Raw genomic sequence first — 135,089 nt, 5'->3', positions numbered from 1 at the left:
CTTTTCCTAAAAAAAATTATATATATATCCAATTTTTACGCTTAAAAAAATTGACGGCCCTACAAAATCTGTTATGTTGTGGTCTGGATTCAAACACAACCGCGAGTCCTACGTGAGAATGTATGCCCCAGCAGCACACTAGTTTCTTAGTTTGGATGGATCAGAACTGAATCAGTAAAGGTTTACATAAATCATATCTAAGTGACATTGTTGCCTTAATATTGCAATATAGCCTGAGATATCTTTTTCTTTAAATAAAATTCCGTATGTGCAGTTATTGTTATTTCACACGGACAGCTCTATTACTTTTCCTGCTCCTACTTTACTTCGCAGTCAACAGGGGTCGGCAACCTATGACACGCGTGCCCATGGGTACGCAAGGCCATTAACACGGGCACGTGGAGCCGAGGCAAATTTATTTTATCTATTTCTATATTTTCCCTGAAATCTATTTTTAATTGTTGTGAACTGCCTCAAAATCAGTTCCTACCTCTAAATATGTTCCAACCTAGCGAGTTTAAATGCATACCTTTTGTTCCCCGGGGACGCTGTTCTGGTATGACACCTCTGAGCCTCGCGTCAGTGAGCACGTATACCCGGGCCTGTATGGAGAGATGCAGAGGACAAGATATGTGACTGATGCCCGTGCTTTTTTCTTTTTCCTGTGAAGAAAAATAAACCCTACAGATCTCCAGCTCCGGTGTATGTGTCTCACTCAACTACACAACGCAGAGACAGAAAGCAGTTGTTAGTCAGTTACACACGCAGAGCAATTCAATAAAAAAAATTGTCTAATATTTTTTCGATTAAAACATCTTAAATTTATACTGAAGCGAATTCGGGGGGCAGTCCGGGAGACCATCGCCACAGCCGGGACGCGAACCCGTGTCTCCCACTCCGCAAGCGACAACGTTAACCAGCCGACTAAAGAGTCCGACTCGTCACTCAAGGACCAACGTGTCTACTTATCCATGCACGTTACAATACTATTGTAACCAGTTATTTTCTTACCCGGTGTGGGATTCGATACGAGGTGTACTGCGCCACAAGGCGACATCACTAACCGCTTGGCTAAAGTGTCAGACCTATTAACTAGGGACTAATGTATCTTATTAGTAGTTTACACTATCATCTAACTGTGAACTAAACGAACGATTCGATTTAAAATAATAATAATAACGGATTAATTCATATAGCACTTCATCTAGATACCCAAAGTGCTTCACAGTCAAGGGGGGGGGGCATCTTCAACCACCACCAATGTGTAGCACCCACTTGGGTGATGCATGGCAGCCATTTTGCGCCAGAACGCTCACGCACACCAGTTTGAGGTGGAGGAATCATTTTTTTAACAGTTTATTTTTATTGGTTTTCTCCCAAGGAGTTGAATCAAGTGCAACTGGACCTGATACATATGCAAATCAATAGCGTGCCTATAGCGTGCTATACGAGAGATCAGAGTGACGTCACAACAACAAACAACCTTCTTCCGGGTGGCTAGCCTCGCGGAGTGCAATGTTTACACAACACAGAAGGCAGAGTCGAAACGCGTCTGTAGCAAGGGGTCTGTAAGGTTTGTCCCATGTGTGTATGAAATAAAGAGCATAATAAAGTAATTTTGAGTGCAGATTAAATTAAACTGTTGTTTTTGTGTTCATTTTATCTTCAACTTGCTGTGAATAACGTGTGTAAACATCAATACAAAAGTTTGTTGGATTATGCTCTCTAGCCTAGCTAACGTCATTTGTGTTGGAGCCTAGTCCAACAGTGGGGCAATCAGCTCAAACCGGTCTCGAGGCATAATATGCCTATGTCCCTTCTCGAGACATATCTCTCGAGACATTTGTCCACCTCTGGACGTTTTGCTCCTAACGGACATTTGGGACATGTTTGGATCGCCTAGCTGAATGAGAAGGTAAGGAAGTGTTCGCGACTAATTAATTAATAATTCTGTTGAAATAAAAATAAATTATTAGGCCTAGCTATAGAAAGCTGGGTGTTTCATGAACAATATTATATGTTGTGTTCATTAGTAATGACGCGATCGGGGATTTACGTTACTTTGACTGATGAAAAATGTAGTTAACGTTAGCTAGCCAGGCGGTGTTTGGGGGAACTCAACTGACGTCTGGGTAATGTAATGCCGGGTGCCACAACAACGTATTGTAACGTCCATGGATAAGAAGACACGTTGGCCGCTGGCTGGCAGATCGGACCCTTTAGTCGAGCGGTTAGCGATGTCTCCTGCGGTGCGGGCGATACATGTTCGCTTCCCGGCCGCGGCAGTTCCTGTGGTTGCGTTGTCCCCCGAATTCGCTACATTGGTACCAGAAGTGGGATTTTTCAGGCACTCCCCGAGCATGTCCCACAGCTCGTCTAATAGCAGCTGCTCACTAGACAACTGTGAACTACTAATAAGACACGTTAGTCCCTAGTGTAACGGGGGCAGTCCTATGCTGTTCTCTGCTGGTCAGCCTGCTGCACGCCCGTCACTTCCATCATCAGCTCTGCGTTGTGTTCTATTTTCGGTGGGGTCCCAGGTGTTATGGGGGGCCCTCAGTCTCTCATCATCATCATCATCATCATAATCAAGGAAGGAGGGGGGACACACACAGGACTCTATTTGGCTCACCTTGCCATTTATTTTGGTTTCAAACCCTTCGACAACCGTCCAGTCCTCCAGCGGGAGCGGTGTTTCTTACGGACGTGGGGGTCGAAGTTCAACCACTGCCCGGACTCCACTCGTGTGCGTTAGAAGTAGAAACCGTCCACGGGACTCCGATGTAAGAAAGGATAAACAAGTATTTTATCCCACCGCTTGCAGTATCTTCTTACAGGGATACTCAAGGTTACGTTCTCCTCAACCCGCAAAACTGTCCCACGGTAAGAAACACGCGTGGCTCGGCTCGATTGCTGCTTGAGACTCCTCCCACAAAACAAAAATGGCCTCTCCCGCGTTCCGTCTTCCGTGTACCCATAAGACCTCTCTCTTAAAACGACAGTACACGTATATGACGGTCGTTGTAAAACACATAAAAGTAAATAATGACATAAAATAAAATGTAGTAAACACAAATAACAGCACACAGACAGGATTTGGTGATATTTCATACTCAAACAAAATAAAATAAAAACATTAATTTTAACCTGGTTACATTCACCCCTCCTGAAATTCACCAACATCCTGACAGCAGGATAAAAAGAGAAAGAGGAAAGGAAAAGCCCATCACTGACTACTGGCACAAGTGAAAAGAAGGACCTAGTCCTCCAGTCAACTTAGGAGCTACCTCGGTTACGAGGTCCAGAAAATAATGAGGTTGATCAAGTCTCAGAATTCCCTTAGATCAATGTGACGCCTGATACGCCACACCATGCACTTGGCCCAAAACAACCCTGTCTGATAGACACCTAATAACTCACATTAAACTAGTTTGAATGACTCCAACCTCCATCAAAGTTCAAACCCTCACACTCCGTAGAAATGGCATCTGAGCCATAGATTCTATTAACCTGTTCACTGACCTCACCACCCTCCCTGTGCGTGTCCTAACCCGACCATCGCTCTCTACTTGTGTGCGTGAGACAGTGCGAGCTGCAACATCTGTATCGAGTGAGGGTGGTGCCCCTGTGTGCGAATCAGTGTGAGATATAACACCTACATCGAGTGAGTGTGATGCCTCTATGTGTGGTGCATGTGTGTTGTGTGGTGCGTGTGTGTTGGGTGGAGACTGAGCAGTGGCCCCCACAGGACTGACTACCAGACTAGACGGAATGAACTCTTCCGCTTCTGCCCACTCAGATCTAGGTGAGTCTCCAAGTGATGAGACTGCTAGCCCCACTGCATCCCCTGAGACCGTCAGGCCATCTGCACTGTCCTCCTCATTGGACCCTGCGCAGTCAAGCAACTGACTGGTTGTACTGGACTCCTCACCCTGATCTAACTCAGGGAGGGGCAAGAAGTTGACCTCCAACAAACGGTTCCTGTGCACCACCCTGGTGTGCCCCTCTGCATCCTGAATCTTGTAGACGTGGATATTGGGGTTGACACCGACAACCGTGTACACTCCGTTCTCCCATTTGTCAGCCAACTTTCTCTTCCCTCGCTCACTCTGGTTCGCAACCAAAACACGATCCCCGACAGACAGGACAGTGCCCTTGGCATGTCTGTTGTACTGTCGCGCCTGATGCTGCTGCTCAGCCGTGGAGTGCTTCTGAGCGATCTCCATTGCATTCCTTAGACAGGAAAGCAGAGACTGAGCATAAGAGTCATAATCAACAACGTGAGGGTCATGCAAAACCTGCCTGAACATAACATCCACCGGCAGTCTTGGGACACGCCCATACATCAGGAAGAAAGGCGCGTAACCCGTGGTCTCGTGAACAGTGGCATTGTACGCGAGCGTGAGAGAATGGATCTGCTGAGGCCACTGTTGCTTCTGCTGAAGCGGAAGGGAACGGAGCATATTCCCCATCGTGCGATTAAACCGCTCTGTCCCGCCATTACCCATAGGATGGTAGGCCGTCGTGTGGGACTTCGCTACACCCGCCAACCCGAGAAGCTCTGCAATCAGGTTGCTCTCAAAGTTTGTGCCCTGGTCAGAATGTATTCTCTCCGGAAACCCGTAAACACAGAATACATGATCCCAGAGTTTCTTGGCGACCTGCTTCGCTGTCTGATTGGCGCAGGGGAATGCGTGAGCAAGCTTAGTGAAGTGGTCAGTAACCACTAGGACATCGACCGACCGCTGCTTACTGTCCTCAGCGGACCAGAAATCCATACACACAAGCTGCATCGGTGCGGAGGTTTTAATGCTCTCCAGGGGCGCGCAAGCAGCTGGCTCTGGGGTCTTCCCAAACACACATCTCCGACAGCATCTGACATATGCTCTGATATCCCTCTCCATGTCAGGCCAATAAAAACGCTGCCTTGCAAGAGAGAGAGTACGGTCCTGGCCCTGATGACCAGCGTGATCGTGGATGCCAGACAGTGCCTTGTCTTTCAGACTCAGAGGTAAAACATACTGAGACCTCCTCTGCTTGGACACTGGGTCCTTTGTCACCCTGTACAAGACACCATCATTGACTTCCAACTTCTCCCACTGTTTCAGCAGCCTGAGGACCTTCTGGTCAGCACCATGCCTCTCACGCCTCGATGGCCGCTTCAGAACAGCGACAAAGGGCAACACCTTGGAGATGCAGGGGTCCTGCTCCTGACTCAACCTGAGCTCCTCGGTGGATAACATTGGCAGTGTATCCTGACCACCCGACAGATGCTGAACGTGCTGGACCAAACTGAGTGCTGTGAATACTGATGCATCAGGCCAGTCACATTTGGCTTGACAAAAAGCCCTGACCTCAGCTGCATCACAAGCAAACCCAGATCGTGCACTACTCAGTGTTTGGGACTGGCAACTGAGTCTGAAAACATCCTGCACAGAGTCCCCCTCAACCCCGTCGGCTTCCTGAACAAGGGCCGGGTAGGGCTCCCTAAGTAGCCTCTGACTGACGGGCTTGGAAAAAGGGTCGCGACTCAATGCATCCGCCACCACGTTTTTCTTCCCTGGCAGGTGTTTGAGATCGAAGGTGTAAGACGCCAACTTAGACACCCAGCGGATCTCACACGCGTCAAGCTTCGGCTTCGTTAGGAGATAAGTCAGCGGATTATTATCTGTCCAAACGGTGAAGCTTTGACCCTTCAGCCAGTGGCTGAACTTTTCACAAACACTCCACTTCAGCGCCATGAACTCCAGTCTATGAGCTGGATACTTCCGCTGTGAGGCACTGAGGGACTTGCTTGCAAAACCAACAGGTCTGGCCTTGGACTCTCCTCGGGGCACTTGAGACAGCACCGCGCCGAGTCCGTCCAAAGACGCATCGACCGACAAAATGAAAGGCACCTCAAAGTCTGGATGGGCAAGCACCACACACTCCAGTAACATCGTCTTCAACAGATCAAATGCTTCCCCACATTCCACCGTCCAGTCTGCGGAGGTAAGCTTACGGAAGCTGCCATGGGGCTTCTTATCCTTAGCCGACCTCCCCCTCCTCTTTTGTCCAGCTGTAAGGGCGAACAGGGGCTTAGCCACGGAGGAGCAGTTCGGGAGGAAATGCTGGTAGTAAAATACCATACCAAGGAAAGATTTGATCCTACGAACAGAAGGCGTGCACCCATCACCTTCCATGAGATCCTGCACTGTCATGTTGGAGATGACCTCTACTTTGGAGGGATCGACAGACACACCTCCGCCATCAACCACGTGGCCCAAAAACCGCACCCGCTTCTGCAGCAGATGACACTTCTTCGGAGCCAGTTTCAAGTTGTTCTCCCTCAACCTCTGAAACACAGTGCGGAGCCTCGACAGAGCCTCAACCTCTGACGGCGCGAAGACAAGAAGATCATCAAGATAGCACAAAAGCTTCGTGAAGTTCAGATCCCCAAAGATCCCAATCATCATTCTCATGAAGGCTGCAGGGCTATTACAAAGGCCCTGTGGCATGCGATTGTATTCATGCAACCCAAGGGGAGTCGTGAAAGCAGTGTACTTCTTGTCATCTTCATGCATTGGGATGTTGAAGAAGCCAGAGGTGAGGTCCATCGTACTAAAGAGGCAGTTACCACCCAGCGCGGCAAGACAGTCCGACTGGTGTGGCAAGGGATGAGCGTCTTTCAAGGTCCGAGCATTCAGCCATCTGAAATCAGTGCAGATCCGAAGCCCGCCATCCTTCTTCCATACCATAACCAGCGGTGAAGCGTATGCGCTCGAGGACTTCCGGATAATCCCTTTCTCCTCCATATCAGTGAGAACCTGTCTCAACTTCTGATAGTGGGCTGGGGGAACCCTCCTGTAGGGCAAGCGAAAGGGGCGCTCATCCACCAGATGGATGCGATGTGTGTATCCTGTGACCTCGCCACAGTCCAGAGAGTCCCTGGAGAAGATGTCATGGTACTCGGTGAGCAGCTGAGTGAGCTGGGACTTGCATGCCTCACTAACCTGACAGGAGCTGAGGTCAATGTCACTGAGTCCGAGCTCTGACAAACTCCTAGCCGGCTGGACAGGGGGACAGGCACTATCTGTGGCATTGGACTCATGCCTCCCTGCAACTGATTGCAGTCCCTGGAAAACATTAAAGTCCTCAATCGCCAAGCATGGAAACACATCAGCCAACTTGCAGTTCCTTTTCAGTGTGATGGCTTTGTCAGATGGATTGACAACAGTCATGGGTACCCACCTATCACCCCAGAGCGGTGTGACAAGTCGACCTACGAGGACACTGCGTGGCATGGCCTTGGAGTCTGTCGGCTCCACAACAACAGTGCTTCCAGCTGACATAGGCACCTTAGCAGGAAGTCTGCCCCAGACTAAGTGCTCGTGCCTCGGTAAGAGTGTCACGGCCTGGGTGAGCTTAACAGTACCTATCTTCTCAGGAACTGCACCACCCCTCCAGCGCTCTACATTCGTGAACATGGACAAGAACTGTTCAACGTCAGGACTAGACGGATGTTCCTGTCTGGACGCGATGTCCCAGTACTCAGTACCACTCTTGAGTACATGGGCCACATGTTTAATGACGTTTGTGCCGACTATCAGATCATCATGCTGACCGGGCACGACCAGAGTGGGTATGACAAAGGAAACACCATAAAGCTGCATGTTGAGGTCATAAAAACCATCAGGCCTAGTCTCCAGACCACCGCAGCCAATCAAGACAATGTTCTCTTCAGGCTGCTGCTTCTCAGGTAAAACACCCCCAGAGCGGAGCTTCTCTACTGCATTTTCACTGATACTGCATGACATAGAGCCAGTATCCAACATGCCATTAAGCTGCACACTCTGGTTGATAAGAACAGGAGCATAGAACAAGTCACTGAAAGCCTGAATCCTCTGTGTCGCCTGAATGACCATACGCGAACCCTGAGGTGCTTTGGCACACTTGTCTTCATACAAGTGAGCCAGGTCGGAGACATCAGTGAGGGATACATCTACATTACCCACACCATCCCTCTCTAGGTGTGGGTTTAGTAGTTTAACGGACGAGACTGACGACCAGCTCTTCCACCAGGCTGAGAACGGAGCTGGTTGGGCGGCTGAGGGTGAGGACAGTCCCTCTTCCAATGACCAGGAGACAAACAGTTTATACATCGGTTCTCCCGGCTGCAGTGGGAAAATGTGGAGTGATCCGGAGACTTACAAACCCTGCACAACCTCTGCGGTGCGTCTGACACCTGCCCTGCGGCGCTAGCTGGCGGTTGAGTCTGCGTCGGTGTCCGGACTGCAGCGCTAACTGGAACCTGAGTCTGCATTTTGACCAAACGGTCTAGCAAGCTCACCAAACTCCTCATATAATCATCACCGCCAGAGACAGGTGCAGGAGACGGTGTAGGAGACCTTGCACAAAATGGTATAGGAGATGACGCATGAGCCGGGACGGGAGATAGCACCACCGGCACGGTCGTGTTCAAGTCGGGAGCCATGTCGACTACAGGGACATGAACCTGTGAATGGAACCTACGCTCTACCGCGCCTGCTTCACGTTGTCCACCTGCAGCAACACGGGACTTCCTCTCCAGCATGTGCTCATCAAGCCTCTCCTGGATCTCGCTAGCAGACCATTTCCCTGCGGACTTGAACTTAAAAACATTGGCAAGAGACTGATCTGGACAGTGTTTGATAAACATCATGCTTACCTCGTGGCTTGGCTCTTCAATACTACGGCCCTGCCACTTCAAGCATTCGTCAGCCACCTCCACTGTCTTATTAAGCCTAATCCAATACTCCATAGCGTCCTCACCTGGCTTGGGCAGCGTACTGTAAAAGTCCGCCAGGGGCATGCTCGAGTATGTGAAGTCACTAAAGTGTTGCTTCAGTACATCAAAAATAATGTGGGGGTTCGCTATGTGGTCGACAGATGTGTTGCGCAGCTTTATCCTCACCACGTCCCCTGCTTTCCCCATAAGCTTAGCTAGAATCTCATGTGACTGCTCACTAACTGGAATGGCTCGCTTCCTCAAATACAAAGTCATAAGGCTCTCCCACTCATGAACTGTAAACTTATCAGAGCTATCGCCCCTGAAAATAGGAGGCTCCCTAGCGTCTGTCTGCATTACTACTCTAACACTAGGAGCTGTCTCCGAACACGGTTCAGCAGACCTAGCACTGTCTGTGTGTGTGTTTCTAAGCATTTGTGTTTCCTGCAGCTTAGCAGTGATTGACTCTCCTATCTTCTCTGCTAACCGAGTAATGAGCATGGCTAACTCACCCACTGGCTGCTCGCTGTTACCCAGCACAGCCCCTTCGCTGATAACTGGCCTGGCCCATTCTACGTAGCGTGTGGAGGTGAACTGAGGAGTGCCAAATGTGGTCGGGTCTCTAGGTCCTGGTGCTCTGGTGTCTGGTTCCCCGCCCTCTAAGAGCTGCCCGAAACTCCTACCTACACCTAGCCGTAAACCCCCACCCACATCTAACTGGTACCCCCTCTCCATAGCACACTGGCGATCCAAAAGATCCTGATCAGCAATGTTACCCCCACCTACGTACGAACCACCCTCTGCCATGTTCCTACCTCTAACACTCAGATAAAATAAAAAATAAAATAAAAAAGTGAAAAGCTCAATTCATTTAAATAATTGAATCTAGAAATCACTAAGAGATTGAAACAATCACACACAATCAACAAATTCACCAATAGATTAATCACATATGCACATATCCAGTAGTTTAGATCAATAGATTATTCACACGAGTCCTTCAATCACATCAACATTAACCTTTTTTTCCTTTTTTTTTTCGTGTGTTTTTCTTCCTTCAGTATATACAAATGTCCTGTTCACAAGCCCAGTCCATGGTAACCACAGCTATGACTGTCCAGTGTCCACACAGCTCAACTCCAGTCCACTGTAACATGAGTGTACAGTCTGTAGAAATACCTGAGGACGTCTGGGGCTTGATGACGACAGCAGCCTCCCGCGGCGAGCAACTGATGTCACTCTCAGAATCCAGGAGGGTCACGGCACCAATGTAACGGGGGCAGTCCTATGCTGTTCTCTGCTGGTCAGCCTGCTGCACGCCCGTCACTTCCATCATCAGCTCTGCGTTGTGTTCTATTTTCGGTGGGGTCCCAGGTGTTATGGGGGGCCCTCAGTCTCTCATCATCATCATCATCATCATAATCAAGGAAGGAGGGGGGACACACACAGGACTCTATTTGGCTCACCTTGCCATTTATTTTGGTTTCAAACCCTTCGACAACCGTCCAGTCCTCCAGCGGGAGCGGTGTTTCTTACGGACGTGGGGGTCGAAGTTCAACCACTGCCCGGACTCCACTCGTGTGCGTTAGAAGTAGAAACCGTCCACGGGACTCCGATGTAAGAAAGGATAAACAAGTATTTTATCCCACAGCTTGCAGTATCTTCTTACAGGGATACTCAAGGTTACGTTCTCCTCAACCCGCAAAACTGTCCCACGGTAAGAAACACGCGTGGCTCGGCTCGATTGCTGCTTGAGACTCCTCCCACAAAACAAAAATGGCCTCTCCCGCGTTCCGTCTTCCGTGTACCCATAAGACCTCTCTCTTAAAACGACAGTACACGTATATGACGGTCGTTGTAAAACACATAAAAGTAAATAATGACATAAAATAAAATGTAGTAAACACAAATAACAGCACACAGACAGGATTTGGTGATATTTCATACTCAAACAAAATAAAATAAAAACATTAATTTTAACCTGGTTACACTAGCTAACGGGTCTGACCCTTTAGCCGAGCGATTAGTGATGTCGCCTTGCGGTGCAGTACACCCCGTATCGAATCCCGCACCGGGCAAGAAAATAACCGCTACATTGGTGTCAGAAGTGGGATGGAGCGACCGTAAGGCCATCGGAAGCGTATGCGCCCTGAGGCGTGAAGGAGCTGAGGCTTGGGATCGTGGCTGAGACCTGGACACTTTATTGGCACTCGCTTGTGTAAGGGATTGAAAATAGCCTCACTGCTGAAAAGTTTATGAAAAGTTTATCTTAAAAACTATACCCCCCCCCCTATTCTTTTAGATTTAGATCTAACTTAGATACGTGATTGCAATGCAGTAAGGGTGTTTCTCTCGCTGTAGCGCTTCTGTGGATCCCCGGAGTCAAGCTACTCCCAGCTTCCTAACCAGCTCAGAATAACTGGTTCGAGCTGGAGTGAACATGGAGTCATGCGTTTCTCTTCTATGATCCACAGGTACACTGCACCAATACATTAAGCACTTGGTTGGTTCATGAAAAAGTTAACTAGATAGGTGATAGCAAGTGCTGGTAGTGTCCAATGTTTTGGGAATTGATTTATGTGTTGATTTGGATGTAACGAACTCAATGCTGGTGGTTAGCCAGTCTAGGTTCGTTGCTAGAAACGAAGTCGTGAAAGGCAATCTCATAATAATGTCAGGAGACATAGCGAGATGCAAGTTTGTAGGAATGTGTTACTAAGTTAAGGGTAGTACTATGTGAAAAATGTACATTTTAAGAAATGTTTAGCTCCCGCGATTTCCATTGAGATTGTATATCCCGCGCTCTGGGAGTGAGATGTGCACGTGCACCGTGGCAGTGTGTGTTTGGGTGCGTGCGCGCGCGCATGGAGCCGTGCAGAGGGAGAGAGAGAGAGAAAGGGGAGCGGGTGCAGATTACGGCAGGAGAGTTCAGTAGTCATGAAAGTTTCTATAGTAAAGATAGTGTTCTTCAGTATGTTTATTCAATTGTATGTTTATTCAATTGTGCACTGTAAATGGATGTATTATTTCTCACTGATAATATTATAATGGTGACGTTTGGATATTATCGAAATTGCCAAAGAGGGTTATTGTTTATTATTTGAGATGTGATTGTTTGCTTGGTACTGTATAGTGAGTGATACAGTAAAATACATGGAAATGATTTATTAAAACGAACTGAATGTTTTATGTTAAGCAGAATAAACTGGTTCGAGCTGGAGTGAACATGGACTCATGCGTTTCTCTTCTATGATCCACAGTTTATCTACCCAGCTCACCTCACCGGTCCACGGTACCCACTGTCTGTGGATCCTTGCTACCGCCCAGATTCCCCTAGGTCTAGGCCGGTAACACTTGCACTTCACCTCTCATCTATCAGCTGGCCGCTGGCCTCATCATACTCACAGCTTCCGGCAGAAGAAACAAAAACATTTGATCAACGTAGCATTTTGTCCGGGACAAGAACTAGGGGTACGGTGTTGCAAGAGGGACAAACATCGCCATTTGCGGCATTCCCAGGGGAACATACAGCGTAACAGTGCCACCCTGAGGCGGATTTACATTACTACCTTACACATACATACATAATACATACATACATACATACATACATACATACATACATACATACATACATACATACATACATACATACAGACAGACAGACAGACAGACAGACAGACAGACAGACAGACAGACATACACACACATAGGTAAATTAATTAAATAGTAATAGTAAAGAAAAAAGAAATTAATAGTCACAATAATAAAAAAAACGAAAACCTGAAGTAACACCAGTGGTGTGCCCGCCTCGCCGCATCTCATACGCTTTGCGCAGCCGACTCAAAGACGAGTTATATGAAATGGAGAAAATGGGCATAATCCAAAAGGTCACTGAACCAATGGAATGGGTTAACTCACTGGTGGTAGTGGAAAAGCCCAAAACAGGAAAGCTCAGGATTTGTTTGAATCCCCGCCCCCTAAACAAAGCCATCCAAAGACCCCACTATCCACTCCCTACTCTAGATGATATTACGGCAAGACTGGCAGGGGCACAGTACTTTAGCGTATTGGACGCCAGGTCTGGTTACTGGAACATAAAACTCAGCGAAGAGTCATCCATGCTAACCACATTTAACACTATCTATGGCAGATACAGGTTCAAGAGACTCCCGTTCGGAATCATATCTGCACAAGATGAGTTCCAGAGACGGGTGGACAAGGCCCATGAAGGACTCCACAACGTCACTGCCATTATCGATGACATCATTGTATATGGCCGCACCAAAGAGGAGCATGATGCCAGCCTGCGTGCCATGCTACAGAGAACCAAAGAGAAAGTAATGAAATTTAACAAAGACAAGACCATCATCTGTGTGCCCAAGGTGAGCTATTTTGGACACATACAGACACGAGAGGGCGTCCGGCCTGACCCCAACAAAGTCAAAGCAATCAAAGACATGCCCCCACTGCAGAGCAAGGCGGAGCTAGACACAATATTGGGCATCATCACTTACCTGTCTAAGTTTGACCCCAGACTCTTGGAGGCAACAGCCTCACTCCGAGAACTGTTGAAAGAGAGCAATGAGTTTGTATGGGACTCGAACCAGGATGCTGCATTCCAGCAAGTGAAAAGCCTCTTAACACAAGAGCCCGGTCCCGTACTAGCCTACTTTGACCCCACTAAGGATGTGAAGCTGCAGGTGGATGCCTCCAAACATGGTTTGGGAGCAATCCTGCTGCAGGATGAGAAACCAATTGCATATGTTATCCAGAGGAATTGAATCGAGTGCAACCGGACTTGGTATATATCCAGTTGCACTCGATTCAATTCCTCTGGACAACCATGACCTGGATGAATGAGAACATTCACAGACAATTGCATATGCATCAAAGGCACTGAATGAGATGGAAGTCAACTATGCTCAGATCGAAAAGGAGCTGTCTGCCGTGCTCTTTGGATGCAAACGATTCCACCAATACCTGTATGGACGTCAGGTGACCGTGGAGTCAGATCACAAGCCGCTTGAGTCAATCATGCGAAAGCCCTTGGCATCTGCACCGCCGCGACTCCAGCGCATGATACTACAGTTGCAAAGATATAGCGTCAACATTGTTCATAAGCCCAGAAAGCAAATACCAGTCGCGGACACGCTGTCTAGGAAGCCGATTGAGTACAGTGACAACTCCCTGAGTGAAGGCATGGATTCCCAAATACACACAGTGATCAGCAGTGCTCCGGTGAGCGACCGGAAAATGGCAGAAATCAGGTCTGCCACAGCCAAGGATGAGCAACTCTCAGCCTTGAGACAGGTTATCCAATCAGGGTGGCCTGAGACAGTCAAACAATGTTCTGCTGTCGCTGAATATTGGAAACACAGGGATGAAATATCCGAGACAGATGGCATTCTGTTAAAAGGAGAAAAAATCATTGTGCCAAAATCCCTCAGAACAGACATGCTTGCGCGCATACACACAGGCCGTCTCGGCATGGAGAAGTGTAAGCAGCATGCAAGAGAGATTCTATTCAGGCCAGGGATGGGTAAACAAATAGAGACACTAGTTGAATCTTGTAGCATTTGCCTAGAGTGACGCCACTCTGTCCCCAAAGAGCCAATGCTGCCACACCCCATTCCTGAACGACCTTGGCAGGTCATAGCCACCGACCTGTTCAAATGGAACAACACTGACTATATAGTTGCAGTTGACCATTATAGCAGGTACTTTGAGGCAGAGAAAATCGCAAATCTCACTTCCCCAACTGTCATCCGGAAGCTGAAGGCCATGTTTGCAAGATTTGGAATACCCCAGTCTGTAGTGAGTGATAATGGCCCTTGCTACAGCTCACAGGATTTCAAGAGCTTTGCACAGGCATGGGACTTTGAGCATGTCACAAGCAGCCCCCTGTACTCACAGAGCAACGGGTTGGCTGAGAAGACAGTGCAACAGCCAAAGCCCTCATGGACAAAGCACACACAGAGTTCACATCCGTACCTCAGGTTATTGGAATACAGGAACACACCAGTGGATGGACTCAACTCCCCAGCACAGCTGTTAATGAGCAGAGCCTTACGCTCAGTCCTTCCAACCACTGCAAAACAGCTACAAACAGAACTCGCTTGCCGCAGCGCAGTCCATGGCAGGAGAGAACGGTGCCAAAAATGACAAAAACAGTATTATGACAGAAATGCCAAAATGCTACCTGCACTGCCGACAGGAGCCCCAGTCCGAGTCCAACAGCCAACTAGAACGTGGGAACCCGCTACAGTTGTGGGACCAGCTGAGACCCAAAGATCTTACAACATCATCACAGATGAGGGTCATTTGCTTCGACGCAATCGACGACACCTTCTAAAGACCAACGACTGTGATGCAGATCAGAAAGTTAACACACACGACCAACAGGTGGAGCACCAGACCACTGAGTCTAAGACTGTACAGCAGTGTGTCAGGTTCCCCAAGAGTGTCGCCACAACACGTCACTACCAGGTCAGGACGTGTGGTTAAGCCAAAAGCTATCTTTGACCTGAGACTGCTTGAAATCAACCTAAAAAAGCAGAAAGGTTGATATTGTGTTGCAAAAAAAAAATGTTGAAAATGTGAATTGATGTTGCGCTGATATATGTGTATTATTGTTCATGGTGTTCTGGGATGTTAATTGAGCTACTCAGGGCCATTGAAGATTCATTTGCCGATTTATTTCATTGACGCAATAATTGAAAATGTCTATTTTGTTATTGATAGATTTATGTTGACATTATAGCTTACTGCACTTGCATACCACCAAGTTGTTTTTTTTTTTGAGGAAGGGGGATGTAATATCCATAGGTCAGGATCTAATGGTATGATCCAGTAATGGTCTAGTCCAGCACGACGGTAGACGATGACGTCGCTGACCTATCCTGGAGATTCAGGAAATGCACGAGATGGAAGCGATTGTGTGTGCGTGGCAGACCACATTAAACACCGAACACCAAACGTTATTTAATATGTGGACATTGTTTTATTTGAGACACTCTAGTGACCGTTAGGAGGCAACCCTTTTAAATATTACAGCCCCAGTGCACGATTGTCGCTGATAAGTGTTTCCACCAACTCAGATATAACATTCAACTTGTGGTCCAACAACGTTTGAATTTTGTTAATCGCTTTGTCATTTCCTCAAGAAACCATGTCGGTGGGGCTTCGGTTTTAGCTTTGGTCGGGCTAATGCTAGCGCTAGCCATACTCTGATTGTTTGTCTTTCTGTTTGTCTTCCTTTGTCCCTGCTTCAGCTTTTTTTTTTTTAGGGAAATATCCAATATATCCATCCATCCGTTATCTGAACCGCTTATCCTGCTCTCAGGGTCGCGGGGATACTGTTACGGGTCTAGATAGATCGATGCCATCGGCTATCCACTAGTTTACCTTAGATACACATGACCCGCGCTCAGGAACATGTTACATCACTTTGAATATACTTGGCTGCACTGAGCAACTCGTGTGTGTGTCATTCTTTATAAGATAGCCTACTGAAACATGGTGCCAGAAGTCGGAGAACTTATTTCTTATTTTACTAGCTCGCATGTTTAAGTTTGTAGGCCTGAGTAGGTCACATGTCGGAGGATTCCGATTCAGAGCAAAGTACTTCTGCTGAAGACGTTGTCACAGAGGAGCTAACGCTAGCATTACCGGCGCCGATAGCATCACATACAATGGCAGCTAACGTGAATATTCCACCACCGTCCCCGATGAGCTTCACAGGCGATTGGAGTGTCAATTGGGACATTTTTCGGGCCGAATATGAAGACTACGTCCTCGTCACGGGCATACTTGGCAAGGACAAGAAAATACAAGCGGCTACTCTAAGAAGTGTGATGGGAAGTGAATGCAGGCATATTTACCGCCACAATCTGAACCTCTCAGAAGATGATCAAGGGGATCCTGACGCCATACTGAGAGAGTTGGGGAAATACTTCAAGCCAGCAAAAAACACAATATACGAGAGGTACATTTTCGGGAGTTGCAAGCAGGAGGAAGGAGAATCGTTTGATACCTTTGTGACGAGACTGAGAGAGAGGGCAGCAACCTGTGAGTATGGACAGTTGAAAGATGAAATGATCCGTGATAAGATAGTCCTGGGAGTTGCAAGCGAGGCCGTTAGGCGCAGGTTGTTGAGAGAGAAGGATTTGAACATGGTCACAGCTATTGACATGTGTCGCGCAGCAGAGCAAACTGACATCCGTATGAGAGCAATGGAGTTTGCAACAACACCGCAGCCGGAGGCAGTGCCTGCCGTTGCTAGGCAACCCAGACAAAACCAATGGAAACAGAGCAATCCACCCAGAACAGCAGGAGATGCAGGCAATTGCAAATATTGTGGCAGCTCGCATTCAAGGGGCAGAGAGCATTGCCCGGCCTTCGGGAAACAATGTAGGTCATGTGGGACACTTAATCACTTTTCTAAAGTGTGCTTAAAAAGCAAAAAGGGGCATGCTGAGGGCAAGGTAAACTGTGTGGAATACACAGAAGAACCCCCAGAGCATAGTAATGATGGAGATGATCTGTACATGTTTGAGTCAATCGGCGCAGTGCACACCAAAGGAAAGAAGTGGTTTGTGACTCTGAAACTCCACGACAAGCCACAACAATGTCAGCTGGACTCTGGAGCCACCTGCAATGTAATGGGCTTTCAAGACAAGAAAAGGCTGGCCCCAAACACACCTCTCCGTCCGAGTGACACCAGACTGAAGCTGTATTCGGGGGAAACACTGAGCTCTATGGGCACCTTTGAGACTGACTGTACTGTGAGAGGCCAAACACACAAGCTCTCATTCGAAATAGTGAGGACCAGCCAACATCCTCTTCTGTCAGGCTCCACCTGTGAACGCTTAGGGCTCATGCATTTCACAATTCCAGAGGGTGTGCTCAAAATGGAACACACACAACCAGGAGCCCTAACTAAAGAACAGCTTATCAACAGATACAGTGACGTGTTCAACTCCCCTGTGGAATCCGTGCCTGGGGAGGTCCATTTTGACCTTGATCCTAGTGTTGCTGCAGTACAGAGTGCCCCTCGCAATGTCCCAATCGCAATGAAAGCAGCAGTCAAAGCCCAGCTGGACAAGTACGAGGCTGACGGCCACCTTGCGCCTGTCACAGATCCTACAGATTGGATCAGCAACATGGTGATTGTTAAAAAACCGGAGAAGCTGAGAATATGCATTGACCCTAAACCATTGAACAAAGCCCTAAAGCGCTCTCACTACATCATGCCTACCTTGGAGGACATTTTGTATAAATTGCCCAAGGCCAGAGTCTTCACGTTAGTGGACGCTCGGGATGCATTCCTGCAATGCAAACTGGACTATGAGAGTAGCCTCATGACCACGTTCTGGACCCCCTGGGGGAGGAAGCGGTGGCTCAAGCTACCATTTGGAGTATCGGTGGCGCCCGAGGTATATCAGCGCAAGCAGCACGAGCTCCTCGCCGGTCTGAAGGGCGTTGAGCCCATTGCAGACGATATCCTGGTCGTCGGCTGCGGGGACACAGACAAGGAGGCTGGGGACGACCACGACGTCAAGCTTGCGGCGTTGATGGAACGCTGCCGCGAGGTCAAGCTTCGCCTCGGCCTGAAGAAGTTGCAGTTCAAGGTGGCTGAGGTGCAGTTTCATGGCCACATTCTCTCATCTGCTGGACTGAAGCCCGATCCAGAGAAGGTGAGAGCCATTATTGACATGCCGAACCCAACAGATGCCAAGGGCGTGCAGCGTCTCATTGGCTTCGCTAACTATTTAGCCAAGTTCATGCCTCATCTATCTACTGTCTGCGAGCCGTTGCGACGCCTGTTGGACAAGGACACACCCTGGCACTGGCTGCCTAAGCACGAGGCGGCGGTTCATGAGCTTAAGGCGCTGGCGACAGCCATGCCCGTCCTGCGCTACTATGATGTAACTAAGCCAATCGCAATCCAGAGCGACGCCAGCCAGAGCGGTCTCGGTTGTTGTCTCATGCAGGAAGGTCAGCCCATCGCATTTGCCTCGAGGGCTCTTACCCCCACCGAAAAAAACTATGCACAAATTGAGAAGGAGTGTCTCAGTATCGTCTTCGCCTGCCAGAGGTTTCACCATTACCTATATGGCCGCGACCCAATCACAGCAGAGACGGACCATAAGCCTCTGATCTCTATTATCAGCAAGCCACTTCTCAATGCGCCCAAGAGACTCCAGAGCATGCTCATGACTCTGCAGAACTACGACCTGAGGGTAATCTACAAACCAGGCCCAGAGATGTTCATAAGCGACACGCTCAGCAGAGCTACGGCTGGATGCTCCGGCAGAGGGACTGCATATCAGCGACACGCTATCTGCTCTCTGCAACAAGAGCAGGAAGACATACAGCACGTGAACCAGGCAGAGTACCTGAATGTGACTAACCAGCGGCTGGAACAGATCAGACGACACACCGACAGAGATGAATGCTTACAGGCACTGAAGAACACTGTTCTCGTGGGCTGGCCAGATGTAAAGGAGGAAGCGCCCCTGATCGCTAGGGAGTACTGGCCCTTCAGGGATGAAATCAGTGTGCAGAACGGAGTTCTGTTCCGGGGGCAAAAAGTCATCATCCCAAAGTCACTCCGCCCAGAAATGTTGACGCGCATACATTCAAGTCACATAGGGGGTGATGCATGCTACCGACACGCTCAAGAGACATTGTACTGGCCCAACATGCAGTCAGAGATAAAGGACTTTGTAAGCAGCTGCTCGACCTGCAATGTGTACGCCCACAATCAGCAAAAGGAGACCATACTCTCTCACGAAGTACCAACCAGGCCATGGCAGGTCTTGAGCATGGACCTATTCAGCTTCAGACAGAAAGACTATCTCCTAATAGTCGACCACTATTCCGATTTTTGGGAGATAGAGCTTCTACCCGACATGTCTGCAGAGACAGTCATCAAGCGATGTAGGGCACAGTTCGCCCGACATGGTCAGCCAGAGAAGGTTATTACAGACAACGGCCCTCAGTTCACAGCTCAGTTCACACGGTTCGCTTCTGAGTGGGAATTTGAGCACGTGACCTCCTCTCCCAGACACCCGAAAGCGAATGGCAAGGCCGAGTCGGCCGTGAAGATTGTAAAAAATCTTCTGCGTAAGGCCGCGCATGATGGTGAAGACCCCTGGAAAGCCGTGCTTCACTGGAGGAATACACCTACGGAAAACATGGGCAGCAGCCCAGCACAACGCCTCATGTCCCGCCGGTTGAAGACGTCCATCCCGGCGGCAAGCAAGCTCCTGGAACCAGCTGTTGTCGTGGGCGTCACTGAAAAGCTGCGCCACAGGAAGCAACTCGCCAAATCCTTCTATGACAGATCTGCCCGTGAATTGCCGGCACTTGAAATTGGGGAAGTCGTACGGATGAAGCCCCTGCCAGGTGATAACACTGGCCGCTGGAGAGTCGGAACTTGTCTCCGCAGGGTTGCGCCGAGGTCTTATCTTGTGGACATTGATGGCTCCCTGTACCGTCGTAACAGGATCGATCTCAGAGTGGCTGAGCCAGCTGCACGAGCCGCGCACGATCCTGTTGAACCCGCTGCGGCACACACACCGGACGGGGATCCAGCTACAGAAACTGTCATTGAGACCCCTCAGGCTGTGTTCGAGCCGAGCCCCATCAGGTCCATGCCCAAGGCGCCATCTACTCCTGTTGGCGCTCCGCGTTCGGATGGACACACTTACACAAGGGTTGGACGGCTGTCTAAACCGCCACTGAAACTCACTATGTAATCTGAATAATGTTGATGGTTGCTATGTGGGAGAGAGGGGGAAAAGAGGAGAAATGTTATCATACGCTACTGTGGTTATTACAATGGTATGGGATATGAAGAGATTTACTGCTGTTGCACTGTTATTGGTTGTTCGTATATGAAAGTAATTTTATTTTGCACTAACTTCATGTGTATGTGTTTATACTTGGAAAAGGAGGATGTTACGGGTCTAGATAGATCGATGCCATCGGCTATCCACTAGTTTACCTTAGATACACATGACCCGCGCTCAGGAACATGTTACATCACTTTGAATATACTTGGCTGCACTGAGCAACTCGTGTGTGTGTCATTCTTTATAAGATAGCCTACTGAAACAGATACTGGAGCCTATTCCAGCAGTCACTGGGCGGCAGGCGGGGAGACACCCTGGGGCCTGTCCAGGGTGGCCACACACACAGACATAGGGACAGCTTAGTACGGCCAATTCACCTGACTTACATGTCTCTGGATTGGGAGGAAACCGGAGCCCCCGGAGGAAACCCACGCAGACACGGGGAGAACATGCAAACTCCACAGAGAGGACGCTCAGGGGCTCGCCGCTCGTGTCGTTGTGGGGCGTTGTGCCCCGGAATTGTTGTGTCCGAGTCGCATAGAATTCGTGCGGCAGCACTCATGAGCAAGGTCGTCAGTTAGCGTACCGTTACCATGGAAAACGCCGGTTCCGGTTCAGTGACAGGACGCGCCGGAAGTCGCGCCCATAATTCACGCAAGGTATGGGGGCTAGGACTAAGGGTGATAAACAACGCAGGGCTTCTTTTCTTTCTTCTTTCAGTTTTCAGCTTATTCCGTTTCTCATGGGGTCGCCTGTGAGGGCACAGCACCAATGGCGGCCGTTGTTAACCCGGGCCTTGACCGAGCTGGTATGGTCTTGTCAATCCGCATATTCAAATAAATAAAAATATAAAATAAGTAAATAAAAGTAAATGATAGTAAAATAAATAATCCGTGTGTCAAATAAATTCAACCATGTTTTATATACTATACTGTACTGTCCCGGGTAGATGAAGCTCGTTAGCCTTGTCAGGCAGTTCATGGACAGCTCTTATTCAAAAACTCCGCTGCCTTGCTGGTATACTCGTCTATGGGGAAGTCTTGGGGAAGAAACCCTGAGGAAAAATCTGCATCCGTCTTCATTGCCAGTTGTCTCGCTTAGTCTTACCACTGGTAGTAGTGGTCTCGGACGAGAGAGTGGGGTTGACGATGCGCAACTCTTCCTCACTTTAATCATCGCGCAAGTCATCAGTCATCCATCACAGGATGACTACATGGTCCTCGTCACTGCAGTGGACGAATAACTGTACTGTACATTGTACGTATACTGGTACACTCTGTCGTGTCCATCTACCTCAGGTATGTATGTAAGTAATCAGCTCACATCTATTTCAGCATCTCCAATATATTGTAGCGAATTCGGGGACAACGCAACCACAGGAACTGCCGCGGCCGGGAAGCGAACACGTATCGCCCGCACCGCAGGAGACATCGCTAACCGCTCGACTAAAGGGTCAGACCCGCGAGCCAGCGGCCAGCGTGTCTTCTTATCCATGCACGTTACAATATTCTCTGCACCATTGCACTTTATCACCTCTTATTTCGCCTGTATAAGTCAATCCTTGTGTATATATCTGAAGATTGTTGTATTGTAGTGTTGTTATTCTATGTTAAGTACACTGAGAGAGCCACGAAACCGGATCCAAATTCCATTTATGTGCAAACCTACATGGCCAATAAACATGATTCTGATTCTAATAGGGAGGAACACTGGTATGAATGGGGAGTCAAAGGGGCCATCTATGTGAAGAGAGAACGACCATCATTGAATGAGTATAGAGTGTGAGTATGTGACATCTGTCCTGTCTTAAAATGCTGTGATTGCAACTATTCCCAAATCCTCTGTGAATAGTCCATATTGCCATTGTAAATCTAGTTAATGGTTATGGCAATTTCGTTTTTTTCATTTCAGTCATTGTTTTCGGTCACTATGCAACTGTATTGTTTATAAGGGCGGGGATACCTGCAGTCAGTTGAGACTGAAGATGGCACTTAGATGAGTGATGAAAGTTTATCTCAATAAACGTTGTGTCCAGATGAACTGATTCAACTTTTTGTGAGTTTGCTGGTGCCTTACGTTTTCAGCCAGGTCTGTAATGCGCCTCTTGTTACAGGGTCTAGTTAGATCGATGCCATCAGCAATCTACTTGTTGGTTGTTTCATGCATGACCCCGGATGTAGGGGAGTTGTTACTTGCTTCTTGAGATTACACGTTCTGAGCTTGGCACACATGTCTGTCATTTGTTCATGCATGCAGTATATCCTAGACAAACATGGTGTCAGAAGTAGTTGAACTCACGATCATGGGTTGCTGATCCACAACATGGTAATCATGAAAAAGCCGGAAAAGCTGAGACTATGCATTGATCTTAAGTTCCTGAACAAGGCCCTAAAGTGCTCTCACTACATTATGCCTACTCTGGAGGACGTTCTGTACAAACTACCAAAGGCAAGAGTCTTCACCTTGATGGATGCCAGAGATGCATTTCTGCAATGCAAACTGGACGAGAGCAGTCTCATGACCACTTTTAGACCCTCTGAGGGAAGAAACGCTGGCTCAAGCTACCATTCGGAGCATTGGTGGCACCTGAGGTGTATCAGCACAAACAACATGAGCTCCTTGTTGGACTGAAAGGCATCGAGCCTATTGCGGACGACATCTTGGTTGTGGGCTGCAGGGACACAGACAAAGAGTCTGAGACTGACCATGACATCAAGCTCCTGGTGCTGATGGAGCGCTTAAAGAAGCTGCAGCTCAAAGTAGCCGAAGTCCAGATTCACGGCCACATTCTCTCATCTGCTGGACTGAAACTTGACCCAGAGAAGGTGAGGGCTATCATCGATATGCGCAATCCAACAAACGCAAAAGGGGTGCAACATCTCATCAGCTTTGCCAACTATTTGGCCAAATTCATGCCACACCTGTCGAGTGTCTTTGAGCCATTGTGATGCTTACTGGGCAAAGAAACCCCCTGGCACGAGCTGCCAAAACATGAGGCGGCAGTTCATGAACTCAAGTCTCTGGCTACAACCATGCCTGGCCTGCGCTACTATGATGTGACTAAGCCAATCACAGTCCAGAGCGACGCCAGCCAGAGTGGGCTCAGCTGCTGCCTCATGCAGGAAGGTCAACCCATCGTGTTTGTTTCGAGAGCTCTTACCCTCACAGAAAAAAACTATGCACAAATCGAAAAACAGTGCCTCAGCGTCGTCTTCGCCTGTCAGAAGTTTCACCACTACTTATAAGGCCGTGAACTGATCACAGCAGAGACAGATCATAAGCCTCTGATTTCTGTCTTCAGCAAACCTCTCCTCAACTTACCCAAGAGGCTTCAGAGCGTGCTCATGACCTTACAGAACTACAGTCTGAAGGTCGTCTACAAACCAGGGCCTGAAATGTTCAACAGCGACATGCTCAGCAGAGCAACAGCAGGATGCACTGGCAGAGGAATGGCCTACCACCGGCACGCTATCTGCTCCTTACAGAAAGAGCAAGAGCACACAAAGCATGTGAACCAGGCAGAAACGTAAGTGACCAGAGCTTAGAACAAATCAGGCTGCACACTGACTGGAATGAATGTCTGCAGACGCTGGCCAGATGTAAGAGAAGAAGCGGCTCTCATTATCAGAGAATACTGGCCCTACCGGGATGAAGTCAGTGCACAGAATGGCATCTTATTCTGGGGGCAGAAAGTCATCATCCTGAAATCTCTACGCTCAGAGATGCCTACACGCATACATATGAGTCACATAGGAGGAGACGCATGCTACCGGCAAGCACGAGAGACGTTGTACTGGCCCAAAATGCAGACAGAAATAAAGGACTTTGTGAGCACCTGCTCAACCTGCAACGAGTATGCTCACAAACAGCAAAAATACACCATGCTTTCACATGAACTGCCCACCAGGCCATGGCAGATTGTGAGCATGGACCTGTTCAGCCACAGGCAGAAGGACTATCTGCTCATAGTCAACCACCATTCAGATTTTGGGAGGTTGAGCTCCTCCCTGACTTATCTGCAGAGACAGTCATCAAGCATTGTAAAGCACAGTTTGCATGATATAGCCAGCCAGACAAGGCCATCACAGACAATGGCCCACAATTTACTTCACAGTTTGCACGTTTTGCCTCTGAATGGGAGTTCGAGCACGTGACCCCCTCTCCAAGGCACCCAAAAGCAAATGGCAAGGCAGAGTTGGCTGTCAAGATTGCAAAGAATCTACTGCGTAAGGCCATGCATGACAGTGACGACGCTTGGATGGCTGCTCTCGTGGGCAGATCAGAAGGAGAGGAGGAGGGGTATGACAGACCATGTCAATTCTGTGTGCTGTCTTGCTGTCAAAAACAATGGTATTTTAAGAGTAATTAATTATTGCAGTATTATGCCGGCAGCCATACCAACATGTACTCTGGCTCTGCCGAATGACGGACGCTAAGCAGGGATGGGCTTGGCTAGTACTTGGATGGAAGACCTCCCAAGAAAACTGAGTTGCTGCTGTAAGTGGCATTGGTGGGCCAGTAGTGGGCAGTTTTCCCTCTGGTCCAAATAAAAAAACAGAAATCCCAGTGCAGTGACAGGGTCACTGTGCTGTACGAGACGCCATCCTTCGGATGAGACGTTAAAACCGAGGTCCTGACTCACTGTGGTCATTAAAGATCCCATGGCACTTATCGCAAAGGGTAGGAGGTTCCCTGGTGTCTTGGCAAAATTCCCAACCTGGCTGTATCCATCTGGCAACTGAATCATCCCCCTGTGTAATTCGCTCAATGATTCTTCCACCTCAAGCTGATGTGCGGTGAGCGTTTGGCACAAAATGCCTGCCATGCATCACCCATTGGTGGTGGTTGAGCTGAGCCCCCCCCCCCCCCGACTGTGAAGCATTTTGGGTGTCTAGATGAAGTCCTATGTAAATGAATCCATGATTATTGTTTTAAATCGAATTGTTCATTTAGTTCACAATTAGATGATATTATATATTAAAAAACGTTTTTAATAAAAAAAAGTATTAAAATATTTTTATTGAATTGCTCTGCATGTGTAACTGACTAACAACTGCTTTCTATCTCTGCGTTGGGTAGTTGAGTGAGACACATACACCAGAGGTGGAGATCTGTAGGGTTTATTTTTCTTCACACAAAAAAGAAAAAAGCACGGGCATCAGTCACATATCTTGTCCTCTGCATCCCTCCATACAGCCCCGAGCATACGTGCTCACTGAACTGAGGCTCACAGGTGTTATACCAGAACAGCGCCCCCGGGGAACAAAGGGTATGCATTTAAATCCACATGGTTGGAACCTATTTAGAGGTAGGAACTAATTTTGGGGAAGTTCACAACAATTAAAAATAGATTTCAGGGAAAATAAAGAAATAGAATAAAATAAGAAATTTGGCTCGGCCCCACGTGCCCGTGTTAATGGCCTTGCGTGCCATGGTGGGAACGCGCGTCATAGGTTGCCGACCCCTGGTCTACATCCTAATCTGCTGACCAAAAAGTAAAACATGGGGAGGGAAAGTTGTTCATGTGAGATAACAATAACTGTACATACGGAATTTTATAAAAAATTATATCTCAGGCTACATTGCAATATCAAGGCAGCAATGCCACTTAGATATGATTTAAGTAAACCTTTACTGATTCAGTTCATCAATGATCAAAATCTTCCTGATACATGAGTCAACTAAAGGTCCCATATCAATCCAACTAAACCCAGATGATTTGCTGTTTTCACTGATACACTGTTATATTTAGCCTATAAATTGTATTTTGGCTTTCTAACAGCAGTACAAAATGCATATGCATGTTCAATAATCCAGGTAAGAAAATCAAACAAAATTGAATCAGTTCATCTGAAACAACGTTTATTAAGAGAAACATTTCATCACTCATCTCTTTAGTCTAAACTGACTGCAGGTATCCAGCTCTTCTAAACAATACAATTGCATAACTACCAAAACCAATGATCAGTTTCATATGCAAATATGGCCGTGACCATTAACTAGAGTTACAATGGCCATGTGTACTATTCACAACGGATTTGGGAATGTTTGCAATCACAGCATTCATTGTAAGATGGCAACAGGGGGCCTAAGAGTACATCTGTCGTCACTTAGATGAGTGATTGAAACATATCTGTTGATAAATGTTGCATACAGATGAACTGATTCAACTTTCTTTGATTAACAGCAGTACAGTTTACTATAAATGTCATAAAATTCCCTAGCTTCCTATAATCATTATTCATCCAATTCTTTGTTATCAGATCTGAAATTCTTTTACCTTCCAGTCTGTTCGTCATCCTCCTCCTTCATTACCTCACTTTCCTTTTTTAATTTTAAAGTGTATTCAACAACTATCCAGCTGTTTTTCCCCAATATATCATATTGAAAGAGCTACCACTTTGCAAAAAAGAGAAAGAATTAGCAGTTAAATATTTTATTGATACAGATAAATAGCTCATGACCATGCATATCATGCATATTGTCTACAGTAGTTACATAACTTACAGGCTGAGAATGACTGTGATAGGCTGCTTCGAGCTATGACTTTTAACTAACCACCACATTATGTTTTCTTGAACCTGATTGTGCATACTCATACTTGCTTCTTCTTGAAGTCAGTCCATTTTGCATTCATCAAAAGCAACATATGAGTCATTGTAGAACAGCAAATATACCATATATAAAGTATACACCAAATCCTATGTTTGGAGTACTATATATTATCCTATGGCTCATTTAAGACAAGTACAAAAATCTTTCTAGCTTATGTTCTGTCAACACAAAGATTGTTTTAAGAGTTGTGACTTTGTTATTTTTTATGTTTGACAGGAAAATACAGTTGATGTTTGACAGCAACCTTGTATGCCATGAAGGATTATGCAGGGAGTTTGATGCATTTTAAACCAGGGTTCAAATACTATGACAAACATGCTATGATCCCAATGGCCTAGCAGGATAGCCACTCACATAACAATAACAGCCAGACTGAATGTCTCCAACCAGAAAACTGCAGAATTGTCAGTAGCAAATCAAATAACAGACCAATCCCCTATAAGGCATACTAAAATTACATTAAGTTATAATTCAGAAAATTTATACATTCCATAATTATCATTTGAGGGAATACACTCAAATATAACAGAAACATGGGTAAGACTGGTGCATAGAGTGGTTTCCCTTTACAACAAGATGGCAAGGGTGAAGGGAGAACATTTTTTAAATCCAGGTTTGAATTAGAAACAGTCATCAAGATGGCCACCACTCTTCAGTAAAATAATTTTTTAAACCATTTTACTGAAGAATGAATGTTATCATTCAATACAAACCAAGCCATCAAACCATGATGGCTTGGCTTTTTAAGAAAAGGTGAAAAAACTGAGTCGGACTTCACATCAGCTCAGTGAGGAAAAATCAGTGACCATACTAATCTTAATCAACCAACAAGGAACTCCAAAAAAACGCTATGCTGCATTGCAAATAGATCTATGTAATCTAATGCAAATTCACACTATGGATTTTCACTGAATGAAGTTCCTACTGCCAAGTTCTGGTCATATCAATTACCAATGCATGCATGCACATTTGATGTGCTAAACGCTATGTAATGACATTGTTCGGAAAGTACCAGGTCTTAATGTATTAGAAAGTACACTATCATGGGAATGAGACAGTCATACACTGCCCCACCAATACTCTGAATTTAATCTAAAGGCTTAACCTGGCACATGAAAAAGCAAAGGTACACACAATTGCAGTCCTCAACAGGCAGAGTAGGCTTTATTTCTAGTCAGGGATCTGAAATTGTTACCTATGAGGAGTAACTCAGGGGAAAATCCAAACTACTACTAAGCTACTGCAAGTTAGCAATAGTGTGTTTCCTAAAGTTCTATGTGATTTAAAACCCTGATATTAATATTACTTTATTACTCTATTATTCTCTCTGTCTCACAAGCACTCTTTCTCACTCTCTTTATCCCGTATGCATATTTGTCACACACACACACACATGGTTCCCTGTACTTTATATGGCACATTTGCCATTACAGTATCATAATTTCAGGTTCCAGATATAACCCCGGTTCTCTGAGAACATGAGCGAGGTAGCTCACTATGGGAGACGCTCTCTTGCGTTGTCCCCAGAAGCCATCTCCCACCATTCCAGTCTTGACTGGCTGGCAGATATGATGTCTGCGTCGTGTAGGAGGGACTTCATCCTGCTTTAAAACTCTTGGTGCAGTGTCATTGCTTCAGTCTCAGTAAGTATACCTCTTCCTTGCCCCAGGCAAGGAGGGTAGTCTCGTGAGATACCTCACTCATGTTCACAGAGAACTAGGGTTACATCTGTAACTGAAAGTTCTCTTTCAAACATCCACTTTGGTATCTCACTGTGGTATATTGTGACACCCATATTGCCAGACCAGCTTAACTCAAAGACTGATTATCACGCAGTCAATCAAATTGACGTGTTTGGAACTGAACCTATATTTACATCCAGTTTATAAAATCTGACAAAGGTATGGGGGGGTGGGGTCATCCAAGGGGGGGGGTCACTCAACTGGCAGCCGCACATATCCTCTCAATAGAAACACCTTGAAACAGAGCCCTTGACATTGCCATCCCACAATGGAGTTGGAACACTATCCTCTCGGAGGGTTGCAATCTTTGCTATTATAGCCAAAGGTAATAGCCTTCAGGATCCAGTGTGAGAGACACTACTTCATAAGAGGTTTGCCTAGGTGAGGTACAGCCTATGACATAACCAACTGTTCTTGATTTCCTGAATCCAGCTGTTTAATCAACATATATATGCAATGCCTGTACCAGACATGGTGTTTTGAGATGCTCCTGCTCCTGCAAAGTGAACGGAGCAGGATAAAATGCAGTCAACTCAAGGATGACATTGCAGCACTGGGTTGATGACCTTGGGGACAAATGCGGAATTAGGTTTCAGTAAAACCATCAGGAATTGCATGCATGTTGGATTTACCAATCTCCATGAATGTCACTAACATACTTTGCGGAAGCTAGCACAAGTAATAAAGCCATTTTGAAGGACAGTGCATCAAGCACTATTGATAAATCCCATGGAGCAGCCAGGTTTTAGACACAGGCCATCATGCCCCATGCGTTAATTGACAAATGAGGGGAGGCTGGTTCACTGTTTTGTCCCCAAAGCTTACATGGCAAGCTGATATGGCAGCCAAGTAAACTTTAACAGTGGAGAAGGCTAAACCCTCATCTAACAGCTCCTGTAGGAACATCAGGATTACAGACGCAGCTCTGGAAAGCATATATCCCTTCTTTAATGCACTATTTGTCAAGTGCACGTCATTTTCCATCATATGCGCTTCTCATATATGAAGCCCTAGCACTCTGAATGGTTTCAATCCTGTTCTGGGGAAGCCCAGTGGTAGCCAAATTCACCCTCTCACAGGAACACAAGTGGCAGGTGTTCCGGGTGAAGGTGGAAGATTTTAATGCATGCTCTCGATAGGAGATCCCTGCAGAGTGGCAGAGGTTTATGGCTGGCCACGCAGTATTTAAGTCATTACCTTGTTTTGGAGTTTCCAGTCTCCATAATGAGGGTTGCCCCTGGAGAGTGACACGCCAGCTACATGAGCAGCTCTCAGTGAAAAAAGGTGGGAGCTGCTCCACATAATCAGTCTGTGTGCCAGCATGTGTGAATGACTTGAACGCAGTCTGCCCTGTCTGCTGACATATCCCATTACTGTGGTGTTGTGATGTCCCTCCAGGAAGGGCAGTAAGTGTTTTGGTGCAAGTGAGACTATGAGAAGTTCCGGGCAATTTATGTGAACTGATTGCATCTGTCAGCCCCATACACCATTCACTATCCTGCCTTCATGTGTGGCCCCCAGTCTGCCAGAGAGGAATCTGTTGTAACCACTTTCCTCATCAAAACGACCCCATTGGGAGACCCACTGTCAAAAGAGCCCAGTGTCTCACACACAAGCTATGGGAATGGTAACACAGTGGTAACTGTAACACACTGGATCATCCTGAGTGACACGACCCAGCGCAAGTGGAAGTGGAAGTAGAGACAAGCCTGAAAAGCTTCCACCCTTTCCGCTGATAGTCATGCTTTGAATGCGACTGAGTCCATGGACAGCCCTATGAAGGTGATATTCTGAGTTGAGATCACAACACTTTTCTCCCAATTTATCAAGATTCCCAGGGTGCTCAGGTGCGCTGTGACCTACATGGTGTGTTTGTGCACTTCCTGGCTTGACTATGCTGTTAAAGACCAGTCATCTATGTAGGTCGCCACACAAATCTCTTTTTCTCTGAAAGGCGCAACAGCAGTCTTTTTGCATTTTACAAACAGTCATGGGCTTGGATAGGGACTGAATGGGAGCACCAGATAGTCACATGTTATTCCCTGGATTACGAATCTGAGAAATTTTCTGTGACGGGTGTAAATAGGGATGTGAAAGTAAGTATGCTTCCGTTTAAACCACCTGGGTGCTCAAAGCCTGTCAGAGCTGTGAGTCAGCATTCTGACCTTATACTGTCGCAAGTGTTTGTTCAGAGTGAACGGGTCTAATATCAGCTGTAATTCTCATCCCTTCTTTGAAACCAGAAAATACCTATCATAGAAACTACATTGGCTCTGCTCTGGAGGTACCATTCATATCACCCCTTTATTTTGCAGAACCACGATCGCTGTCTGCAAAATACAAGTGGGTTCCAACTGAGTCTTTGACAGTACTGTTCTGTAAATTTACACATGCATTTACGCCCCTTGGAAGGCCATGAACATGCCCTTCTGAATGTTCTCAGAGAGACTTCTGGTGGTCTGTCTGAGGACATTAGGCCATGCAATACCAATCTTTTCACAGTCTCTTTTGCGGACGTTGTGTAGATCTGTTCTGGAGGCAGTGTTTGGTGACCTGCTGCTGCCCACAGCCTGTGCCAGTGGAATGAAGGGCTCCTCGTCATCCTCTTTGGACCCATGGCTAATAGACTTGTCCCCTGAGTCAAGCTCTTCGTCCATAACTTCACAGTGTTTGGCCATGAGGCCGGTTCTGGCTATGTCTGGGAGCGGAGGGATGAGATCGAGTTGGTCATCCCAGCTGGCTCCTTCAGGAATAATGGGTCCCTGGGAGCTCTCAGCTCTTGTGGTGGAGGGTTGGTAACCCCCAAGATGGAATCCATGCCTGAAAGGGTAGCTTATTGGGCTAGCCTACGCCAGCAAGTCTTGAGAGAGAGAGACAGGCATAATGCTCACATGCAACTGGGGATGCTAGCGCGACTTGGGCGGGTTGCAACCCTAAACACACAGCACATACTGAATGGGTGTCTACACCCAAAATCTCATTCTCATACGCACATATCTGGGTCTAGGGCTTGCCCTTTCACATGGTAAGGAAGGGTTCCAACTTCGACATGTCTTGGCTTGCTCTGTTTGTTAAAAAGAATGAAGCAGCTAGCAGCCTAGTATGGTGGCTAGCTGTGAAGGCTACTGTTTGTTTACACTCCAGCTGAGTTGCTCACAAAATAGCTCCGGCAGCTGTAAAGTACTGTTCGGTGACCAAGTGTTTAGTTCATTCTGTGAACAGGTTAGTTATACCGTTAGCTACACTCGCCTTCTGAGATTTAAATTGCTTCTGGATTGAGAATAGGTTTAAGACCGAATGATGGGGTTGTATCAGAGATTTATAGCAAGAGGAAGTCCCTCCTCCACGATGCAGATGTCATTTCTGCCAACCAGTCAAGACTAGTGTAATGGGAGATGGCTTCTGAGGACCCAACGTGGGGAGCGTGTCCCATAGTGAAAATGTTTGAAAGAGAACATGAATTGTGAATTGATCAGTATAGCTGACACACAAGTTCAGGTTCTCAAAGCTTTGTTAACAGATCACATGAAATTGCTTAATCATTAGTAGTATTCCTGGTTTCAAATGTTTTGGAGTATTAAAATATGTAGCTGGTGGTTTCTCTTTCATCTTATCAGGAAAAGGATCTGCAAAAGACAGCTTATTCTACAACAAAGAGACAAAGCCATTTAGGGTTCTGTTAAAGGAGATAACATCACATCTGGAGCAGTTGATCTTTTTTTTCATGAACTCTACAAACAGATATAAGGCTACCTGCAGTTCATCGACACCAGTGCAACTAAACAGAATGGTGAACTGAGAGACCAAGCAATGTGTTTCCGTGTCTTGTATCATTTTCTTGCATTGCCTCCCACTACAGAATACTCTGACCTCTAGGCAGAGAATCCACTAATCTATACTTAAAAACAATACAATGCTGATTGTCAGGGTGTGAGTTAGAGTGAGTGAGAGAGAGAGAGAGAGAGAGAGAGAGAGAGAGAGAGAGAGAGAGAGAGAGAGAGAGAGAGAGAGAGAGAGAGAGAGAGAGAGATATTAGTGGACTAGTGAATGCTAAGCTTATTTGGGGATGCAGAAGATAGCTGGATGAGCTTTGGATCTGAAATGGGACTAACAACACCCTCAATCAGATTTTTGTTGCAGTCACCTACATTACTTTCAGTGGACAATTTGGGACAGGAAACATTGCCTGTAAGGTCCAACAGGTCCTCAAGAGCACGAGTGTTACTCATACTATTCTGGTGAACTTCATTGACTGGGGAAAACTCAGGGATGGAAATTAGTTCCTCCTTGGAAGCTGGGCTGAAAATTAGAGAAAAAATTTTCAGTAATGTTTTCATGGACATCCATTTATAATCCATATATCCATTTTATGCCAGTGTGAAGTTATAACTTTGTGTTGATATGGTCAAACCTGTTATATTTATCAAAGTTTGCTTGTGTAGTCCCAGAGGTGTAAAAACCAGGTCCAGAAAGTAAAAGTACAAACCATGTATTTGCTCCACTCATGCACTACACCAGCAGATTCTAGTCAACACCACTCCTCAACTAGGTAGGGGAAACTAGCTAATGAAATCAGCTGGTTTAGTAACATGGTTCGAGCAAATACACGGTTTGGACATTTACTTTCCGGACCTGGTTTTTACAACTCTGGACTAGTCACCTTGACGTACCTCAAGACAGTCTTGCATGATTAATTTTAACCTGATTACTTACCTGACCTCCATGGACTGCACCTCGTCACAAGAATTGTTGCCTTTCACATCCAATGGCTCCAGCTTAATGAGTGGTGGTGGTGGGGTCATCACTGGCAGGGGTGTAACAGAGGGTCTGGTGACCTGAGTTTCAGAACCTTTTTTGATCTTTCCATCAACTGTCGACACAGCGGGACTTTCTTCTACTTGTAATTTTTGTTGCTGTTTGGTTACCTCAGTGGTACAGTGGCTGCTCACCATGCCATTTCCTTGATTCTTCATTTCTCCATTCACTACAACACCCTCCTTTTTGGTTACTTTGCTATCTGCTGTCTTTGTCAAGTCTTTATTCATTTGATCAGTGGCTTTAACATTTGTCTGAACAATATTCTGCTTGTTCACTGGGGTTTCCAGCTTTCTCTCCTGCTGCTTAAAAACCTGGGCTGTACCATCTTTGTTTACTTGAGTGCCCTGCTGTTCACTAACTTGTTTGGTGTCTGGTCCCTTTTCCACAACACTCTTTGGTGTTGCTACTTTTGCAATGCTTTTTTTAACTTGGAGGCTCTTCTGATCGGCCACCTGTGTCATTGCTTCTTCTTTCTTCACCAGGGCAGCATCCTGGACATTGACGCGTTCGTTGACCTGAAACTCAACTTTTCGGGTTGCTTCGTCTTTCATCTCATCACTAGTTTGCACATTTATCCTTATTTCCCCTGCAGAGAATGAAAACATCACATTGTACAGATCTGTTCCCTAAGAAAGAGCACCACACATGTCATTCACGGCATTCTCAAGAACCGCTAATTTTAAACAAGGCTCCCATGGTTCTGTTCTATTAATGAGCGAACCATTTAACAATGTATTTCATCAAACACAACAAGGGGGTGCTGTATCACCAGGGTAATAGTAAAAGCCATTAACCATGCTCTGTAGTCCACAAAATGGTGTATTTCCTCAGACTAGTTAGTTCCTGTGGTGGTTTTAAATGAAAGAACCAAAGGCAAAGTATATATATCTCATTTCTCCTTTTAGATTGTACCTAGATTGTACCAATTGTACCTGGCCAATCATCCCGCTCTCCGAGCCGTCCTGGTCCTTGCTCCACTCCCTCTGCTGAGCCGGGGAGGGCTGCAGACTACCACATGCCCCCTCCAATACATGTGGAGTCACCAGCCGCTTCTTTTCACCTGACAGTGAGGAGTTTTGCCAGGGGGACATAGCACACGGGAGGCTCATGCTATTCCCCCCAGTTCCCCCTCCTCCCTGAACAGGCGCCCCAGCTGACCAGAGGAGGCACTAGTGCAGCGACCAGGACACATACCCACATCCGGCTCCCCACCAGCAGACATGGCCAATTGTGTCTGTAGGGACGGCCGACCAAGCCGGAGGTAACACGGGGATTCGGACAGGCAATCCTCGTGTTGGTAGGCAATGACTTGGCCATGTGATTTTAACCATACTTTTGACATAAAGCACAAGATAAGTAGCATCATGTATTGTGTAAGTAACCAAATTAGCCATTGGTTTGGCAAGTACGTAGTTTTTTTTAACACGATATATAACCCTTCTCTAAGAACAAATATTGGCAAAACACTAGCAGAACAAAGCCATGCAGCGCAACTGAAGTAGAGCAGCGCCAATCAAAAACTATAGCTAACCGACAAGTGCAAATGGGTGGGACTCCTTCTCAACATGCCAAGGAAAGAAAGTCAAACTCATCCTATCATAATCTTCTCTACATTAATATAGTTACAAGGCAAAGGGTGAGGGGTGAAGCAAGCAGCAGCAGTAAGCAGTAGTAATGTATTGGGAGGGTGACTGAACAACATACTGTACCTGGTGGTGAGACACACTTTGTCTCCACCTGTCCCTCCTTGTGATTCAAAGTGGAACAGAGATGATCAAGTCATCAGTTGTGATAATCAGCACACAAAACCCAAAGTATCACCAACAACAGAATTTAATTATTCAATAATTACAAATGGCATGAATTGTTGTGAAAATAAAACAAAACTCGAGGCCACATAAACACTTCATAACAATTTATAAAGCAGGCATTAAATGGTAACCCGCTAGAAGTAGAGCAGAACTATAAGGATGGCAAGCATCTCTTACAGTACCTTCAAATCAACTTCACCCTTCCTTGTTCTCTTCATGATCTCCTCGATTCTCTGTAAAAACACATTAACATGTTATCAGTCTGTTGACATTTAATATGCTGGGGTAAATGTGGGACACAAATGTGCAGGAAGATTCATAACCGTAAAAAGAGTATTAACTGGCTTCATCACTGCATTGTAAACATTGCTTCTGTTTTGGAGGTGGATGAGTTAACAAAAACCTTCTTCCTTATTTGTCTCTCCTCCTCCTCTTGAATCTTCTGCATCTCTCTACCTTGACGCTGGCGCTCTGCATCCTCCTGGGGCAGTACCTTGGTTTTTTCTCTCTTTTTGGTGTCAAGAAAAAGTATTTGCATGTTAACATTATGTTTAAGACAGACAGACAGACAGATAGATAGATAGATAGATAGATAGATAGATAGATAGATAGATAGATAGATAGATAGATAGATAGATAGATAGATAGATAGATAGATAGATAGATAGATAGATAGATAGATAGATAGATAGATAGATAGATAGATAGATAGATAGATAGATAGATAGATAGATAGATAGATAGATAGATAGATAGATAGATAGATAGATAGATAGATAGATAGATAGATAGATAGATAAAGTACCTCTCTATCTATCTTGTTCTGTGGCTCCTTTTCCTGTCCCTCTCTTTGTCGTTTTTCATCATCCTCTCTCCAGCTATCAATATCCTGCTCTTTTTTTCTTTCCTCTGACACTTGTGGGGTTTTCTTCTCCTCCTTTGCCGGGTGGTTTTGTGCAAGCTGCATTTTGAGCTGCTCTGCCTTCAGTCTGACAGACGACATATGGATACACAGGTTGACTTTCATTAGGTGGGTAAAAATCGAATGTGCTATATTTAAGCTGTCTTTCATTCGAGGTCTCCTTACCTTTCTTCCTCCTCTTGTTCGCAGCGTTTTTGCTCCTCCAGTTCCTTCTGCACTCGGGCCTGACGCCTACGCTCTGCTAGCATCCTAGAGGCCTCCTCTGCATTTGTCGTGCCAGTGGATGGCTTTGTTGTGGGTGTCAGTGGTGATGATTCTGTCACAGATTGACACAGAAACAAAGACTAGATTAAGACATGATTAAAACTTATTTAATATGTATCTAAACCCGTGTGTGGTGTCACAGACTACATTTCAACATCTATGAAATCCACATTTTCTCATGTCTGCATTCTGGTAATTGTTTTTTTCTTCCCTTTTTCACCCCAATCGTACCCAGCCAATTACCCCACTCTTCTCAGCTGTCCCGGTCGCTGTTCCACCCCCTCTGGCGATCCAGAGAGGGCTGCAGACTACCACATGCCTCCTCCAATACATGTGGAGTCGCCAGCCGCTTCTTTTCACCTGACAGTGAGGAGTTTCGCCAGGGGGACGTAGCGCGTGGGAGGATCATGCTATTCCCCCCCAGTTCCCCCTCCCCCCCGAACAGGTGCCGCCCCGACCAACCAGAGGAGGCGCTAGTGCAGTGACCAGGACACATACCCACATCTGGCTTCCCACCCACAGACATGGCCAGTTGTGTCTGTAGGGACGCCCGACCAAGCCGGAGGTAACATGGGGATTCGAACCAGCAATCCCCGTGTTGGTAGGCAACAGAATAGACCTGCATTCTGGTAATTGTTATGGGACCTACATCTTCTTTCTGGAGGAATTAACTTTGGGGGACACTAGTTGAAAACTTCACCTGTAGTGTCCTTTTTGTCAGAGGAATCGGTTTTATCAGCGGTCTCATTCTTGACGCTCTTATCGATAGTGTCCGTCTTGGGTGCTTTGGATTTGTCTGAAGGGACCACATCTTTATCAGTTTTTTTCTCCACTTGTGAAGCGGATGCAGGGCTGTCAGTGATAGACTTCTTTTTGACAGAAACTTCGGTTGTGGATTCTTCACAGTTTCTGTCCGATTTCTTATCCTCTACTTTCTTGTGGCCATCGCTTGGCAGGTTGGGACGATGTCTTACTGGAGAGGAGTGCTCCTGGCGTACACCACTGGGAGATTGGGTGTGCATCTTGGATGTCAAGCTGCAACCAAATTAAAAGGAAAATTATAATCCTCTGGCCAGGGACAGACCTATGGCCATTGTCTCAATTGCCAGAATTTTATATTGCATACAGATTCTTACATCTTGCACAATATAAGATCACAACAAAGACAGGGATCCTGGTGAGATCCCACCAGGGACCTGGATGATCCATCTCCCTTAAAAGCAAAGGGACACACAGAGTCTTACATAGTGGCTGGGGAAGCTAAGTGCTTGCTGGCAATAGCAGGAGATTCTGCTCTTCTCACAGGGGATCCAAAACCTGGGGATGCAGTTCTTCTATCTCTGCGCAACCGCTCTTTCTGAAAACACGCAAAAGACTGACTTTATTCATCCTTCAGGGGAAATTGGGTCACAGCAGCAGGTAAGAATACATCAGACAAATAAAATTATATCACTATTAAGAAAGTGTGGAAGATTAAACTAAAGGTACATTGTCTTCATCACGCTTTTGGCATTACACATAAACTTGGTGTGTTGATCATATCCAAAGCTGCAATCTGGACTTTTCTCTCCATTTGAAACACAATGATGTAGCAGTTCTGCCGGAAACACAATCAATATTACATTAGAACAATGTTCCAACATAGTTCGATAGGAGGCAGACACTGACATTGGCACTGATCTATTGGACTTAAAACAAGGGGTAGAAGCCACTGTTGCTTGCGTGCCATCAGCTCACCAGTAAACAATCTAGACCAAAGCTAACACCGGCAGTCCAACCCCAATTTCATCTAAATATATCTTAACACTGTTCTGTAGAAACATTGAATGCCTGTCTAAAAGAAGCATTGCCACATCAGCATCACGTTTCGATCTTTTTATCCTGCTGGAGTTGTTTCCAACATACAACGTGTTTGCAGCCACGCTAGTTGGTGTGACCAAACCAAGTAAGTGCAATTATGTTATACAGAGACTGGAGAGTGTCTCCAACTGTGGTAAGGATGCCGGTTAATATTATATAACTGGACTGCATGATCCAGATGGATAAAATTATGATTTATTAAGGCAGAAAAATCACTGACTTCAGCTTTAAAGAGTGGTATATTCTGCACCTTATGTCGTTTACATCGGGTAAATGTTCCCAGCGTTCAATGAATTGCTCAAACTCACGAAGAAGAGATGTAAGGTCTTACCTTGGGCGTGTTGGGAGTGGACTGAGAACCTCCCTGAACACCTGCTCTGTTGTGATCACTTGCATTCAGTGTGCTACGGTACGGTGACCTGTGAGGGCTGCAGGGAGCTGAGTGAGGACAAACATTAAGCACAGAAAGATCCAATGAACAAGAACAACCAATGTGGCAAACAGAACATGAATAGAAAGCAAAGAGAAGAGAGTGACAGAAGCCGTTGCAGGGCTCGCCAGGGGGCACGCATGTATGTGCTGCACTTAACTGTCGCCAGCAGACTCCTTTTGCCTGTCAAATTAAAATGTTGAGCACAACAAATGAGCCACAGGAATAATATTTGCATAGGTTATGGTGAACAAAACAAAACAAAACAAAAACAATCATCAATTGAGACGTTACCTGTGTAATCAAAATGCAAGTAAAATTCGTCGTAATGTGATGTACTACCATATATTATATCAGAAATATTAGAGTGAAAGAAATCTTTTTTTAATCCGGTAATGGAAAACTTCCGCAAATCAAGGAGTGGAGTAATCCCAGTTATCAGTTGCAGATTCAAACCTATATTTTTCTGATAATAATAAAATAATAATACTAATAATAATAATCATTATATTTAATAATAATAATAATAATAATAATTGAATAATAATTTGATTTAATAATAATAATATTTAATAAATAATAATAATAAGTTTAATAATAATTATAATCATTTAATAATAATAATCATTACATGATTTGCCTAAATACACTTATAGACTTGGTTTGATCATAAAGCAATATAATTAGCCTAATGAGGATACATCTGCACTTATGTATAAAAGCATATTAAAGTAAACATACCCAAACATTTTTTATATATATATATATATTTATTTTATTTTTTTGCTTTATAATACCAGGAAACTGTAGGCAGGTTAATCAACAAAAAGAAAACAAATTTGAACTTCTAATCGGCTCTCTCGTCCTTGTGGACACGCTGAAATTGATCAGCGAATGCAAAGGAAAATCCTGAGATTGTCCAGGATGTGTAAAGCAGGCATGGCAAAGTAAACATAGCTGGAGTATTTATTCTCTGTGTTCAAACTACCAACAGTGCAGACTGACTGGTTTACAGTCAACTGCGAGAGGGCGTGTGGATTGCCCGCATGATTTTGAGTCCCATCTCGTGGTATTCTTCCACTATTAATCCTTTATTTAACTATTCTTTGGCTCATACAGTCGACCATACACAACTGGCAGTACAGAGTCTGCGTGCAAGGCTGTGATAAGGTGCAGTAACATACATGCCAGCACCCTGGGAACTGAAATCATTCCACGGCCCAAAAACAACATGTAGGCGTCTTTATCCTCACAGCACCGAAAACATTAACACTACACAGCGACCGAAAACACACACAGACCTCACAAAGACGACCACAAAAGCCAAGGCTCTGAACATATATGTACATACTCATTAAAAAAAAGGACATTTATTCATATCTTAAAGAAATACTGTCATGCCATCTTGACTCTCGCCATCACTAATGTGCGACCGGCTCCTTCTCCAGGTTAGTTAGTTAGCTCGGTGAGATGGATGACCGCTGTTTGCTTGCATATTTTAGTGAGATTACTGCAGAAGAAAGTCATACACGGATGCTCTGGGGACCTGAGTCTGCACTACTGTGTCACTTTTTTTTCCAAAATAGCTGATCTCCTTCTCTGAACCATAGTGACTTGTCCAGATTTCAAAGTGTTTACAAACAGAATTGGTGCCCTGCAGCATACAGGGCATCAGTATAGGGTCAGTTTAAATGTTGGCCCTCGACAGCGGATCCCCAGGCCAGCTTATCCTGGTGGCTGACTTTTCACCTAAACTTAAATGAAGGTGCATGAGCTGAAAAGTGAAAAGACCCTAATAATGAAATGGGGAAAAAAAAGTTATCATGAAAGTGCTGTGCTGAAAGTGAGGGGTGCTGTTGGAGGGATTGAAAGTAGGGGTGTGGGGGGGGGGGTCCTTGAGTAGCCTAAAATCAGAAGGAGTGCAAAGCAAGGAAAGGATTTTCCCACCAACGTGTCAGTCTATGAATTAGCCGAGACTCGACCGTGTCTTTCTCTCCCGGTTTTTCTCGCGCGGCGGTCCACTCGCACTGTCACACTGCAGCGTTTTGCTTCTAAGAGAACGGAAAGGCTGAGTGTCTCTCCAGGAGACTAGGGTGATGGGAATGATGGAGCGTGGCTCTGTTTAGAAATGAGGTTAGATCATAGTTAGTGCAGCATTTTCTGGACAAATGAGGTTTAATCGGGGGTAAAAATGTTAATGGGAGTGGGGGGAGGGCATGTGAGCGACATCTTATAGTTAACGGTGGGGCATGCACATGCTCTCTGTGTGCACACAGTCCGTCTGCATGGTACAGTGTCCTCGTTCTGTCTTTCTTGGCCGCCGTGTGAGAGGGGTCTCAACCAACCACTTTGAATCCTCTGCGGCAAGGCGCAGACACCCCCAGCACACACACACACACACACACACACACACACACACACACACACACACACACACACACACACACACACACACACACACACTGCAGCCCACATTCAGTTCACTGTGCCTGGACAAACGAATATCTCTCGCACAGCCGTTACATTTTTGACGACAATGACCCCACCGGCAACAAGCTTCCCGTTTCATTTCATCTGCATGCACTGGGGGTGTAAATTGACATTTGCCTGTGGTTTGAGTTTTAAAATGTCCGCCCATCCAAAGGCAAACAAACGGCAACGACATCGACCACAAAAACAGAGTGAAATGAACTGTGATAAACAAAAGGGAGACAGAGGGAAGCAAAGGGTGGACAGGGGGATACGGGGCAGGGGGGGCATAACTTTACCAGATTCGCTGGCAGCAGGAAGGGGGGAGGCAATGCCATGGGAAAAGGCAGAGGCAGCAGAGATAGGGAGTGGGGCATTCTCACTGTCACCTATAGGCCGTAGTTGGAGCAGAGCAGAGCAGAGAGAGCAGAGCGTTATGAACAGTTTACCTGGGGACGTCAGCATCCATCTTCGTAGACCTGCAATTGGGTTAACATACCGTGCCAGCAGGGATGGAGTGAGGTAGCGATGCAAACTGACCTATATTCAGTGTATCTTTTTTAGTCAGGGTTCAGTCTAATATTAGTTCATGGTGTATATTTAGTAAGAAGACACACTCTCATCTTGTTTCACAAAAATAAAGGACCCATTTTGCTATTCTATAAAATCATAGGGTAGATTTTTTATTGCATTAATGATTGTGAGGTTTACCTCATTTTCTGAAGTAAATAACAATTCTGTTTTTGTGTAGTTTACCACTACATCACTGCATACCAGTGTGGATGTGTAACCTCATCTCCACTTTGTGGAAAACCAGGAACACGTTCATTTATGCCCATGCACACCCCAGCAGCCAGGCTGTAGGCAATGAGCAGGCCAGGAGAGACGCTCTCTTAAAAACACATGCGCGCGCACACACACACACACACACACACACACACACACACACACACACACACACACACACACACACACACACACACACACACACATCGACACACAGTTTGTGTAATGGCATCTGACAGCGACCAAGCAAAAATGTAATCCAACAACTTTTGTTAAAAAAAAACAAAACAGATTTCATCACACAAAATCCTGCCAGCCCTCGATTTCTCATCACCCAGCTGTCACATATCTGTCACACAAACCATGCTTCCATCTGTGCACGTTCACACGTCCCTTCGCCCGCTTCCGTCCCAGTTTTCATCCGACACCACCTTCGTGCTTACCTGCTCCCGGAGGACACCCTCTGCTCCAGCGTTTCGTCCTCTGCTCCAGCTGCAGGCTGCGCTCCAGAGAGCGCTTCATGAGGGCCTCAAGGCGCTCCTGGAAAGCAAACATTATGAAAGCATGAGTGTTTCCATTCAGCGGCATTCCTTTTCAAAAGTCCCCCGTATGCAAGTGGAAAAAAAGGGGTCCTTATTCAAAATACTGCCACTTAATCACTGGCTTTGTTTACACTGGGATTAATTACACATAAGGGATTAATTAATATTCAGTATGTAGGGTTTTTTGTGTGTATTTTGGGTGAAATAAAGGAGGGGTTTGTATTTGCGACGCTTGTAAATCTTTGAGATACATATTATGGTATAGTGTTACTGTAAGTTACAATCATCTTAAGTTTCAAAAATATATTTTACATGTTCTGTTCGAATAAACACTGCCCAAATTATGATGGTCAAATGTGGTTGCATCGTTAAGTCAGTCTGACTCTGTTAAATCTCCAGATATGTCATGAGACATTATGTTCCCAGTTTTTGGAAAAGCCTGTCTGAGATGGACCGCAGCTCCATCCTCTTATGGAAAGCATGCTTAAAACTTTTCTCTTCTCTAAAGCCTTTGGCGAGGTTTAATCCCTGTGTATTTGAGCGTGTGTGCATGCGTGTACGCGTGTGCACAAATATAACTTGATCTGACCTGATTTGACTAATAATCCAACAGCTATGTGCAGCACACCAACGCCAGCCATGGCCTAAACGCTGAATACACACTTGCACACACAGACATTGAGGAAATCTGCACACAAAGCACACCTGCAATGATGGCAAATAGTGAATACGACAAATGACCTTCTCTTCCTCGAGTTGCTGCCTCCTCTTCTCTTCCACAGCAGCTCTACGGAGCTCCTCTTTCTGTCTCTGCTCCTCAAGTCTCCTCCAGCGCTCCTCTACTGTGCGTTCATACTGCAGCCGAGCCCGACGCTCCTTCTCTCGGATCAGCTGCTCCCTAGCCGCTGAGAAAGACAATTCATAGATAATGAATAATCATTCAACACATTTTAAGAGTTTTCCACGAAACGAAACTTTTACACAAAAACTGATAAAAATCAAACTGCTGCCTCACTTCTCTTACTGTAAACAAGGCATTAACATACACAAGCATCTCCAAAAATAGATACATAATACTATATTTGTTTTATGTTGACATCAATTTTAGCCTCTTCCATGGCCAAGACACTGGCGGTGAAGATAGCAAGAGACAAATCCTCATCATCAAGAGAAAAATTGTGTGGCTATACGATTAACATCCATCCATCCATTATCCAAATTTCTTATCCTGCTCTCAGGGTGGCGGGGATGCTGGAGCCTATCCCAGCAGTCATTGGGCAGCAGACACCCTGGAAAGGCCGCCAGGCCATCACACACACACACACACACACACACACACACACACACACACACACACACACACACACACACACACACACACACACACACACACACACACACACACACACACACCTAGGGACAGTTTAGTATGGCCGATTCACCTGACCTACATATCTTTGGACTGAGGGAAGAAACCGGAGCACCCAGAGGAAACCCATGCAGACACAGGGGGAATATTCAAACTCCACACAGAGGACGACCTTGGAATGACCCCCGAGGTTGTACTACCCCAGGACTCAAAGCCAGGATCTTCTTGCTGTGAGCCAACTGCACTAACCACTGCGCCACCATGCCGCCTATACTATTAACAGTGAAAATTAAATACTAATCTCAACAAATCAACATTCTTAATTGGATCTGAAAGTTAAAACGAGCCTTAATTGATTTCAAAGTCAGTCCGCCTAATCATTAGCTGTCACAGGGTAGGGGGATTAAGGTAGTTTGGGCTCACAACATATCATCAGTATTGTTTTTCTGCAGCAGAACCAAACTAAGAAAGGTAAATCCCCTACCAAGGCTTCTCTCCCTCTCCTCACGTCGCTCTTTGGCTAAACGCATCCTGTCATCTGTCTTCATGTGAATTTCTGCATCTGAAAGGCAAAAGAGCAAGTTGGAGAATGGAGCAGTGGAGCCAGTGCAACAGAATGGCATCAGAAAGAAATAGGCATTGAATAAAGGTCGTAGTTACAGTATGTGGCTGAAAGCCAGAGTCAATGAGACTTACGTGGTTTACCTGCGTGGTTGTTATTGATACTGGTTGGCAGGTGTAAGGGAGACGGGTGTCCATTTATCTGAAGTTTCTTGTCTGTGGTGGATGAAGCTGACATCGCCAAACGTGGGAGAAAAATAACACACTCAGCTTGAGGCGAAGAAGCATGACATCAGCGCCACAGCATTTCTTCTGCAGTACAGCTTTGGAACCGGCAGAGGGCGATAAGCGACTATCCTTCACTGAATGGGAGGCTGCACTGAATTATGGTTGAAAGCACTGCGTTGCAAAATGTCAAATAGCCCATGCCAAGGGCGAACTGCAGCATTACTGGCCGGGGGGGGGGGTGACTATCGTACCAAATTACCCTTGGTATGATAGTCACAGAAAAATGCAGAGTTTCTCTTTGTGTTAACATCATGCTGTGCTTTCGTTCCGCACCCTGTGGCCATAACCATCCCCTATGTTCACCTATCATAAAGCAGCAATGATTCTCATAGTTTTTCACTAAAAGTTGTACTTTGTATACAATCCTCCCATCCACACAAGCAGTCACAGAAACTGCTCTTCATCTGGATAACATCACCACGGTGTAGCGTGTACATGAGTAAGGCGCGAGGCACGAGCTGGAGTAGTTTACTCACCAGGTTTTCCGGCAGATGCTGTTCGAGCTGGTGAGCTGTGACCATTGCTGTATGATCTCTTGTCAGCAAGTGGATTTGATGGTGGTGGTGTCATTGCTTCACCTGATGGAACAAACAAAGTAAGCATAGCATAGCGTAGCATAGCACAGCATGCTCTAAAAGAGGCTGTGAGATAGCCAATAACAATAACCACAACAACCAGTTAGATGATGGGCTCTATGATGGACATTACTGTAGAACAACAGGCGGGAGGATGTGAGTGGAAGGTGTGTGCAAGCAAAGACAATCCATATATGATGACCACTTACGCCCAATATCTACCCATACATTGTAATAAACCTGTTAGAAACATCTGCTTTGTGTGCTGTGCAGGGACAATACACATACATTTAGTACCATCACAGGGCTTTACCGTTAATGAATATTATTTTTAGTAGGATAAAATGTACTTGAATTGCATGACAAAGGAAAATAAGATTATTTGTACTGCAACCCTGAGGAAACTTGAATTGATGTGATAGGTTTTTACATATCCAAGAAAAAAATGTGGTTTAAATTCACATCTTAAAATGCCAATGTTTTAATACATTAAAAAAAACCATGGCAAACCTTAAAACTCTTTCACAAATGTGATATTTGATTGGTGAAGCTATACCTTGTAAGTTACATTGTGCAACAGAGATGCAGGGACCACTACCTTTAACTGACAGGCTATAGCTGTGTTTGAGAAAATGGTAATGAGTTTTATTGCACAAATGTCTGATACTGTCGATTTTTTTACTGTCGAGTCATTTTAGCCTGTGACACCTATTTCTGCACAAGTGGGCAATGAATTTCCCACTAGCATTGAGCCTACTAGTATAATACAAAACATGGAGTACCTGTTATCTCAACTAACCCATAGTCATGGTCCAAGTGGGACCAATGGGAAATTGTGATCCGCAGCAAGAGAGTCAAATTTCCTATAGTTTGCCTTACCGCATGATATATTGATGATAAAAAATCACTTAGCTTGCTTTCCTTTGTTAAATATAGTGGAGAGATACCTAGTACAGTGCAGAATCCCTCTCACAGCACTTTGGCTGATGATGTGAGGTTGGAAAGGATTGCAATGCTTACCTAAGCCAACTTTTCAGACCCACTTACTAAAAATTGCCTATTAAAAAGGAAAAAAAATGTTTCCCAATACATTTTAATTGTGTTTAACTGGTACAGTTTCTTTCTGTGATCTATGGGCTATTTGGTGATGAGTTCAATATATTCTCATATTTCTCTCTTGCATTTCATGCCTATTGCTTTCTATGTAAGCCACAAGTCCTTGATCATCGACGACAAAGGAACAACATATAGACAAAAGTCTTGTCAGGTAAAGAGGGTCAACCTCAATTTTGCAACAATACATTCCTATCCAGATGGGAGTGGTCTCTTCCAGACATTGCTCCCATCCAGAGGGCACAAGTTACATGTGAATCAGTGAAGGGTTATATGAAAACTATGTAATCCACTAGCTTTTTGTCATAGTCATTCATACCTGTCACATGTCTGGTTTTAGTATCTCACTCCGTTTAAACTCTTCCGGGAATAACAGGCGAGAAGACAAGGTAAACATTCTCCATTCAACTGAATATTTCTCTTTTTTTTCTTCCGATTTTTTTTCCAAAATGCAGTTCCCAGTGAGAAAATGTTGATCACATCATGCAGACACACAAACGTGCAACGCCTCAAGGTTTTCTGGTTGCTCTTGAGGTCTATCAAACTCAACCTCAGAACCCACAAGGGGCCTTGAACAATGAATTTATGTGCAGTATCAAACAGACCGCTCAATCCGTCCTTTGCATTAGGCCTGTAAGCTTTCTACTGAAAACAGTCGTCTCGGTGGTAGCTGCGTCATCTGTGCCGCTGCCATCAAACTCCAGCCAAAACACATCAATAGCAAACGATAATCACATTAATTGCAGCATCGCGATAGGCTTACTTGTTATGACGCTGGGCGTTGAATTGATCGTCCTGTCCATTGCTATTTTCCACGGTGGACTGGACACCAAAAAAAAATGTATGCAAGTTATTATTTGCAGCGATTCGGCTCCAACTCGCAGCCACACGCTATGGCACAGGTATCCGGTTTCTACGGCTCCGGCATATTGCGCATCCCTTGTGTTTGCGCTGAAGAAGAGCGAGAAGGAAACCCCACTAAAGGTCAGTTAGGATATTGGGAAGGTCGTTGCAATCGTAAGGTGATATGCCCAAATGAGCAAAACTGCACATCATGAATGGACAGGGTGGATGGATGGAGGAGGAGGAATTGATGGTGCTCCTCTAGGATGATGGGCGTGGGACCGGACTAAATTTATGACCCGCTCAAAAAAAAAGAAGAGAGGAAATAACATTTCCCTAAGCAAAAACACGGCGAAAGTTTACGTGTGTAATGAGGTATAAAGAGTCCCCAGTCGATGTGTGTGTGAACTCGCCTTATACCGTGTGGAGTCGCCTCGCAGCATCCAGGTCGCAGATTCCGCTGATCCAGAGCAGCGTCGCAAACCTTCGACACTATTGGCGGCAGTATTGACGTTCACGTTCCGCCATTGAAAGCGAAGAAGAAGACTAACCACCCCCCCCCCCCCACAGGAAGACGTTCATCCGGGGGGCGGTGCCTTATGTGTTACGTCACACTGAGGGACGCTTGCCTGATGCGGTTTGTCGGCTCGCATCGGGTTTTCCCGTCACATAAACCAGCGAAATCGTAGCCTAAAAAAATGGTTTATTAACCTAATCCTTTTCTTAATACCATAATTAAAACAACAGGAGGCCTGACGCCAAATTGTAACGTTAGAGATTTTTTTATTATTATTTTTTGTGATCAATTTTTTACGAAGATTTTTGCTCCTTGTGCTGCTGGCACGGTTGCAACCGCGACTATAACTGACTGTTGATAAAGTCTCAAACTGGACATCATAACGTTATACTGGACATATTTACAACTAAATAGTGCCGAAATATATTGACATTTAGACAGACTAGATTATAGGGGTCTGTATTCTGGTACGATTGTATCTTGTATCAATCAATAGACGCCCAGCCCAAAACGGGCTTATAAGGAAAGACTACCAGTTTCCGTGTATATAGTAGGCGTGAGACCAAATATATAAATTATGGGAAAACATGAGTAGCATATTCTGCATGCCTTCATATTTGACACGCATCAAATAAACTGATCTCATATTGTTTGCGTGTATTATTCCGTCTAGTTAGCCTAATTCTCCAAGCTTTGGAAATAAAACTAGCCCATACTTGGCCACTCAGTCCCACTAATCATTTTCATCAAACCAAATGAATTCTGCCACGCTCTGTCAAAATAATTCAGGATTTTTGTTCGGCATTCTTACAAAGGTGCACGCAGGTTATCATATAAAGTAGAAAATGAAGTGCAATTTGTTTTCATCATCTCCCAGGTCACAGACCACATACGCTCTACCTTCTTCACTTGCTTACTTCTACTGCCAGGGGTAGGATGCCTCTTCTCAGGTGGATGTAGCACAGGGTTCCCCACCAAAGGTTTTCTGTTCTATCTACTTGAGGGTCCTTAGAATGGAAACGTTTGGGAACTCCTCATCAGAGGCAGTGCATGTTGCAACTCATTGGGTCTCATCATTTAGATAAATTAGTGGTTGTCAAAACATGCTATTAAAAGTAACTGAGGGCGCTATCTTACATCAAGATGCCTAGCCCATACCACAAGGCACACACAAGCAAGATCAACTATATACAAATTAAGGGAATACTATATTACATATACAACCTATCTCATGTTGAATGCATGCATTATTCAGCGTAGTTTGTCTGATACCTCCCTCCAAGACTCACCATATTTCACACACTGCCTCTACCACTCTGTGTGTGTGTGTGTGTGTCTTTTAGGGTGACCAGATTTTCAAAATCCCAAACCGGGACCCTAAAAAGGGTACCGCGCGTTCGTGCATGCACACATGCTTATGCACACGCTCACAAGCCTGTCTGTCTCACCGGACATGATGGGGGATGGATGTTGAAAACCGGGACATTTTACTATTTTACAGATATCTGTCGGGACTCGGGACACCCAGCTTGAAACCGGGACAATCCCGGACAAACCGGGACATCTGGTCACCCGAGTGTGTGTGTAAGTACACACGTCTCATACTGCTGCCACATTTTACCCATCTGAGAGACAAAACAAAGTTCATTCATTCATCATCCAAGCCGCTTATCCAGATCGGGGTCGCGGGATGCTGGAGCCTATCCCAGCAGTCATTGGGCAGCAAGCAGGATCACAGGGCCTGCGTGCGCGCGCGCACACACACACACACACACACACACACACACACACAATCACATGTAGGGACAATTAAGTATGGCTGATTCACCTGACCTACATGTCTTTGGACTCTAGGAGGAAACTCATGCAGACACGGGGAGAACCTGAAAACTCCACACAGAGGACAACCTGGGATGACCCCCAAGGTTGGACAACCCTGGGGTTCAAACCCAGGACCTTCTTACTGTGAGGCAACCGTGTTAACCACTGCACCACCGTGCCACTCAAAACAAAATGCAATCCATTAAAAAGCACAAAAACAAAGAGGCAGGAGGAATGTCTGCATACATAAAGGTGAAATCACATTCTTATAGACATTCTGTTTTCCTTGGTTTTTCTAACCCAATTAATTACAATATTACAGAACATCCATTCATCCATCCATTATCCAAACTGCTTATCCTGCTCTCAGGGTCACGGGGATGCTGGAGCCTATCCCAACAGTCATTGGGCAACAGGTGGGGAGACACCCTGGACAGGCCGCCAGGCCATCACAGGGCTGATACATTCACACCTAGGGACAATTTAGTGTTACAGAACATTTGGACCTGAAAAAAAAATAGTTAAAGGAGTCATATTCTCCAAGTCTTCCCATATATTATTTTATTTCCCAGTGATCCACTCAGAACATTTTTTTTAACAAACAAAGTCGTGCATTTATTCAAAGCCATCTTTTTCCTCCCTGGCTTAGGTCAGGCTATTTTGAGTACGTTTCTGGTTCTGTTTGAATGAGAGTGAAAAGGTAGAGTCCAAATGGTGACAGAATGCCATTTTGTCATCAGGAACACGTTTCATGAAAACTGTGATAAAACCCATAGAAAACCATGAAAACGGTTACTTTACTGCAAGTTCTCCTCATTTACCCATACCTCGAGTGAAACTTTTGTTGCTACAATGGATTTTCCTTGGTTCCTTGGAGAACATTTCCAGTGCCTCCTTGTACGTATGGGAAGTCAGACACCTCTGGCCCATTTATTGAGATCTGCATGCAGGCTGCAAGGTGTTCCCCCTGCAGCCTGTTGCAGATGTTTGTCTTGACCTACAAATACATGAACTGTTATGCGGTACATGTGATAGCTGATAGCTTAAAACAGTAAATTCCATCATGTGCGAGGTATTTCTTACCCTGTTCACGGTGGAGAAGACCCCTTCATTGTTTACACTGGTGACCAGGACCATCAGGCCAACACCAGTCAGCTGGACTATGGTCGGGTACAGGTCCCAAACTCCTCATATTTTGAGGATAGCTCTGACAATATGGCCAGCTGGGTCTTGTTTTGAAAAGGTTCATACAATGACTAACACTGTTCAAGATAATGTCCTGTGAAAAGGTCACATTTTAAAGTACCTGAAGTGGACCAGAGAACACTTGTTCCCTGAAAGAGGCAGATTCTTCAAGGACTATGCCAAAATCAAGGGAATAAAACTTCCCCACCAGTGTCCTCAGGTGTGTGTGTGTGTGTGTGTGTGTGTGTGTGTGTGTGTGTGTGTGTGTGTGTGTGTGTGTGTGTGTGTGTGTGTGTGTGTGTGTGTGTGTGTGCAGTTTCGTCAGGGAATGTAACTGCCTGTGGACCCAGTATCCCAAAAGCAGCAAGGACTCCAAACTCACTGAAACGCCTCTTGGGATGGGCAGTCGGGCCATCCAGATACAGATCCATCACCTGATCCAACAAACAGGGGGGGAAAAATATGCCAGTAAACCATTAGTCTATATAAAACTGCAGTGCAATGAAAATTAAAGTTACATCAATTAAATTAGCCAGAAGTGACATAATCATACCTGTGATCGAAATCTTTGCCAGAGCTGCTGTCTGTCCCCTGTATCGTCCTGTCCTCTTCTTCCTCTCTTCCGTTCTGCAGAGCTGCTGAATGCACCCAGTCCCAAAGGGTCGTCAAGACTTTGGTTCAGCTTTCTTTTAAGTATGAGCCAACAGGCTGATCATGCCCAGAATCTTCTAAGCTTTTTATGAAGGCCAGTGTGACAGAGACCTGGGAGAGGAACCAAATTGACTTGGATAAAAAGATCAATTGCGGTACCCTATGTTTGTGCAAAATAAATATTAAGTTAGAATATCGCAGCTGATTTTGGGTTATTAAAGTTATCTGCTGTTTGATTGCCAGGAACATGACATCCTCCTTTTGGAAGAGCTTAGAGAGGTGCGCCAGGCGGCAATGAAATGATGTGTAGCAAGGAATGAGTACAAGCCCTTAGCACCAGGACATTTGTGGGTCTCTACTTCCTCTGCCAAGGCTCCCAGTACAGCAGTGATGTTTTGCAGGTTTTTTACAGCTTCATGTCAAGAGAGCCACCGTGTGTCCTTTACTTGCTAGTCAATGACTGATAAAACAGTTTATAAAAACACTGTAAGCTGTATCACAGAAAGCTGAATCAGTTCATCCGGACACAGCGTTTATTGGGAGAAACGTTTCATCACTCTTGACATCTTCAGTCTCAAATGACTGCTGGTCCCCCCACCCTTATAAACAGCACTGGCAAAAGAGCTTCCCCTCCTTGTCTAAGTAACTATGTCCATATGATAACATTCAATAAATATCAATTTTCCCCTCATATATTGACATTTTATGAGTCAATGAAACATTACACTTTGATTAGGTCTACCTCAGTTGTTTACACACAGAGGCATCTGTGCTCTCATCAATTTCTGTGCAAATCGCTTGTGATTCACTCCTGCAACACAGCCTCGTGCTCCAGGACAATTGTGGGCTCAAATGAAGTAAGGACTGTGTTGCCTGTAATGAAACGCAGGGGTTGACCATCCAGTCCACAAACAAGAAAGCAAGCAAGCAAGCATCAGCATCAAGAAAGAAGAGAGAATTATTATTTTGTCATTGTACAGGTTACAGTGAATTAGTTCTCTGCATTTAACCCATCCTATTGTATAGGAGCAGTGGGCAGCTGCAGCACCCGGGGACCAACTCCAGTTCTTCTTTCCATTGCCTTGCTCAGGGGCACAGACAGGAGTATTGACCCTAACATGTATGTGTTTTGATGGTGGGAGGAAACCAGATCACCCGGAGGAAACCCGCGCAATCACCGGGAGAACATGCAAACTCCTCACAGCAAGGAGGGCCTGGGGTTCGAACCCAGGACCTTCTTGCTGTGAGGCAATAGCGCTAACTACTAGGCCACGGTGCCGCAAGTAGCCATAACATTTATTATTGATGAAATTATCATTTTGAAATTAAAACATATCATTTCTATCTGCTGTCAAACTTGACTGGCGCTGACAGGCTATTTTGTGATGCTCAGATGCCATGTGTTTATCCAGAATGTCCTTTCTGTAGGACTGGCAGGGTGACTCTACAAAGGCCTGGGTCTGGCTTCCTCTCACAATCCCCTGTCTTTGTTGCCTCCATATCCGGCAAAACATTCGTAAAAACATTCTTAATACCATTGCCTTGGGGGCTGCCCCTAAGGCAATGGATGACTCATCGGATGACTTTGGTTTAGCACTCCATCTGAAAATTATTTTGTTGAGACGCAACCCTTTCCTCCACAAAAATGTTCGTCTATTAGCCTAGTTTCATCTATTGACCTAGTCACTTTTACAATATTACCTCTTTAATGGCAATCCATATTTGTTCAACGTATGTCCTCTCTTTTTTGTTGTCTTTGTACCGACTTCTATGTCCCTATTGCTACCAAACAGCTCTCCTCTGTCCGGGCACAAGCCATGCTGCTAAGAAGGCTCCACAGTTTTTTCTGTTCCTTGTCTGCAAGCTTGTCCTTGCCTTACAATCACAATCATTATATGGTTATTTAGTCAGTATTCCACTGTTTTCATTACATCTACATAAAAAAAACACGTTTAACTCAGGATTCCTACACATTTTCCAATTAAGATTTCCTTACATTTTCTAGAACTTGATTTTTTTGATGGGATATGAAGACTGGTTGGTGTTCAGTATGACCTGATAATGGCTCTGCAATATGACTATCAGCTAGGCTATATCACTTTACATCTATAGATTATTCTTCACAGCAACAATTAACACAGAATGAACAGATGCATGACACTGTGTGTGGGTGGGTGGGTGGACTGTGAAATGAATGCACAGAGTTGTGTCTCTGCTGTTGGAAACACTTGGGCAAGTGCCTGCATCTCTTGCTCGCTGTAATCCATCATGAAGCACGTTGGTATCCACTCAGGGTTCATGTCTTCAAGAGGTCCAGTGCTTCTGTGATTGGCTTGGTGGTTTTGTTCTCACATATGAATTTGGCAATGGGTTTGTAGCCAACGTTAGTTCATACATGACTTGGTGGTTTCATTCTCACATATAAATTCTGCATCAGGTTTGTAGCCAATGTTGGTTCGTGCAACCAAAATAAAAAAGATGCATGGAATATTTAGACGTTTTTTGTAAGTTGCATCCAATAGAACCACGTCTCCATATCACTGCAGGAGCCTGGCCTGTTTTGCCTGTCACTAATGCCATATGGGTATGATTCTGAATGGTAGTGTTGGATGGGAAGTAGACCTGGTCTTCTTTATGGGAATTGTGCAGGACATGCGCACACAGCTCTATCAACACATATTGCTTCAAGGCTCTTTTCACAAATGCGACAGAGATTATTCCCAGTCCTACCATGTCCTGGATTTTGTCTCTCACTTTAGGGTGGATATGTGTTGAATAGCAACACCCTGAGCCAATGGTGTGGGTTTGGCGAGCTCCCACTAGTGGAATTTTGACAGGGATAAATAAATGTTGAGGTTGGTGGGGTTTTTTGGGGTCAATTCTTGCTTTGGCCTTTTCATGACATCTTCTTTTCTGGCTCTGGAGGCATGTCCTTTGACACTAAATGTGTCATAACTAAAACCATTTAAAAACAAAAGTTTTGCCAAACATCCATACATTACCATGCTTACCCTTACAGTGCACTGGGAAGATTAAGCCCTGTACTCCAATATAATTCACAGTAGAAAGATCAGCCTGTTATACTCAAGTGGGGCCTCATCTTCCCAGTTTTGCGGGAAATGACATACGGAATTAGGCTTTAAAAACGAAGCTAAAAACTCACCTCTTCATATGCCGAATAAACAGTCTTGCTGGGCAGTCCGATTTCATCCCTCTCTGGACATAGAACCTCTTTTTGGCATATACATGTTCCAGGGAATGCTCCTGCTATGCAAGATAATCAATATTTGGCGCAGTTGCACAAACTTAGATTTGGAAAATATTTAAAACCTAATCATAAACCTGCAGATTTGAGTCACTAATCAGATATCAGGTATTTAAATTCAAAAGGGCATTATTGAATAGCCTTACTATATCTATTATATTGTTTGGCAATGTATCTGCAGACGGTGTTCTATTGGGTGCTTTGTCGTGTTTACAGGTCAGAATGACTATCTTTATAAAACAAAGGGGGTATCTTCAGAGTAGCCCTCCACTTACCAAAGCTGTCACAGATTGCCAGTCTCTCAAGTTGTCAGACCAAGGACCATTGGAACGGGCCAGTCACACAAATTAACCAAAAACAAAATGAAAAGTTCCCAGAAAATGTTATTTCATCCATACCAGCTCAGCTGACAAAACTGGTATTTCATACGTTGTATCACATTTCAACGTTGAATAGGTGTATACTGGGGCGATGCTGGCAATTTTGTTAAGATTTAAACGGGTTGAAGACGTGAACAGTTATACGTTCTGATTCTAGCTCGTCCTGAATCAGCTCGAAGCACAGCCGACCACCATGTTCCGCGGCGTCTACAATGTATACTCCGTGCCAGTAGGTGACGGTATTGCGTCTTAAAGTTGCATATCGACCGTCTAAATACAGAAACGAAGATAAGGACGGAAGGACGGAACAGTGAGTGCGGTGTAGCGCTGTGAAAAAAGGGTGCCAAGATGTTGACTGGTATCTCAAATGTGCTGAGAACATGCGCCCGAAGAAATGTAAGTGTCCGACATGACGTTAAAGACGTCGTTATTTTTATTTATATCATGTTTTCAGTCAAGCGTCGTTGTTTGAACTAAAATATAGGATTTACTGGTGTCCTGACCTTGCCAGTCTCAACCAGGCCGGGTGAACATCTTGCTTGGCTGCTAGCATAGCTGAAATTGTAACATTTCACAACAGAGTTTTTATTTGGTGTACACTTGGTCAGTTGGTCGCTCTTCTACACTCAGCCTTGGTTAGAGGGTAACCTAACACGCGTACCTGTAACGCTAATGTATTTGGCATCGCCCTCTGATCCAGTTTAATGAAAAACAACAAACTTAATATGTGTATTGTGTCACTTCATGTTCGTTTTTTTTTTGCTCATTTCTTTGTTGTAATATACTTTTGTCATTTTATATGCTGTTAAATTGTTTTTGATTTTTATTCTTATGTCGATTCTAAAGCACTTTTAAACTGACGTATTTTGTTCTTTACGATTGTGATTGTTTTAATTCGTCGTTTCTTTGTAATGTGAAGCACTTTGAGCTGTTTTTAATTTATGAAAGATGCTATATAAATAAAGGTGGTTGTTGATTTTTTTTGTTTTTGTTTTGTGAGGTAGTTTCTCCCTATATAGTTCATGTCACATTTTATGCATTCTTCTTTGCTTCTCTTTGCCATCCAAATTCCACATGTATGCAAAGCAGTATTGGGAGTTGGGGTACAAAATATTATTTGTTTGTTTAACTTTGATCTTTTTCTCTGATGGCAGGGGGCCGCAGTGGTCATCTCAGCACGTACATATGCTGACTTCACTCCTCAGGCTTCCTTTGAAATAAAGGTAATCTTAAATAATAAATTTTGGTTTTGGAACAAATAGATTTATGCACACTGTATGTCATTATCGGTGTTTCCTTCTATATAGAAATGTGATGTCCACAAGTTGGAAGAGGGCCCGGCTACAGAGGTGGTTCTAACTCGCGAGGAAGGTCTGCAGTACTACCGAACCATGCAGACCATGAGGCGTATGGAGCTCAAGGCTGACCAGCTTTACAAGCAGAAGATTATCAGAGGCTTTTGTCACTTGTATGATGGCCAGGTAAGGTGCACAGAAGTTTCTCTCACCTTTTTTTATAAAGCGGCGACACCTCCTCTTACAAAATGATTACAAGCACGAAGTAAAACTTGCTGTGAAAAACCTTGGAAGAAAATACAAAATAATCCTTGTAAAAAGGTGTAAAATGTGCTTTGAAACAGAGTAAAGAATGATTGTTTACGATGCTTTTCTCACAATTGAGTTTTGCTTTTTAATACAGTCAAATGCTTCATGACAGACAAAAGCTGCCCCAGAGAATATATGCCACACATGTCAAATGTAGAGTTGGGGGATCATTTCTATTTTCATATCATCCAGTCGTGGCTACCTGGGGGCGGCGGGAGTGGGGTGTTATGTCACAGCACGCCAGTGAAATGCCAGCATAGACGATTTAGACTTAGTGTCAAAGGAAAACGTAACATCTCGTATTTGGGAATATTATCAGGTTTTCCTGGTTTGTAGTAGTAGTATATTTATTCATCCATCCATCCATCCATTATCCAAACCACTGATCTTGCTCTCAGGGTTGCAGGGATGCTGGAGCCTATCCCAGCAGTCACTGGGGCGGCAAGCGGGGAGACACCCTGGACAGGCCGACAGGCCATCACAGGGATATCCTTATATGGAACCAAAACTAAACAACAAAGAACCTCCTTCTCTCTAACCACAGAATAGCTATAAATGCAAAGTGTTTTCATAACAATTGCACTACACAATTATTCACCATCACTGCTCCAAGATAAGTTTTTATTTTGAATGAATTCCTCCCCACCATCAGTAGCATCCATGAATAACTCACTAGTGCTTTGTGATAAAGTACATTGAGTGCATTGAATATTATTCACTAATTCAATCTCATTCACTAATTCAATGTATCACACTTTAAGCACTGAATCTTGTTCATGGACAGGCCTGGGGAGGCTTTTCATCATGTACATTATATACTATCTTTAATATCACAATCCAAATAATATCCATAACATTAACTACTATTATGGAGCTCAGAGCAAAGTTTTGGTGGGCAGGCATATGGAGAACAGAGTTGCAGGGTGTCAGATCCATGGAGAAGAGACATAAAACTGGTTTGTAATTAAGGATTTAAAATACACTTTTGCAGGTTAATGGGGGCAGACATGGCACTCCACCAGAAACATCTCTAAATGTGCAAAAGGGTGCAGATTCTAGAGAATATTTTTCTAATATCTTAGTTCTGATAGTAAGTTAGTTAAAATTGCGTTAATATTGGCATAGGAAAAACCAATCTTCAATCATTCCTTCAATCATCGATATATGATCCTATCACCAATTGGCACAAGCCTAGTCAGTTGTCACAAATAAAGTAAGCTGTTTTTTTGTTTGTTTTGTTTTTTTTGTCTTCACAGGAAGCTTGTGCAGTTGGTATTGAAGCTTCAATTAATTTGTCAGATCATCTTATTACTGCGTACCGTGCCCATGGCTACACCTACACCAGGGGTGGGACTGTGAGGGAGATTATGGCTGAGCTCACTGGTGAGTTGGCACTGCCAAACCACATCAATGATATATACCTGACCCACAGACAGTACTGAATTCGGTCCATAGATGACCTTGAGTTCTAAATTATTTTGGTCTTTTACTGATAATTTTTCTCTGTCTTTTGCTTTGCCATTTACTGTTGTTTTTGTTTGTTTGTTTTTTTTTTAGGCCGAAGAGGAGGCATTGCGAAGGGCAAAGGGGGATCTATGCACATGTATACTAAACATTTCTATGGAGGGAATGGTATTGTTGGAGCTCAGGTAACTTAATGAATTATTTGCTGTCACTGCTAAAATAGTCAAATGTGAAATTGGATTAATTTGCACTCATTAAACTAATGAAGATTTGTGATTAAGTGTTTAAAGTACAGTTCCATTCCTAAATGGGTATTACTGGAAGGTGATGCAATGAAAAAAGATAAATATTTTAACATAATCATAAAAATTCACAAATGAATTTTTTTATTTCTTCTCTCCTGTAAAATATAAGCTATAATTCAGTAGATATTTGCAAAAATCAATCTGTTTGCATTGTTCAAAATGTATTTTAGCACTTCACACAATTTCCAAGGCACTTTTACCCAAGTGCCTTACAAATAAGAATGAATGTGATGATGTTCATTATCCAGAGGTTGCATTGCAGTCTAACATAGGTCCAAAATTCCTTTAGGTACCTCTGGGAGCAGGAGTAGCCCTTGCCTGCCAATATCAGGGAAACAATGAGCTGTGTGTCTGTCTGTATGGTGATGGTGCGGCCAACCAGGTATTGCACGTGCATTACAACATATGTAATCTTTGTTTTATTGTATTTAAAGTTGAGACACATTACACCGTCAATGTAAAAATAATGAAAAATTTGTGCACTTACGAGGAGAAAAAAAAATCCATTAACACTGACAAAAGAAAATATTTCCCTCCTTGCAGGGTCAAATCTTTGAAACCTACAATATGGCGGCTCTTTGGAAATTGCCTGTCATCTTCATCTGTGAGAACAACAAGTATGGTATGGGCACTTCAGTAGAGCGAGCTGCAGCCAGCACAGACTACTTCAAGAGGGGAGATTTCATTCCGGGTCTCAGGGTACTGCTGCCTTTCCTCATTTCTTGTAACTTTTTTTCACCTCGTAAAGATGGATTGAGAGCAATTTTTTAAGATCCCTTGTCTCGTGTACTATTACATGCTTTTACACCCAGGAGCTACAACCCAACTCTTCCACTGTTAGCCTCTGAGTATCTCACTCGGAGCATTTTTGGTTTATGTTCTGTGCCTTACTAAAAGGGTACCTTGGCAGTATTTTAAAGTATTTTAAAGATTTACTTATTGATTTCCCCAACCTGCAATTCCCCTTCTGGTCCATGGATTCAGTTCTGCCTCTCGCATCGCAAGGCTATGACAGCTTATCACCAGATTAGTCAGCAAAGTTCAAACATTTTATTTTGGGATGTTTATTTTTGTAAGTCATTTTCCTATATTGTATAGGCATATAGACCTATTCTTTTGTATGTATGATACAAGTCACTATCAAGACTGTATTAGCCAATAGTTTCGCTTGACGTAACTTTCCTACGATTATTTTTCACAACTTGTTTATTTTCTTACAGTACACAGAAATACACAAAACTTCTCAAGTGACCATATTTCCTGTTGGACCTTCCAGTTTTTCTGACATTGTTTCCTACTTTCCACTAAATTCAGTTCAGTGGAATCAAAGCTGTTGTCTGCTGCTGTTTACAGTTTCATACCTCTTATGTATGTAGAACAGATGCTCTGTAATTGGCACATTCTTCAAGATTAATTTGTAGAAAGAAGTGTTAAAATGGTTGTCATCTAGACCTAGAGAAACTAACAGACTGCGAAGGTTGTTTGACTTGTTCTTATTAACCAATTTATTTCCTGGGAAATAGTCAAATATTAACTTGTGAAATGGGTCTGTTTCCTGTGTGCAGGTGGATGGGATGGATATCCTGTGTGTTAGGGAGGCCACCAGGTTTGCAGCTGATCACTGCCGATCTGGAAAGGTGAGCAGCTTGTAATGTATCAGAGTGAAAGTTTTGTTGTTAATTGTTGTCGCCTGTAACTAATTTTTCCTATTTTTTTAACTCCTGCTAAAATCAGGGTCCCATCCTCATGGAACTCCAGACCTATCGTTACCATGGACATAGTATGAGTGATCCTGGTGTCAGGTAAACTTGCATATCTTCTAGACACCTTCATGAACACTTCAGCCTTCTTACATAAGTTCCGTAAATAGCAACCTCTTTTATTCAACGTATGTACTGATTACACTTATTCCTTGATTTTACAATTTTTGGCAATACACTTTGGACACTATTTTAAACAGAGTTGTCATCTGAACTTTGCTGATATTTTAAATTATATCTGCATGATGTTGCTTGCCCCTTGTTCCTGCTGTTTCCCACAAGTAGTCTCTTACCTGCTGTAGTGGCCCTGTGATGCCCTGTGGAGGGATGGACTGAGCACCAATAAGCCAAGTCAAGTCAATTTTATTTGTATAGCCTAGCTATTTGGTGGATGCCAGGCTTAAATAGGTATTGAGGAATTTCACAAATGCTCAAATCTGATACAGAGAGCTATAACTAACATATCAGAAATCAAAGCAACTTGGTGTTCTGCCTTTTGCAAATTAGGGGATATGTTTCCACTCTCTAGTAGAGAAACATGGATTTTATCCACAACACGTATGCTTCTAATGACCTCAAACTAATAATTTAAGTCTTAATATTGTTCAGTTAAATTAATGGTACTAGTATTGGTATCACTTTTGTCCTGTACTTCATGTTTAGTTCTCTGAATTGGAGTCAGTTGTGTAAAGAATGGTATTAGTGCATCCCTACCACTGCCCTGCCCCATTCTCTCCCCCATCTCAGCTACCGCACACGTGAGGAAATCCAGGAGGTCCGCAGTAAGAGTGATCCTATCTCCATGCTCAAGGACCGGATGCTCAGTAATAACATGGCCAGTGTGGAGGAGTTGAAGGTAGCTTATATATATTCAAAATCAGATGTCAACATATATTCCTTCATTGTCTTGGCTATACTTTCAATCACTGTTTTATCCTTGATTCAAACAGCTGGTTACATCTGTAAATAAGTTAAAACTAATACATTACCTCTGGCTGATTATTTCATCTTTATGTCAGAAATCTAAATCATGCTGTTTTCAGCCTGTCTCTACCTGCTACTTATTTTGAAATATGTGAATAAATGAGGTGGAACGTCAAAGCCCCTCTGTCACAGTGTCACAGGTTTGCCTGTCACAAATTTGCAGGTCCAAAAACTGATTTAGGGTTTACCATAATTGGCTTTTCAGACCTTAATCCAAGAATTCAACTTGTTTTCCTAATATTAAGTCATTTAGTAATGCAATGAGAAGACAAACTTTAATACTTAAACCTTTTATTTTTAATAGTTTTAATGAAAATTTGTGGCTATATCAAGACTGAAAGCATGTTATTGTGATAATTGTTTATTATTAATATAATAAACAACTTTACATGTCAGTTTTCTTACATGCAGCTCAAGAGGTACTAAACACTTAAATGTGTTTTTTGAACAGTAAATGAATGATATGACTGTACGATGATGAAACACATCAATGTTGGTGTTAATATTGACATGTTTTACCGAATTCATAAAAATTGCCGTCCGGGTGGCGTGGCGGTCTATTCTGTTGCCTACCAACACAGGGTTTGCTTGTTCGAATCCCCGTGTTACCTCCGGCTTGGTCAGGCGTCCCTACAGACACAATTGGCTGTGTCTGCGGGAGGGAAGCTGGATGTGGGTATGTTTCCTGGTTGCTGCACTAGCGCCTCCTCTGGTCAGCCAAGGGCACCTGTTCGAGGGAGAGGGGGAACTGGGGGGAATAGCGTGATCCTCCTGCATGCTACGTCCCCCTGGCGAAACTCCTCACTGTCAGGTGAAAAGAAGCAACTGTCAATTTCACATGTATCGGAGGAGGCATGTGGTAGTCTGCAGCCCTGCCCGGATCAGCAGAGGAGGTGGAGCAGCGATCGGGATGGCTTGGAAGAGTGGGATAATTGGCCAAGTGCAATTGGGGGGAATAACATCCCCCCAAAAGAAAATAAATTATAAAAATCGGCATTTCATGGGTTGAAAATGGCTCAACATGGCATCTACTGTTTTAAATAGCATTGAACCTTGCAAGGCCAATACTGACATAGAGTTGACCGGATGGGATTTATCTACTTCATGAAATACAAAAAAAAAATAATATTAGAGGTGGGCAACCCACCTCCCCCAGCCCCTGCCCTTGAGTGTTGTCTGTGAAACCGCACTCATTTTCAATCGAGACTCATCATTCAAATGAGTTGACGCTATTTTTTTTTTTTTGCTAATCTGCGCCTTTATTACATTTTCTACCAAACTTTTGAATTTCTCTCAAGTTATAGTTATATTATTTCATCATTTCCAATTTTGCCGCAATGGTTCGGACTTGTGCTTTTGACGGCTATAGAAGCATCATTGGACAACTGGGTTGGTCAGCCTGGAGTGCGAAGCGTCACTGGGCTTGTGCCGTGGCTTGGGGGGGCAGTCGCCCGCCTTTCTCCGCCGCCAGAAGGTGTGGTGCGCGGCCCGTCTCGTGGGGAACCTGGCAGTCGGTGTGTCTGTGCAGGGTGGGTACTGACACCGTGCCGGAAGGTGGGCTGGTAGAGGGGACCGCTGGGTACGGGGGTGTGTGGTGATGACTCTGGACGCACACCGGGCCTTTCTTGCGGAGCTCCCCAGCTATTTCCACCTCACACATCCACGCCCTCCCTCTCAGCCCCTTGCCCACTTTTTAGCATTTTTCAAAATTATACTGTGGGTGGAGTTAGGCTCAGATCTGGGATGGAAGTTACACATTAACCTTAGAAAGAGATACACAAAACAATCTAAAGCAGAGAAGATCTATAAAAAGTCTATTTAAAATTGCTTTAGAATCAGCTGACACAAGAGAAGGAAATTTAGAATAGTTTTGAGTATGTAAGATAATACAAATAAAATATTATAACAAAGAGATACATCTAAAAATAAAATGATGATCAAGTAAAGGGTTGTGCAAATTAGAAGATAGAAGGCAATTATGGTTGCTGTTAACTTCAAGGCAGTTCTCTGCAGCTTGTGTTGTAACCAAAAGGTATCCTCATAATTGCATTGCAATTAGCTATAGATGCTAGAAGGCTTAAAGTTGTAAAGACATAATATGCATTACACCTATGCTTCTATTGATATCCCAAAAAGTTGCAGTTTTGTCACCAAGGCACAAAATGTGCTTTAGAATATGTTCCACTAAGATATAGCTGGTTTTGATAAAAGAAATTTGCTTTTTATAAGCACTTCTTTCTCACCCTCTCCTTGCTTCATCTGTTTTATTTAGGAGATTGATGTGGAGGTGAGGAAAGAGATTGAAGATGCTGCACAGTTTGCCACCACAGACCCCGAACCCCCACTGGAGGAACTGTGCAACCATCTCTTCTATAATGAGCCAACACTGGAAGTGCGTGGCACAAACCCTTGGACCAAGCTGAAGTCTGTCAGCTAAAGTTGATTAAAGTCAATAACTCCATTCTCTCTCTCACCTCTTCCCTCTACTCTTTACTGGCGTATACTTAAACTATTACTCTTGCCATTCTGCCCTCTTCAGCCTGGCCCATCCCCCAAGCAATTCCCAACATTTGAACACATAGCAGTCACTTCTGCTCGATAAATTTCACCCTAAGATTGTGCCTCAGGCCAGGAACAAGTTGTCCATATCAGTCAAGATTGCCATTTTTGGTGTGTCAATTAGCAATTTAATGTAACCATAGGTGCCAAACTGATAAACACCTTGTTAGAGGAAAATAAACTGAGATTGGTAAGAATAAAGTTGGGAAGTTTTTAAGACCTTTAAAGGTCTTCATTGTTCTCATACAAACATGACACCTGAGTATCATACAAATTACTCTTGAGCATGTGATTTGGAAAAAATATATTAGTAATATGATAACTTCGCTCTTTGAAATCCTTTTCGTTTTCTCTGTTTTCCCCTTGAAGAAACTTAAAAAAAAAAAGTTAAAACATTTGTTGATATCAACTTCTATCGACCTTTTTCTAAAAACGAAAGCGACGAAATAAACCCATCTTGACACAAACTTAAAGATTTTCTATTTTAGCGGGTGATGTGATCTGGCCCTAGTTATTACAGTTGGATCCCTATTTTAAATTGTGTGAGGGCTAGCCAAGTCTCTATCCAAACATCCGGGTCCCTATCCTTCCCAAAGAGACCCTGTACTTATTTATTCATATTCCAGTAAACAGATTCTGACTTGACTAATTGAAGTAGTTTCAAATCCCATCATTTTCACGTCATCCTGTGTTACAGGGTCTGCAGAAGAAACGAAAAGGTAAATAGACCTTTATAGAATTATGTCTTGCAGAGAACGGAAGTGTATAAACATGATTATCATAACCCTATTCCCCCCCCCCCCCCCGTATGTATGGGGATGTGATGGGGTAAATGGGAAAGGATCGTCAAGGGAAGTAGAAAGGGTTGAAAAAACAATATTTATTTTGCCAAACCAAACATGTGCCTGACAATTCTGGTGTGGTTTATAAATTAATGTGTCGGGCATCATGTTTGTGGAACACTACAGGTTAAACAGGCAACACATAAGACTCTCGGAAAAAAAGCCTGAGCAAATACTCGGGGAGTCTGTGTGCCAAAGAAGCATTGAATGTGCTAACATGTATACAAGAAAATATCTTGGATACTCCGATATCCCTTTTGGTACTGTAACATCCTTTTGATACTGGCCTAAATAGGTTGCTTACCTTTTTTTGGGGGGTTTTTTTTTCAAAAACTTTATGAAATGGGGAAGCTTATAATCTTAAGTGGGATACTAAGCAGGGTATAAACTATCCTATTTATTACGGTGGATATTGGGATATTCTCATCCCAAAAATATAAATGCGGCATATGATTCTAAGCGGGATATGTACTATTATCTGGAGTACTTATGCATGTGAACACATTCAGTGTGACTCCTTGGTCTCATTTCTTTCATCAGCAATGACTTACTTTTCATTCTTCTTTCAAATTACCCCTTGCGCCCCCCAGAGAGGAGTATCTGTTATATCTGGCACTTGCTTTTATTGCTGAAGCTATTGCTTTGGTATGAATATTCAGTACCAATAAATTTGAAGGTGTTGTTTACAGGGATACTTTGACGTATTTAATTTTAGTCTGCTGTGTACCTTTTTGCCATGAGCTTTTCACATCGTGGTGAAAAGGTTTCTGCCTTATACTTTAGCAGACACGAAAGCTGGATTCAAACTAACAAGTACTTCTGCACTTCCTCATTGGGTAGCGGAAGGACGAACATGCTAGCCTGACTAAAGTACTTAATAAGATGACAGACGAAAATTAAGCCAAGCTATCCCTTCTGCTGGAATTGGGGGGCTGCTGAGACTCATGCTTGGAAACTGTTACATTGCAGACTCGATTATGAAAGGAAATGCAACTCAGTTGAGTTGGTTTTATGTTTGTAAACGCCTGCAATAAAGAAAATGGAAGATGTGTTTTGCCTATATTTGTCTTCGAAAGCATATGGATCACACCAAAAATAGCCATCAAAATTGGATTAACTCACGTAAAATGTAGACGTATACCTTTGATAAGGTTATAATAGGCCTTTTCACAGGGGTAAAAACTCTACAAACGACAGGGGCAAACTTTCATGTTCTTACTGTAACTTTTATTATTGATCACTCCCAATGTGAATACTCCATGTTGAATTAGGGACACACACGGGATGTTGCTCCTAATGACTTTGTATTTTGTACGAATGACTTAAAATCGATTAAGATTATGATGAAATCGTAGGGTGGATAAATTCTAAATTGTCATCTACTCGTTTGTCATTTACTGATACAGCTGTCTTACTTATTATACTTATTTTCAGTATGAAAATGAGCTGGGCCCGATTTGCCATGCTTTGGCAGGGAGCACCAAATGATTTAGACAACGACAAGACTTAAAATATTCAAAATATATTTTTAAATATTTGTCACATTTTCTGTGCGTCTTTCAGCACCACAGAAGCGAGGAGAGAGAGAGAGACGCAGTTTATTTCTGTAGTGCCTGTTCGGGTGTAATTCCCCCTCCGACCACAATGTGGGTTGCAATGGCAGAGTGGCGCTGTTCGTCCAGTCGCCACGGCACAGACGGATTCCTCCCATTTTAGTTAATAAAAGTAGTACACTTTATTGCTGATAGAAAATATGTCCAAAGACCATTTTACTAATCCGCCCTGTACAATAAGTACTTCTCTGTTTTACAAAGGTGAGAAGGAAAATCAAATCCTTTATAGACGATGTATCTGCCGTTTCTGACCAGGATAATGAAAAAATGGCTTTTTGTTGGTGGATTTTGAAATTAAAATTAAATCACTATTCTGTTTTAATGCCTTTGATTTCTGTTTCTGAAAACAGCACAACAACCAAACAGCCATAATTATACATGGTCTCAATGTGCTGTTCCTCACCAGGCGCCTGGCGATCATTCGGCTGTTGAAATGGTTGTTCTCGACTGTCGTGTTTGGTTTTCAGTTCAATTCAAAACTTTATTGCAGACTCAGGGTCCATAACAGACAAAGACGAGGTCAAAACAAAACAAAACGAGATGAAAGAATGAAGCCATAAAAGACAAGAACCATAGATAAAAGATTAACTCTGCAGTGTAGGGTACACAATACATAAAGTAAACACAATAAAATAACATTCATTCATTCATTCATTCGTCTTCAGCCGCTTCCCCAGGAGGAGCTGGAGGGCGTTGCCGGGGAGAGGGACGTCCGGAGTGCCCTAATTTAGCCTGCTGCCACCGCGACCCCGGAGAATGGAATAACACAAAAGGAACAAATCGGTGTCTTATAAGAAGGCAGCTCTACCAGTTATACCAGCTATACCAGGCGTACGATTTTCACTGGGAGTGACGAAGAAGGACCGGATTAGGAACGAGTGTATTAAAGGGACGGCTCAGGTTGGACGGTTTGGAGACAAAGCAAGAGCGATTGAGATGGTTTGCATGTGTGGAGGAGAGATGCTGGGTATATTGGGAGAAGGATGCGGAATATGAAGTTGTCAGGGGAGAGGAAAAGAGGAAGGCCAAAGAGGAGGTTTATGGAGTTGGTGAGGGAGGACATGCAGGTGGCTGGTGCGACAGAGGAAGATGCAGAGGACAGGAGGAGATGGAAACGGATGATCCGCTGTGGCGCCCCCTAACGGGAACAGCTGAAAGTAGTAGTAGTAGATAAGAAGGCAGCTATACCAACTGTCCCACTGCTGGGATTGGTAGCGTGTGGCACTGAATCTTATATTAGGTAAACTCATGATGGTTACATTATTAGAGTCATTGAGTCAGCAAATAAATTTATACATGATATTTCTTAGAAGAGCCCGAAAGGTATTGACTCCTGCAGCCACAAACATTTCACTTGCACTACACCATTTAGGTCTTTTTAGTAGTATTCTCATAGCATCATTATACTCGAAGCCTCTGTAAACTTGTTGTTTTGTTTTGGTTTTTTTGTTTGTTTTTTTGTAGTTTGACCACATGTGTGCAGTATCTGGGTGTGATGATTTTTTACACATACTCTGTAATGATTTTGCATGTAGGCTTCATACAGGCCATTTATGATGGAAATAATTATATTTAGCGTGACATGTTGCATTGGGATATGAGTTACATTCAGATTTGCGCTTCAGTGTAAGGGCTGAGCCTGTACATTAGCTATAAATTCATGTAAATACATGGTCTTTATACCCATAGTAAATTTCACTTTTTTTTACAAATTAAGTGGGAGGAGGGGAGCACGTCAAGTGTGGTCACCCCAGGGCACCACATTGTGTTAATAAGTGGCCCACAGTACATGTAAACAAGCAGGATATAACATACAGATAATCCACTGCCAATAATCTGAAGTGATCAGCAAATCCACACATCAAACTCAGGGAACAAATCTCCATATACGTCAGATTATTTGTTACATGTTCGAAAAGGAGTAGGAGGAAGTATACACTTATTTTTTTTCACCCCTTCTCATTTACTCTTGTTAATTCAGCTACTATACATGACAAAAAGGAAAATAACCAAAAAAATGACCAAAAAAGATCGCTTTTTTATCACTGAGACATCTCAAAAATAACACAAAAAAGTAATTTTTTTCTAATAAAGAGCTACTTCATCAGAAAAAAAAATTTCCTAATCATAATGATATGTAGCGCTTTGAGTTGCTGTTGCAGCCAGAAAAGCGTAATATAAAATGCAACTTGATTGATTGATTGATTGATTGATTGATTGATTGATTTGTTGATTGATTGATGCACAATAAAAGCGTATGAAGTACGTGTCCGTGGTTGCCGCTTCCGGCAGCGTGAACGCGTGCGATCCCCGCTTTTATTTTGACAGGGAATTCCGGAAAAACAAGGTTCTGCGCAGCTTTCGCGCATCCTCTCCCACCACTACGCGGTCGGAGCGCGTTTACTACGTGTTTTCTCGCAGGCAGCGGAATGGTGGCGGTGTGGCGTACCAGCGCGATGAAGGAGGTTTTGTGTGTGCTCGGCACCGCTCTTCTCATCACCGAGTTCACCTCCGCAGACGAAGGTGCGAACGGGAGAAAAGATCAGCAGTGTTATAACTACGCCGGAGGACACGTCTATCCTGGGGAGGCTTTCCGTGTGCCGGTGTCGGACCATTCCCTGCACCTCAGCAAAGCCAAAAGTGAGCATTCCTCTCAATGTTACCTCGCATTTTTGCATTTGACTCAAGAGAGTCGTCAAGTGGTGTTTAGCAGCGCGCTTTACATCGCGGCAGCGGCGTCGCTCAGCGGCTGTGTAGCACGGCTAATGCGCTCTTAAAGAGAAGAGCCAGCCAAACGACTTTTCCGCTGTTTTGCTTTAAGTTGTCAATTCGTTGGGTAATGACGTATGTTTTATTTCTAAGACAGGGAAAAGGGGGTGGAGTTGTAACCATTTTGTAACGGTTTAACTTTATTGATACAACTTTAATAGGACACGTCATTCTATAGTATTACTCCCTCTGCCCCCCTCCTAAAGTACTGATAACTGGACCACCCTGCACTGTTAACGTCCGACGGGGAGGTTTGAATGCCCCGGTGTCTCTTTAATGTTGCAAAAGCGTCCTAGTGGAGAGGAGAGGGTGACGTTTTCCCTCACATTTTTGCAAAAATATAGAACATTTGATCATTTTTACAAGCCGAGGTGAACCCCCATGTCATTTGGTTGCAAAAGGACACTCATCAATGTATCCCCCCCCCCCGCTCCCCCCTTCTAAGTTTCAAAGCCTGCGCCACACTGGGAAGGAACAGCTGTCATTGGCGGTGAATTTAAGGAGCTGAAATTGTCAGACTACAAAGGCAAATATCTTGTTTTCTTCTTCTACCCCCTGGACTTGTGAGTAACCTTCGATACTGGCATAACACCTTTTCCATCCGAGTTTTGGTTTATTTGATTGATTGTTGATGTGTAAATGAGCGTTGTCATGTATTCAAATTTTTACTTTTTTTTTTGTAGCACATTTGTCTGCCCCACCGAGATCATAGCATTCAGCGATCGTGTGCAAGAGTTTCGCGCCATCAATGCAGAGGTTGTCGCCTGCTCTGTTGACTCCCAGTTCACCCACCTGGCCTGGTAAGGCATCCCTCCCTCCTTGGATTACTCAAGCTTTCAGGCTTTTAGCTCAACACAAAACTGTACTCAATGTACATTTTAATGCCTTAAGTTTTCCTGTCAGCACCTGGACCAAAAAGATATATCTTCCAGGCATTGTCAAATCAAATATTTGCAGAGTATGCAAAATTCTATAACTCTCGGTGGGTTTTACACTTGCCTTACATTCTCCAAAAGCTTGAAATAGAATAAGTGCAATGTACAACAGCCCCTATCCATGGACAACAGCCCCTATCCCTCAATTCTGATGAGGGAAAACTCCACAGAAAGAACCTTACCAGGACCTCGTGGCTTTGTGTCGCACCTCTGTTCCCAATTGACTAGAGATGCTACACTTCAAGCCCAGGTTCTGAAGTAGTAAGGTTAGAAAGGCTCACAAGGAGACTTTGCGTGGGACTGAACACTTGGGAACTTTATTACACAGTTATTACAGTTTACCTTTACTGAATGATTACTGCATTAATGGTGCAAAATAAGGAAATTTCCTTACAAACACAAAGCTCACCTAATAAGGAAATGGCAACGTATCAAACAAAAGTGTAACGTGTCCTTCTATTTAAATTAGCAAAATAAACACATTTTGTACTTAAATGGTCCCGCTTCCTCAATGTTTAAAGAGCGTTAGTTCTTTTGTTGGAAAAAAAATAGTTTCAGTGTTCCTTTTACTGATATTGTGATCACTTGTCTACCTGGATAGAAAACTAAAATGTGCATGTGTTATCTTATCTGAAATCCTGACGCGGATCAGATCAGTTGTTCCCAAGAAAGGAATCCAAACCAGTAGGTCACACTGGTTCCAAACGTTCCCCGCTTGGAGTTTCTCACCGGGCAGGCTCGCCATCAAGCTCACGCATGGCTTGAAACCAAGCTAATTCCAGGTTCAACAAAAAACCCAATCGGAGTTCCGGGTTGAAAAGTGGAAAAACATTGTCATGAAACTGGCTCCTCTCGTCAATAATCTGGTCGCAAGCTTTTCCACGGGTAGTTTTGCACTGCAAGAAGCCTTTGTCTCTCTCTTAATTAGAGCATGCATGTGCTCTCTACTGGGTATCACCCATAGTTACTCTGATTTTTGTTGTTGTTGTTTGTTTGTTTGTTTGTTTTAACCCTTTGATAACCCAACATTTCATGTGGGTTACATTCGCAAAGGTACATTATAGAGATAATTGCTAACTATCTTCAGACATGGAGTTATTATCAGCAGGTGTCTGAGGTGACATTTTCTGTTAGAAACAAATGATGCGTTTCAGTCCTAAACATGATATGTTGCTCTGATATTATAATTGCAGGGGAAGAACATTAATGAGCTACTCCTCTATCTGCTTAAAGTTTTTGTTTGGAGAATGAGTTTGTAGTGGGATATTGCTGTGGAAATATTACATTACATTCAAACTCAAGATACTGTGCTCTCCCTCTTTTCTTGCCCAGTGTTCTTTTTTTTTGCTTTTTTTTAAATAACTATTAGAAATTGCTTCTAGTGCTCTTTGCTGAGTTTTGAGATTTTAATCACCAAAGGCTTAACCGAGGTGAAGAAATGGAACATGCATGTCTGATGTTTCTTGTCATCAACAGGATCAATACACCCAGGAAGCAGGGGGGTCTTGGGCCAATGAAAATCCCACTTCTTTCAGACCTCACTCACCAGATTGCTAAAGACTACGGAGTCTTTCTGGAAGACCAGGGACACACGCTTAGGTACGACATCACACACACATTTACAGCTATTGTATTGTGTTTGTACATCATAACTTTTCACCGCAATTCCCATCGGTGAGTTTATGAACGCTGGTATATCAATCAACTACATCCAGCGATGCTATTGCAGCTTCAACAATGAAGAAACAAACAACTTTGGACGTTTCAACACAAAAATCATGAATTCGCACTACTCGTTCAAGTCATCCGAGGACACAAGCCGTCTTGTCATCGCCATGTTCCCGGACAGCCAGATTGCAGCAAGATTTGCCTGCGGTGAGAGAAAGTGTGTATATCTGCACATTTGGGCTTGCTCCGTATTTTAAGAGGCTCTTACTGGCAGAAGTGTCCCAACAAATGGCATCATATGTAGTGCTATTTGACGAGAGCCTAAACCACCATTTGCAGTCTAAACAAATGGATTTACATGTGAGGCTGTGGGAAGGAGCACAGGTTAAGACTAAATACAATGGCTCAGAATTTTTGGGACATTCCAATGTAGTTGATATCATTGAAAATATAAGCAAAGCGCTATCTGAGACAGGAGTTCATAACCTCATCCAGCGGTCTATGGACGGGCCAAACGTGAACTGGAAAGCGTCTGAACTAATACAGAAAGAGATGCAGAGGCAGGTGGACAAATCGCTTCTCAACATTGGATCTTGCAGTTTGCATATCGTGCACAACGCTTTCAGAGAGGGATGCAAAACTACCGGCTGGGACGTTGAGCATACACTCTTGAGCCTATACTGGCTTCTCCATGATTTTCCCGCTCGTCATGAGGACTTTGTCACCACCACTGGATGCAGCACCGTGATGCTCAAGTTCTGCAGACACCATTGGCTTGAAAATGTTGGTGTGTCTCACCAAGCTTTGACACTTGGGCTCCACGTGACAACCTACATGGAGATGGTGTGGAAGGATGATCTACCGGATCCTAAGGTTAAGTCTTTTGAGGCCGTGAAGAACAGTTCCAAGGATCCTCTGTTCATCCCAAAAGTGACGAGCTTCAACAACATCACAGGAGAGATTTATTTAGTGTGAGTTTTATTACTATGTTTATATTTGCTGTGAAACTGTTTACTATTTATTTCACACCATTGAGTGACACATATTCCATCTCTAGTGTTTGGGAGAATTGTTGTATTTCATTTTAGATATAAGTAATATGCATTTATTTTGTTAAAAGTGAATACAAGGAAATACACTGCAAAGATTTGTTTTAGAGAGGCACCACATGTTTGAAATGTGGACCTAATTTTACGTGGTACTACAATAAATAATTTTCAGTGAACGATGAAGTCAGTTTTTTTGGTCATGGAAACTCAGTTAAAGGTTGTGGAGAAGTCACGGGAAAGTCATAGAAAATCATTGGTGAAAGAGTGTATGAACCCTGTCTTAGCTGTTGGATGGGTGGCATCAGTGCAAAATCAACTTCTTTCCTTAGCGACCATCACCTTTCCACTTTGAACCACACTTTTAACTCCTACTGCCATTCCATTAAAGGGAAGAAGTTTTTTTACAACTTGGGTCTTTTTTTTTTTTCTTTTGCCATCGTGTTTATCAGTTCTGATATTACTTTACTCACCAAATTCATTTTGAAGATTTTGGACCACCACTACAAATAGCTTTACAATGGCACCTTACAAGGCTACTGAACACGTCTTCAACCTGTCCTTTTCAACAACAACAAAAAAGTCATAGCGTCTCAGACTGTATACATGATTTCTCATTATTTATGACATCTTAAATCCACTGGCTGTGTAGTGATTTGATGATTGCTACTACCTACGATAAGTACAGGGCAGTCATTTCCGCAAGTTGAACTGGGAAGATAAGATAATATGTACTTTATTAATCCCCGTGGGGAAACTCATCCTCTGCATTTAGCCCATCCCAACACACACTGGAAGCAGTGAGCAGCTGCCATGCAGCACCCGGGGACCAACTGCAGTTGTTTTTTTCCATTGTCTCGGGCAGGGGCTCAGACAGGAGTATTAACCCTAACGTGCATGTCTTTTTGATGGAGGGAGGAAACCAGAGCACCTGGAGGAAACCCATGCAGACACGGGGAGAACATGCAAAAACTTCACACAGAAAGGACCTGGAACGGTCTGGGGTTCGAACCCAGGACCTTCTTGCTGGTGACAGACATAAAACAGCATTGACCAAGTGGTGATCTATAAAACCAACTGGAAATATGTTGCTCCTGACTAACCTGGTGTTAAGGTGTCTGGTGAGATACACTCTATCTAGCCTGGCAGCACTGACCCTGTTCCCTTTACCCATGTGTACTGTTGAGTGTTTAAATTTTTTATTCTACAGGCATTAGTTAAACCGAATTGTGACAATAACCTGGATAAAGCGATGGAAGATTGTAAATGTTGTTCTTCACTTGTCCTGTCCTGTCACTTGTCGTCACCGAGAGCAAGGAGAAGGAAGATGATAACATCATCATCCTCCTTCTCCTGGCTCTCTGACAGGCCGGTCCTCAGCCGTCTCCTCCCCATCACTCTGTACTTCCTGCCCAGGCTCGGCTGCAGCAGCTGCCGGGGAGGTTACACTGCCCTGTCATAAAACGTATAAATTTCTCAGATCTAACGATCTATAAGGGTGAATAGCGCAGACTGGAAACCATTATCTGTCACAAACCTGTGAGCAAAAATACACTGTTAAATGCAGCTAGCAACCACCCTAAGAATCTGATAGATGACTTCACATTAGATATATTAGCAGAATTCCTGTGGGCCAGCTTTTAAGACTGCACAGAAATTGCAGTGTAGATGCGGACTTCCAGTCTTAATTCCATTGAGTTGAAAGAGCCAGGGGTTATCGTTTTGTGTACATTGATACAGCCTACCAGAGAGCGAGAAACACTGACAAACTTTTTTTATTGGTTGGAGAAAAAAATAAGCAACGTACCCCCCTCCAGGGTATTTTCTTTTTAAATTGATTTCAGTTCATCAGCAGGATTGATTAAACAGACCATCTTTAAACACTGGAAGGTTTTGAAGTGCGATTTTTTTTTTTTTTTTTTTTTTTTTTTTTTTTTTTTTTTTTTTTTTTTTTTGCTGAACTGCCCCTTTCAGTGTTCACATAATCGGAGAGATCATCTTGTCCATTCAGACATCTCTAAACCCTCAACCTCTACCTGGCTTCCTGCCACTCCCACCAGATTTTACTGTTCATTGTGATCTAAAAAAAAATAGAGCGCATGGTGGCCTAGTGGTTAGCACTGTTGCCTCACAGCAAGAAGGTCCTGGGTTCGAACCACAGGCTGTCTCAGGTCCTTTCTGTGTGGAGTTTGCATGTTCTCCCCGTGTCTGTGTGGGTTTCCTCTGGGTGCTCCGGTTTCCTCTCACCATCAAAATGACATGCATGTTAGGGTTAATACTCCTGTCTGTGGCCCTGGCCAAAATGGAAAGAAGAACTGGGGTTGGTCCCTGGGCACTGCAGCTGCCCACTGCTCCTATACAATAGGATGGGTTAAATGCAGAGAGCAAATTGCATTGTAAACAGTGTGATGACAAAATAAAGTGGTCTTTCTTTCTCTGTGCTCACTGCTCCACCGACTCCTTAGATACCAAAGAGTTCACACATCCATGATAGTCACCAACCCTGCTCCTGGAGAGCTACCATCCTGCCAGTTTTCACTCCAACCTTAATTTATTACACCTGATTTCCACTTATTACTTACTTACCAAGACCTTGATTAATTGACTCAGATGTGTTAAATTAGGGTTGGAGGGAAAACTAGCAGGACGGTAGCTCTCCAGGAGCACGGGTGGTGACATTCACGGATGACATTGTGATCTGTAGTGAGAGTAGGGTGCATGTTGAGGAGAGCCTGGAGAGGTGGAGGTATGCACTGGAGAGAAGAGGAATGAACGTCAGTAGGAGCAAGATGGAATATATATGCATGAACGAGAGGGAGGACAGTGGAATGGTGAGGATGCAAGGAGTAGAGGTGGCGAAGGTAGATGAGTTTAAATACTTGGGGTCAACTGCTCAAAGTAACGGGGAGTGCAGAAGAGAGTGCAGGCAGGGTGGAGTGGGTGGAGAAGAGTGGCAGGAGTGATTTGCGGCAGAAGGGTACCAGCAAGAGTTAAAGGGAAGGTTTACAAGATGGTTGTGAGACCAGCTATGTTGCATGGTTTGGAGACGGTGGCACTGACGAAAAGACAGGAGGCGCAGCTGGAGGTGGCAGAGTTGAAGATGCTAAGATTTTCATTGAGAGTGATGAAGGACAGGATTAGGAATAAGTATATTAGAGGGACAGCTCGGGTTGGACGGTTTGGAGACAAAGTAAGAGAGGCAAGATTGAGATGGTTTTGACAAGTGTGGAGGAGAGATGCTGGGTATATTGGGAGAAGGATGCTGAATGTGGAGCTGTCCGGGAAGAGGAAAAGAGGAAGGCCAAAGAAGAGGCTTACGGATGTGGTGAGGGAGGACATGCAGGTAGATGGCTGGTGTGACAGAGGAAGATGGAGAGGACAGGAAGAGATGAAAACTGATGATCTGCTGTGGCGACCCTAACTGAAGCAGCTTAAAGTAGTAGTAGCAGTAGTAGTCACACATTGTTTATGTGTTGACATATTCTTGCGGCTTGGACTATATAGGACAAGCCAAACATCCTCTTAAAGTCAAAATTGCTATACACAAGTCCGCTATTCACGATAAAAACTTTGATTATGACATTGCATGTCATTACGACAAGGTGAATCATGAATGTGCCGCCTCTTTATTTTCGGGGGTATCAAGGAAATTTCCCCATCATCTAGAGGTAGTGACATTATCAACAGGCTTCTATTAAGGGAAGGTTACTGGATATTTACTCTGAATACTGTTGAGATTTTTCATCTAAAAGAAGTAAGTCTGTCTTGTTTCTTGTGAAATTGCATTAACAATTATTTGTCAATTGAGACTGAGACTGGAAAACGGCTTCTTTCCAAAAGCCGTGGCACTATTGAACTCAGACATCTCAGTCCGATGAGATTGATGTGCTGCCACCATTGGGCACGTGCTATGTTTGCAATATTTACTCACACGTCACTTTTAGCCACTTCATATCTGCCAGCCGCACCTTTACTGCATTTTTGCTGATGATGTTTTTGCACCCGTAAGTTGTATTTTATTGTTAACTGTATTGTATTTTATACCTTATACTGCTTATATTTTGCGCTTATATTGTTTAGACTAGTGCTGCACGATTTGGTGAAAAAGTCATATTGTGATTATTGTGGACAATACCGCAATTTGCAGTTGTGATTTAATAGATACATTTATGCATATATACAAATAATACAAATTTGTTGTGTCGCTGCGACATGTAGCGACTTTCATTTTGCACATTTTACACAGTGCCTCTTTCTGTTCAATATCACTGAACTTGAATCCAAAATATCGCCATGTAACAGATCACGGTTTTTGTTTTTGTGTGTGTGTTTCTTTGTTTTGGGGGGTTGTGTGTGTGTGTGTGTGTGTTTTGTTTTGCTTTGCTTTGTTTTGTTTTTTTGCCACCAGTTCATCAGGGTTAACCTGCTCGTTGTCATCGGTATCCATTTTTTCCTTCTTTCTAGTCTGCACACAGCACACCGGATAGTCATGTGACTGTAGACTGCACGCGCTTCACTGTCTTAGCAGATACTGATTGGTCAGCTCTCATTTATGGGTGTAGATATGCAGACTGCACATAGATGTTCACACACGCACATTTTATCATTTAATTAAATCGCAGCCTTTTGCGGTTATGCAATTGCGCAGGCTGACATTGTGATTAGATTAATCATGCAGCACTAGTTTAGACTCTGTACTTTTTATTGCTGAGATTTTATATTTCTTATCTTTTTTATGTGTGCACCATTTTCAGGTTGACACAAATGCAATTTCGTTGTGCTTGGCACATTGACAGTAAAGTTCTTGAATCTTGAATTCATTGTGTGTTCATGTGCAGTAGCAAAATTATGTTGGCTTTTTTAAACTATGACCATAACGTTCCCCTCCAGTGGGTTTGTTCGCCTGTTTGGCGGCAGCCATTTCGTCTGTTTAACTCTGATAAAGACGCTGTGCATCAAAACATTAGTTAATTGTTTGCACCTATTTATCGAGTGTGTTTCCTGTTAACTGGGTATTCCAGACGGCTTCTTTCATTCTAGTTTTTCTGTCCTGACTGTGTGAGACCCTGTCCTTTTGTCAACTGATGCACACTGTTCTCCTTATTTATAGAATGCCCTTGTTTAAACATGTCTGATGCTCATGTTTGGTTGCCCCACAAGACGCTTTTGTAAACATGGTGCAAACTCACTGTTCTTTCATAATAAGTTTGGAATAAAAAATTGCATATGAATTCAAAACTCAAAGGGCACCAGTGTAGGGAGGTCAAAATAGGGTTGGGTTGATCCTGTTGCAAAGATTTTGTAAAGAATCTTGCTGCTCCATTTTATACCCTCTTCAAACCTGAAATTGGACAAAAGTAAAGAAAATTACAATATGAAAAATCAAGTCTGTCACCATGGGCCTCAGTTTCCAACTGCCAGTTATCTCTAAATTTATATTAAATTATTAAATTTAAGTCTACCTGTGGTTGTTATTGAAAAAGATATGTAAATTTTCCATTTGTGTACGAAATTCAGGTTGGTATATCATCAGCTTTTTACCATCCATGGAGAAGTTTCTAAAGGAGAGCGTTACTTAACGTGGGTCATACTTGTCCTCGTCTCTCTCAGGGGGCTTTTCATCATTGACGACAGAGGTGTCTTGAGGCAGATCACCATGAACGACCTGCCAGTGGGAAGATCTGTGGATGAGACGCTTCGGCTGGTCCAAGCTTTTCAGTACACTGACAAGCATGGTGAAGGTACTTAAAACTCATCATAAATACCCCTGACAAGAATATATCAATACTGAGCCTCATGGACATGGATATCCTGATGCATTGACATAGGTGAACGCTTTCCCTCACTGGGCTTCAGACTTGGCATTATGACACGTGGTTACAAGTTTCAATGTTTTTAACTGTTAATTAAATTTTATATATTAATTTTGTGCCCTGATAAGAAAGCATTGCAGAGGTATAAGTAATAAAAAAATGTCAGTGGATGTTTTTTTTTTTTTTTTGCAAAAGATGGTGATTTGAATGGTTTTCTTTTTGCAGTTTGTCCAGCGGGATGGAAGCCTGGAAGTGACACGGTAAGAAACACGGCTGAATTGCATTTTTCAAGTGTGTGTACTTGCAGTATACGATATGCATGTGTTTAATGATAAAAGCAATATTCTAATAAATTAAAGGAACAAATTCTTCCCCACAGATTATTCCAGACCCTTCAGGCAAGCTGAAGTATTTTGATAAGCTGAACTGAACTGTCTTCCTGTTTTACCATCGTGTCTAAGCCAGTGCAAAGTTCAAATAAAACCAAAATTTTCGTAAGATGTTGTTTGTCTGGTCCTTTAAAGAATAAAAGAATTTGCAATCTAACTTGACCTTAATATCACATGAAGTGGAAGCCTGTGCTCAGACCAAAAAGGAAATGTGGCCCAAAGTTTGGGGAGATGAACAATGAGAGGTTGCATCTCATCACTGAAATCAAGCCAGGTGTTGGGTATCACCATACTTGCTGCAACTTAAATAGACTACTTGGCATATCTGATGGAATGGCAGTTTACAATGAAAAAGTTACAAAACAACGTTTACCTTGGAAAGAACCCCCAAATACAGACGATATAATCTATCATCTCCAAGCGCAGGCTGTGTTAGCCATGCTTTGTTCAGCATTTGCAAGAAAGTTGAGGGGAAAATTATATTAGGGTGTTCTGATATATTTCTTGTGAGTATATTTTTTTTATTTTTACAGCTCCCTTGATACATTGATTGCCAATGATTACCCTGACTTTAACCACACAAAACCCATGCAGAACTTTACCATCTCTAACGTGGTAACCATTTCTAACCTTATACATAAAGGTAACCATGTCTGTTGTAATGCATAAACTGTGACATAACGTGATTTGATTTGGTGACATATTTTCTTACAAAGTCAAACAAGTAAATTAAAGTCAAGATGTGGTGTGGTGACATTTGGCCCTGCGTATGTGTACGTGGATATGTCTCACAAGGCTAGATGTGTGTGTATGTTCTCATTACAAAATGGGGTAGTTGTGTTTAGCCCCAGGAGACAAGTTGACACTCAACATAGTATGCAGCTGACAGAACGTTGGCAATTAATATTGGGACCTGCAAATCAGTTGTATATAAACGTTTTGTTTCTAAGACTGAATGGGTTGTGCACAGACTTTGTGCACTTGCATTGGGAAGTAAAATAGCTGTAATTCCAGTTTGCAGTCATAACATGCAAATCAGATGCAACCCAGCTACTGAGGATGCACAAGTCAGTGCATTCTTAGTGCCAGTCCCAAGCCTGGAAACATGAGAACAGTTAAATCAGGGAGGGTATCCGGCATAAAACCTTTACCAAATCAAATGTGCAGATCATAAATCAAATTTCCATACCAGATTGGTCAAGGCCCGGGTTACCAACGACCACCACTGGTACTGTTGGGCAGCAGAGTGCAAGTGGAAACTATGCTACTGTTGGGCAAAGGATAAGGAGAGGGGGAAGGCATGTGCAGAGGCAGCGGGAGAGGAGGAATGGTAAGAGTGGAGGTGAGAGTCCGAACTTTGAATGTTGGTACTATGACTGGTAAAGGGAGAGAGCTGGCTGATATGATGGAAAGAAGAAAGGTAGGTAGGTATACTCTGTGCAAGAGACCAGGTGGAAGGTGAGTAAGGCTGGGAGCATCAGAAGTGGGTTCAAACTCTTCTACCATGGTGTGGATGGGAGGAGAAATGGGGTGGGGGTAATTCTGAAGGAAGGGTATGTCAAGAGTGTACTGGAGGTGAAGAGAGTGTCAGACAGAGTGATGAGTATGAAGCTGGAGATCGAAGGTGTATTGATGAATGTTATAAGCGCATATGCCTCACAAGTTGGGTGTGAGATGGAAGACAAAGAAATCTGTAATGAGTTGGATGAAGTGGTGGAGAGTGTGCCCAAGGAGGAGAGAGTGGTATTGGAGCAGGCTTCAATGGACATGTTGGTGAAGGGAACAGGTGATGAGGAAGTGATGGGTAGGTATGGTGTCAAGGAGATGAATGTGGTAGGACAGATGGTAGTAGATTTTGTTAAAAGGATGGAAATGGCTGTGGTGAATACATATTTCAAGAAGAGGGAGGAACACAGGGTGACATTTAAGAGTGGAGGAAAGTGCACAAGTGGACTACATCTTATGTAAGAGGCACGATCTGAATGGGACTGGAGACTGCAAGGTGGTGACGGGAGAACATAGCTAGGCAGCATCGGGTGGTGGTCTGTAGGATGACTTTACAGACCAAGAAGAGGAAGAGAGTGAAGATTAGAGACAAGATAAGATCACCTTTATTGATCCCTGTGAGGGAAATTCAGGCATAGATAGTGGCAAAGGCAAAAGAGACATCAGCATCAACATCACATCAACAGGGTAACAGAGGTAGATATAGGTAACACAGAGGTAGATAGGTAGCATAGCCTGTTGTAGATGTTAAATATCAACGGTATATTGTCAAAATGGGAATAATCACCCATCAATATCAAGTAGCAGCAATGCATTGTAATTAATTGTGCAAATTCCAAAATCAATATTTCAGGACAGTAAACAGGATTAGATCAGGTCAAGATCAGATCTATACTAAAACCCCAATACGGAAGGGAACAGCCAAAACCTCAATAGCATAATCCTGGCACCTCAAAGAATCTCAACATAGCCTCATTAGCATAACACATTAGCCTAGTCCTTGCCTCGTCATCATTCATGGCTGCCTGGACAAACAACAAGAATCAGTAGATTGGGCATACATACAATATAACATCAGTAGATATGCGTTATGGGCTGTAGATTGTCAGGTATAAGGGATCGATCAGCTATAATAGATATATGTCAGTATGTATAGGTGGCTGGGGGGGCAAGAGGGAGGGGGGCAGGTGGTAATTGTGGTACTGAATCAAGAGAGGGGGGATGTAAGGAGGAAAGGGGGGCACGGGTGAGGGTGGGCGGGACAGGCTTGTTATGGAGCCTGATGGCTGTTGGTACAAAAGACTTGCTGAGAGGTTTGATGGTTTGCCGGGGGGGGGGCAATGAATCTGTGACTGAATAAGCTCCCCCTCACCATTAGCGCCTCATGGAGGGGATGTGAGGGATTCATGAAGATGGCATCCACCTTCCTTCTCATTCTCCCCTCTGCCACCACCTCCAGGTCAACCCCAACTACTGAGCTAGCCTTATTCACAAGCTTGTACAGTTTGCTGGTATCTCTCACGTTGGTTCCCCCTCCCCAACAGGACACGGCAAAGAATAGGACACTGGCTGCTACAAACTGGTAGAACATTCTCAGCAGCCTGCTGCACACAGTGAAGGACCTGAGCCCCCTCAGGAAGTACAGCCCACTCTGACCCTTCTTGTGGAGGGCCTCAACATCATCAGGCCAGTCCAGTTTGTTATTCATTTGTACTCCCAGGAACTTGTATGTGTTCACCTTCTCCACCTTCTTTCCCTGGACTCTCATTGTGTTGCGTGGCCTGTCCAGGTGTGTGTAGGCTCTATGTAGCATGTAGATGATGGCGTCCTCTATACCGATGTTCTCCTGGTGTGCAAACTGCAGGGGGTCAATGAAGTTGCTCACCAGGAGCTTGAGATGCTGCAGGACCAGCCTGTCAAATACCTTCGTGACTTGTGATGTCAGAGCTACTGGCCTGTAGTCATTGGGGGTGCTGGGCCAGACCTTCTTGGGCACCGGGACAATACAGGTGGTCTTCCAGAGCTGGGGCATCTTCCCCAGCCTCAGTGAGAGGTTGAAGAGCTGCCAGAACACTGCCGCCAGTTGCCTGGAGCATGCCTTGAGCAAACTGGGATTGGTGTTGTCTGATCCTCTTGCCTTGTTTATGTTAATCCTTGCAAGCTGCCTCCCCATTTGGCTGGTTGTGAAGGTCGGGTTTTGATCTACAGTGCTGAACTGTGGTGTGGGTCTGTCTCCAAAAGTTGAGGGGGGGAGGAAGGGAGGAGAGGTAGTGGGTCTGTCCCTTGGGTGGAGGGGGAGCTGAAGGGAGTGGGGGTGGGGGTGAAGTGGAGGTGAGGGGGGAAGTGTGACTGGGATGTCCTGCTGAGTTAGTGGGGGTTGGGAGATCAAACCTATTGAAAAACATATTTAGCTCATTAGCCCACTCTATTGTTCCTTCAACAGTGATGCCTGATCCTTTGTACCTAGTTATAATTCTGACTCCCTTCCACAGCTCTCTGGAGCTGCTTGTCTGCAATTTACCCTATAATGTATCTTTGTACGTATTTCTAGCCATCCCTAACTTTTTTCAGTTCCTTCTGTACCACCCTAGCCTTATCAGTGTCTCCTGACAAGAAAGCACTCTTCTTGTTCAGCAGGGCTTTAATTTCCCCATTAATCCAGGGCTTGTTGTTGGAAAGCATTGTACCTTCCCGGTGGGTAAAATGCTCTCCTCACAGAACTTGATATAGTCTGTAACGCAGTGTGTTAGACCGTCAATGCCCTCACCGTGTACCTCCATGAATAATTCCCAATCAGTTGTCCCGTAACACTCCTTCAGTGTCTCTGCTACTTCACATGACTACTGTTGAACCACCCTGATGGTAGCTGGTAGCCTTCTGATGACAGGCTTGTAGGTTGGAGCGAGCCTGATCAGATTGTGGTCTGAGGTACCTAAGGGGTTGGGGGGGGGCTGTATGCATCCTTAACATTGGCATACAGCAGGCAGTGCCAAGGATCAAATGGTGAAAGTTGAAGAAAGAAGACTGTTGTGTGGAGTTCAGGGACGAGTAAAGACAGGCACTGGGTAGTAGTGAAGAGTTGCCAGATGGCTGGGCAATCACTGCAGAAATAGTGAGGGAGACAGCTAGGAAGGTACTTGGTGTACCATCTGGACAGAGTAAGGAAGACAAAGAGACTTGGTGGTGGAATGAGGAAGTACAGCAAAGTATACAGAGAAAGAGGTTGGCAAAGAAGAAGTGGAATAGTCAGAGAGATGAAGAAAGTATACAGCAGTATGAGGAGATGTGGCGTGAAGCAAAGAGAGGGGTTGTGAAGGCAAAGGAAAAGGCGTATGATGAGTTGTATGAGAGGTTAGACACTAAGGAAGGAGAAAAGGACTTGTACGAGTTGGCTAGACAGAGGGACCAAGCTGGGAAGGATGTGCAGCAGGTTAGGGCGATCAAGGATAGAGATGGAAATGTGCTGACAAGCGAGGAGAGTGTGCTGAGAAGGTGGAAGGAGTACTTTGAGGGGCTGATGGATGAAGAAAATGAGAGAGAGAAGGTTGGATGATGTGGAGATAGTGAATCAAGCAGTGCAGTGGATTAGCAAAGAGGAAGTGAGGGCATATATGAAGAGGCTGAAGAGTGGAAAGGCAGTTGGTCCAGATGACATACCTGTGGAGGCATGGAGATGTTTAGGAGAGATGGCAGTGGAGTTTTTAACTAGATTGTTTTAGACAATCTTGGAAAGTGAAAGGATGCCTGAGGAGTGGAGAAGTATACTGGTACCAATTTTCAAGAATAAGGGTGATATACAGAGCTGTAGCAATGACAGAGGTATAAAGTTGATCAGACACAGCAGGAAGATATGGGAAAGAGTAGTGGAAGCTAGGTTAAGAGGAGAGGTGATGATTAGCGAGCAGCAGTATGGTTTCATGCCACAACAAAGCACTACAGATGCGATGTTTGCTTTGAGAATGTTGATGGAGAAGTATAGAGAAGGCCAGAATGAGTTACATTGTGTCTTTGTGGATTTAGAGAAAGCATATGACATGGTGCCGAAAGAGGAGGTTTGGTATTGTAGGAGGAAGTCGGGAGTGGCAGAGAAGTATGTAAGAGTGGTGCAGGATATGTATGAGGGCAGTGGTGAGGTGTGCGATTGAAATGACAGATGGGTTCAAGGTGGAGATGGGATTACATCAAGGATTGGCTCTGAGCCCTTTCTTCTTTGTAATGGTGATGGACAAGATCAGGCAGGAATCTCCGTGGACTATGATGTTCGTGGACTATGATGTTCGACGTTATGATCTGTCGTAAGAGTAGGGTGAAGGTTGAGGAGAGCCTGGAGAGGGGGAGGTATGCACTGGAGAGAAGAGGGATGAAAGTCAGTAGGAGCAAGATTGAATACATATGCATGAATGAGAGGGAGGACAATGGAATTGTGAGGATGCAAGGAGTGGAGGTGACAAAGGCATATGAGTTTAAATACTTGGGGTCAACTATTCACAGTAACAGGGAGTGCAGAAGAGAGGTGAAGAAGAGAGTGCAGGCAGGGTGGAGTGGGTGGAGAAGAGTGTCAGGAGTGATTTGCAACAGAAGGGTAACAGCAAGAGTTAAAGGGTAGGTTTACAAGATGGTAGTGAGACCAGCTATGTTATTATGGTTTGGAGACAGTGGCACTGACGAAAAGACAGGAAGCGGAGTTGGAGGTGGCAGAGTTGAAGATGCTAAGATTTTCATTGAGAGTGATGAAGGACAGGATTAGGAATGAGTATATTAGAGGGACAGCTGAGGTTGGATGGTTTGGAGACAAAGCAAGAGGTAAGATTGAGATAGGTTGGACATGCGGAGGAGAAATGCTGGGTATATTGGGAGAAGGATGCTGAATATGGAGCTGCCAGGGAAGAGGAAAAGAGGAAGGCCAAAGAGGAGGTTTATGGATGGGGTGAGGGAGGACACGCAGGTAGATGGCTGGTGTGACAGAGGAAGATGGAGAGGACAGGAAGAGATGGAAACGGATGATCCGCTGTGGCAACCCCTAACTGAAGCAGCTTAAAGTAGTAGTAGTAGTAGTAGTCACACATTGTTTATGTGTTGAAATATTCTTGCGGCTTGGACTATATAGGACAAGCCAAACGTCCTCTTCAAGTCAAAATTGCTATACACAAGTCCACTATTCACGATAAAAACTTTGATTATGCTATTGCATGTCATTACGACAAGGTTACTCATGAATGTGGTGAGGGAGGAAACGCAGGTAGGTGGCTGGTGTGATAGAGGAAGATGCAGAGGACAGGAAGAGATGGAAACAGATGATCCGCTGGGGTGACCCCTAACGGGAGCAGCCAAAAGTTGTAGTAGTAATAGTAGTAATAACAGATGCCTTGTAGAAATGTCTGTTTTGTAACTATATCGAGGGCATTTGTGCACAACCACAGAACCTGATACCTGAGTTAAAAGCAATGCTACAGGTTTATGAGATGAAATTAATATTTTGTCCCAATGTTGGCTCCATACTATCTTTTTATTGGTTGAAAAGTTGCCGGATCCTTGGTAAAACAGAAAAGACTGCTGAGCAATGGCACCTTCCCTCATTTATTTCCCAACAACCAGTTCAAAAGACAGGTAGTAAAACTCGCAGTCAGTAGCTGGCTAACAACTCTGTTCGGTGCAACAAAAGAAAAATGCTTTGTGTCACTGCATTAACAACTCCAAACCTGGCAGTAAAATACAGATGCATTTTCTCAGAAGATGCACTATAAGGATTGTTTGGACTTGGGAAGAGATGGTACCCCAAAGTTTCAGATAATGGCTATCTAGTAAATGCAAAGTGAAAATCGTGAGAACGCTTTTAAAATCAGTGCAAAAATTAAATGCATAAAGAAGGTACTGTCATTGCCTATCAAGCTGAGGATCTTGAGGTATAACAGAATCTTTCCCCAGTTCTCAGGGGTTGATTTCAGGAACATACACACCCATTCTAAGTCAGAGTAATTGTTCACCTTTCTCATAACTGTAAACTGTAGAGATGTTCTTATGGTTCATAATGGATAAAAATGAATGAATACACAATTTTATGGGTGCTATATGAGGAACATGGATGTCAGCATAAACATGAATAAGGTAAGTGTTACGCAATAATAAAATGACCCAATAAAGTTATCTACCATCACCAAAGCACGACTGTGGATCTGTTTACAGAGCTGCGCCAAAAGTGGCCGACCAACATGTAACCAAAAAAAGTGTTCAGTGGTTTCTCTTCAAAGAAAGAGACATCTTTTTATGAATAGGTTCTTCTATGTGTAGCTCAGTTTTTGGATAATAAATGTGCACAGGTTTCACTTCTATACAAGGCCTAGTAAATATTTAACTTTTGTGAACATTCAAGCTCAGTAGATTGAACAATAAAAAGATAAGGAGTCCTTAGAAAAAAACGAAGGAGGGTCTACAGCGTTGTTTGTCTTTGTGGACTTCTGGAACATGGTAATGACCGTTTCTGCATAAGGCAATTGGAAAGTGAGGAAAAGCGCTCAGTGAAGCCACAGCACTTCATGTGGCAATCTCCAATGCAGTTCTACCTGAACTGGTTTTCAAGTTTTACTGTCAGGGGGTGAGCTCCTGAGGAACGAATGAAGAAACAGATTTTGCTTCTTTTCACATTCAGAGGAACTGTAAGAAAAGGAAAAAAAGGTAAAAAGAGAAAATGGCCAATTTCATATTACGGAAAGCTGAATCCAAGGACGTGTCGGATATACTGCGACTCATAAAGGTACGCTATAGGATATTGGGCTTTACCCTGGGTCATTCAAGTAGCTATACTCTTTTGTTGAAGCTTTATTTTATATTCAATTGACTTTGTTTCTATTCGTGCCTATTTATGGTAAAGGAACTTGCCAAATTTGAAGAGATGGAGGAGCAAGTCATACTGACCGAGAAAGGTAGTTTTTTTTATCGTACAATGTATTTATCTTTTAAGTTATATAAGTAGCTAACCTAGTTTTATAGGTATATTAAAGCTAAGTATCCTACTTTTAGATCTGCTTGAAGACGGCTTTGGGGATCATCCATTCTATCATTGTTTTGTTGCTGAAGTTCCTAAAGAACACCAGAGCTCAGAGGGTAAACTGATATTTCTCTCTCTCACATGCACACATACAGAAAACACACAAAAAAGCATCACATCTACAAATGTTTTTCGATGCTATAAGAGAACGTTTTACCCTTTGAAAGTATGCTTTGACGTTTATTTGTCTAGGATACACTGTGATTGGCTTTGCCATGTATTACTTCACATACGACCCTTGGATTGGAAAGCTACTCTACTTGGAGGACTTCTTTGTCATGAAGGCGTTTAGAGGTAAATGTTAGTAGGATTCACATAATATGATGGTAATAAAGAGCAGATCCCCCGAACTTTGATATTCAAGGTCACATAAATCTGTTTCCCAACTTCAATCATAGAACTGTCTGGCTGCGGCACTTCAGATGTTTAAACCGAACATGTCTTTTTTACTGTGTTTGCACTGAAGTGAGGCACATTCAGACTGGTTTCTAAATTGTTGAGGCTGCAATATATAAACTTAACCTGTTGTCTTTTTTTTATCAGGTCTTGGCATTGGTTCACAGATCATGAAAGTCCTAAGTGAGGTACAGTACTTTTATATAGTGGCCTGTCATTTGCTGACAGGTTTAAGTGTACTCTATTTTGACTGTATGTCTTTGATTGGTTCTGTGCTTCTTTTCTATCTTTAATGTTTTCTTTCCCCTACTGCTTTTCCTAAGATGGCAGTGAAGACCCGATGCAGTAGCATGCACTTCATTGTGGCAGAAAACAACAAGCAGTCTATTGAGTTCTACAAACGCCGGGGAGCATCTGATCTTTCCTTCCAGGAGGGCTGGCGTCTTTTTGCGATTGACAAGGAAGACCTGGTGAAAATTAATGATAAATAGAGCTGGCCGACTTGCTGACCTACCCATGAGTAATAGCAGCGATTCCTTTTGTTTTCAGTTTTGTTTTGTTTTTGGTTTTTATGCAATGGTTTCAATAAATACACTAAGCAATTAATTACTCTGCCTGTCCACACTTTTGAAGTTTTTTGAGTGAAAAAATTGAAATATGTGTCCTCATGTCAATGATGACATCAGTCCCGAATGAAAACTCAATGGGGGGGGGGGGGTTACTCTTTGATATTCAATTTGTTGATGAGTTGGAAGCACTGTAAAACTATTAATGTACAGTCACTTGACCTTAAGGTGACACTAGAACAAAAACCATGTCGCGACATTATTCTATATCTTCACTGTATTCTACTTACACTACAATATAGTTCATATTTTTTCATATCTTATGGTGTTCAACTGGTGTAGCATTCAAGTTAGGCATGAAATTGTTGGCCATGTTTTAGGTAATCACGTATATTTACAATTTCTGAAACAAATGTTCTTCTGTAAGCCTTGACTAACTTGTTAAATATATTTATTTATTTATTCATTTGCTATTGAACACCATTCTTAAAACTAAATACACGTGTTTGAAGTACTTTGAGTGATGGGTGCAAAGTTCCCGCATAAAAGTTCTTCCTTGTTTAATAACGCTCAAGCAGATGTGAACTATGTTTTTATCTCAGCCTACCAGATGGATAGCACAGTGCAATGATAAGGCACCAGTTACTTGTTTTCACAATAACCAGTTATTGTTGTTGTTGTTGTTTTTAATCTTAAAAAAATCCTTGGGTATTTCTGACTCATGCTAATTAAGTTACAGTAGAATGTAATTCTGTTTTGCATGGACATCATGTTTTTGCCCAGCGTCTATAAAAACCACGATTGGCAATGTAATAAAATTGTATGTAATGTACAATGTTAATGATAATAATAATAATATAACAACAGGTAATAACAAATGCAATAATATAACATGTAATAATATAAATAAGAATACAAAATAATGTAAAATGAAATTTAAAATTACAAAATACAAAATAAAAAAATAAGGTAATAATAACGACCATGTAATAAAATCAAAAGGGCTCATCACATAACTTGGATTAGAAATGAATTAAAGTGAAACCCAGGAATGAGCTGTGGGGGACCTCGCATTTAACCAAGCGTGAACCCTAAAAATGTGGTAGCGGGACCTGAATGGCAGATTTATTCACCCTTCTGAGCAAACCCCAAAGTCTGCTTCAGTCCGAGCGACCCCCTCTCAAAATCAAGTGCCTCTCTTCTGTGTCGATTATCCGCAGTGGACTTATGACAACAGTGTCACTAGTGATGTAAAACAAAAGAAAAGTAAAAAAGAAAAAGTGTCAAAATAAAGAAAATAAACAAATTTACTCAAAATTTGTTATTTTCTTGGTAATTAAACCTTTTCTTTCTTTCTTTCTTTCTTTTTTTTTTTGCTCGACGATTCTAAAATGCCTGAATGTGAAGTGGCAGCACTCCGCTTGGCTCTCACTATGTCGTCTTATTGTGCTTTTGTAAGAGAGGGGCGAGACAGGCTGCGCTAACCTTTCACCGCTAACACTTTCTCAACTGGAATGCGTCTGCAATAGTGTGTCGTGTTTTATTATTTATTTGGGGGGGTGGGGGTGGGGGGGAGTCAAGACTAACGTGGACAAGATGCTCGACGTGAAGTCTTGGCAAAGGTCCGGCTTCAAATGATGGCCTGCTTGGTGACTACCAGTTGGATTTCCAGAGCCCTTCCGCATTTTCCTACGGCTTTCTGGCTGTGACGTGTCGTGCTGACGGCGGCCTTGAAGCTGGCGGAGCGGGGGGCTGTAGCATGAGGAGATTTGGCTTTAGACGTTTGAGTTTCAGCGCAGAGCCCCGAACAGTCGGCCCCTCCTTCTCTGGTCCTCTCTGGCCCGCCCTAATAACACAAAATTCCCGATTGAATCCTGCCCGAGTCTGGGGAAAGCAGGCGGCCTGGGGAACCGAGACGCGGACCGAGGCCACTCCTGCAGCTTAAATCTGGTACGCAGGTCTTACTTCGACCCGCCGCATGCATTTCGAGATTGTCGCTGGCCGTTGTGTGTGTACGACCGTTGTCTGACTGTAGGTGTGTTACTGTTGTTCTTTTATTCCGCTATTATTGTTTAGAGAGGGCCGTAAAATGGCTGGGCCTTTTCTTCTTAGGCCCAGGCCTCCTGCATTGAGGCCACGGTCGGTCATTCGACGGCCTAGCCGGGGAGCTAGCTAGCCGCGGAAAATAAAACACGTCTTTCAGTAGCCTAAGTCCCAAATTCACTTATAGCTTATATCGAAGTACGTCGGCGACCGCAGCAGAGAATGCATTTTCCTGCGTCCTGATTACACTTTTTTTAAATTAACATTATTAAGCTCTGTCTAGACAGCTCGCTAACAAAATGGCGAACGGCTGTGTGCTTGCGCTGAAAATGGTTAGTGGAAAAGGCGTTCCGCGAGCCTCCTTGTTAGCCGCCGAGCGGAGAGCCGTTATCGGCGTTCCTGCTCTGGGACGAACGTTTTTTATTCTTTGCCCAAAGTTTTCAGTTCACACCGAACGTGTAACTAGTTGGAAATCTGCAGCTAACTTAACGTAGTGACGGTTTTTTTTCTTTCGTTTTGTTATGTTTTTTTTTTTTGTGAGAATGAGGTTGATGTCGGCTTCCCAAACTGCTGCCATTGTGGGTAATCAATGAAGGATGCGAATGGTTGGCTGCATTGGTCAGTACGACTTTGCTTTGTGACCTGTGCGGACCGTTGTGTGTTGCAGCGCGGATTGATGTTGACTGGAGTTGGTATTGTTTCTGTGAGCGTCCTTCACTGTCACAGCGCTGCAGTGCGCTCTGTCATCCACGCCGTTGTCATTTTCCACCTGGAGGAGGAGGTGGTGGTGGTGGTGTGTGGGGGAGGTGGTACATGCAGTAAAAAATTCAATCGCACCATGGCTGCACCGCTGCTACACCACAGTGTTTACATTTGGCTCACCACTGTGTCGTATCTGCAGCTAATGATTCTGGAATAGCATATTCTGCATAAGAAGCAAGGCTGTAGTCAATCAAAGGAAATGTTGGGTCGACTGATTTCGTACCTACTCTTCAACCAATCGATTGGTTGCTGGGGGGGGGGGGAATCTGCCAGTTATTATCTCTAGATAAGGGTTAGATAGATATGTGTTAAGGGTTGGAGTTAGGGTTAGTTAAGGGTTAGAGTTTTATGGGGTTAACCCTCTGACCTTATCTCTAAATCGGCCGCAGTGCATTGAGTGCACGCTACCTGGTAGCCCTGTTAGCCTAATGAATTATAAACAAACATAAAAAGCTTGTGTTTGCAGCATATTAAAAATCAATTTAACTTAATTATTTTATACTGAAATGATAACAGACTCAGTGCTGACCAGCATGGCGTGCTCCTACCCATATTCTTATGATTTCTGAAAATAGAACTATATCAGCTGGTGTTCCCAGCACAAGAACTATTGAGGAATATACCAGAATATTTTCAGATTTTTTTTGGTCTTATTTTATAATAATAATATAATAAGAAGGACCTGGCACTACAGGTCCAGCCCGCATTGTGTGATCTCCGACTCCGAACATTTTGTTTTTGTTTTTGAGATCGCACACATGGATGTGATCTCAAAAACACAAAATAGCCCATTAACTTATAGCTTTTACTCTAAAATACAAAAAAGCAAGTCCATTTTTAAAAAGAACTTTCATTAATTAAACAAACCAGCTCAAGGTGAGAACAATGTTAGGCTACATAAAAATCCTATATCAGAAATGGGCTCAGCCGTTTGGATTTTTAATTATCAATAATTTCAAAACTGGTGTAAAGGCTGAGCATAATTTAGTGGAAAATCATAACAGTACTACAGATTATTAAACATTTTAAAAAATAGCTCCAATGAAATTAAGTGCCTAATTCAAACAAGGAATAGTGGGTCTCTAAAAAAGTGCACTATTCCAGTACCACATAAGGCTCCAAAATGAAATAAAGTGCCCAGTCTCCATTAGGTTGGTTGAGTTCAAAGTTGGGAAAACGGGGGTGTTTTGAAAACACCGCCGTTGGAGTTTTACAGGTAGTCTGTCCCTCCCGCCACCAAAAATAATGGATTCATCCAGGAAGGATATTGATGGAGAGCTTCTCTCCTTATGAAAGTAACACCGGAGATTGTCCGACCAATGAGAATTTGGTCGGACGAGAACATATCGACCAACCAACTAACCAGTCGACCGGGAGACCACAGCCCTAATCAGAAGTATAACCTGGTGATTGTGATTTCAATTTTGAGAAAACGTCCTTTTGTTTCTTTTAAGTAATGGAGAATTTGTGGCAGTTATCGTCATTATTGTTTTTAAATTTGCAATTAATTGCTACCACTTCTGTCTTTAGTCGCAGACACAGTCAAGGCCGAGATAAGGTTAGGGTCCTCAAGTGCTACAGAAAAGGCCAATGTTGTTTATTTCTTTATTGTGTGAATTGCATGTAAATTTTAGGAAAATGTCTGCTGTGTGTGTGTTCATGGTCCATAAGGTACCTGAAAAAAAAAACTTGTTTATTATGTTATCTGCTGAATTGTGTTGTCTTGCATTGTACCTATTTGTTGTTAAGTCTACTGAATGAGAATCCCCTTAATCACCAACAGCGTACACATTGATTTAACTTGGTGACATCAGTGTAAAAGGTATTGGCCACTGTCACAGTTTCATTATGCTAACACACAAATACAAGGATTGCTGTACTTCACACACAGCCATAGGACTGTGCAAGAGATGTAACCAACAGTAAGTGATATATATATATATATATATATATATATATATATATATATATATACACTGAGTGACATTCAATATTTTTATCAACTATGGGTGTTAGGACAGCACATTGTACAGCATAGTTATAGCTGTAGATGAAAGTGAGTTGAGAGACCTAAAAAATAAGTTGTAAAGTGAACTGCATGTAGAGCACCACAAACTTCCGAACTGTTGAGTGGGTTTTTTGAGGGGAGGGTGTCTGATTTGATTTGAGGTCTGATTTGACTAACGGCCAATTATAGATGGGCCTTTTGAGAAGAGTGTGGACATCATTGAAACACTGAACATTGATATTAAAACTGCAGTTAGTTTCACTTTGATGGTAAAAGATCACTTGTTTCCTCTCAATCTCGCACCCCATTCATCGGGACGTTTTTTCTTAGTGTACACTCGCAGGTGCAGGGTAATGTAACTAAAAAAAAATTACAGGAGGAAAAAAAAACTTTCTTATGAACAAAATAAATTAACAGGAATGAAAATACATTTTTCATTTCATGGGACCTTTAAGGAAGTTAGAAATAGATGCATGAAATGAATTAAAAAGCACTGGAGGACACAAGACTGAACAGTATAGAGTTTGAAAATGAAACTACACAGTTGTAGAAATTTTACAGTGTGGGATTGTGCAAATTCAGGTAATATTGTATTGTGATGAATAGTCACAGTGGTAACATTTTCAGACAGTGTGGGATTGTGCAAATTCAGGTAATATTGTATTGTGATGAATAGTCACAGTGATAACATTTTCAGACAGTTCCAGTAAACAGTAAGTGGAATTTCAAGAGATTGTGGCACTTTGCATGGAGTCTAGATGTTTAGCCCTTCAGCTGTGCACTACATTTTGTGGCATGTGGCAAAAAATAGGCCTAGACTTAACCAATAATTGTATTGTATCCTTTCAGCGCTCCAGTGACAAATGCAGCGCGAGGACAATGGATGAGGATGACACCAGGCTTGCAATTCATTCTCAAGAGCCTAAAATAATAATACACGGATCGGGTAATTATTTATATCATAATAATGTGCTTTTACATACAAAATTTACCAGATGTTGGTGGTAGGTTTAAATTCCTTTTAATCATAGTATCAAACTATTTCTAAAAGCAGAAATGTTCCAGTCAGCAAAATCCCTATTATAATTTCAACTTGAAAATTGTCATGAAATGATCCTTCAGGCATTGATCTTTAGGAGAATTGAGGAGTTTTGGTGGCTGCAAAATATCTATAACAACTAACACCAAGTTTCATATTATTTAAAACATTGATGAACCAATACATAAACAATTCCTTTTCATAGTCATCTGCCTAACTGGGAAATTGTGCTTTTTCTAGATGAGGGTGGCGCCGGCGGGCAAGAGTTTGTCGTGGAGCTACAAGAGACTGTGTTGGTGTCTGAGGGTGAGGGAGAGGGAATGGCAGTTCACAGGTTCACTCCAGATGAGCTTGTGATCCAGGATGCTGTTGAGGACGTGGTGTCGGAGTATGTGCACTGCGATGAAGATGAAGATGTTGCCGTAGAGACCTGTGTGATGGCTCTTGATGGGGAAGAGGAAGGTGTTGCTATGGGGGACATCCCTGAAGATGGGCTGGACCCAGAACAACAGGAGGAGGAGGACCAAGATGGCTGTGGAGACTACCTGATGATATCTTGTGAGTGTGCTCAACTTCAGTACTCGGACTGGAATAACAAGCGACAGTGCTCTTATTGGAAGCATTGGGTTTTGCGGATCTAAGTCCAGAGAATATATTTTTTCTATTTAAGTAAAATATATTTAAAAATAAGCTGTGTCACCAGTGTGTGTGTGTGTGTGTGGGGGGGGGGGTTACATTGTCATGCTAGCCAATCAGGGTAATGTATTGAGTTTCATAAAAACTTGTAGGAAGTGTCACATGATCGCAAGATCTGAATTCACTAATCGCAAAGTTTATTTGTGATTAGTATTACACAGAAATCAGGATGTCCTGGTAGAGTAAACATTTTTATCCAAAAGGGGGACGATTATAAGATCAAACCTGCATGTGTTGTCACCAACATCTGATTGCTGTAAGATATTGATAATATGCCAAACTGTATGAATTTAGGTGTTTGCACATTACTGATGTGAAAGGAAGACCCTCCAGATTTACAGTGTTGTCACTAACCATGCAGGTCATGGTTGACTAGTGGTCCAGATTTTATACAGTTACCTACCTCTGTAATGATTTTATTTTTAAAGTTTAACCTGAAATTTTGTTGTCTCCCCCCCTCCCAAAAGTGGATGAGGCAGGTAAAATGGTGTCTGATGATGGGACTGAGGTAACAGTGGAGGGGGCTGTGGAGGATCAGGAAGTGGAGAAGGACGAGGATGGCCAGGAGGTGATAAAAGTGTATATCTTCAAGGCTGACTCTGGGGAGGATGACATGGGTGAGTAGTGTGTCCTCCAAATCACTGGGCAGGACTGAATGAAGGTCAGATTCTGTGGCAGAGTGGTAAATAAAGGGTGGCTAGTTTTAGGGCTGGGTGATATAACCAAAAATGTTATCACAATAAAAATTTTCGTCAGTTGATATTGATAATTATCAAGATGAACGTCAAATCACGGTGGCCCAGTGGTTAGCACTGTTGCCTCACAGCAAGAAGGTCCTGGGGTTTGAACCCCAGGCCATCCCAGGTCCTTTCTGTGTGGAGTTTGCATGTTCTCCCCATGTCCGTGGGTTTCCTCCGGGTGCTCCGGTTTCCTCCCACCATCAAAAAGACATGCATGTTAGGGTTAATACTCCTGTCTATGCCCCTGACCAAGGCAATGGAAAGAAGAACCGGGGTTGGTCCCTGGGCACTGCAGCTGCCCGCTGCTCCTATTCAGTAGGATGGGTTAAATGCAGAGAACACATTCATTGTAAGAATACAATGGCAAAATAAAGTGGTTTTCTTTCTTTCTTTCAAGTTTAAAGGCTGATTTTTGTTCCTGATTGAAAGTTGAAGAAACCAGACAGTTAATTGTGGTTTTGAAATATTCTTTATTGTCAGAACATGAAAAACACTTGCCAGGGGCGTCCGCATAGCATAGTGGTCTGTTCCATTGCCAACCAATACCAACACGGGGAACGGCAGTTTGAATCCCTATGTTACCTCCGGCTTGGTCGGTTGTCCCTACAGACACAATTGGCCGTGTCTGCGGGTGGGAAGCTGGATGTGGATATTTGTTCTGGTCGTTGCACTAGTGCTTTCTCTGGTTGGTCGGGGCGCGTGTTCGGGGCGGGGGGGAACTGGGGGGAATAGTGTGATCCTCCGACGCGCCACGTCCCCCTGGTGAAACTCCTCACTGTCAGGTGAAAAGAAGTGGCTGGCGACTCCAAATGTATCGGCGGAGACGTGGTAGTCTGCAGCCCTCCCTGGACTGGCAGAAGGGGTGGAGCAGTGACCAGGATGACTCGGAAAAGTGGGGTAATTGGACAGGTACAATTGGGGAGAAAAAAAAGGGGGGGTAATAAAAAATAAAACACTTGCCAAACGGCGGAACATTTCACAAATCTGAGGTAAAACATTCAAAACAAGTATGATGAAATATTTTCTCAAAATGAAAATATGCATAAAATCCTTTTTCAGTCCTTTTTCTTCCACAAAATGAATATTGTAATAGAAAAATAAGTGCTGCAGTGAACAGCAAACATAACTTAAGATTGCTCAGACTGCAAAGTATAAAAGTGTTTTAAGGATTATGTCAGTAATTAAAACAAATAGACAAAGAAATCTTAGTTCTGGTCAGCAGCATGTTAACCCCTTTGTACTGACAGTTTAAAATGTGTTTTAGCCGACAATGCAAACAAAATAAGTAGACAAAAGAAAAATCTCAACTGTCTCAACACTACCCTACAAGTTAAGGGCAAGAAAGACAAGTCTGTCTACAATCCCAGATTTTAAAGCTGACCTGTGACAGGTCACAATGTTCCCTCCTGTGCTAAAAATCCTCTGAGGGGGAGCTGGTGGCAGGGATACACAAGTAATGGTCAGAACATGACAAACACTTGCCAAACAGTCGAACCTTTCCCAAATCTCTGATAAGCTTCTTGAATCCCTTATTTTCGACAATGCTAATGGGAAGCATGTCTTGCAATGCAGTATGCAAATGCATTTGTGATGTCTTTGTGTCTTCATTTTTTTGTCGTGAGGCACGGTGCTGGAAAATGCTGACACGATAGTTAACTGCTAGGTAGTCGCACATACTAGCCTGGTGCTTGTCTAGGGTTCACTAACAGCCCTGGTTTGAGAAAGTAATTTCTTGCTTTCTGCATGTTCTAACGGGTGGTATTGCTCCAAATGATGAAACAGGTTTGTGGTTTTGCCCATCTTAGCTGGCATGTGTCTTCGGCACAGTTTGTGGTGCATGCTGCTTTTGTTTTTGTTAGATTGTAGATAGCTAAAATATCTACACACTACCTAAGTTGAGTGACCTTTCTTGTTGGCGATGGCTGCTTCTTCTTCTACTTCTCCTCCTCCTCTTCCTCCTCCTCCTCCTAGCAGGTGGCAACTAGCATTTAAGGTGCATTAATGTACGCCTCTCCTGGTGTGCAGGTGGTTTAATTATATCAAACATTTGTTATATTTCTATTGAGGAAAATTCTATTGAGCTAATTATCGTTTTATCGCCCAGCCCTAGCTAGCTGTGGGGGTTTTTTTGTGTTTAAAATAACAGCAAAAATCCAACAATAGTTTTTGTTTTTTTTTGCATTCACTGAAAATTACTGGTAGATGAAGGATTATTACAACTCAGCAAAGATGATACTCCTTTCAAAAGACTGTTGGTCCTGCAGGAGAGTCGGTTGACATCAGTGACGGCGACACAGAGAGTGTGGCACTGACAGAGTCTTCAGGCCAGACACTAAGAGAGAAGATGGTTTACATGTCTGTTGGGGATTCTCATCACAATCAAGGTAACCACGGTAAGACACTTGAATCTTAAAGATAATTTTTATTTTGGTGTGGTGTCAAGGGTTGCACAGGGATGCTTTTTGTATAGCAAACGTGAACGCTGCTGTTGCACATTGTTTTTGATTTGGTGCATGTTGGGCTCATCTGCAGGTGGGTCCAAGGTGACTGATGAGGTTTATATGGAGGTGGTGGTAGGAGGCGAGGAGCCAGTAGCTCATGACCGCTCGTATGACAGTGTGTCTCTAAGCAAGGACTTCATGCCTGTGGCCTGGGCAGCTGCTTATGGTCAGCACCCCATCTACTAAATTGATTAAAAAAAAAAAAAAAAAGGAAAAAAAGGAGAGACAAAAAAAAAAACACTGGACATCTTATTCCATGGTGCTGTGTATCTGCAAAAGTTTTAGAGGTGCTGTTGTCTGTGTTTTTCAAGTATTACAAGTCCGTTGCTCTTGCAGGTGCAGAGGACAGTGAGAGTTGTGAAAACAGGAACGGCGCAGCCAGTGCTCTGCTACACATTGATGAATCGGACGGGGTCGACGAGATTACCAGACAGCGCAACAAGAACAAGAGAAGATCCGAACCCCGACAGGTCCAGACAGGTAATGGGAAGTAGTATTTAGGGCCCTATGATTTATTTATTGCGGAAAACACAGGACACAGGTGCAGAATTTGATATTAAAAATTGAATCAACTATAAAATGTGGAATATCATGTATTTTGCCAAAATGCGCATGCAGTTTATTAAAATCAGGGTTTTCCCTACTATAATAAGACTTAGGCGCAACGCCTAAGCATTTTTTCACAATGCCTAAGAATGAATGAATGAACAGAAAAAAGCTATGTTGAGTCTTTACCACGTTTTGGTGTCATTTATGGGCGCACTGCTTCATGCCTCTGCCGTCTGTGTTGTAGTTTGACTGAGGGCGGGGCTCAGTTCCTCCACACCCACGCACACACACACACACACACACACACACACACACACACACACACACACACACACACACACGGAGTGGCCAGCAGAGAGGCCGGTGCATTCAGTGAACCAGTTGAAGTGAAAGATAAAGTTTTACTTGAGTTGACGAAAATTCGACGCTCCTCCCTGTAAGTGCAATGAAAGCTTCGTGAGTAAAAAGCCAGTAATACCCCTTTTCCACCAAGGCAGATCGAGGGCTGGTTCTGAGCCGGTGCCTAATCTCGAACCAGTTCTTAGCGTTTTGACAGGCAAAGAGTCAGCTCTCGGCCAGGAAAACTCGCTCCGGAGTTGCACCAACTCTTTGCTGAGCTAGAAGAAAGAACCGCTTACGTCAGGGGCTGGGGGTGGGCGGGAACAATCAGTTCTGCCGAATAATGCACGCACCCCTTAACACTAAGTAATGACACTTCAAATCAAAGTTGATAGGCATCAATTGGTTTAATCAGCACATACTTTATTTGATCAACTTTGACAGTGAATTTGAAACCCCACATTCATTTTTCTGCATTAAAACCCTCATTTTAGTATAACTCTGAAATCCTATGCTTAAAACCCATCAACAAAGAACACCAAAGGGTTTGCCCTAAGAAATATTGAGATATTAATCAAGGAAATCTTGTAAATTTCAGACCAATCACCCCAAAGGAGAACAACGCAGATAATCACAGGTTCTGTTAATTTTACAATTGATATTTGTTTTTTTATTTTCTTGGATGACTTTGGAGATCAAGAAGAGGAAGAGAGAGAAGGCAGAGCCAAGAATCAAATGGTAGAAGCTGAAGAAGGAAGACTGATGTGTAGAGTTCAGGGATGAGTTAAGACAGGCACTGGGTGGGAGTGAAGAGTTTCCGGATTGCTGGGCAAACCACTGCAGAAATAGTGAGGGAGACAGCTAGGAAGGTACTTGGTATGTCATCTGGACAGAGGAAGGAAGACAAGGAAACTTGGTGGTGGAATGAGGAAGTACAGCAAAGTATACAGAGGAAGAATTGGGATAGTCAGAGAAAGTAGATGGGTACAAGGAGATGCAGCGTAAAGCGAAGCAAGAGGTAGCAAAGGAATAGGAACAATCATTCAAAATGATTGGTTAAGTACAAGCAGGGCTACCTATGCAGGGTTACAATGAAAATCTGCAGGATAGAAGGTCCTTGAGGACAGATTAGACATGATTAGACAGGTTCTGATGACAAAATGTGTTTAAATTGTAAAACAGAATTCAGAAAAATTGAAAGAAAAAACATGGAATTGGGAAAAAGTAAAATGGAATCAGGAAAAATTTTAAACAGATTTCATAGGGCCTTAAGTATTCTGACGATGATGGAAGTGGAACTATGAACCGAAGGTTTCTGTGAAACATCCCAAGAATTGCAGTGGTGTCAAATGTTCTGGTTTACCTGTAGTAGCTACGGATTTGACCCTCTGCTACGGTGCTACGAAAGGTCATAAATGCTACGTTTTTTCCCCCACCAGTCCGATGGCAGAGTTTACTTGGGCATCCAGTGAGAAGCCGAAATAGGCGGGACTAATCGTGACCATGAGAGTTCAATAACAGCTGCAACGTAAGCAGTCTTTTTCTCTGTAGCAAGAAGAACCTGCGTGAGTTTAGCGAGAAAATTAAATGCAGTGCCAATGACGACGGCGTCTACCTCCAAGAGTGTTAGGACTTGCCACCAAAGGTTTAGAGATGAGTATTCTAAACTATTTTCGTTTATCAAGCCAAGTAAACTCTTGATTTTTATGCGTATTGTGACTACTGCAGATGTGACATTTCCATTAAACATGGTGGGCTGAATGATTTAAAAGAGCACAATAAAACTATCAAACATGGCAGATATGCGAAGGTCGTCAGAGATAACAAATCAATTGACGGATTTGTCACTGATCACTATTGCTGTTTCATATCACATAGGTCACCTCGTTAAAGCTGCGTTTCCAGACAGCAAAATCGCCTCAAAGTATGCGTGTGCAAGAACCAAGACAACTGCTATTACAGAAACCTCTGCAGCCACGTCGACGGCCGACTTGGCCACTGTGTTAAAAGTCAAATTATTCTTACTTGTGACTGACGGCAGCAATGATAAAGATGCACAACTATATCCTGTTGTTTTACGCTATTTTAATGAAGAGGTAGGTAGGGTCATGACTCAACTTCTTGCATTACCTGCATGTGAAGAGATCCAGTCAACAACCCTGTTAAACGTTTTACCCGAGTCACGTGAGTGAAGATAGTTAGTTGTGTTGTTGATTAAATGGAGTAGCTCCGAGTAGAGCTTCTCCTGTTGTGTCTTTTTGCACAACATAACGGGGATATTTCAAAATGCATGGGGTCGATGTTTCACCACATGCAGTACCATGTAATTCCAATGGAGGAAAGAAGGGTGAAAATGACGTAGGATTAGATGCCATGCATTTTTAAATGTGGCAGGTGGTCTTTAATTTTTTTAAATATGAAAAATTCTATAGGTCCTGGAGCACCTGTTAAGATAGACATCATCATGAACACCAGTACGTACCAAGATATTTAAATAACAAAACAATGCACCCTCACCCCTTCCCAATGAGCTTACAAGATTTCCATTTTCATTTAAAATTTTAACTTCAGAATGCATTTCACTTATGATTATCTGCTTATATAAGTACACATATCATATAATGTATTAAGTGTTTATCGACACGTTTATACAGTTTAAAACATTTTAAACTGGTTTAAGCAGGTGGTTTTAATGTTGTGGCTGATCGGTGTAAATACAGATCTAATGTCATCTAATAGTCTATGGGGAATTCCCTATGTTAAAGTGATGGTTAACCCACCCTAAAAAATTTTAGCTTTTCTCTTACCTTGGAAAATTGTCTAATGGCATCCAGTTTAAAGGAACAGTGCTGTGCTTTTTGAAGCCTTGTAGTGGAGCAAATATACAGTAATTTAACATACAGTACTTGATATAGTAGTGCTAGCTTAATTCACCGACTGTTGTTTGACCCTTTCAAATGCACATGTGAAATGAATAACGATAAATCAACGACAATACATGTAGAATGGTCGTAGGTCCTTTTTTCGAGTTTACTACACCACCGATGACCATGTTCTGGTTTTTATGGGCAAATTCTGGTTTTTCAGCCTTGCTGTTCTGGTTTTCAGCTTTTCAGTGTTGGCATCTCTGGAATTGGGACTAGCTGTCAGGATTTGATCAAGATAGGCTTTCACTTTCCCCAGCTGCTACCATTTAGATGTTATCGAGTAAGATGAAAGCTACAGCTTCATTCTGCCTCCAACATGGAAATATGTTTGAACATTGTTCTACTGTAATATTGGTTGGCTGTCCAGCAGAATCGCCACATCGTCATCACAATTAAAATGGATAAAATAACGAGGAAAGTGTCGGACTGCATGTTTAAGTGCCTAATAACAGCTTTGCTGTTGGACCACAAAATCCGTGTTAACTTCTAAGTCACATTTTTCCCCATCTTCATTTTGTCCAAGTTATTGCAAGTTGTCCAATTCAGGAATTTTTTTGAGGTGTTGGTTTGAAAAAAAATTATATAAAAGACCCCAACCATCGAAAATCAAGTAATAAACATTTTACGGCAATGTTGCAACTTAAAAGCATGATGACGTTCAAATATACCTGCATTAAGAATTCCTGTTTTGTAGAAAATGTTGATTTGGTAAAAACAAATTTTCCTGAGTGAAACAGTTAGTGACATGTCGTGATAAAACGAAGATAGAGAAACCGTTGTATGACAGCCTCAGTACCTAATCTTTACCCTAAACGTAATCACTATAACTGTTGTTGCTGTCACCACAGTACGAAAATTGATTTTTTTTTTTCCTATGCATCGCAAGTTGTGTTATTTGTACGGCATTTGCAGAGAATGTGAATCAGCAGTCCTCGCCGGTCACATGGTTTCTAAGACACAAACGTCACCGAACACACCAACAAAAACAATGTTCATGGGGGAAAAAAAGAGGGTGAAACCAGGGGAAGTCAGCTATTGGAAGGGGTCTTTAAACCTCTGGGAGTTTCTCTCCCATGATGGCCAGGGGCTATGGTCAGCACTTACTATCAGGACTATTTTTCAGATCTCTCGCTTTCTCATTATTAGATAATAGTAATGATAATATTGGGAAAAGGATGCTGAAGATGAAGCTGCCCGGCAAGAAGAAAAGAGGGAAGCTAAAGAGGTTTATGGATGTGGTGAGGGAGGACATGCAGGTGGCTGGTGTGACAGAGGACGATGCAGAGGACAGGAAGAAATGGAAACGGATGATCCGCTGTGGCGACCCCTAATGGGAGCAGCCAAAAGTAGTAGTAGTAGTAGTGGTAGTAATAGTAGTGGTGGTGGTGGTAGTGATAGTAGTAGTAGTAGGGGTGGTGGTAGTATTGGCCTAATTCCAATGGCTAAGGCCACCTCTCCTCATCTTGCTTTCTTTTTGTTTTCTTGACAGAGGCAGCAGTTACTTTGGGTGCCCTACTACCTCATTCTATAATTAGTCTGTAATGTCTTTTGGAATGTTGCTAATAGTGGTTCTGTGTTTTTTCCATTCCTTTTGTTTTATTACTAGGTAATTTAAGATATTTTAGATGATGTCCACATGTTTAAACTGATTCAGTGATGTTGTTTTTAAATAATATTAATTGAATTTGGGCTTTGACCAATTCATTGTTGGGTAGAAAAAAATAGACCTTAAGCAGGGAACTCCCCGACAAAAACTCCAGAACAACCCAGACATGGCCAAGTCTCAATAAAATTGGATGTGATGGCACCAAAAGACTGTACTACTTTTCTTCTGAATCATCAGAGTACTAGTTGGCAAGTATTTGGATAGGCATTCCAGAGGCTGATGAAGGAACATGACCAGTATTAAGCTACTTTCACTGTCGGGCGGATAATGCACTGTGGGGATCAAGTAGCTGTCACTGCTTTTGTAAAGCAAATAACAGTTCGAAGTCTTGCCTATACATCCGATCAGGGGGAGTCTGTAGTTGTTGATTTTTCTTGAGTAAGTCATTGATCCACGCCTGGTTCGATGGTCACAGTGCTGCAAAAGTCAAATGATTCTCATTTACATGTTCCTCGGTTCCTGTATTTTTTTTTTTAACTTTTGTGCAGATGGTAAAGGCTTTGACACTAGAGATTTCTTTGTGAAAATCCCCTTTTTGACCGTTTTATTGTCTTAGTTAAAATCACTATGGTTAGAATAGGCGCACAACACTTATTGCACACAATGTTATTACTTGTGTCAAAAAACTTGAGACATTTTAAGCACTAACAAAGTGCAGTGAGTAGTGGAGTAATCTTACATCGCTTTTTGAATAGAATATTTTTTGGAGGAGTATAAAAATTTGAGTGGTCTCACTAGAAGATGGCTATAAAGGATAAAAAAAAAAGTCTGATAGGCAAGCAGTCTCTTTTAGAATATAATGACTCTAACCATGTTTTAATTTCTCTCCCCTTCTAGCCATCATCATTGGTCCATATGGCCAGCCTCTGACAGTATACCCCTGCATGCTTTGCGGAAAAAAGTTCAAGTCGAGAGGCTTCCTAAAGCGTCACACCAAGAACCACCATCAGGATGTTCTGACCAGGAAAAAGTATCAATGTACGGATTGTGACTTCACCACCAACAAGAAAGCTAGTCTCCACAACCACATGGAGGTACACACCTTGAGCAGCAAGGCCCCTTTTGAGTGTGAAATATGTGGCAAGGAGTTTCACCAGCAAGCGACGTTGTTCTCTCACAGACTGCAGCACCACCATCGCGAGCCCAAAAGCCAGGTGCCTCCACAAGCCACCAAGATGCATAAGTGCAAGTTCTGTGACTATGAAACTGCTGAGCAAGGACTACTCAACAGGCACTTGTTGGCAGTTCACAGCAAAAGCTTCCCGCACATCTGCGTGGAGTGTGGAAAGGGCTTCCGGCATCCCTCCGAGTTGAAGAAGCATATGCGCACGCACACAGGAGAGAAGCCTTACTCCTGCCTCTACTGTGACTACAAGTCAGCCGACTCCTCCAACCTCAAAACACACATCAAGACGAAACACAGCAAAGAGATGCCATACAAGTGCGAGCGATGTTTTCAAACTTTTGCCGAGGAGGAGGAATTACTGCAGCACGGACTGACACATGAGGAGAATAAGACCCACCATTGTGCCCACTGTGATCACAAGAGCTCCAACTCGAGTGACCTGAAACGCCACATTATATCCGTTCACACCAAGGACTACCCCCACAAATGTGCTGTCTGTGGTAAAGGCTTCCACCGGCCATCTGAACTAAAGAAGCACTCTGCTTCTCACCGTACCAAGAAACTCCACCAGTGCCGGCACTGCAACTTCAAAATTGCAGACCCCTTTGTGCTCAGTCGCCATATCCTGTCTGTTCACACTAAGGAGCAGCAGGCCGCCCCTGAAAAGAGTGAGGTTAAGAGGACTGTCGAGACTCATCTGCCCGTTGCGGCCCCCAAAAAGGCTGCACCTAGTGGGTCTGGTGGGTCTTCTGCGCCCACTAGGGTCAGCGCAGCCAGCTTAGCTAGCAGTGTCACTGTGGTTATTGGTAAGGGGCAAAAGGAAAGGAGAATTTACCAGTGCCAATACTGTGACTACAGCACAGGGGATGCCTCAGGCTTCAAGAGGCACGTCATTTCCATCCACACAAAAGACTATCCTCACCGCTGCGAGATCTGCTCGAAAGGTTTCCGAAGGCCCTCGGAGAAAAACCAGCATATCATGCGCCACCACAAGGACATGGTGCAGGCAGAGTGACTGACGGGGCCAAATACTGTGCGCCCACATATGACACTGTTGCAGCCGCCCATCACACAAATTACGGCAACCTCAGCACTGCACTCAGTTTTCACACTTCAAAGAGATGTGTGTAAGTGTGTGCTGCACTTAGTCTGTTTCATTGTTTTGCTCTTTTTACAGTCCTGCATCTGATTTCGATTCAGAAATGTGTAAACATGTACATAACATTAACACAGAATAGGCTACAGAACCTCTCCATAGACTGGCACTTTTTAACTGCATGTCCCTTGCTGGTGACAGTGTGCATGGCAGATTGTGCAGATGTTTGTGTAGATACACTTTTCTCCTTTTTTTTTTGCAGGCCGCAATCGTCACAATGGTCCTATTTTTTATTTCTTAAAAACATTCTTTGCAAAATGTTTGCATCATGTGAAATGGAGTCAGGCTTTCCATAAACACAACAGTATGGTTGAAGAAATTGATTGCTGTAGCACTTGCCAGTATATTGATACAGATGATCATGAAGATGATGGTGAATGCAGTAAGTTACTCATCTATGGCGTCTACATGTGAGTGTGAGAGAGAATGTGAGAGAAGTCGCTGTTGTGGTTCTTGGTGCTTTGCTCCTACCACTCTGTAACATATTGCTCATCATTTTGGTAACAAGAATATTAAGCTGGTCATCTAATGCACTTCAGCAGTAAATCCATCATTCTCAATTTTGCCCCCCAGTTGCCTAATTGGTCGCCGAAACAACGGGGAAAACAACAACATACTGAATGTGTCGCGGAATGAAATAAAATGTCAAATGCATTCTTATTACAATGGTATTGTTACCCACCATTAAGTTGTTCGTTACAATTTCCTCTGAAATTTCTTTGTCATCATGCAGGAAGAGGTCTTCAGAATCACAATACCCAAACAAACGGGGGTGAGGGCCGGATTGAGGATTATTTTTGGATCCACAGTCCATTTGTGGAGAAGCAGCAGATATTTGCCATTTTGATCATACACACGAATTGGTAAAGCGGAAATAGATGTATGTCTAGGGTGGACTTGTTTTTACCTGTGAACAAATGTTTTCATAGAAATTAACATTGCAGTATATACTTAAATCCTGGAAATAGCTTAATCTACGGTCAACAGTGTCCCCAGATGAACTGATGCTAATATTAGCCTGGTAGAAAACTGTTGGTAGATGTTGGCCGATTACATCAGTGTCGTAATACAACTGTCTGGCCTTAATAGGGATGGCATTCCTTGTGCCATTGTTTAAGAGAAACTGACTAAATTGTCTTGGTTTCCCCCCTCCCACAGACCTTACTCTTGCCAGTAGAAAGGGAAACGTATTCGTCTCTTTTAGATGCAATTCCAGAAGACTGTTGCTGGTGACGTATTTGTTCCACGACCTACTTTTATTTCACCAGTTAATATTTTGTTTTTATATTTATTTCATCATTTACAGTTTGTTGTATAGTTAACGTGTAACTAGACTTCTATGGGACGTAAATTATTGTTTTGTACACAAATCTGTAAAAAGTGTGTAGATGTAAACACTTGATCAAACGCAAATTGGAACTGTGTTGTTATGGATGTACTTCGACGTATTTGTTAAAAAAAAGGTAATAAAAGCAAACTATTTTACCTGCACGTGTGCCTGTTAGCCTGTCGTACTCAGCCGTATCCAGGAAGTCGTTGGGGGGGGGGGTTGGGGGGTGTACATGCAGGAGATGCTGCTTACTCAGGACTGTGAGTCATGAGTTGTCTTTCAGTTTATATCACGTAAGAGCGCACACAATGAATGACAAAGAGCGAAAGCAAAAAAAAAAACGGCATTTTATTAGCATGATTGATGGAAATGAAGTGAGGACACAAACTCGTCCTGTTTGGGTTGAACATCAGGATGGAGATGTTCTGCCGTAGTCTGCTTGGCTGATGTAGGAGGCCGAGGGGACCAGATCAGGCAGCAGGACACTCGACTAGAAGACACAAAATGGTCGTATAAAATATAACGCAAACTCAGATCACCACTAACGTTTACATGAGACACGGCCGAATATTCACCGTTTCTGGGGAGGATGGCGATGTTCTCAGCCAGAACGCCGGTATCCAGGGAGAACTGCTTGAACTTCTGCACAAGCTCAGGGCGGACCTCCACGCCGCGGCCTGAGACCACAGGTTTAGGGCTCTCAGTATGGTGTTATATACACACTGTTATTCACTGAATTTGTGGACTGAAAGAAGCGCCAACTGGCAAGCGTAGGAAATGGGTAAAGATTATACCGTATAGTTTGTTGAGAACGGTGGAAACGCTGCCTTTTTTCTTGATGGTGTGGACCAGAGCGTATTCGGCGTAATTCACATCGACCACACGCATGTCGTTGTCGTTACTCCAACCTGTCAGATGCGGAGAGACCAAATAAAGAAATCAGCTGTGTAGTTGTGAAAGAAGCGGTAGAGAAAAGTTTGCATTGGTGTGTGTGTGTGTGTGCGTTGGGGAGGGGGGGGGGTCTTGTTTGGCTGGTTTTTGTGAGGGTCAATTTGAGTTTTTAACCATCAGAGTGAGGTCATTTTTGAAATGTATGTATATTTTGGCCAGTCTTCGCTTCTTCAACAGGCTATTTTAGGGTTAGGACTTGGGTTTTAGGGTTAGAATTTGGATTAGGGTAAGGTCTGCAAGGTTAGGTGTGTAGTTCCGATGGTTAGAGTTAGGGAATGAACATGGGAGAGTCAATGAAAGTCCTTGCAACTATACAAGTGTGTGTGTGTGTGTGTGTGTGGGGGGGGGGGTAGTCTGCCAATCACTACACTCACGCTCGCTCTTGAAAATGAACCTCCCTGGGACACCTGTCTTCTTAGCCAGATGATGCATTCTCCAGCAAGAGCCGTCGGCACTGGGTAAGAGTGCAGTGAACAGAAACAGTTATGTTTTGTACTTTTCTTTTCACTGTTCTAACCCACACAAACCGCTCTGTGCCTTTCTACTCGCACTCACTTCAGGCTAGCATAGGTCATATCCAGGTCCCCATCAGCAGTTGGTGTTAGCATGGCCGTGCCCATCTTCATGCTGGACCTGTGGTTAACAAACCACTGGGCATTGGTGGCAAAGCCGATCAGGTACCACTTCCCTGCCACCTGCGGAAAGGACGAAATCCCCTTGATACAGTCGCACAATTCCCTCTTTTGCTTGCAATATATTGTGATTGTATGTACGATTTGTATAGAATGGGACAAAGCCAGTTCACCAAACAAATTAACGGTCAACCTTTGTGGTGCTGTGCAAAAAAATTGAGGAGACTTTCAGTAACCAAGCTTTGTGCAGCTAAAACATAAAAGAGACTTCTGCACATATGCCTCAACCAACAAAATACTCAAAAAGTTTGTCCAATGTTTAAAGCCAATTAACTAAAAGTCCATATTGTTATTTTAGATGCCTAAGTAAAAAGACGACTAGTTTGGCGGGTGGGGTGGGGTGGGGGGCATGTTGTCACGCAATCATAAAACAACACCTTTTGATTTTAGACAAATACCAACACCAGAACACACAAGTTGCTCACATTCACATCTACGGGCATTTCAGGGTCTCCGATTCATCTGACATGCATTTATGTGGACTCTGGGAGGGAACCCCAACAAACATAACTTATAAACAACTACGGAACAAGAGGGAGAACAAACCCAGGTCTCCTCTCACTGTCAGGGAACATGACCAACCCTTACACCACGTGATCCACTAGGATCCTCCAATTTCACCAAATCTGACTTTATGTGTTGGTGCATATGAGTGAGCTGTTGACATGTCAGGTCTGCACTCATGTGTTGGTATCGCTAACAGCCAGATCCATCCAACCCTAGCTTTACAAAACTCAAATATTTACATAGCTGCACAATGCAACACATTATCTAATAGATTTTTTAAAAAAAAGAGAAATACAATTGATCTTTGCCAACAAACTTTGTTAATGAGGACATTAATCTTGCTTACCCCCTGTAGGTTGAAGTCGGCCTGCGGAGCGACCTCAGAAGTAACAACACAGGAGCAGAGCGCTACTCCTAACATTCCCAGCAATAATGTCGCCATCGTTACCGAAAGGTAAGATCCGGTGTCAGAGGTTGTGATGGAGGTGAGCCTCAAAGAAGATCTGGGTATCTGTCTCCAATTTCTGCTCGCCACCCCTTTATATAGTGGAGAGAGAGAGGTTGCACAAACCCCTGCCGTAATCTCTTCCATCCCACCTGTCTCACACATCTATGTCATGCACACACACACACACACACACACACACACACACACACACACTCACATGATGCAAACCTTGGAGCTGGGATGGGTTCAAACATGAAAAGGGGTTCCAAAATTCACACCTACCGCAGCAAACCGGTCAACTTGTACCATACTCACAGCACAATGCCGTCTTGTTTATTTTGTTTGATTTTTATTTTTGGTTTTAAGTTTTCATGTGCATAATTTGTAACGCATTAAGGAATTTTTGGCATTCAGGAAATCACGGGCATCAGTCAGAAAAAAAGGAATAACAACAACAGAATGTGATAAATAGATAGTCATAAACAAAGCAGTGGCTGCCCTCCAGTGCTTTCTGTGGGCAGAGACCAGAGAATCGAATTCACATGTCAGCAGTTACAACGGTAAACATAGAGAGACCACAGTAACACACTTGCCCGGGGTGCATTTGTTTGTGCATGCGTGTCTTTGTGTTTGCGGGCTTGTAGGTCCCTGTGCTTATGCTGTCTGACAGATGTCTTGTGCTGAAATGTTGCAACGGTTTGTCTTCATTTCATCCGCTTTAAATGGGTCTTCTGAGGCCGGACCATTCACATACGAGTTGTTGTGCAATGTCATTGAAACTGAAAGCGGAGCAACAACTTTGGTGAGAATTGGCTTCCTAATGATTGATTTCCAGGTGATGAACATGATCGCTTTCCATGGAACCAACCGGCGCACTGAACCTTGCATGGATTAAGAATCCACAAGGCTTCTTCCCCCTCTTTCCTGTTTTACCTAACTACGGTGTCACTGTTAACTACAACTAATTCCGCTAATTGACTGAATTTAAGAGGAAAACTGCACTGGAATCCATTCAACCCCCCCCCCCCGCCCACCCCAAACAACTGAACCCAGCTGCAGTATCTTGAGTCCAATCTGACAAATTATCAAAAGCTATGAGCAGTATGTGGCTTCCAGCAATCTGTATCTTCAAAGAAAGTTGAATCAGTTCATAGGAGGTCACTTAGAAGAGTGATGAAACATATCTGTCAATAAACATAGCATCCAGATGAACTGATTCGACCTTCTTTGATTTTCTTCCCTGCATTATTGAGCATGTATAAGGACAACCAGTATCTTGCTGTTTGTTTACTGTTGCGTAGACCCAAACATCGTAGCAAACCTGTTCCAAAGGTTTAAACTTTTACACCTCACAAAACGAGAAAGCTTCGATTCACCAACCTCTATGGATATTGTGCAAATCAATGGATCTGATGATGAGGTATTTGATACACCCCCTGCCTGAATCCCAAAATTCCACCTAAATTCAATCTAAAAGGGGTGGCTGGGTGGTCAGGGAGGTGAAAATACATACAGTGAAGTTTCCCACAACTGGGTTACCGAGTTAATCTAGTCTATCTGTCATCTGTGGGACTCACCTTTTAGCTACCCTGAAAGGCTCCCATGCTCCTTCTCCCCCAACCTCGATGCTCTTCTGGAACTGTCCAGCTATGGCAGCAGGCTCTTTTCATTCTCCCCCTCTGTTTTTCAAAGCAGAGCAGTTTCTTTTGCCCTGCCACCATTCATCCAGCAGCTTTGATGTATTGCTGCTGCCCTTAAAAGAGTTTGCAAATGGCACAACACAGAACCCAAAAACTCGCATTCATCGTCCTGCAGAATGGGATAAGACACACTGGAGCCAGGACGGTGTTACTACTTGGCATGCACAAGCATCCAGATGCAGATGTAAACTGGAATACAGGCATGGCAAGTTATATGTCTGCTTTCCAAATGTTAGAGCAAAGTAAAGGGTGAAAAGCTCGGACTGGAGTGTATTGAAGGAAACACGGTTATGTAACAGCAAACACTTGGTTGTTATTCGATTCCTGAGGAACATCTAAGCTGTCAACTTGCCAGGAGCTGCATTTCTCCCTGCACAGCTTCAAGGAAGGCTGAAGACGGGAGAGACGAGACAAACGTCTTGCTTTTAGCCGGGCAGAGATCAGTACGGTGAGGCACAGGCTGCTACACGTTACACACACTCCTCCAACCCTACATACCTTGCCGGTTAAAACACGCAAAGCCTTCCGTGATTCTGGTCAATTAAAGAAACACAGGAGATACATCAGTTGCCCTCAAACATCTAGTTGAGGCGCTGCCTGCAAATAACAAACACAGTAGGGGCCCAAGAGGTGTGATGCTCACTTCTGTCATGCAAAAATGTATTCATTATATTAAGCCAACATGTTATGCTTTTAATATGATGCATTTATTTTTGCATGATGGAGCGAGTCACTATCACATCTCTTTGACCTCTTCTAACAAAGACATCAGAAATTTAGAAGAGGTTATTAGGACAAAACATTTACTTGTTTATATTCCTTAAAAACAATTGCATGAATAAAAACAAGGAAAAGGACACAATTCGTTTGCTCATTTGTCCCCTACATTCCATCTATTCTTTCATAGAAATACACCGATCAGCCAAAACATTAAAATGACCTGCCTAATATTGTGTAGGTCCCACTCGTGCCACCAAAATACATGTCGCTCTGAGCCGTCGCGGCGTGGACTCCACAAGACCTCTGAAGGTGTCTTCTGGTATCTGGCACCAAGACGTTAGCAGCGGATCCTTTAAGTCCTGTAAGTTGTGAGGTGGGGCCTCCGTGGATCTGACTTGTTTTTCCAGCACATCCCAAAGATGCTTGATCGGATTGAGATCTGGGGAATTTGGAGGCCAAGGAAGCACCTTGAACTCTTTGTCATGTTCCTCAAACCATTCCTGAACAATGTGTGCAGTATGGCAGGGTGCATTATCCTGCTGAAAGAGGCCACTGCCATCAGGGAATACTGTTGCCATGAAGGGGTGCACCTGGTCTGCAATGATGTTTAGGTAGGTGGTACATGCCAAAGTAACTTCAACATGAATGCCAGGACCCAAGGTTTCCCAGTAGAACATTGCCCAGAGCATCACCCTGCCTCCACCGGCTTGCCTTCTTCCCATAGTGCATCCTGTTGCCATCTCTTCCCCAGGTAAATGAGCAACACGGACGCAGTGGTCAACATGATGTAAAAGAAAACATAATTCATCAGATCAGGTCACCTTCTTCCATTGCTTCATGGTCCAGTTCTGATGCTCATGTGCCCATTGTAGGTGCTTTTGGTGGTGGACAGGGGTCATCATGGGCACTCTGACTGGTTTGCGGTTACGCAGTCCCATATGCAGCAAGCTGTGATGCACTGTGTGTTCTGACACCTGTCTATCATAGCCAGCATTTACTTTTTCAGTGGTTTGAGCTACAATAGCTCTTCTGTGGGATCGGACAAGACGGGCTATCCTTTGCTCCCCACGAGCATCAAGCTTTGGGCATCCATGACCCTGTCGCTGGTTCACTGGTTGTCCTTCCTTGGACCACTTTTGGTAGGTACTGACCACTGCAGGGGTGGGCAATCTTATCCAGAAAGTGCCAGTGTAGGTGCAGGTTTTTGTTCCAACCAAGCAGTTATACACTTGAGCCCACGAATCAACCAGAAGAGTCTTTGCTGAGGAACTTGATTAGGAGACACGTGTGTAACTGCTCGGTTGGAACAAAAACCTACACCCACACCGGCATTTTTTGGATAAGATTACCCACCCCTGGACCACTGCATACCAGGAACATCCCACAAGATCTGCTGTTTTGGAGATGCTCTGACCCAGTCGTCTAGCCGTCACAATTTGACTCTTGTCAAAGTCGCTCAGATCCTTATGCTTGTCCATTTTTCCTGCTTCCAGCCCATCAACTTCAAGAACTGACTGGTCACTTGCTGCCTAATATATCCCACCTCTTGACGGGTACCATTACAACGACATAATCAATGTTATTCACTTACCTGTCAGTGGTTTTAATGTTTTGGCTGATGGGTATATATACTACAAATATATATATATAAAAACAAAACAAAAACAAAAACAAACAGAATCTATACAGTGCACATTGACTCGGACTCTGGGTGCTAGTAACTAGTTTATTTGCTTTTAACTCAAGAGATGGATGTCTAGCCATCTCACAGCTTAGCTTCAGCAAATTGGCCCTGCATTACTGGAAAAACGAATTCTACCATTTCTCCTGTTAGAAATGCTTGACAAAAACCTACTTCGGCCTTATTTAAATACTGCACCACCACAGAGAACGTATAGCTGAGTATAATTGGACGAGTACTTTTATTTGGTTCCATCTGCAAAGTCAAGTCAAACACTCAATGCTGAGACATTCGTTCCATAAAAAAGAAAGAAAGGGGGCTTCAAAGCCCTCCTGCTGGTAGATAGTACACCAGCAGACTACTGCAGTGTAGTCAGCGTGACAGCAAGAGATACTATTTGAACAATACATACAAGAGCAATAATTTTTAAGTTAATCGTATTTAAAGAAATATGGTTTTTGTCCCCCCACCTCCCCTTTTTCTCCTCAATTGTACTTGGCCATTTACCCCACTCTTCCGAGCCGTCCGGGTCGCTGCTCCACCCCCTCTGCTGATCCGGCGAGGGCTGCAGACTACCACATGCCTCCTCCCATACATGTGGAGTCACCAGCCACTTCTTTTCACCTGACAGTGAGGAGTTTCGCCAGGGGGGACGTAGCGTGTGGGAGGATACGCTATTCCCCCCGGTTCCGCCTTCCGCCCCTAGACAGGCGCCCCGACCGACCAGAGGAGGCGCTAATGCAGCGACCAGGACTCATGCCCACATCCAGCTTCCCACCTGCAGACATGGTGTAGGGACGCCCGACCAAGCCGGTGGTAACACGGGTATTCGAACCGGCGATCCCTCCCCGTGTTGCTATGCAATGGAATAGACTACCCGGACACCCGCAGAAAAACACACACACACACACACACACACACACACACACACACACACACACACACACACACACACACACACAGTATGAAGACATTAAAATAAACCAAACCAGTGGAAAAACAACACAGAGGACTTTTTCACCAGTAAGCAACAATGACAGAAAGGGCTTTAGTGGCTGTGTCATTCTTACTGGGAGTTTTATAGCCCAGCTACAGCTGAGGACACAAACAGCGCGGCACTGCAATTCAGGCAGACAATGGAAGAAGTGCTTATAAAGACAAAGATTGGGACAGCACAGGTTATGAGTCTGGATCTCGAAGGATGCGTGATGGGTACATTGCAAGGAAAAGTCAATAGTCCACATAAGTGACTAGGGTTGCATGGTACCAAGTTTATTGCACATGGTCATATCTGATGCAGGAACAGTACAGCGGTGCTTTAGGTTAGTGTCAGCGGCCAGTGCTCTGGTAATCTGATGACATCAGAGACACAGAATCTAATCTGTGTGACGTGTCAGCTGCGAATACGACACATTTACACAAATTATTGGGAACATCGGCTTAGGGTGTCATCACTGAAGTATGCTGTGGATAACTGGACTTGGAAGATTAAGACTTGCTCTGTCAGAAGCTACCACAAGAGGACAGGCTTGCAAAAGTATTTGATGGCCCCATGTGGAAAAGCCTGCGGTGTAAGGCACTGGAGACACACCAGGCCGGACTGATCGACACTGACATATAAAAGCTGGCTGGGTTTCACAAGAGAGCATTTAATGGGGGCGAAACACAAAAACCTTGTCAGTTTTTCATCTTGTCCACATCTCCTACAGTTCTATGGTGAAGAACTTGTCATTCAGTTCGGTCTGCAGCTGATTCTGCAATGCAGACTTATTTGCAGTTGCAGCAGAGGTGTAAAAAAACAGGTCCAGAAAGTTAAAATCCAAACCGTTTATTTGCTCCACCCATGTAGTACACCAGTAGATTCTAGTCAACACCACTCTTCAACATGGTAGGGGGAAACTAGTAAATGAAATCAACTGGTTTAGTAACATGGGTGGAGCAAATACACGGTTTGGATTTTTCCTTTCTGGACCTGGATTTTACACCCCCTGAGTTGAAGTAGAAAGATGTCAGTAGCTATGAATGCCATAATGTTTTTCTGCGGATACAGAAGCACTGAGAGGGTCTATGGCATCAGCGTGTCGATACCACAATAGCCATGGAGAACACTGTTCATATGAATATCCTCCCTTAGATTATTACACCCCTTTCAGATGCATACTCTCAGTCTGTGTTGACCACCCGATTTTTTTCCCAATCTCATATTATGGAAAGACAAATAACCAAGAATTGATGAGACCGAGTCTCAATTGGTAATTTTGGAAGCTCGAATAAACCCTGTGAATGACTGAACTGTAATTACATGGTGAACAATACGAATTGCATGGTGGATGAAGATGGAGCCTGTACCGAGAGATGTTAAAAGTCATGATCCTTGTAGAATGAGACCCACTCATTGCGGGTTGTTCAAACAAAACTACAAGTGACAATAAATTAATACAGAGATAGATGGATAATTAAATAGATAAATAAAACGGAGAAACTAAAACTGCAGGGAGTTAAATCACGTCTATGGCCATGCTTAATATACAATATTGCCCACTATATGGTCATGGCATAAACCTAAGCTCTACTAGGATGTGTGAGGTTAGAAAACTAAAACTAAAACTAAAACTAAAGTAGCAAATTTGAAAGACCTTTCTTTGATTCCTGAAAACCTGACTTAAGGAAAATAAGAACCTATCATCACGTAGCAGTTCATTCAGAGTAAATCTATGTGCCACAGATTTATCTGGCGGCCTTAAGATGACATAAAGCCCACTAAAAACTTGCCGGACTTCACAAAAAGGTTGGGTAAAGATACCTTTGGAAATTAGCATAGGTAATAATCCAACTGCCCAAATTAGTAAATAAATATTTTCAACCCATGTTAATCTAGCAGTGGCACATAAAAGGTCACAGCAGCCACCGTACATAGACTGAAGCAGCATGGCAGTGCTTATAAGAGTATGTGATCTATTTTTGAGAATTAAGAAAATGTCATACACTGAAAATCTGTTTGACATGCTATCATGCATTAGCCAACCTTTTTAAAAATCAAAGAGACAGTAACCAAACAACCCTCAAGTTACAGCTGCCCTTTTTTTTGTTCATGTAAATGAACCATTTGATTTACACCATCTACGATTTGCATCATGACCACTGATGACAGGAGGTGCAGGGGACCAGACAACAGAGTTGTGATATTGGATTTATCATGTTAAAGGAACTTAACAGAAGATAATTAGAAGTTTTTTTTTCTTTTTCAAAACACACACTACGAATAATTAAACTAATGTAACAGATTCTTGCACATGGGCATAGAACAGCTAACCTACCTAACGTTAATCAAATAAACACTGCATATAGGAACAGCATATAATGGATAAAAACGATTTTACTGTACTTGTCTCATACATATCTCCCCAATTTGTTGGTCTTATTCGATTAGTAGAAAAGAACAGGTGGTGTCCCATACAACTACACTGTGGACTGTGGACATGTGTCCTATACATTTACGTGCAGTATTTAATTGGTGTCCTATTTGTGTGAATAGATGTGTGTGCAAAACCAAATTCAATACAAGTCTCATTTATCAGTGTACACATCTTTATGCAGCATATATAGCCCTATATATACTGTAGCACCTTGAGTTGCACAAGTGTCATTCAATAATATTTAAGTGACAAACCACACAGACATTTATGTACCTGTTATGCTGGAAGACATCAGGTCAGTGATTTTCACAGTTGCACTGTATTTTCTGTAAGGGTCCACTAATCGAAACCGATTCAGTACAATCACACGTTCTGAGATATCCATTGATTTGATTTGTGTTCAAATCAGTGGGATTTCTCTTTAAGTAGCTATAATACAATCGGATATTAGTTGTTGTTGCCGTTATCTAATAATGTAATACCTAATTCTCATTTTGCCTGCCTCCCCTCCACGGGGGTATGAGCCAGCCGGGTCGGCTACAAGACACCCAGAGAGAGCTGGAGATTCACGATCCTGGACACTTTAGCACGATGGATGTTTGCCAGCAGTAGGTCTTCAACCCAAGTCCTCTGGTGCAAGACATCCTCCTTTCTCATGAAATGTCCTCCCGCTGCCCAAAGTCATTACAAGTAACGTTGATAGCATCATATCCTACTAGCGGATACGGCTGATTTGACAGCTGCCTTGTACATGGCGGTCCAAGTGTAAACTAACCCATTTCACAGTTGCACATGTCATTTGGGGAGCGACTTTCAAGAATCAGGAACATTCTATTTGTCATTTCATGTCATGTAATGAAACGAAATATCGTTTCCCCCAACCCACATCAGTGCAACACAAATACAGAAACACAAAACTACAAGAACACAGCCTATATCAAACTAAAAAAAAAAGGGGGGGGGGGCAAAAAATAAATGAAACAAAACACCGTCCAGGATGACTGTCGGAACTGCCGGTCTGCATGGGCTAGCAGTTAGCTTAGCCTGCCCCGCTTCCGCTTCCTGTCAGACTGCCCTCGGTGTTTCCTCTTCGGGCGCAGCGCCGGGACGCAGCAGACCAAAGCTCTCCCAGCAGATCCAGCGCCAGCTTTCTCAGACGTCAAACGAAGACACAAACTTAGACGCAGACGTGGACAAAGACACTCACTCGCTTGGACGGTACTGGGTGAGGCTGCCGCAAACGTAAGTTCGCGCCGCCATCTTTCCACACCGGTACTGTGTGAGGCCGCCGCAAACGTGAATTCGCGCCGCCATCTTCCCACACCGGAAGTGGAAAAAAACTTTAAAATATTACGTTAAAATATGCTTACAACTTCTCCTTTGTAGAGGTTTAAAAGAGGTGGGAGACGGTGCCAGTCAAAACGGAGTGGGGCAGATGGGGTGATGAGCCTTAGCTAGACCAAGTCAGCTGGGCCATAGGTAGGATTTACCGAGGCGTCCCCCATGGTTAGAAACTCCAGCCAGTTCTGGTAGAAGCCCTGTGAATACTGTCCGGTGTCGATGATGAGTCCAAACAGACGACTCTGGCCGGTCTTGTTCCGCAGAGCAACTTGCGCCTCCCGCTCCGTCACGTTGTGGCTGATGTTGATCACTTGCAACACCAGCAGGTGCAGCAATCCACCAGTGACAATACTGCTATACCAGGCACATGTGAAGCAAAGTGCTGTGCTGGAAATATAGTAGATTATTAGAATATTTGATGGCTATTTCACAATTTCAAAGTATTTTTCCCTTCCTTAAGATACATTGTTGTTTTACAAAAAACTGGCTGTTTGTAAAGTGATTTTGGTCTTCCTAAATATTACAGCCACCATGAGCTATGACATTTTGAAATGTGTTGCAGTGTGGATGCATATTTATTCCCCTTGTTAATTTCTGTGGAATTCATGATATGGGATTCGACAGTTACATATCATGAAAAACGTACAGGCGTGCATGCAATCCTTTGGTATACAGTATGCAAAATATCCTAGTATCCCCCAAATGGTGGAAGTTTCTTTCTTTTGCGAGTTAAATTTAAGTGCGTTAAAAGTGGGATAAAACCACTGCACATTAAGCCATGCAAGTAAACCCTACAACACAAGCATGGGAGTAAGATAACCATGTAGATAATGTACCTATACTGATTGTAGACCCCAGGACAGTAGAAGAGGGCGGTCATCACGTACTGTCGAGGACACAAGCTGTGAAGCACCAGACTGATCCCATACAAAGAGGTCAACAAGAAGACGGAGAGGGTCAGGAGGAAACTGCGATGGTTGGCCTGCCCAACACAGCTGTTTATCCTACAGTAACTCATCAGATACATATATGCAACAAATACACACAGACGAAATAGACAAGATATTGTATGTAAATCTGAGTAAGAACCCAAATCATGCACTATAAGCAATGGAATATTGTTTGATATTGGCTCCACACTGTCGGTCAATTATGTCATTTTTAATTCAAAGTTGACATTGTTTGGGATGTCTTTGCTGTTGCAACCTGAGTGGACCCGAGCCGCTCGATTTGATATATTTTGCGTATCTGTAGCTCGAAAACAGACATAATTGACCGAATGACACTTAATGACAACAGTCATAAACATTCATAAAGACTCCTTCATGTTCATGACACGTGTCCCACTTGTTCAGAAATGTTAAAAATACCTTTACTTCCTGGTTTGCCGCTACCTTTGAGAGATTACGCTAAGTTAGAATACATTCTATAGGAAAATGCAAATGACAACGCTACATACAGCTGTTGTAGCAAATGCCACCAAAGACGATGATTCACAAGTTGTCTGCCAGAGGCGTCACTAGTGAACAATTCTCTGCACAATTTCGGTAATGTTTCAGAGACACACAGAAGACTGATCAGTGTTATGGTTGCTAATAGAGTTATTCCCATAACACACTTATAGAGATAAGATTGAAAATTGGGATTGGTCCCCTTAAAATATGATGTTATGGCTAAGCATTTCACATGGACAGCCAAGGAACTACAGCTGGTTTCCAGTGTAGTTCTCTTATCTCAGGATGCCAAAAAACACTACCGTTGGAGATTTCTGACACTGTAGAATTTAAACCCAGATTAAATTTAGGCTAAAAGGATATTTCATCTGGTATGACATTTGCACACATACAGTGCAATAAAACTTATAAACTGGCTTTTTAAAGTGTCTAAATGAATAATGGTAAAATTAAGGCACCCATTTTCTCATGTCATGACTACATGCAATGCAAGTGCATGTTGTTATGACATGCAATTAAAATGCCATTATATACAGTCTTCCGATTGCACAGACTTTTTTTTGTTTCCTGCTACAGCAAAAGCATAGTGGAATGACTGTTAATGGCACATTATCTGTGTAGCAGAAAGATAAAAGCATTTCATCTGACCCACCAGACACAGTGGTGGTCCAGACGCAGGACACAGGATCCACATATTCGGCAATGTCCTGCCCGTGGGGGACGTATCACTTTGCACACAGGACACCTGCTTCCCCTCTCATTCAGGGCCTCTGTCCGGGTCTCCACTGTTCTCACTGGGCCAGACCCCACTGAGTGGCTATCTCCATTTGGGTTAGAAGATCTTTCTTTCGCTCCCTGGTTCTGACTGGTAGTTACTGGGCTGTAAGCACCCGTCAGAGATGTCCTGACAAAACCTGGCGCCCTTTTGGTGTGAATAAGAGAGACAACAGTGAGAATCATCCCAGTGGTCACGGTGGATACCTGCAGCTGACTTACATCCCCGCGAGGTAAGATCTCAGTGATGAAGAGGTAATACATGTAGGCCAGGGAGTAGAGGGCAAGGGTGAGGAAGAAGAGGGTGCGTCTCTTTCTCTGATGCGTGGTGTAGTAGTACCAAAGCACCAGGCCCGGCAGAGCTGTGAGAATGACGATGCCCAGGAGGAAGTGCAGAGCGGCCACTCGCAGTAAGATGGGCAGTAGTACCAGAGCAGGAAGCATAGAGATCTCCAGCTTGTCAATCACAGCCTCTAGCATAAGTGATTGAGATCCATTTTTATGTGGCTTGCCTTTCAGCCACCTAGCAAAGACATAAGTTCGGTAAGTGGACTGGAGGCACAAAGGAAGTTAAGAATGAATAGATGAATATGTAATAGTAATAATAGTTCATACCTGTTGCAAGCTTCATCCAGATCCTCACAGTCACAGCTGCAACCATATTGGTAGAGATCGCACTCGCAGCAGCAGATTGGGTCCTCCGGCTCTGGAGGTTTTAACTTGTCCCGTTTCATAATGTCTTGCAAAAGAGATTAACATAAAGTTTTGTTTGTATAAACACGCTGACTACAGTGTACAAAATCCCACTGTATTCTGTGCTGACCGCCCACAGACTTTGGTTGTACGACTTTATATGAAGGACTATTTAATAAAGTTAGATAAGCATTAATGTAAAGAACTGAAGAAGAAAAAAACCATACAAATTTGGCACAGTAACTAAAAATGGGTCAGTGCTGAATATTACCACATGCACTAAAATCTTTGATAGCCACTTTTACTCACTACCATGCATCTCTGGTATTAAAAGTAGTAAAATGAGTGAAAATGAACAGAAAATAGAAAAGAATTCCATCCATCCATAATCAAAGCTGCTTATCCCAATTGGGGTTGTGGGATGCTGCAGCCTATCCCAGCAGACATTGGGCGGCAGGCAGGGAGACACTCTGGACAGCCTGCCAGTCCATCACAGGACCGACACATTCCCACCTAGGGACAATTTAGTATGGCTGATTCACCTGACCTACATGTCTTTGGACTGTGGGAGGAAACTGGAGCACCTGGAGGGAACTCATGCAGACACGGGGAGAACATGCAAACTCCACACAGAGGACGACCCGGGACGACCCCCAAGGTTGGACAATCCTGGGGTTCGAACCCAGGACCTTTTTGCTGTGAGGCGACGACCGCGCTAACCACTGCGCCACCGTGGTACCCTAGAATGGAATTACAATGTGAAAATAGTGACAATAATGCAATCGAAAAGTAGAAGGCTGCTGCTGAGTAAAAAGGATTTATTGAGTCATACGTATTTCCTCACGCACTTACTGAGATGAGTGTTAGCATTCCTCTGCCCTAACTAGCCATTAAGCCTTCCTATACCTTGTCATCTCTCCATCACACACACATGAGTTCTGTGACCATTATAGACACCACGGTTATGGCTCTCATACAGGAAGCATCTATATGTGGACGTTCACAACAATGATAACGATAATGACAGCGACAACAATGATAACAGCTGTTATAACAAGACCTGCAACGTCAAGGACGCCATCAACAGCAAAGATGGTGATAACAACAATATGCATGTTTGTAAAGCCGTTCCTCTGAGAACAAAGTGCTGCAAACGAGAGTCATAAAGTCGAGGAGTAACGGTTAACGGTCGGTTAAATGAAAACGAAGGAATGATATGTAGGCAAGGACATGAAATCAACGCAAACTCACTGACAATAAGAAAAAGCGAAGAATGAAAAATGTTTCAAAGTAAACGGCTCTACTCTAGTTCAGCCCTGCAGCACTTTCAAATGTCCACAATAAAGCAGATTAAAAGGAAACGATGAAATATTCCGTCCGTTCTAGATCCATCAAAAAATATTACCATAATTGGAGACCTCTCAGTCTTGTTAGCCCCCCTAGAGATTCCAATTTCATTTGTTGAAACAAGGCCGCCATGTCCACAGGGACTAACTATCTGGGCCAAGAAAACCTCGATAATTGCCAGCATTTGTGTTAACCTTGTCTGTGTAAAACTACATTTAAGTGATTGTGTAATCACGTAAGTGATTGTCATGGTAGTACAATCTTATCTTACAAATTAAATGGTTCAAAATCCTGAATAGCTGTATATTGTATATTCACTCCCTTTATCGCTGAGGATGCTATTAAATGAATTCAAATGGGCACAATTTGAACTTTAGAACAGATTCTGCAGCCAAATAAAGACGACGAGACTAACCCAATGCTTTATGCAGGTCTTTTTACAGACAAATCCATCCTTAACATGTGAAAGTTTTAACAGCTGATATGTTAACTCACCTTTACTCTCCCGTGTAAACTCAAAAAAAAACAAAAAAAAACAGACTATAGATCAGGTAAATAGAGGATCCAGAAATGTGTTTACGTCCCAGTCAAAAGTTATCTGATCTCGGGAAAAATGACTGAAGAAAAGATCTCCTCGTTGAAAGAGCTCCTTTTTGAGTTTTCAAGGCAAAATGTCATGTTTCTTCTGCTGCAGTGGCATACCGGACACAGCATATCAGCACACCGAGATGGTGCTCATTTCATGGAAGTGTCCCAACTGCAGACAGATTCTTCTTGAAGGGCACATAACTCGGATTCTTCACGGCATGTTGGTTTTGCACTGCCTTGACATTGTGTTGCACCTTGCATGCTCGCTTTCCAAAGTGCGCTATCCTCCTGGCTTTTCATGAAATAGTTCAGAAATCACTCTCTTGCATACTTATAGCCTACTTTTGTGTTATTGCTTGCATCAGTTACCATATTAGGTTTTGCAGCCGGCAGGCTTGGCAAAATATAGGGGCTTTTCAATCAGTCGGCGAGGTCATGGAGTCAGACAGCTTTTCATATCCCCCACAGCGGAGGGACTATACTGAGGTGTTCAGAAGATCAACAGCAGCCCTGATAATCCACGTTTAGATGAATGGGAGTTCGTATGAGAAACATGACAGGCACTCATGCAATGAAAGCGTGAGATGATCCACAGGGCAGCTCCACCCTTTGGGATCATATTTCTCCCCACAAGCAACCTGACCTCTCTGCTCACACATAGAAGAGTGTGGGGGTGAGAGAGAGAGAGAGTGTATGTGTGTGTGTGTGTGTGTGTGTGTGTGTGTGTGTGTGTGTGTGTGTGTGTGTGTGTGTGTGTCAAGAAGCAGGGCTTTCGGGATCTAGCTTTGCCTTTGTGACACCGGCTCATATGAGCACCACATTGCTTAGTTAATGAACACTATATAAAAAACAAGATTGCTCTACAGGGCGCTGGATGGACATAAAACCACTTAGAGTGTTTTGAGTGGTAATGAGAGACAACATTTGATGGTATGCAAACTTGCAGGACCAATGCAATACCACCTGCTGAAGGCAGCTGAACCGAGTCCAGTAGTCCCACCCGATTTGGATGAATCATGAATCCTCATAAACCGTTCTTCCCCCTAGGCCACATAAGAGCATTTCAGCTGTGATGCACCAACATCGGAAATCTAAGAAGTAAAGGCAGACTGCAAGATGTTCACTGTAACAAGTGTTCAAGTGGCTTTTATTTATTTTTATCTTATTTTAACATTTTACTGTTATACTTAGTATGTGAATCTTGAAATGAAGAAATCCACTTTCTCCAAATTAGTTTTTTTTATTAGTGAATTTGTGGTTTTTTTGTTTTTGCTGTCTGCACAGAAGATTCCTATCATTTTCTTAATCCCTTTACTCAGTAATTCTTACATATGTACATACTCAAAGGTTCCTATATATTCCTTCCTAGATATTTTTAGGTCATATTAGATTGAGATTTTTCTACTTATGTCCATTGCGTTTTAGACTCAGGAGATTTATCAAGTTCACAATAAAACTTGACTTGACTCATGCAAGTCTAAACGGACAATAAAGTCTACAAACGCTCAAAAAATATGCTGCTTTTTACATTATCAGTGCTCGCTATCTGAAAAATTGTCAATTGTCTGCAAATTACAGTGGCAATACTCTTTTTTGTTGTTGTTGATGTGATTGAATTTTGTTTCACAAACAAAGACGTTCTGTTAGCCCAATGAGAAAGAACGCATGCAGCACTGTTTTGGAAGGAGGATGGAGGGATCAGGAGCGATGGGTGGAGACAAGTTCTGTTTTGTTTGGATTTGTATGACTTATTGTGAATGGCCTGTGAATGTGTGTGTCTGTGGGGTGGGGTGGGGGTAATCTTTTTAGAACTAATTTCTGAAGCGTGCAACTGATCTGGAAGTGAGATGGAGTGAGTTGACTTGAATGGATAATGCAACACATGTAAGACCCCTTTGATGGCTATTTTCCAAATATTAGAATTAATAGAATTAATATTGCCAGCAATTTATTCAGTGACAGAAAGGTGAATCAGTTCATCGGGATACAATGTAGTATATTGAGAGAAAAACATTTCATCATTCATCTAAGTGACCTCTTCATTCTTTTATTCATTATTTATTTCCCCGGCAACCCTAAGAGCAGGATAAGCCATTTGGATAATGGATGCATGGATGGATGATCTGGTCGACGCATACTTTTTCTTAAAAAAAAAATTATCAATCAGTCACTCAACAACCAAGATCAAATTATAGATAGACATAATTCCATTTAATAGATAGTAGACACAAAATAATATTTGAGTGGAAGAGGCAATGTGACTTCCTTTGTTGGACTTCCCATCCTGTTGTTAAACTGGCAAGTGATATTGTTTTCTCTCTGTTGTCATTTACAAACTCAGAGCCATTACGACGAGAAGAGAAAGGTAAGGGGGGGGGCATTTAGAGGCTGGGTCAGGGTTATCCAGAGACCGCTGAAATCTCTTAATGTACACACTAGTGCTAGAATATGGATGGAGTGAATCAATGCCTCGGTACCGTGGGCTCGGCTTCCATTAGTCCTGATGGAGCCTGGAACCTGAGATACGCTAATCTGTTTTGGTGTGATTAATGCAGTCAATTGCAGATAATTGCAGGCTATGTTAAAGATTATGTATCATAAAGCTAGACAGGGAGGGGCTTCAGTACATGTTAAAGCTGCTTACAGTAAAGGCAGCATACGTTAAAGTTATTAATGGGGACACTGAGAGACTAAGGTTTTGGGCTGCCGTGCCTTAATATCGCCACTGAGGGGCCTCAGAAGCTTGTCTAAGACTTTGCCTGTGTTTGAATCACTCTGCAACAATTGTTTTTGTATAATGCACATGGTGAATGTGGTTACAAATACATTTATGGCCATCAGTTTCCTTGTAATAACAAGGCCACACTGAAATTGACCAATTTCCAAAATGACCCTTCTGCTAACACAGCAGGCCTACTGGCATTAATGCGTCGTGTGTTGTAGCCGCCTACACTTTTGTGTCTTTCAGCAAGTGTGTAGGTGAATGTGATTGCAGAGTAGTTGATGAGAAACTTATGCTTTTAGCTGATAGGAGCAAACCCGAGAGGCGGCACAAAGGAGATTCCTGCACTACTTTTCAGCACGCTATTTTGAAGCTAAAACTACCTTAAAATTATTTAAAATGGGCAATCACTTTACCCTTTAATTGTGCAGAGAGGTAATCAAATAGCAGCTATTACTGCATCAGGTTTGTAGTGAAAATTGACTTGAAGGTTACAGAAGGTAAAAGAAAAAGAAAGAAAAAAACAACGAAAATTGATGACTCAAATCCCTGCCACAGTGTGGGGTAGAGAAAGGGAATTATGTGGACGGTCATAGAGACAACGTTGGTTGAAGTACTGGAGTGTAGGCATAGCATAAAACTGTAGGCAGTTACCTACATGTGCACTTTTTTTTTTAAAATCTCATTGGCATCCATAACTCATTTAATTCATTTATCATTAAAGAGAAGCATGATTTTTTTTTCATTAACTCATATTGAAAATTTATTTTTGGATACATTGGTGTGCCATAAATATAACAGTATGACACCTTTTACAACTGAAATCTAACACAATCTCATTCATCCGCAAGTTCACAAGTACAGTAATAACAAAAGTATACAACATCACTGTCATTCTTGGGAGGTAAGGAGGAGAAGGAGCCCCTTGAATCCCCCCTGATATAAACATGGCGCATCTGTCCCTTTTCTCTTGTGCATGTTCCCATGTTGTTGACAATCTGTAATAATAACTGTCAAGTCTGGAGGGTAAATGTTCTGCCCTCCTGGGGTAGGAGTCTTTGTTGCAGGTAGTGGTCAAGTGCAACTGCTGCAGCAGATTGGGGCCCTGCGCTTTTAACCGCATCATGATGTTATAGTAATTTTTTCATCACGGCTTACAAGCAGGCAAGTCATGTAAAGACAAGTGCTATACAAATGGCTGGAAGGTGGTGTTGCTGCAAAGGCAACGGGACCTCTATCTTTTGGAAAAACCCAAGGATTCCAGTTACCGCCTTGGAGAAGCTGATGGGTGGTTGAAATGACTAAAACGCAATTTGAACATTAGGACCACAATGGAATGTTAAGAGGGGGCGTAAACACCAAGGAATGAGTAAGAGGACAACAGGGGCCACCAATATTTTCACTACGTCGCACCAGGACTCGGAGGACTGAGAGAGGGACTACGAGTGTATGCACTCAGTCTTCCAGGGTACGGAAGGCATTCTGCATGTCCTCCAGGAGCTGGTTATAGTCTGCCTTGATCTTGGCCTCCCCATCCTTAACTGGGTCCTGAAACAATTTGAATATGAAAGTCTGTTATATCCAGACAAAAAAATTAAACCAAAAGATCACTGCAGATGTTTATGGTTATACTCAGGGCTCTAACATGAGTTCTACTCATTTAAGGGTCTATCTCAATCAACTCTTAAATGAAATTTCACTAAAAGAAAAAAAAGTTTAATAAAAATAATAGTAATAATAATGAGAAAAACAATGGTGTACCCATTGATGAACCCCAAAACGGTGCTGATGAACAACCAACGTACCTTGAACTTCATTGAGCTGATCCTGTAGAGGATCTCTCCCATGTGCTCCCTGATCATTGCCCAGGTGATTTTGTTGTCACTCTGGGCTGTGGTCTCCACTGCGTGTCGGGCCAAGTCATAGAATGCAATCGTGTTGGAGAGGATTCCAACAGTTTTGTAAAAGGGGCAGAATCTGTGCACAGGAACACAACCACAAGAAATGAAATCTAAGGCTCAACAATGTATACAACAGTGCTGATAAAAAAAAAAAAAGTGTCCGAAATCTGGGTGGCTTTTCAGCTGTCTGCTCGATATGGAAATCATTTGCTGTTCAAAGATGTATGACTTAGGCTAAGTAATGAAGCTCATATGAGTCCAATAACATCTCGGTTGTAGCTTACGCCCTAGTGTCTGGAGATTTAGCTACATTTCTTTCTGTGTAAAGAGAACGTAAAAAAGTGCTCGATTAAACATGAAAATACTACCCCTGTCAACCGCTGCTGTGGAAAAAACGATTTCTCTATTTTTTTTTTTGTGTGTGGATTTTTTCCTCCCTTTTTCTCCCCAATTGTATCCGGCCAATTACACCACTCTTCTGAACCATCTCGATAGCTGCTCCACTCCCTCTGCCGATTTGGGGAGGGCTGCAGACTACCACATGCCTCCCCTGAATACATGTGGAGTTACCAGCTGCTTCTTTTCACCTTACAGTGAGGAGTTTCACCAGGGGGACGTAGCACGTGGGAGAATCAGGCCATTCCCCTCAGTTCCGCCTCCCCCCCGAACAGGTGACCGACCAGAGCAGGCACTAGTGCAGCGGCCAGGACACATACCCACTTCCGGCTTCCCACTCGCAGACCTGGCCAATTGTGTCTGTAGGGACACCCGACCAAGCCGGAAGCAAAACGGGAATTCGAACTGGGATCCCTGTGTTGGTAGGCAACAAAATAGACCACTACGCTGCCTGGACACCCCAGAAAATAGTATTTCTAAATGACTGCTGCAACATTACATGAAACACCCTCAATCATATTTCGTATCTGTGATGCCCATCTTGTAAGCATCAAATTCATCCCTGAAGAAAATCCTTCAAACTAATAGTTCACTCTCATGGTCCTGCTGTGTTCCGTTACTGTTATTGTGTATGTGTACACAAATGTGTATGTGTGTTAGGGCTGAACTGATAACTTGAGTTACGCAAACAATTTGTTTTAAACAAATATTCCTTGAATAGAAATTTAATCCTTGAGCAATCTATAGAATGGCAATTTGCTGGAGCAGGCAGAAAACATGGGGCCCGGCAACACATCAGAAAATGTCTTAAGTTTGAAAGCCTGTAAAACACGAGAATATAGTAAAAAAAAAAAAAAAGGGGGGAATATAGTTGTCTGTGTACACAGCAAAACTGAACTTCCCTATCATAATAGCACATCTTTTCTCAAACATTTGAAATGGAAGTATATAGGATTTGCACTGAATGCAAAGTAAGCTATGGACACTTTTTATTAGCCTCTGATCATGCGGTATTAGTCTACGTACACATATTCAAAAGTCAGATACCAATAATGCATCATCCCAATAGGATTTTACGTTTTACGCAATATGGCAATTTGTAGCTAATATAGGCCACAGAACAATTATGACACATTTTACACCATCAGTTAAATTCAATATTAGCTTCATTGTCAAGTCTGGACATGTGGTTAGTTTTTACCTGTCATATGGGGTATAACCATTCTGCTGCAGGAAGTCATCCTTGAGGATTTTAGCAATTTCTAATGTAATCTTGTCAGTCTCAGCAAGCGATGCCTATAACCAAAAACAAGATAATAAATACTGTCGGCGGTGGTTCGCTTTCTTTATTTGTGCAGGGTAGTTGGTTAATCAAATTAATTAAATTGATCAAAATAATAGATATGACAGAATAATGATATTTTGAACATTTATTTCAAATAATACATGTATTAATGTAAAAGCATGAATGCCCTGGAAAGTTCAAGATAACATGTATACTAACTGGAACTTCTAAAACAGACCTGGATAACATAACAGATGGTGTGTGTCTTGTGTCGCAAATTTGTTTTTCCATTGTTGCAAAAAAAAAAAAAAAAAAAACATGGATGCGGAATTTCTGAAATTCCAAGAGAAAAATTCTACAATATCACTTGTTCTTTCAATAGAAAATTCCTTATAGGGACCTGAATGGCGGATAATTTTGGTCTGAGCTTTTGAGAAAAGAACTAAAAGGTGAAAACCAGGATGCAAGAACTGAAGCTGATGCTACAAATCAGACATTTCCACAGCCTACTGCAGGTATTAGGATGGAAGGGTTAACACTACTGAACATGACATTTTTACAATTGTGAGAGGACACATTACAGTTTTGTTCCATGGCCTATTTCAATCTGCCCTACAAATCTAAAACCAGCTGTTTTACCAGCTAAAGTGTGTACAAAAGCACGCTATCAATCAGGTGCGTTCATATGTAAGGTTTAAACTCAAAGTTTAACATCTATTATGATGAATTAGAGGTGAGTTTTAATATTCTCCACTCCTTCACTAATGCGTTTCTATGACCCATCTGAACACCTTGGGAAAGCCTCATCTCCTAATAGACTTAACATTAGAGTCTCACCTTGCCCACAAGTTGCACGATTTCAGCCAAATCCTCCTCCTCCTGCAGAATCTCCTTTGCTTTTGTACGGAGAGGCACAAACTCGGGGAAATTCTTGTCGTAGTATTCATCCAGAGCACGTGTGTACTTGCTGTAGCTAATGAGCCAATTTACTGAAGGGAAATGCTTTCTCTGAGCTAGCTTCTTATCCAATCCCCAGAACACCTAAAAAGATAAGAATGATACACACACAGCGATGGGCATGGAAACAGAAACAGGCTAGGATGTGAGAGAATTCAAATGTCAGTAAAACTCTGGGTTAAAAAGCCACCGTCCATACCTACCTGAACGATACCCAATGTAGCTGAAGTGACTGGATCTGAGAAATCCCCACCAGGAGGTGACACACTAAGAGGAATTAACAGTATTAAGCCAATAGTACCACAGCTAGAGTGAAGCAGGCATCTTAAAAAAGATCAGCAAAATGTGGAAATCTTTGATGGAAACAGGGTTTCTTGGTATTCCCTGCTTGAGAACCAAACAAACCAAAACAAATAGGCAATAACTCACGCTCCTACGATGCTGACGCTGCCCTCTCTCTCTGGATTCCCCAAGCACTTCACACGCCCAGCACGCTCATAAAAAGAGGCTAGCCTGGCACCAAGGTAAGCAGGGTATCCGCTGTCTACAGACAACAGTATACAAATATTTGCTTATGTTAATCTTTTTTTTTCTCTAAATCTCTCGTTCCAGTGGTTTTACATATAAGCCCCCAAATTCTTTTTGGAAATGAACTCACCTGCAGGCATTTCTGCCAATCTTCCAGAGATTTCCCTCAAAGCCTCAGCCCACCGAGATGTCGAATCAGCCATCATACTCACATTATAGCCCATATCCCTAAAGTACTCAGACAGTGTGATCCCTGCAGAGATAAGAAGTACGACATTTCTTTGGACTAGGTAAGCACACAGGAAACAAGCTGTCATTCCGGGTAAAGATCGATAAACAAATAGGCAATAAAATAGATAGAACACACACACTGATAAGCCAAAACATTATGGCCACTCACAGGTGACCCGATTAATGTTGATCGTCTCCAAACAAGGGCGCATTTCACGGTCTTGGTAGATTAGATGGTAAGCAAACAATCTGTTCTCGTAGTCAATGTGTTGGATGCAGGAGAAATGGACAGGAGTAAAGACCTAAGCGACTTTGACAAGGGCCAAATTGTTATGGTCAGACGACTGGGTCAGAGCATCTCTGAAACGGCAAGGCTTGTGGGGTGCTCACGGTCATCAGTAGTGAGTACCTTACCGACAGTGGTCCAAGGAGCAACAAACCACAAACTGGCAACGGGGTTGTTGGGGGCCCAGGGATCATCGATGCGCAAGGGCAACAAAGGCTACCCCGTCTAGTCTGAACCGACAAAGTCCATTGTGGCACAAGTCACAGAAAATGTTAATGATGGTTTCGGGAGGAATGTGTCACAACACAAAGTGCATCGTACCCTGCTGCGTATGGGGCTGTGTAGCCGCAGACTGGTCAGTGCCCATGATAACACCTGTTCGCCATCGAAAGCGCCTACAATGGGCACATGAGTGGCGTTACTGGACCTTGGAGCAGTGGAAGAAGGTCGCCTGGTCCGATAAGTCCCGTTTTCTTTTAGATCACGTGGATGGCCGTGTACGTGTGTGCCGTTTACCTGGGGAAGTGATGACACCAGGATGCACTGTGGGAAGATGATAAGCTGGTGGAGGTAGTGTGATGCTATGGGCAATGTTCTGCAGGGAATCCCTGGGTCTGGCCATTCATGTGGATGTCACTTCAACATGTGCCACCTACCTAAATATTGTTGCAAACCAGGTACACCCCTTCATGGCAATGGTAATCCCTGATGGCAGTGGCCTCTTTCAGCAGGATAATACTACACTATACACATTGTTTGAGAATGGTTTGAGGAACACGAAGTGTTCAAGGTGTTGTCCTGGCCTCCAAATTCTCCAGATCTCAATCCGATTGAGCATGTGTGGGATGTGCTGGACCGACAAGTCAGATCCACAGCAGCTCCACATCCCAATTTACAGGACTTGAAGGATCTTGCTATCTTGCAAATGTTTTGGTGCCAGATACCACAGGACACCGTCAGGGGTCTTGTAGAGTCCATGCCTCGGCAGGTCGGCACTGTTTTGGCAGCACATGGAGGACCAACAGCATATTAGGCAGGTGATCATAATGTTTTGACTCATCAGTGTATATTAAATAAGAATAGAGTAGGCAATAAAGAAAAGAGCGGGGGGACAGGGATATAAAACTGAATAAACAGTTTAAACAAATGCAAATGAAATATCAATAGAACATCGTATAGTGCAAGAAGTGAGTTAATACAAAGGATGCTATTCCCTTCATAGGGAGGTGTTGGTACCTGTATAAATAGAAGCTTCTCTGGCAGCCACAGGCATGTTGGAAGTGTTGGCGACCAATGCCGTTCTCTTCATGATGCTCTCAATCTTACCATCCACTTCCATAGTGAGCTGTTGGGAAACCAAAAAATGATGTTATGACAACCTAATGATAGTTTCTTTTTCTCCCCAACCAACAAATAATACACAAGCTCAAAGTTGTGCAGGATTACATTCTATCATGTACCTCAGGGAAGTCTCGCAATACTTCAGACATTTCATTTCCACGCTCTCCGCAGCCCACATAAATGATGACATCACTGTTGGAGTACTTGGATAAGGACTGTGAGATCACCGTCTTCCCACACCCAAAAGCACCCGGTATAGCAGTGGTGCCGCCCTGCACACAGCTATAAAATAATAATGACAATGGGACAGTTTAATAATCCCAGAAGAGAGATGGTGTTTTTTGCTCGCCTGCACCATAGGGAGATTAGCGCACTGGGGTCAGCTACAGAAGAGCACCCCTGGAGCTAATGGGGATTTGTTAAACGGGTGCCTTCTGACACAGAGGCATGAACACTTGTCCTCTGGTTACACAGTAGTCTCTACTTAAGCCCCCCCCCTTAATAATCTTAAAAAAGCAAAGGGGGCAAGACATGGATCTGGAAGTATTTGTGCTACTCATTTGTGGTATGTATTTTACAATACACAAGGAACTGCATTCTATGTTGTTCCGCACATTCAATCAGTCAAAGTGATTACAGAATATAGTAAGAAGTTAATAAGTAACATAAAGAGAGGCTGGTGGTTCTCAACTAAATTTGCAGGAATGAGGTGAAAAGGCTCCACAAAAAGCAAAACAAATCTGTTCAGCTCTTTAAATAGTAAAAAAAAAAAAAAAAAACATCACTACAAATAGCTGCTAGCTATATGGCCTTCTTTAGCATTGACATAAACAAGGAGCTAAAGAAGAGAGGGCTACTTACGGGAATAGGGCATCCAGAACTCTCTGGCCAGTAAGCAGCGGATGATTGGCAGGTAGCTTCTCTGTGACTGGGCGAACTTGTCGTACTGGCCAAACCTGTACCATAGTGAACTTCTCCTTCACTCCTTCAAATTCTAGTTCCAGGACCACATCCTGAATACACAGAGAAACCCACAGCACATCACAGTCTGAGAGTTATCAGTCAGACCCAAAAGGACATTCATTTCTGGACAGTCACTCACAGAGATGTCATAGTTTCCAGGTGGGGCCAAATAGGTGACAGTGCCTCTGTTCCGCGGTGGAAGCATCAACTTGTGCTTGATTAGGGAATTCTCAAACACCATGCCGTAGATATCACCACCTGTGACGTGACTGCCAACCTTGAGAGGGGATCAAGAGCAATTTGGAAGAGCTGTTGAAGGCATCACATTGAGTATACACTGCACTCTGCGGTAAATACCCTATTCTTACTCTAAGGCTCTGGCCAGGGGAAAATTCCCATTTGGCATCTCTGTTGAGGGCACCTATGTTGACTCCTCTGGGGATGTAGATGCTCTGAGTGAGGTCATTGATGTCCTTCAGTGGACGCTGGATTCCATCAAAGATGGACCCCATGATACCTGGACCCAGTTCAACAGAGAGGGGTTTTCCTGTGCGAAGGACAGGGTCACCAACAGACACACCCGCTGT

General features: G+C 43.4%; 7 protein-coding genes across 10 annotated transcripts in view; 4 read left to right on the top strand and 3 right to left on the bottom strand.

Annotated features, from left to right (window-relative positions):
* Window positions 1–32,984: 32,984 nt before the first annotated feature.
* On the bottom strand, window positions 32,985–45,659 carry map7d2a (MAP7 domain containing 2a). Its single transcript, XM_056284223.1, has 15 exons — window positions 45,561–45,659; window positions 44,932–45,027; window positions 44,720–44,797; window positions 43,608–43,771; window positions 42,768–42,864; window positions 38,971–39,077; window positions 38,024–38,136; window positions 37,480–37,814; window positions 36,681–36,831; window positions 36,399–36,582; window positions 35,997–36,101; window positions 35,776–35,826; window positions 35,492–35,528; window positions 33,678–34,368; window positions 32,985–33,263 (listed from the first exon to the last, which is right to left on the bottom strand). Exons 1-15 carry the CDS (start codon window positions 45,652–45,654, stop codon window positions 33,005–33,007), a joined length of 2,562 nt encoding a protein of 853 aa, XP_056140198.1. The 5' UTR covers window positions 45,655–45,659; the 3' UTR covers window positions 32,985–33,004.
* Window positions 45,660–55,731: 10,072 nt separating this feature from the next.
* On the top strand, window positions 55,732–66,001 carry pdha1a (pyruvate dehydrogenase E1 subunit alpha 1a). The gene is made up of 11 exons (XM_056284390.1): window positions 55,732–55,830; window positions 56,589–56,657; window positions 56,742–56,915; window positions 58,295–58,421; window positions 58,596–58,687; window positions 59,097–59,189; window positions 59,351–59,506; window positions 60,373–60,444; window positions 60,542–60,609; window positions 61,315–61,423; window positions 63,824–66,001. Exons 1-11 carry the CDS (start codon window positions 55,783–55,785, stop codon window positions 63,986–63,988), a joined length of 1,173 nt encoding a protein of 390 aa, XP_056140365.1. The 5' UTR covers window positions 55,732–55,782; the 3' UTR covers window positions 63,989–66,001.
* Window positions 66,002–68,930: 2,929 nt separating this feature from the next.
* prdx4 (peroxiredoxin 4) lies at window positions 68,931–79,301 on the top strand. The gene is made up of 7 exons (XM_056285548.1): window positions 68,931–69,205; window positions 69,780–69,897; window positions 70,018–70,134; window positions 71,746–71,868; window positions 78,594–78,724; window positions 79,022–79,056; window positions 79,176–79,301. The coding sequence occupies exons 1-7, from the start codon at window positions 68,995–68,997 to the stop codon at window positions 79,224–79,226; spliced, it is 786 nt and encodes a 261-aa protein (XP_056141523.1). The 5' UTR covers window positions 68,931–68,994; the 3' UTR covers window positions 79,227–79,301.
* A 7,888-nt stretch (window positions 79,302–87,189) lies between these two features.
* On the top strand, window positions 87,190–88,768 carry LOC130116838 (diamine acetyltransferase 1-like). Its single transcript, XM_056284905.1, has 6 exons — window positions 87,190–87,442; window positions 87,560–87,611; window positions 87,709–87,792; window positions 87,929–88,030; window positions 88,280–88,320; window positions 88,456–88,768. Exons 1-6 carry the CDS (start codon window positions 87,377–87,379, stop codon window positions 88,621–88,623), a joined length of 513 nt encoding a protein of 170 aa, XP_056140880.1. The 5' UTR covers window positions 87,190–87,376; the 3' UTR covers window positions 88,624–88,768.
* A 1,635-nt stretch (window positions 88,769–90,403) lies between these two features.
* Window positions 90,404–107,732, top strand: LOC130116574 (zinc finger Y-chromosomal protein 1). 3 transcript variants are annotated; one of them, XM_056284520.1, is made up of 9 exons: window positions 90,404–90,648; window positions 94,361–94,457; window positions 94,791–95,108; window positions 95,714–95,863; window positions 98,251–98,379; window positions 98,519–98,653; window positions 98,824–98,967; window positions 104,806–106,221; window positions 106,984–107,732. In XM_056284520.1, the coding sequence occupies exons 2-8, from the start codon at window positions 94,391–94,393 to the stop codon at window positions 106,107–106,109; spliced, it is 2,247 nt and encodes a 748-aa protein (XP_056140495.1). In that variant the 5' UTR covers window positions 90,404–90,648; window positions 94,361–94,390; the 3' UTR covers window positions 106,110–106,221; window positions 106,984–107,732. The 3 variants fall into 3 exon arrangements, with proteins under 3 accessions (XP_056140495.1, XP_056140494.1, XP_056140491.1); XM_056284519.1 differs by lacking the exon at window positions 98,519–98,653 and having other exon boundaries at window positions 98,251–98,370; XM_056284516.1 differs by lacking the exon at window positions 98,519–98,653.
* Window positions 107,733–107,936: 204 nt separating this feature from the next.
* Window positions 107,937–121,998, bottom strand: LOC130116977 (palmitoyltransferase ZDHHC23-A-like). The gene is made up of 9 exons (XM_056285094.1): window positions 121,880–121,998; window positions 121,143–121,787; window positions 119,873–120,040; window positions 119,186–119,423; window positions 109,087–109,226; window positions 108,906–108,985; window positions 108,375–108,488; window positions 108,156–108,257; window positions 107,937–108,070 (listed from the first exon to the last, which is right to left on the bottom strand). The coding sequence occupies exons 1-9, from the start codon at window positions 121,996–121,998 to the stop codon at window positions 108,051–108,053; spliced, it is 1,626 nt and encodes a 541-aa protein (XP_056141069.1). The 3' UTR covers window positions 107,937–108,050.
* Window positions 121,999–127,369: 5,371 nt separating this feature from the next.
* The window catches only part of LOC130116576 (V-type proton ATPase catalytic subunit A-like), a 9,732-nt gene continuing 2,012 nt past the window's right edge, over window positions 127,370–135,089 (bottom strand). For both annotated transcript variants that reach the window (XM_056284523.1, XM_056284524.1), the window contains exons 4-15: window positions 134,871–135,085; window positions 134,642–134,779; window positions 134,401–134,552; window positions 133,659–133,821; window positions 133,435–133,543; window positions 131,812–131,934; window positions 131,583–131,697; window positions 131,357–131,420; window positions 131,034–131,237; window positions 130,113–130,207; window positions 128,420–128,591; window positions 127,370–128,162 (exon numbers count right to left, since the gene is read on the bottom strand). In XM_056284523.1, coding sequence (XP_056140498.1) covers window positions 128,070–128,162; window positions 128,420–128,591; window positions 130,113–130,207; window positions 131,034–131,237; window positions 131,357–131,420; window positions 131,583–131,697; window positions 131,812–131,934; window positions 133,435–133,543; window positions 133,659–133,821; window positions 134,401–134,552; window positions 134,642–134,779; window positions 134,871–135,085 — 1,643 coding nt within the window. In that variant the 3' untranslated portion in view covers window positions 127,370–128,069. The remainder of the gene's footprint in view (window positions 128,163–128,419; window positions 128,592–130,112; window positions 130,208–131,033; window positions 131,238–131,356; window positions 131,421–131,582; window positions 131,698–131,811; window positions 131,935–133,434; window positions 133,544–133,658; window positions 133,822–134,400; window positions 134,553–134,641; window positions 134,780–134,870; window positions 135,086–135,089) is intronic.

Source organism: Lampris incognitus, chromosome 8 (assembly GCF_029633865.1).
Source record: "Lampris incognitus isolate fLamInc1 chromosome 8, fLamInc1.hap2, whole genome shotgun sequence".
Lineage (NCBI taxonomy): Eukaryota > Metazoa > Chordata > Actinopteri > Lampriformes > Lampridae > Lampris > Lampris incognitus.
The sequence above is the reverse complement of the archived record's forward strand: the minus strand, read 5'-3'. Positions and strand labels throughout refer to the sequence as shown.

Bases quoted from the DNA above. Each gene is read 5' to 3' on its own strand.
- pdha1a (XM_056284390.1), top strand. From the start codon at position 55,783: ATGTTGACTGGTATCTCAAATGTGCTGAGAACATGCGCCCGAAGAAAT. The intron at 58,688-59,096 runs GTAACTTAATGA...AAATTCCTTTAG, and splicing joins ATGGTATTGTTGGAGCTCAG to GTACCTCTGGGAGCAGGAGT. The intron at 61,424-63,823 runs GTAGCTTATATA...TGTTTTATTTAG, and splicing joins CCAGTGTGGAGGAGTTGAAG to GAGATTGATGTGGAGGTGAG.
- LOC130116574 (XM_056284520.1), top strand. From the start codon at position 94,391: ATGGATGAGGATGACACCAGGCTTGCAATTCATTCTCAAGAGCCTAAA. The intron at 98,380-98,518 runs GTAAGACACTTG...GCTCATCTGCAG, and splicing joins TCACAATCAAGGTAACCACG to GTGGGTCCAAGGTGACTGAT. The intron at 98,654-98,823 runs GTCAGCACCCCA...TTGCTCTTGCAG, and splicing joins GGCCTGGGCAGCTGCTTATG to GTGCAGAGGACAGTGAGAGT.
- LOC130116977 (XM_056285094.1), bottom strand. From the start codon at position 121,998: ATGAAACGGGACAAGTTAAAACCTCCAGAGCCGGAGGACCCAATCTGC. The intron at 119,424-119,872 runs GTACATTATCTA...CTATATTTCCAG, and splicing joins GGGGTCTACAATCAGTATAG to CACAGCACTTTGCTTCACAT. The intron at 109,227-119,185 runs GTAAATCCTACC...TCCTTTCCGCAG, and splicing joins TAACCATGGGGGACGCCTCG to GTGGCAGGGAAGTGGTACCT.
- LOC130116838 (XM_056284905.1), top strand. From the start codon at position 87,377: ATGGCCAATTTCATATTACGGAAAGCTGAATCCAAGGACGTGTCGGAT. The intron at 87,793-87,928 runs GTAAACTGATAT...TTATTTGTCTAG, and splicing joins AGAACACCAGAGCTCAGAGG to GATACACTGTGATTGGCTTT. The intron at 88,321-88,455 runs GTACAGTACTTT...GCTTTTCCTAAG, and splicing joins TCATGAAAGTCCTAAGTGAG to ATGGCAGTGAAGACCCGATG.
- map7d2a (XM_056284223.1), bottom strand. From the start codon at position 45,654: ATGACACCACCACCATCAAATCCACTTGCTGACAAGAGATCATACAGC. The intron at 45,028-45,560 runs GTGAGTAAACTA...TGGCGATGTCAG, and splicing joins AGCATCTGCCGGAAAACCTG to CTTCATCCACCACAGACAAG. The intron at 36,832-37,479 runs GTGAAGTTTTCA...AATCTGTGACAG, and splicing joins TGACAAAAAGGACACTACAG to AATCATCACCACTGACACCC.
- prdx4 (XM_056285548.1), top strand. From the start codon at position 68,995: ATGGTGGCGGTGTGGCGTACCAGCGCGATGAAGGAGGTTTTGTGTGTG. The intron at 78,725-79,021 runs GTACTTAAAACT...TTCTTTTTGCAG, and splicing joins CACTGACAAGCATGGTGAAG to TTTGTCCAGCGGGATGGAAG. The intron at 79,057-79,175 runs GTAAGAAACACG...TCTTCCCCACAG, and splicing joins GGAAGCCTGGAAGTGACACG to ATTATTCCAGACCCTTCAGG.